Below are 109,774 nucleotides of genomic sequence, written 5' to 3' on the forward strand. Positions count from 1 at the left end.
GGAGAACACACAAAGCAGTCCTGAGCCCTGCGAGTTCACCATCATGACTCACTGGAGCTACCACATTTTGGTGACTAAGAAGCTGCCTGAAGTAGATAGCAATCGTGCAGTGCTTGTACAATGTCAAGAGGTGAATATGGTGCAATAGACTGTCTGGTTATGCACACTGGCTCTGTCAGTGCATATGTCAGTCACGCACTCTGGCATGGCTCTGTCCTGAGGCCTTTCCCCAAACCATGGGCATCTAGTTTGACAAAAAGCATCTTCCTGGTAGGACTGACACAGCTGGTGGCTTTGCGTAATGATACAAAGGCAGCTTGTGTAAGCCTGGGCCCAAGGAGGATGTCTGGGGAGACTTGGATCCATGCAGAGCGGGCAGTATTCCTGCTGTGAATTATGTTCTCTGTTAGCTGGGATGATCTGGAAACCTTTTGCAATATTCTGTCACCTGTTTGAAAATTTGACAGTCTGAAAATTGTTGTGAAGTTATTCAGCATGGGTGGTCTTTACAGTGCATTTGGCCTTTAAGGTGCATCTGAAGATGCTCTTACAAGATAGTACAGAGGTAGATGTTAAAGACGCCAAAAGGAAGTAGCCTATTTTGTTCATGCCTCTCTCTAGGTCCAGTTTTGAACTTTGTGTGTTTGGCTCTGCTAACAGTCACTAAGAGCAGAAGTAAAATAATAAATTTGAATTAGAAGTGAAATCTCACAGGAGTTGGGAGGCAATGAAATTGTAAAGATTAATGACTTTTACAGTCAAACTTCCACGGCATGTCAATATTTCTGCTAATATTAAAAATAGTGATTGCACAAGAAGGTAATTTAAGCAATGTCACATATTTGTAGCATTCATAGTGCCTGGCACGATTAAGTGAGAAAGCTGTCACTCTGCACATCACAAAAAAAAAGAACCAAGAATTACATATAATTCCTACTCTCATAACTTGGCAGTATTTTTGCCCACTTATAGTTACTTTCTCCAAAACCAATGCTTAAATCTTCAGTTAATAAGTTATATTTTAACCTTTATAAATACTATTTTGACATAAATGTGCTGCAGCTTCTTTAATCTGTTGCAGCTCACTTGGCCACAAGACTTTCTTCGCTAATAGCAGAACACCAGCTGTATTAGCTGTGTCTGTCTTAGATAAACATATGTGAAAATGTCTCTCCTAGTCACTGAACAGTTTAAGTTTTACTGAGAAGCAAAGATTTCTTGGCTGCTCCTGATGCCTTTGAAAACAGGTTTTTTTCATTTTTTACTTAATTCTTCTCTGTGATTCAGTTTCAAAGCAGATAGTCTAGGAGAAACACAAAAGTCAGGGGGAGGGAAGGAGTGGAAGGGTAGCAAAGAAAGAAAGGAAAGATGCAGTTAAGAAAAAAAACAGCATGTAACAGAAGCACTAATGGAGTGGGATGCCATGAAGGGTTAGAAGAATCAGAGATCTAGAATAAGGAGACTGAGAAAATGATAAAACAATTGCGACTGACACCGAAAGGTGAAACTTACCAGTAGCTAACACAAAAAAAGACATTTGGAATAAGAATGGTGTGCTTATACCTCATGGTCTATCCAGCCCATTTGAGAAATAGTGGAGGAGGGCAGTCTACAAGGCACAATGGAAGATGCAGAAAGCTCTCATTATATATGTATGTGTTATGTGATTGCTGATCTCAATTGATGACATGTTTTTGAATTCACTGGGTTCTTCAGGTGGGAGAAATCAGAAAATATATCAGCGGCATTGCTGGACCCCTGAATGCTGAAAATATCAGGCTTTCTGCTTTGACAGATAGTGACCCTCAGGAGGGTACTGCCTTGGACCTGAGGCTGTGGGAACAGCTTCCAAAACTGAGTGATAGCACTGGGAGTGTGTGTGTGTAGTTGTAAAGAAGTATGTAATGTCACAGGGTGAAATATTTAAGGTTTGGGGTTTTAGGATATAGTAATATATATATAAGGGACAATATGGAGGGATTTGGGTGTTGCCTGAGTCCTTCTTCTTCACTTTCTTCTTCCTCCTTCTTCTCGGGTTTGGGTGATCTTTTCTAATTGCTTAGTGAAAGTCTGCATTGCGGACATTGAGTGATCTTTAATTGAGTTACAAATAAAAATAACTTAGGTGTCGGGATTTAATTGGTTTTGCTTATTGTTTAGAAGTCCTTGAAACAAGCTGGAAGTAGCCATTTTCTTGACTTATTAGACAGAGCTCACACCTGTAACTTGGATAAGATATAGTGAACAACCGAGTCTGAATGAGATGCATCGTGTCCAGTGCCTTCTGTCCAGACCTGGCTAGAGCTAACACTGCCACATGGCATTATTTTCATTCTGTTCAGAGTGAAAAGAAATGTCAGTGCTTTCATGTGTCATGTATGTGTAGTATTTGTTTTATAATGAATTACAGTCTATAAAATGCAAACTAATTTAAAAACTCTAAGTAATTAATGTTATGGATATTACTCATACATAAATAAAAGATTTTGCAGAAGACTGATCCAATATTAAAAGAGAAGTTTTAATGTGTAGAGTGATTGTAGAAAACATTTAGAATGTTTTCAAATGCTTCAAATCATGAGAAAATGTTTTTTTCAGATGGTACGATGAAGTGAGTAGTAATTTTAGCAATTTAAGAGGTCTACTTTGTACTGTATACTGAGGGTATTCTTTGAGTTTGTGTTATGTCATCCTCAGTGGCTGATTTGTTTGAATAAAGCATTTACTGCCTCTCTGGGCAAAAATACAAATATTAAGAACTACTAGTTCTAATTAACAATTTTACTTGACACAGAACTTCTGGTTCATCCTCAAGGACCAGTTCTGGACAGATTTAAGTGGAAGAATGATAGATTGGTGTGAGTGGTGATGTTTTCATTATCACTGAACAGAGAGAGGTAAATGTGGTACTGTGCAGAAATTAGTATGACATTGTTGCATAAGGAGGGCTCAGGAAAGACAGAGGGGACTTACCAGTCTCTGTTGCAAAAAAAAAAAAAAAAAAACAAAAAACACAAAAAACACTAAAAGAAAAAAAATCCCAAATGAAAAAACAATCCTCAAAAATCCCAATTAACAAAATCCCAGATTTAGAGGAGTGATCAGTTTATATCAGGAGAAGTGTGCCAAAGCACCTGTAGGTTTCCGAGGAATTCAGAGAATTCCATAAAGTAAACTCAAAGGCATTTATTTTCTGAACTTGAATTCCAGATTTTTCTGACACATGGAATTTGAAGGGTATAAAGTATAAATTTGATCTGCAATTCACTCTCACAGTGCATGACTGGAGGGCTTGGAAATGTGCAGATGCTGCCGTAAAGAAGACTGAAGACTATCACTTCTTTAATTAGAAAAAAAGGATACTAGACTGCTAGACAAAAAAAAATCTTTAGTTGAAGGGTGTTAGTTTCCAACTAGGACCTTGAGAAACTATAAGAGGTCTCAAAGCAGAGGCACTTTGCCTGAAAGCATGTGAAAGTGATCAGATTACTCTATTTACACCAGTTTAACGGATAATGAGGTTAATTTGTAACTGGATAATTTACCCCATATTCCTGTCTGTCTTGCTAGGTGTATGTGTTTATGTACAGCTAGAGAAAGAAAGGATATTTATGTGGGAATAATTAGACCAGATATTTGTATACATGACCTGCACAAGACACTCTTGTCAAAATCATTTGCTCTGAAGATTATATTCCTGCTGTTCGAATAAAGATCTGATTTCATTTAGATAAACCTTTCACTGCTTTTTAATAACAAATGAGAGACAATGCTACACATTAACTATATGGCTAAAATGTCACACATGCTGAACCAAAATCATTGTCAAAGCAAATGAGCATTTGGATGATACAATGATAAGAATAATGTAATTAAATTCATTTTCATACCACTGATTTTATCACCCCATTTTCACATTGTTCCTTCTAGCCATATGCTTTGTTTCCATCCAAATCTGCTCATTAGGGAAGACTGACTAACATTTGTTCCAGACAATGCCAAAAACGGGTCCTGGGCTTGCTGGAATAAGGTTTAATTCATTTGAAGAAGTAGGAATGTAGTAAGAAAGAAGAGAGGGAGAGGCTGATATAAAACGGAAAAACCCATGAACACAGCTGGGTAAAGAACTGGGGAGCTGAGGAGGCAGATGATCAAAAGGATTTGGAAAAAAAATTAAAGTAGGGGAAAATGAAAAAGACATAAACAAGGATGAAAGGGAAAGAAGGAAAAAGGATAAGAAGGGGAGAATGAAAAGGAGCCTGTTAATGGTAGCTGGAGATAAAAGGGGAGAGGGAGGATAAGGCATAAAATGAGACAGAATTTAATTATGCATACTTTTCTTTAAATGGCCATCTAGCCTCTAGCTCTTTGGGCCAAACGTCTGTTTCAGTTCGATTGGTGGAACAAGCTCGTTGTGTATCACAGCTTAAATATTTCTCAACAGTGGTACACTGCAGGGAGCTCACTGTTTTTACACCAGGCAGGATGCGATGTTGGGGAACAGATTGCTAAGGGAGCCAGAACTCAAGCAGCAATACTCACCCCTAGGGCCAGGCTGGCAGCATCTCACATGCTTTCCTCTGCCAGTGGGAAAGAAGCGCTTGTGAAACTGATGGCTCCTTTGCTCTTTCCTGAGGGTGGATATGTATTTTGCCTGTTTTGTTTGTCAGGGCCCACAGGGCCAAAATACTTGGACTATTTCTTAGAGTTTTGTGTACCTGTTTGACCGTAGCATTCCACCAAGGTTTCTTATCTGCTGCAGCCCTTGCATCCACGTCTGCCTCCAAGTGCCACCTTGGTTTTCTGGTGTGGTTTCAGCAATGTGGTTCCTTCCCCTTCCTCAAAATTACGTATTAAGAGAGGAACCAAGGAATCATTCTCTGATCAGAACTGGCTGGGTTTTGTTAGGAGCAGGGCAAGAGTTAGGATTCAGCCTTTTTGAGTTTAGCATATTTACGATTGGAATCTTGGTGTTTTATTTAAACTATCATTATACAAATGGTTTTCTATTGGCTAAGTTTATTAAAAGTTATGTTTTGGGAAGTCCTGAAGATCACAGATGAAACTTTCAGCTCCATCCTTAGATGAAGAGATCTGTCTTTATCCTCTTGAAGTGGAATGCTAGCGCTTGAAAGGAGCTTCATACATTCCTGTAGGAATGTCGTCAGGCAGGGGAACCACTGCCATGCTAAGAGGAGACTGACCCCTCCAACTGAGGCCTTTCTGGGAACAAACCACAGAAGAGCCTCTATGAGATACACCTTTTCTTTGTCTCAAATGTTCTCAGGTCAGAAACTAAAAATAGTTTATTTTCTCCTCTTCTACTCTTTCAGAGAGAAAACACCATTGTCAGAAATGTTAAAAGAATTGCTCTAGAGTCATGATGACTCACAGCATTGAACCAGTCTTCATGATAAGGATAATAAGATTTTACATTTTGAGGCCTGTTTTCCAGTTCAATCAAGATCAACATTCTTTGGATCTATTTTTTCTTTTATTATCTTGGGTACTGTTGCAGTACATCACTTTTTGATAGTGGGGGTGGGGGAATATCTTGCTGTCTACTGCCACCATGCAAATAATACCTTGTACATGTAAATGTACAATACATTTCATCTCTCCAAGTGTGTATAATTTATAATAGGACTAAACTTGCTAAACAGTGAGGTCATGATGTGCTCTGGCCTCGTAGTCCCTCAGCAGCAAACCGTGGTGCAATATAATGCCCTTTCTGTCTATACAAACTTTCTTTATTTTGATTAGAAAAGTGAACAGAACCCAGCGAATATTTATGACTGGGACTCACATGACAGTACATGTCCTCATGAGACTAGCAGTTTAGACATAACCAGAAACACCAGTTTCCTTCTTTTTGTCCAAAAGGCTGCTTCCTGTAAGGTTATATTAACTTCCTTTAAGGCTGTTAGATTTAAGGTTATTTCAGCTTTGCATTTTCATTAGCTTTCTTTTCCTCCTTACCATGTCTTCTCTTTTTTCTCCCTCTTCACTTCTTGTAGCTCTGATTCTTTAAGAAAAAGGTTTCTAATAGCATCCCACCATTTCCTAAATGAGTTCAAGTCCATCTGGCTTAGAACCCAAGTGCCAGAAGGCCACACTGACATGCTGACATTTTTAACACTCCTTGAGATTCATCTCCTCTGTACCTCTTCTGAACACACATGCAAGGCGGGAGTTTAAAAGGTCACCTAAGGCTAGTGAGATAGTCACATTCTGTTAGTATACAGTGTGTATGTTACTACCCATTTCACAGCAAGTTGGTCGTGCTTTGGATCTAAGGGAAAACCACAGAGAAGCCAACTATTGTCCTGAACACTGAGACGTCTGAAATTCTGGTGGTTTTCTACATTTCTGTTGAGATTAGTCTGTATGCTTGCTATATTCTTACATACAGTGTAGTCATAACATCTGACTCGATGCACACCCCTTTTTATTTATATTTGGGAAAAATAAGTATATCACTGCAGGTGGGGGAGAATCCAGTTTAACCAAGAAAGACACAGGTTGAGTTATTTCAGCTGTTGGAAAACTAATTAGCAGGTGTCCTTCTTTTTCTGCTGCTGAGAGGAAAATCTATAAGACAATGCTCAAATGGCATACAATATGGCATTTAGATAGCTGCATTCAATAAGCTTGCACCCAAAGAACTTTCATGGACCTTATGGCTATTGGTTTGCTCTTTTACTTTTTAAAAAATATAACATGAAGAGAAGACAAGCAAAAGGGACACAGAATGTTAACTTGCCCTCAGAGCCAAGTCTAATTTTTGGATTTAAACACAACCTCTCAAGGGACTTCAAAGAAAGCTGTATACAGTCATCTAGAGAAACAACTAAAGTGAGCCAGAAAAAAAGGGAATTCTCACATTTGCAGTTCCTGTTTTTATCAGTATTTCATCTCTAGACATTTTGTGGAGAAAGAACTGGAACTCAAATTATCTGCAGGTTAAGAAGGTACCCTAACCACTTGCTATCAAATGATCCTTTTATTTTTTTCTTTCTCTTTTTTACAAACAATTTTACCATGGAGATTTAGAGATTTTTCTTTTATTTTATAAAACCTGGAAGTAGACATTTTAACAATTCATTCGTTTTCCTCAAAAAACAATATTTCTTCCATTTTAATAAAAGCTGTTTTGGTGTTTGATTCTTCCCACTAGCTTCTTTATTTGTAAAACCAGGCTACACTGTTTGGCTACACTGTTGTATTTTAAAGATCATAAACACTTACTGTTCTTCAAGAAGGGGAATAGAAAATTATTCTTTTTACTTCAGTCAATAAGATAATGTTCAAAATGACTCACACATTTCAAATTCAGATTTATAGGAGTTTATATTTGTTTTGTAACAAGTAGAAAACAAGCCTTAATAGACCCAGAAAATGTGAGTTCAGCTGTGTTACTAAATCTTATTTTGAGGTGAGGGAATATGGTAAAAATGTTATTCAGTAAAGAAATAAATGCCTTTTGTAGAAACAAGATGTAGGCTGTCTTGTCCTCCAAAATATACAGCCAGTACTTAATCAAATTTCGAAGACATACAGAAGCAAGCATATTCAGTGACCTGTGTTACCACCATTCTGTGGTAAGCAAACATGAAGAAGGAAATCATAGGCTGCTAAGAGCCTGCGAGAGCCTGCTTGGAAGTTGGTGTCACTAATGTGTTTCAGAGGAGAACTAAGGCAGCATCTGCATTCCCAGATATGGTAAAATAATTTTAAAGCTGTTTGGGTTTTACTTGGCTATTAAAACCATGCCATGTCTTGAATGGAGTGCAACACTGGAGAAATATTTTTTTTTTAGCTAACTATTTTTAGTACAGAGGATGGAGTTACATCCTTCTTTGTTCTCCTTATAAAATCTTGGGATTACTGTAGCTGCTTCAGCCAGCTACTGGCTTAGCTGGCTTCTGCTCCAGCCATCATAGGAGTGCAAGTAAGGCTGCTGTCAGTCAAGAAGGCAGTGAAATGGTTAGTTTGAGCCTCGGTGTTATTAAGCAGTAACAAGTAAATAATTTCCCTTTGAATGATTAAGACTTAGCACTCACTGTGACACATTTTCTCAAAAATTACAGGATTGTTACAAGGAAGGAGATAAATGTAGGGCTATGTCTGCTAAGAAGTTACTCAGAAGTTTAGATGTTTTGCATTCCCAAGTTCTGCAAATGTTCTTTACAATATCAATAAAAAAAGGCAAGCTTTGATATGCTTTTTATGTCAATGTAACTACAAATTGTAGAATAATATTTTTAGTTACATATACATGCTTCTGGTGAGTTATGGGTGCCAGCTATCTGCACAATAGGTGGACCATTTTGGCAGCTGAATGTGAGTTAACTGGACTGCTACATGTGTCTTTGCTGAGTCAGTTCTGAAGCATGCCAAATTCCAGTACCAGGTACCCAAAAAAATATTCTAATTTTTTAATCTTTTAATAATTATGAAAAAATCATCCTCTCGATGTATTGGCAGTCTGCTTTAAAAAATGGAAATGGTGAAGTTAAAAGTTATTTAGTCATGACTGAAAAGTAAAAGTTAAAAAAAAATTGCACAGAGAAATCGCTCTGCAAAATTGATGTAACTGTGCATATTTAAAATTGTACACAAATTTTACATAGTAAATCATTTACATGTTGTTTCATTTGCTGCATCCAGCTTCTTACTCAAGTCTCCCCTTGTTCCCAGATAAGCTTTCAGGAATAATAAATACCCCCTTAAGGGAATATGTTTTAAAGCAAATAACAACTGCCAAATAATTTATCACATGTAACCACTGGTCTCCTTCCTTAATTACGAGCATTTCATTCTAGTGCTTATTTAAGAGAAGTTAAGCTTAATGTCAGTTCTCTGTATATTCTTTTTATTTTTTTTCTGGAGAGCTTCTTTTCATCATGTATTCAGAGTTTGAACCAGACTATCCGTTTTTTTGTGAACAAAAGCATTTCAATGGGACTTTGCCAATGGGACCCTGTGGCAGAGAGAATCCTATTTTATTCTTGGCATGAGACATACAAGAGAAGTCCTTATTTGATTCAGGTTCAATAAACAATAGTTGGTACTTATTTGCATGGGGTAAGCTCTATGCTTAACTTTTGGCTAGTTGAAATTTTGCCTTCTGTTCAATATTTATTTCTTTAATTTATTTAGTGCAGCGATATTTGGATGGTGTTTTTCTGGGAACTGAAAGAGAATGAATAGTCTGACTCCTTGTGGTTTCACTGAACTTTTTTCAAGGTCATAACAGTTTATTAGACACAACTGTTTCTAAGGTCCAAGTTACCAAGAATTTATTCCAATTTTAAAATGGCTTGGCTTTAAAGAAAAAAGAGAGAGGGAAAAACCCATGCATTTTCATCTAGTTTATTTCACTAAGATACTGAATGAGAAAAGATAATATTCGGTACCCATCAAACAAATACAATTTCTCTGATGTAACAGATTTGTGTAAGCAAATGTATTCTAGCTTTTGGTGTGTATGAGGAAGGAAGTTTTAAATAGATTATTTCAAACATTGTAATCAGTCTTGATTGCACAAATTTATTCTCTTAAAGTCACATTGTCCTCTGGAGTCGTGGAGCAAAAAATGAACAGGAGTGATCCTGACTATTAGTACTGCTGATGTGTTTAGCTCACTTTGTCAGCTCTTAAACCAGTAGATGATACTGAAAGCTGGACTCTGCAGTGGTCTGAGCAGAGATCATGGCTTTAGTTAGATACGGTTCCCAGGGCAGATTCAGACAGGATCTGTAGCATCTAGGGAACATGCTGACTGTCACCTCATCTAGGTGAGAAGTGGAAAGGACAACATTTCTGTTTCTGCCTAGGCTACTTGAGTCTTGCCATGATGCAAGTGTGACAGTACCAATATTCAGAAAGACAGTGATTGACCTCAGCCACTACACACTCGCACATGGCCACGCAACAAGGACTGCATCACCAAGAGATACCCGTAAATGCTTGAGGCCTCTTCCCCTTGCCCTGGTGCCACTAATGCCTTGTTCACTGATCTAAATGTCTGGTCTAACTTGTGGAATTAAACTTGAGTTCCCTTTGGGGTTGCAAAAAGGCTCCTGGCTCCCTGTGGGCTGTTACATGGAGACCTGGGCTCACCAGCTGCCTGTAGATGTAGGTGTACACCCCATCAGGTGATTTGTACCTAATGAGCAGTATAAATGCCAGCACAAATTTTCACAAGGGCAGCGACTAAACTGACAAGATCACATTATTTTCATAATTTAGGAGGACTAGACAGAAAACTTTTTTTAAAACACAGAAATGGCAATGTAGCGCTCAGTCGAGTGGCTTGCCCATGGAATAGTAATACACAAAATGCTGCCTAGTCTCTACAGTGGAGCTGTAGTGGAGAAGTGCACCTCTTAATTTGTCCCCTGAAGCAGCAGGATCTATAATCAGATAGTGAAATGTTTTTCTGAATAAAAACTACTTCATTTCATTCAAAATATTTTATAAGATAAAGCTATTTGAAAACTGGTTACACCATAATGAGCGTGCTTTATGTTCAAAGGAGAGGGAGCAGGGCTGCATTTCAATCAGCACTGAAGTTAGATTAGTGGATTTTTTTATCTGAATGTAGATATTTCTAAAAATAAAGGAGTAGTTCTGTTATTCTTTTAAGGAAACCATCTTAGCAACATTTTTTATATATAAATATGGGAAAAGGCACTGGATGTGCCAAGGAATATATTAGAATTGAAGCAGTAATATGTTTTTGTTTCTACAGATATATGAATTAATTTTCTTTTCATTTGTTTGTATCTCATACTATACCTTTCCTTAAATAGCTTGAGGATTTGTCTGAAGTGGTTGCTACAAATTTTCTCATCTCTTTTCACCAACAAATTCTATAGCAAATACAGGATTATGCAGCAATAATGAGTAAAAAAATATCACTGGCTGGGCTCAAAGATAATTGAAATAAGTCCAGTATCTGTCTTTTCTTTATCACAATTTACATACTGCTGATACTAATTTCAGAAAAGAGATCATTAAAATACAAGTAAAAGATTGAAAAATATGTAAGAAATTAGATTAAAGTCACTAAAATATTTCACAGAATTGCAAGAAAAAGATGAATTGTGTTTTGCTTTATTTTCCTAGACTGTAGGGGAGATATTATCCACAAAATCATAAGAAATAGAGCCAATATAACCTAGATTTATTCCTAAGAGAAGGCTATGTTAGGAAATTACAAGATAATCAAATCTTCACTATAAACAAACAGAAACATTCTAGGCACAGTTTTGTAAAGAACCAAGGGGCAATATTGACAGCAAAAGGTTTTACTGGGGAAATGACTGCAAATCTCCAGAGGACTAGAAGAATTCAGTGCTAACTGCTGCAAACAGTGGAGGTTTTCCTTAGAGAAAAAAACACCAGTGAGAAATTATGATTAGCTGTTTCCTAATGTAAGTTTGAAAAAATTAATGCAGAAAGCAAAAGGAGGTAGTGTGGTAGTAGAAGGTTTCTTGAATGACTTATTTTCCAATTTTAAAACACTGACAAAAATTAGTAGAAAATTCATATTCAGTATTGCTTATCTCTGGTGTTTATTGCTTAGTTTTATAGCTACTTCCTCTACTTACACAAATAGAGCAATTTATACCTTTCTGGCGTCTATAGATTTAAGTTCTCTCATTCCCAAATATTCACTCTTCAGAGATGGAAAATCAGCAGGCATCGTGGGCAGTCTCAGAACAGTATCAGGTACAATTGCATGGACTGTGATTTGAAGTAGGACCCAGGCCTTGGGGTGTGAACAGAGCTTGTTTGCGTCCTGTCTAAAAAAAAAATAAAATCAAACCAAACAGCTAAGCTAACAAGCCCTACAGATAGCTAATAAACCCTGCAGATAACTAATAAATCCTGCAGATAGCTAACAGGCATCACAACTGTTGCCCATTGATGGCAGAAGGAGTCTGCATCTGGCAATCCTGACTGTTTGCTCTGCGACTTGATGTGCACGCTGCTCTCTGGAACTTCAGTGCCCCAGCAAAGCTGTAGGAAAAATGCTGCCTCTCCCAGTGACCAGGACTGCAGCTCAGATTCCTGCTTCTGATGGTGGAGTCTGTTCCCAGAATCTGCAGCAGAGGAGAGAGTGTTTGTAGTCAATGACCCTGCTATTAATTGATCCAAGTGCTAGTTTGCTGACCTTCAGGCATACAGTCATCTTGTCCATGAAGCCTCACTTTCACCCTGCACTAACTGTGGGATTCCTGGAGGCAAGATTTTGAGGGAAATTCCTGTGAGTTGATGTTTATCGACATTTGCTGTGAAATATCACACAGACTGTGTTTGATAGACACATTTTTATAGATCTTGAACTAAAATGAAATAGCACACTTAAAAATGCAGGGCTCTGCCTGTTGTTCTATCCTGGTAAGCAGAGTTATATGTATTAAATATGTTTTGGGGGTTGTAGGCCCAATTTGCCACCCGCAATCCTGCCATCTTAACTGGTATCCAATTTTGTGTGCAGACAGTTCATGGGAGCTGTGTGGAAGAAGTCTGTGTGGAGCTGTGCGGAACAGTATTTAATCTTAAAAAAAGTGCAAAATATTTGCTAATGTAATGCCAGTGGTACCTAAACTAATGTAAATGTTTGCAATGAAGGGTGACACTATAGGCCTTATGTGTATGATACACTATCACCACGTTTTAAAAGATGAGTGACTTTTCAAGCTGAGGCAAATTTCTACCCACTAAAAGAAAAAAAAAATCGTAGAATTGTTGACTAGTATGAGTTGGAAGGAACCTTTAAAGGTTATCTAGTCCAGCTCCCCTGCCGTGGAGAGGGGCATCTTCATCTAAATCAAGTTGCTCAGAACCCCATCTAACCTGATCTTGAATGTTTCCAGGGATGGGACATTACCATCTCTCTGGGCAACTGTTCCAGTGTTTTACACTCTCATTGTTAAAAACAGGTTGAGTGGAAAAAAAGGAAAAGAAAAAAAAAAAGGAAAAAAAAAAGGAAAGGAAAAAAAAAATCCAAGTACTTGATTTTTAAATGCAAATAATTTTATTACTTCCCTAATCAAATTAATCAAAGCAAAGTAAGTCAATGATTAAATTTGCAAGATGGTCAATTGATCAGTACACTTTTAATACACTACATTTAATAACCACGTCTTTCAAAGCATGGTGAAATTTCCTGATTTCAGTACATCAGCACTCCTAAAACACTATAATGTCATAGAAGTCTTTTCTACATTCCTTTCTTCTGAATTTATAGAAACTATCTCAAGTCTTTATCTGTCCAAAAATCTCTACAATCAAGTTGAATTTTATTTGTTGAATATATGCTACACTTTTCATATCAGTTTAAGAACCTTAATTTTCCTACTAATCAGCACAGAATGGTGTAAAGAGGTGTTCTTACCATCTACTCCATGCAGTACAGGGCATGTTGAGTAGAGCAGTCAAGCCTTTCTATATTAGAGATATCACCAGACAGTGATTCAGGTCACCTGCAGCTAAAAATATACAGTGTGGATCTCTTGCTGGAGGTCTTAGAAATATTCAGACTTAAGTTGTAAATTAGTTTTCTTCCAAAGGGCCTTTTCCATCACCAGCAATTGGTTCACAGTTCAGAAAGGAATTGTCTTTATGCCCTCAAGCACAGGTAACAGCACTGAAAAGTGACAGAACACATATGGATGACTAAAGCAAATCCTCTTGGCTGTTGCAGCTGCTCTTGTGTACATGTATGCCTGGAAATACTTGCTGTTCTGTCAAACTTGAATCCTTTGTCTCAATCATGTTAACAAATCAAATGTCATTTGAATGGCATGAATATTACTTCAAATGCCTCATTTCTTTTTAAAGGCATAATTTTTAATATTAAATTTCTTTTCATCTCATTCTGTTGTGTTTCTGGTTTGGCCATGCCTGCAAGATCCTCCTGAAACAGATAAGATGTAATTTCATATGCTTTATAAATTGATTATGAGATCAGAACACAACCTAAAGCCACTGGCAAAAATCTAATGAACCTCCATGAGCAGCCATCAGTTTTTAAATATTATGTAAGCTGGTATTAAAAGTCATTGATCTCAGTTGAGATGCCTCTGGGTCGCTGCTTTTGTGAAAATGCTAAAGCCTTTGTAATCTCAGCCATTTGCTTTCCACCTCCCTGATGTTTCTTAGCTATTTTATTTTGTTTTACTTCATTACTTGTCCTGAATTTGAAAAGATCATGACACAATAATCCATCATGTCTAAAGTTAACTACAGGTTTGTGAAAATCCAAATATGTTAAGTCTGCTGGCTCTGTCTATACCAACAGTTATTTCATTAAATACTATGATTTGTCTGAGATGATTTACCTCTCACAAATCCACAATGACTCATGCTTATTAAATTGTTCTCTTCCAAACTGAGTGAATATTTAAGATAGCCAAAAATAGCATCTCAAAACTTCTGCTACCATTGGATCAGGCTTTGACACACTTAAACTGTCTGCTAAGTATCTTCCTTCACTAAATTCCAGTGGGGATTTCTTTTTCAAAGTAAGTTATTATTAAGCCTGCAAAAAGGTGGCAGAATCTTTTTCATGGATGTTTTTCCTAAGATTTACTATGGTGTTAATCACTGCAATTTCTGAAATGGATCCATTTATGATCTAAGTTACTTTTCTTTATTCTAAGCTGGTGAGACACTTTTAAGTGCTTATTCATGATATTTGAAAGGTCTAGCTATCTAAGATGTATTATTTTCTGTTCACAAAGACAAGGCATTAGAGATACATTTCTACTTATCTATGGAGGAGAGAGAAAAACTTGAAAGCACTGGGAAGATTTACTGAAAGAAACTGATGAACACTTTGAAGAGTATTTATTTTACCATGTCCCTCGATGAGTACAAAATGTACCTGTTTTTAAAACTACATTTATTTTAGCGTGACTACCCTAAGCTGTCTTTTTTTTTTTTTTTTTTTTAACGGCTGATTCTTAGTTGATTTTTATTTTTAAATTATTTTACTTGCCATAAACTTTTTACATGTGTTTCATATGCTGTCCAAGTTAGGGAAAGGTTAGCAATGCATGTGAAATCAGTGCAGGACTTTTATAAGTGTTGTTCTCAGCCTTGGTTCCCAGGAAGAACCAAGATAGGATATGGGCCTTGTACTTCCCAGGGCTTGGAGCTCTGGAAATTGTTTTGTTTTTCTGCTTAGGGAAAGGCCCTGGAAAACTACTGGGAAAACTAGCTACTAATACAACAGGTGACAGAGGTACAAATATACATGTGAAGAATACAGAAAACAGGAAAAAAGGCAAACCTCAAATGGCATCAGTTTTATGTAAGCTGTACAAGAACAAGGAGGCAGAACTGGAGTGGAAAGTGAGACAGCATCTGCTAGTCTCCAAGACAATGAAAATTAGTATCTTATGAATGAAAGAAGTAATGTTCGAAGAATGAATCCAAGAAGGAAGAGAACAAAAATAAAGAGCAGAAAGGTGAGGTACCACAGTACTAATGAAATCTTAGTGATTTGAATTAATTTTTGTTTGCTCCAACGTGCTGCGCTGTTCTAATGATGAAGTTGCCAAAAATCTGGAATTGTTTCCAAAAGCCTGGGAAGTGTCTCTCATTTGTGCACTGAAATGTAAAAGAGCCAATCTCTGGCACATGTAGAGACCAGAGACTTCCACGTGCAGTGAGTTTCTCATATTTATGAACGTATCTTCTAAAGAACAATATTTGCTCCATTAATTTCCATGTCAACACCACTCAGTAGTTCATTGAATTTGACTAGGAAAGCCAACAGCAAGCAGCTCCTGCCTTTTGCTTCCTCTTCCCCCAACATTCTCAGGTCATTTTTTCTCTTGCAACTCATTACTATAGAAACAATCTTTCCTAAAGTATTTCAGTTTCAAGGAGCAATGCTATATTAAAGCCATTCTGCTTATAGAACATTTTGTTTCTTATTGAAAATGTCTTAGGTGAAATACACCATGACAATAAATGTTACCAAGAAACAAATTCCCCCAACACAAATGAAGTGAGCATTTACTGCTATAGTGGTGCTATCACAGTTTCCACTGAAGGTCATGTAAACTTTCATATTGCTCATTTCATGTTTCATCTAGTTCAACACCTACCTATGTGTGTTCATATTTGATATACTGTAGAAATAGAGGCCTGGGAAGATTCATGTCTTATGATTGCTTTCGTGGAGTTATTGAGTACCACCTTCAACAAAGCTCGCTGCTTTAGCTAAGAGATCCCACAGAGCCTAATTTTTAGGAAAGCTTCTTAGAAACAGAAATCCAGTTTGCACCCTGATTTTATCCATGGTTAAGTTTCTTCCTCTTAGGCAAGTTCAGTCCTTTAGTTTAAGAACCTTTCTTTTTTCTTTGGTATCTATCCTTACAATAAAAGCACAGGCAACAACAAGGTCCATAACTTGGCTAAAATGTGCATGCCACACCTTCTATGCTTTCTTCGTAAGAGATCTCCTTTCACTGTGTGGCTTCAATTTTTTTCTGTGTTCCTTGTTTGGTTTCTTATAGTTCACCCTGGTGCCTCAAAATTCCTCCCTCCCTTCAGCTCATCTCCACATCCCCTACCTCTTCATCCTTCTGTCTCACCACCACTTTCAAAAGCTACCTGTGCATCCACTTTCTTCACCACCTGCCATTACGATATTAGGCTTTGAGCAGCAGCTGGCAGCCTTTTCCTCAGCTTAATTAAAGATCACCCTAATCTTCACAGGAAATATCTGTATTTGGGACCTCAGTACTCTAGCTGCACTTGGAACAGTGAAAGAAATTCTTGATAAGATTCAGTGCATTAATACTGCTGATGCTAAGACTCCATAAGTGGATGCCAAAATCCATACAAAACAACACTCCACAGAAATTATATTTTTCGTGTATTAAAACTAGTTAAAAGTAAAACGCACAGAACAAGAAAAATAAAACAACCTATTGCATATGCTTTGCTATGTGAAACTAGGTCTTAAAGTAATTATTGTGATTTTGTTTTCATGAGCTAAACTTAGTTTTGCACCAGTGGCTTACAAAAGCATATGCCAAGTAAGATGTTCTTAGAATTAAGGAGGGAGGAAAGAAGTCTTTGGTTTGGGAGGAGAACATCTATTCTCTCTCAAAAATATCTTAGAAATAAAAGATTCACCATCTTCTGTTTAAAATCACTTTCCAGCTGGATCAGTTTGAAGTGTCACACATTCCAAATGAGTTTCATATATTTGGACAGTGGTGGTTTAGTGTCATGAATCCTTCTGAATCATCTCTTCCAGCAGTACATCCAGAACCATCTTCCCCAGCAGGCTGAGAGCAGCCCAGTCTGGGTTTGGGTTGTCCCAGCATAGATATGTGCACATGCTGCACTGGTGAGAACTGTACAGCAAAAGGAAATTCTGCAGGGAATGTGAATGGCATAGTAAAATCCTGTCCAGCACTGAGTATCACAAACAGCAAATTAAGAGATGCTTACAGATAAAATATCTGTGAAGCAAAGAGGGGAAATTGTAGTAATCACACATTGTGTTTGAATAGTACTTTGTATTGTGAAAAAGCTTAGCATAATATGGTATATAACTACATTGCAGCAGGCCTTTCATTTGGAAAGTGGGAGGGAAAGAGTTTATCCTCTCCCCCAATCCATCCCTCATTTGAGTTTCTCTTTGTAAAGTCATTTCAACAGCAAGCAAAAGCTCACAGTGCAGTAAGCATGAGTATAATCAGCTTTCAATGCCCCCACTTCCACTGGATTTTAAATAGCAGATTCCACTGAGCACAGCAGAGTTTGATCAGAGTGCTTTGCTGAAATGGGGGCTCTGCTGTTAGTGTTCAAAGAAAGGCACAGTTCTTCAGGTATACACATCACCTACAAGACTGAGACATTCCACTGGGCTTGTCAGTCCTTGCAAGGAGGGGTCTTCCACAGGGATGGGAAAACTCAGGACAGTGCTGCGTACCCTTGAGAGACTGATTACCTGTGTGCAAGAGGGAGCTGCACAGAGTAACTTTCACTGAAGTAGCAGCAGCTGTTGCCACCCAGCACTCCTGACACAGAACTGGAGAAGACAACCCAGGAAGTCTGCCTCCACAGATGCAAAGTTTCACATACTTTGATCTTTTCACATAGATTTTATAAAATAAGAGGTATTAAAAGAAAAAGGCAACAATTGGAAGCTCCAGAAATAGTTTATATAAAAAAATTCTTATTTTGTGTTACGTGAGCAAAGCTTGTGCTAGATTTCAGTTGCCAAAGAGCATATGAGCTGCCTGTTAAATGTCCAACATTCTCATCTGGAAAAACTTTTAGATTTTATTCCTTTATTTGGCTTGAAAAAGAGCTTTTTTCTTTTGTTAAATCTTCAACTGAGGTCTGGACCACAGGAAAAGTAAAAGGCAACATGCTGGCTAGAGACCATCATTTTACATTTTAGAAGAAGAATTTGGAGTGAAAACAGATTAAAGCTATGGGGGCCATGGTCAGGTGGCAGTCAAAAAATCTCCAGGAGACAGAAGGGACAGAGTCCAATATATTTGAATCCTGGCTCAGAAGAAATCAATGATCAGCTGAAACTGGGGATGATGCAAGGAAAAATAAAGAAGCTAACATTCCTTGAGTTATTGCTTCAGCACTTTGTATAGCAAATAACGGAAAAATACCGTCAAGAGGAGATTTTCATAATTCTGGCATCAAGAATTTCTGGGTGTTGCCCTTAACCACTGTCACTCTGGTGATATTTCTAGATAGAACAGAAGCTGCAGAGGCACAGGAAGCAAAAGGTGACCCAGAACAAACACGTCTCCCAGGAAGACATGGAGAACCTGGAGAGAGCAGACTAAAGAGTTGTATAGAAATCTAGTCCATGCTCAGCACAAAGTGGGAATTGGAGAAATAATTGGGGAGTAAAGAGACTGACATACACTGGACAAAGTAACCAGTCAGGACAGGGGAAGAATTCAATATGAAGAAGGCCATGTAAAATAGATGTTAGTAGTGGTCATTGTTTTTGTGAAAGCTAATGAGTCAATTAGCATACAGCAACTCCAAACTTGCTGCCTCTGAAGCATCCTATGCCCTTGTTTAGAAAAGTCGCAGAGGTCACAAATTGCAAAGGAACCTTTTTAGCTTCACTACACAATCTAAAAGAGGTACAGTCATTGCAGGAAACCAGTCCCTTGACTCATAATGGTACCAAAACATGGCTTTACCATGTTAATTATACTGCTATTATAGGTGTTTGTATTGCTGTTGTTAGTAGCTGTGCCATTTCAGTCAAATCCTGTTTTCTTTGTCATCCAGGAATGGTCAGTGGAAGTAGGATATCCTCCTCATGCCCTCAGGCACAGTCTTGCTTTCCTCACTAAACATAGTTTTCAGCAGCAGTTTATATAACCATGAAAAACAAAACTGAGCCCTTACATGGCTTCTGTAGTCCTAAAAACACCATGCAATGGATATGACCCAAGGAAATTATCTGTAACTTTGGCTTTTTACTGCAGTATTGCAGACTCACGTTAAGCTACTGGAAAAAAACAACCCAGCCAATAACAAGAGTATAGGTGGACTTTCTGTCACTAAACTATAACCACATACAAAATTAACTTTGGAGTGTTATAAACAAGCCAGCTGAGCTTATATAGTGACTGAGGTGGTGGTGAGAGAGAGAAGACGCTGTTCTTCTACTGTTTCTATTCTGTTTGTTCTGCAAAACTTGATTGCCAGGAAAGGGCACACACAAGAGTTTTAATTTCGTCAGCTAGTTTGTACCATTAAACAGAATTATTTAAAATTAAACAAAATGTCTAACCTCACCTCCAATTCTTCAGGTTCCCATTGACACATCGTATTGCTGATTTATTTTAAAAATGCTGAATCTTCAGGTATAATATGAAGATCTTATATAAGTGTACCAGGATGATGAGGAGCAGGGAGTAAGAAGGCTGAAGGAAGTTAGGTTTGAACATTAATTTTTCCAAAAAATCATCACTATTTTGAAAAAATTAAACTGTTTTCCACATGTGCTATTGTTAAAGCCTCTGTGTGTCACACCGGATGATGTCTTGCACTGCTGCACTGGGCCCTTGAAAGGAAATGGAGTTGTTCAGCCAGTCCCTTCTTTTTCGAATTCTATTGTTCTGTCAAGGTTAAAGTTTTTTTTCCTTAAGGATCCCAGCTGTAAACAAGCAGCCTTTAACACAAATAGTCTCAAAAAACCTTGTGCTTTATCATTCAACAGAAATTAAACACCTGTTAGTCTTTTAGATTGGTGCCATAATGCACACTTCAGTTTAACATCACTTAGCATTGAATTTAAAGGACATTTCCTTCATTAAAAAGCTTTCTCACTATAGGAGAAAAAAAAAACAAATTAAGTCTCTCTAGAGACATTTTGCTTTTAAATGGTACTCAGAACTGCCTTTGCAATCCGACTTCTCCTCCCATACAAACTGCCCCAACAAGTGCTCCCAAACCTTCTTTACATGGCTCTGCTTATCTGGATTTTCTCCCAAAAGAGGAGCTAAATAATATTTGTAGAAACACTGTTTGCTAGCAGAAGTAAATTTCAAAATGCATATTCACAAATATGTAATCATTGGCTAAAAATTTTGGAAGTACAAAAATCAATATTGACTACAGCCTGTTTAGCAATACATTTTTTTAGTCTGTGCTGACCCATAGCAACAAAGGAGCTTAACATATTTATAACACTCATACATTTTTAATTAGAAATAAAGGAATTTGTATTATGGTGCATCTGTATTTAATAGTTACAAAATGGTAAATAAAAGTTACTTTTTTTCCCTCCAATGGCATTTTCCTTGGGAAATGGAAACTGCTTTGCAAACATAAAACTAATGCAGAGAATTTCTCTCTCCCTTCTTTTCTGCCATCACAGATAGAATCCTCTCAGAAAAACCTCATTCAGTAGCACTACATTCTAAAGATCATTGATTGTTAAACTGTGTAACATTATTTTTCTGTGATCTTTTTGCACTGAACCCTGCAAAGACACAGATTGTTACTGCTAGCATTATTGCAACATCTCACATTGTTTCCAGTTGCTCATAAATTCTCTATAGCATCATATCCTTTTCCTATGGGTTTACATTAGCACTGTAAAAGCCCGGAATACGGATTACTATTTTGAACTTAAATTTATTCTTTTTCCATGAATATTTCCCAAATAGTGTTTTTCCTGAATGGCTTCTTCCATTACCTGAAGTGCATGTGAGATGAACAGTGGCTCAACCTATCCTGAGTTGCCCTGGTACAAAGTGGTGCATTCCCCTTTTGTCACACTTCTGCCACGCTCTTGTCATGAACAAGAATTTGATGTTGACCTGGGTCCTCAGAGAACACTGAAGTAAAGGAGCCAAAGTCAAAGTTTTAGGGAATTCTCATTGTTGACCATTCCAGTGCTGATGGAACAGAATGCAGCAGCCATGAATATAATGTGAACATCTGCCTGATGGCTGAGAGCTTTATCTCGCAGCTTGGGAACTCAGATGGATGGTGCTTGGAGCTCCACCTCCTTTTCCCTCACAGCCCAGGTTAAATATTGACTGGCCTGAGCTCTCGGCTGTTTGTTATGTGAGAGCCAAGGTCATTATACATGCAACAGCTCACAGGACCCAAAATGTGCTAAGAACTTTACAGAGATGTAGGGCAATCCAGGCCTCAATCCCAAGAAGCTGATATATCAGTGTCAATTTTAGATACAGCAGCCATTCCCTGTCCCTCCTGCCCTCCCATTCCGGTTTCCCTGGGCTGTGCCACCTATCTAGTCACTTGGAAATCAGAACAAGTATTTAGTTTTAAGGAAACAAAAATTTGCCTCAGCACCTGAGTTCTGAAAACAACCAAATCCCTTGCAAAAGAAATGGGGATTACTAGCAGACCGTGGGTTCAGTTCCCTCTGATGGTGAGTAGAAAACCCATTCAGCCATTTCAAGTACTAAACAGGTATCAGGAATCATCCCTGCCTGGATATAGCAATGGCTAAAAGTTCCTACACATTTTGGCAAAGGAGTTGGGGGAATGGCTGCCTCCTCCATCACATATATATATATATATATATAATTAAAATTACCTATTTTCAAAGAAGAAATATTGCAATAATACAAATATTATTTTTCAAAGCAGCTTGCTATAGACTAGTTCCGGCTTGTCTGTGAGACACTGGCAGAACCATAGCATTTTCAGAAAACAGGTTTTTGCTTCTCGGATGTTCTGCCTCTTTTAGTCCATTCAATGGAAATGACAGTTCAGGGTGAACCAGTGAAAAGTTATTTAGTCTAGATCAAAGGTTAAATTTTCAGCTCCCCTCTCTAATAATAAATAAAGTTTTGAAAACATGTTTTGGAAATGATATTTTGGGAAATGAATTTCAAGGTGGCCTTTTAGGGTAGTCAGAATTACAAGAGCCAATGTGACACACATTGTGTAGGAGAGGAAAAGAAAGAGCTCGTGTATAAGGGATTTAAGTAAGCTTATAAAAACTGCTCATGTACCATTGCATTTTTTTCTCCAGCTGAATTCCTGCTCAGTTGCAGTTTACCAGTTAGGTTCTCCTCAAATTAAATCTACAGTTTTCTGTGCAGGGGAAGGGAAAAAATAATAAATCAAAACTAATGAGATATCCTTTATACCTATTGACGTCTTTATTTTTTCTTCCTGCGTCACTGCTAGATTTGAAAGGCAAAAACAAGGAGTGAAACTGAATGTGAAAAATGAAGACTGTCCACCTGGTGAAAAGAAAGGAAGGAGGAAATCAGAAGGGTGAGTTAGCAATTCCTTAAGCACATGCAATGTCTATAATTTTCACACTTGACAATTGCACTGAGACACAGAGAGGAAGGGAACTGATTGGGAGACTGTTTGCTGTTTCACAGACAGACTTGTAAGAGAAGTACATCAGCATTTTGCCCAGGCTGTGTGTAGCACATGCACAGCTCTACAAAGGCACAGAATGGCAGCCACAGGAGGGAAGGGGATTCTCACCTGCTTTCCTCCCCTGCTCTCTCTGCCTTCCCTGCAGGGAGAATATTGACCCAGCCCTTTCTTTCTCCAAGCTCAAAACCCAGTCAGTTGAAACACTTTGCCTATCCTTCTCTAGATGCATCCACAAAAGCCTGTGTTAATACCTTTTTCCAGATTTTAAAATCATATTATCCTATTCCTTTTTTTTTTTTTTTTTTTTTTTTTTCTATGTGATTCTTTTGTCTCTCTCTTTCCCTAGCCCCTCCCTTAGCCCCAAGAATAACAGTGGCTAGACTGAGCAAACATTGAAACAGGCAATGTACAGTTTGCTTTCAAATGCACAAAAAACCAAACCAGGAGAGAAGAAGAGATAAAAATTTAAGGGTTTCTTTTTCTCCCTCTCTAATCGTAGGTGTTATTATGACAATGTAGGTAAAATATTTTCTGATGGAGGTGGTTTTTTTAAATTGATAATATCTGTAAGTTCAGACAGTGGTTGAGAAGTTGGCACTCATCAGCTTCTGTGTGCTGGAGCACTGTCACATTAGGCAGAATGAAAAGTGCAAGGGTGCTGCTCTGAGCTGTGCTCATCCATATCATTACACATGATTAAGCTCACACGTAGCCTTCTTGCCGTCCTGCAGGAAGCTGTTTCTACAATTTGACTGTCATCAGACTGTACTGAATTTAGTGGGCCTTTTTGTTCCACTCACCTTACTGCTCGATTTTTCTTGTCTGGCAACTTCTGATTGTTATCCAGAGAGCCATTCCAATGTCTAAAAAATTAATTGATGGTATAGTCTTCCTAGCGTTTGTTTTCAGCTGCTGTGCTTAAATGATTATTTGTCTGAAGACTGTTCTTCACATACAGAAATTTGAATAAAATGAACAGTGAAACCAGAACATTTTTTCACAAGTAAACCTTTGTAGTGAACAGAGAGACATTGGATATGATGTATAGCATTCCGCATGGTTACCAAATTTGTCTTTAATTCAAGCATATATATCTAAAATCTTGGCATTACTTCAGAGATGCTGCATATTCAGTTCTGCATTTAGTGGCAGCTGCAGAACACCAATTCTCTACAAACCACCATCTTGCAGGAAGATAACTTACACTCAATCCATCTTTTCTGTAAGACCAGGTAAGTAAATATATTTGCTCATGACCAGAAAGCTTCTGTTATCCTGTTTTAGGATATTTGATTGCTGTTTCTCTCAACTTATCTCAACAATTAGCTCTCACTCTATTAGGATCATCATTTGTTTTGCCTGAGATGCATGTCTGTGGGTGCAGTAGAGGATTGGTATACACAAGACGTAAGAAGTGAAACATCAACCTGTATTTTTGATGAGGCAGTGCAGAAGATGTGGATTTGGGTCTAAGTCCAAGAACAAAGAGATTTTGTAAGTAGCTTGGGTGAAAGAAAACTTTTCTTTGCACTTTCAGTTATTTTCTTTCAGGACTCAAAGGATCACTGTCTGGAGCCATCAAAAATTCTTCTCTTATATGACAGATGAGAACTAGAAGCAGAACTTCTATTGCCAGACTGACTCATCTGGCTTCCCCGAACAAGAACATATCTTTGTAGCCACTCTTAATTTATATTTGGTGCCTATAAGCTGTAACTGTGTTGTTAAGACCATGTGTCTTGCCTTGGTGTGTTGCAGACTTTCCAGGAGACTCAGACAATCAGTGCAGAAATACACTCTGACCTAGGGCTCTCCCTGGCTTTCACTCGCTGGAGAATACCTGGCCAAGGTTTAAAAAGTGATCATTCCTCATAATAACTTACTATAAGTTGTGGGCAGCAGCATATATTCTTCTGGTAGGCATTGAAAGTGTAAAATACTGTACTTTGCAGCATAGAGAGAAAGGACAGTGTAGCAACTAGTGACAAGAGCTGACCCTTCCATCAAAGAAAAACTGATTATCAGTGAATTTTTCATTTGTAACACTCAAGACACCAATTAATTACCTGTCTTTCTCCTATTAGCAATATCTACACTGTGCTATGAAGGAAGAGTCTTAGTCAAAATTAACAAGGCACAAAGCACTAGTTGGATAGCAATTAGCAGACAGTGTCATTGCCATATCTTCTTAATAAGATGAAACAATAGAGAAGGAAATGTATTCTGTGCATCTAATGGATGCTGTAGATCAAATAACATCTCAAACACTTCTGAAGCAGCGTAAATAGAATGACTCCCTGTTGTGAAAAGTCATCTTGGATCAATGGTAGAACTGGAATAATCACTGGCATGTAACTGATGTGAGGAAGGGAAAAATACGGCATACTGAATTTTGTGTTATCAGATGGATGGCTTCATTTGAGCCTGCATGAGTGTTTGACCAACTCTGTACTGGACAGGAGACAGACACTAATGGGGCTGGTTTGTTTTTGCAGACAGATGTCTACAGTTCCACCCTTTCTCCCTCTTGTTGCCCAACCTCAGCCCAAGATCAACATGATTCAAAAGCAGGTTTCATTTATCTGACATCCACATGTGCTCCTTTAGGGGAGAGAGGCTTAAATAAATGGTCTGGGTTTTGAGGTCATCTCTGTAACAGGATTAAAAATATTAACTGGCTCATAAATTTGTTTTACCAGGGTAGCGTTGCCTGACTGAGCCTGAATCATTTTTATTGCTAGCTACAGTTATGTTTATTGACAGACAAGGATTATAAAATGATGACACAAAGCAGTAGTTATTCTGGGATCCAGCAGGAACAATAAATTCTCTGCCTCCAGTTCTGGAAGTGTTTCAAGGCTTTTTCTTCATGAATAGTTACTCTATAAAGCCACAGCATTTTCTTGACTAACGTTACTAATTTTCTTCACCTGTGTTGCTCCAATCAGTACAACAGAAATGCAGAGGAAAGTGGTATAATGCTACAAAATTTACAAAGCCCTAAGTACACAGGGCTGGAATTATATTTTTTCTGTAAATCTAAGTTGCCAACATCAACAGCAGAGTTTCTTCTGTCTAGGGATGTTTCAGTGCACAAAAAACTAAAGAAGCAAAAAGGCAAACAAGAAAACTTGGTAAACATAATGAACTTCAGTTGGAGGGAAAGAAATAAAGAACATCTAAGCTTTTAAATACACAGCAAAATGACACAAAATCAAACATACATTAGAAGTCTGTCAAAGCCCAAGGTTTTGAATGTTAGTTATGTGCTTTAATGACACTAAGAAATTGAAGGACATTTGCTACCCAACAAATGTATAAAATGATATGCAACAAATGATACAGAGGTGGCCTCCTTCGCTTTCAGCCTATTTCAGATGTAAATTTTTCAAGCCTCTATCATTTATCTTACCTTCCTTCTGCCCTTTGAGTGCTTGTTTACATCTTTCCCATAGTCTGAAGCCTGAAACTGCACTCTAAATAAGGTATCATTGGTCTCAATAGCGAGACTGATACTGAAAGACAGAAGGCTTGAGGATGCAAACTCTGGAGGTCATCTTGACAAGCTCTCTGCTCCAGCAAGGTCACCTAGAGCCACCTAGAGCCTCTTACCCTTCACAAATGAAAGTTAATTTGTCCAAGAAAAAGAAGAATCTTTTTTTTGACCTGGTAGTGTCACACTCTTGCCATTGTCTTTGCCCCTGTAACTTCTAACTCCTTCTCTGCCTCATACTGCTTTCTAAGTATTTTCTCCTCAGTTTCATATATGCAAAGCACTTCTATCGCAATTGCATGTGCCTCTATCAAATTTCCATCAGCTGGTTTTGGAACAATTTCCTATTTTCTGGAACTCCTTCCAAATTTGAAAGCATCCTCATGATTTCATCATCCACATCATTGATCAGCAAAGGATTGAATATAAATAGACTCAGAAATACACGATTTTAAATGTCCTCCCAGTTTGACAGAAAAACAGTGATAGTTTCTCTTTGATTTTGTTTTCTCAACCAGCTGTGAGCCTTCTCTGCAGTGATTTAATCATATACCATAATTTGCTTATGAGAATGCTCTGTAGGAGACTCAAGAGCCTTACTGAAGCCAAGATAGATCGCATCTACCGCTTCCCCCTTATTCACTTATCCTGTCAAAGAAAGAAATTAGATTGGTTTGATACAATTTGTCCTTGACAAATTCACATTCACTAGACTATTATTACCCTCGAGGTGTTCATAAATTGATTGATTGATTCTCTACCGCACGGCTTCAGGAAAGGAAAATCACCAGCATCTACTCTGATGTGTAGCTAATTGGGCTCAGTTCTGTGATTTCAAATCTACTTCTGCAGGATTGGTGCTGTGTTTCCAAAAAGGCATCCTAACTATCTTGACCATGTGTTCTCTTCAGTACCAAAGCTAACCGGGTTAAATGAGCTTTACCTGCCGTACTCAAAGGGCACCAGAACTACGAACAATACCTGTGCTCGTAAGAATATCATGCACCCTCTAAATGAGCTCTCTTTACTGCACTATCAAACATCAGATCACTGCCTCTTAATGAGAGTGACCTACCAGTAGTGGGGTTCATGCTACCGTGGTGCAAGAGTAAGAATATTTTGTCATTTATGAAGAGCAGAACACAGTAAATGGCATTATTTGTAAACAATATTTGCAATTTATGTAAATGAAACTGCATAGAATGGCTTCATCCCCCTTTTTTTTCCCTAGGAAAGGTGCAGAGTTTCAGTTTTCTAATCCATTTGACCCTGAGGCTACATTTGGAATTCCATGCTGATAGACACTACATAATTATTATTTTAATTAGAAAAGCCACAAAATATTCTACAGTGCCTCTTAAATCAAATGTTATAGCTGCCACAGAGAGCTTAGCACAGACGTAGACTGAGCACAGTTGGCTTTTTGCTCAGAACAAGATCAATATTTTGGGATGGCATCCTCACAATGCAGAATTAGCTAACTGAAAGGCTGTTTGAACCCAAGCTGACCACAAGTACGCTCCACTATTAAACACTGGAAATTTGACTCTTATGCTCTACGACTAAAAAAGATTTTATTAAAATTGTTAATGTTCACAGAGACCTAATTTTCTAGTTCTTGCCCCGGCATAACTGCAACTAAAGAAGGGTAGTTTGAGTTCAGTGTGAGATGATCTCAGCGAGCTCAGTGTGAGGTGAGCTTCGGTCACAGTCTTGTCCTTGCTCTTGTTTGATCTCAGTCCCCTGTTAGATTCTGCCATAGCAAAACTTATTCCCATAAATTCAGCAGGACCACAGGGAATAAAGACTTAGAATTCCAGTACCTGTTTCCTAGTTGTGAATCAGAAGAAAATATTACTTTCCTACCTCACTTTTTGAAGAGCTGAGACACAATTTTAAGGGCCAGAGAAGTACCAAAATAATAGACTATTTGTTTCAAAGATAATGCAAAGCACTGAATAGGTCATTATGGAATAATTTAATTTGAAGAAACATTACCACGGAGCAAAATGAATAGATTAATTTTGCTATTTGTTTTCTTTCTCTCTTTGGAAACATATAAAGGATACCATTTGTAGGATGATAACTTTTTTTTATTCCACATTTACCAGTGCAAATATATCCATTTTCTTCATTTTATAAGCAGTTAAATTGCTCGTACTGTTTATACACATCTGTGAGAAAAAGACATCTACCTTGAGATTTACCTGCCCCCTCTTCCATCCATCACTAAGGGCATGTTTGTGTTTGGCACAGGGATACAGCAGCATGCCTGAGGTAGATTTCGTCCCAGCTTATTTGTCCACACATTTTTATACAGAGCCCTGCTGCTAACATGAGGTGGAAGCAAAACAAGTTCTAAAACACAGCACTGTGCCTGCACCAGTAAAGCTTCCCCTCTCATCAGCTGGTCTGGGGCCCAGGCTACAGTGGGGCTGGGCATCTTCCTGTTCTTCTTTGCCATGCAAACCTCCCCCAAGAGCAGTTGCATCACTGTTTTCACGTTTCTGCAATTTAAAAATGCATTTCAGCTTAATTACCTATTAATTTGAATATGAGACTTGGATTGTATCTTAGCTCTCTGCCGTAATTTTATCTTGGAAACAGCAACAAAATGACTTTTCTTTGTGGCTCTGTAAGTACAGCTAGCTAAGAAAATTGTTCCCACGGCTGAGTATCCCCCTTTTGACACTGCCAAGGTTACTTGTGAATAAGAGTCATGCTTGTTTGTGCTACATCAGAAAACAATTAATCTTCATTGTTTGCCAACCAGGAGTAATCAAAAGCAGTAGGGAAATCATTTGTATTTTCTGGTACATATGAAGATATACTGAAACAAAAGCAAAAATGCAAACTGTAACAGAGGAAAACTCCTAGACTGCCTCTTGCAGGAAAATAAAGGTCTAGGCATTTTACAAACAAGATTTTTTTTTTCCTCATCTTTTCAGTGAAGACGTATTTGATAGGAAAAACTCCAGAGGTATGATACAGTCAGACAGAATAATTTATCTGCTGTGGAAACAGTTAAGGTCAGAGTGCATATAGAGGAGCTGCTTTATTTGCTTAGGTTCGATTTGAAAAGGTGGTTTTAGCGATACCAATGGGGAAATTTGTCTCATTTTTACTAGAATGGAGGAGAAGAGTATGGCTATGACTGACCAGGAATACACATTCAAGGTACTGACACACTGCTCACCACTGTAATTACAGGGATAGACAATTATCTAGGTTTGAACAGAGTGTGGATATTGAAAGAGTTGAACTGCTGGCTATATTAAACTGAGATCTAGAAGCAGTAAAGGATTTATAAGTCAAAAACTTAGGCACAGATTTGCCCAAACCAGAAAACACCTAATTCACTGAGCAGAAACTACAATCCAGCTGGTCAGAGAATCCTGAGCAGGTACCTGGTTTTCAGCTAGCTGGCAAGAAAGAATAATCTTCAGGCTGTATGCCAAACCATCCAAGGGATCAGAGGCCCCTCCATGTAGCTGAGCCCCAGAGTCTGATAGCTCAGCTGAGGAACTGCATTTTCTTCCTGAGAAATCACAAGGAGATGTTTCTACCATGCACCTTTTCTGCAATAGCATCTGCCCAAGAATTGGGCTCAGAGGCTTGCCAAGCTTGGGGGAAGAGGAAAGGGAGAGAAGAGGAGGAGCAGGGAAGGTGGAGAGCAGCTTTTAAGAGAAAGCAAGAACACTATATATTTCTGTGGGGCACAGTCCAGTCCCAGAGATGTGCTCATCTTTTAGAGGAATTAGATTATCCTCTGATTAGCATTTGGTTCTTGTTGTAAAATGAGTAAGAACTGACCCGAACTGACCCAAACTACCCGGCCAAAAAAGCCCAGCAAGTTTAGATACTGCTGGGCAGCTGCCTAGCAGGTTTAAAAAATAAAAAGTTATAGTTCTAGATTTGTTTATTTTGCAGTTCTGGTGAAATTTTTTGGGTTCAGCATCCCATGCTTTATGCTGTACTGCCAGATTACAAGGCCCTGCACTATACCAGCCCACTCCAGTCTCCTGTGCTGCAACCCAGCTGAGGTTTCTTCTCCTACATGTGGCACGTGTTTGCCACAGGGACCCTGTATCCCTTTAACTCTGTCAGAACTTCCTTTAACAGAGAACATTCAGCTATAGAATGGCTTTCAAAAAACCAAACTAAAATTAATTTTTTTTAAAAAAATTCACAGATTTGGAAAGGTAAATCTATCAATTTAAATATGTAAACTTACCATAGCAGAATATAATTTGGATAAAAACCCAAACATGCTGACAGTCAAATCAAAATAATTCAGTTTGCAGTAAATAGCAGCAGGACAACAGACTGCCTTTCCTAGACTCAAATTCTAGGCTAGCATTATGCACATTGTTAAAACTTCTTTCTATGTGTAAGCTTTTCTACAGAATTTATCCTGGAGTATCTAAACCTTATGCAGCTGCTCGCTCTCTGCTCGGTGATTATCTGAGAAGGCAGCTGAAAGCTCATTTTTAGGCTCCTCCTTTTTCATGGGCTATTGCTTTACTGTAGTTATTTAACGAAATGCTGTGTGTGGCAAAAAGAGTTGTTTCAGAACCTAAACAGAAACACTCTTGTAAAAGTATTTAAAGCCACAGGCCTGCCATTCAGCTGCTCACCAGTGGTTGTGGTCTCCATCCATGTTTCTTCCCTGGATACCAGGGTGGTGCAGAGTTCCATGGGCACAACAGGGGATTTGGAATGGAGGACAAAGGCGTAGAAGGCAGGAGAGAACACACTGGTAGTTAGAGTGGGTATTTCAGGTGAGTGCAGAGAGGGGCCAGGTGAAGAGAAGGGCAGCACACAGCTGTGCAGAAGCAGCCCCTGTGCAATATGATAGGGGTGCAGTGGTCCTCAGCCGAGGCAGCCCGGGCTCAGACACGGTGACAGTGTGTCATCCTATGCCAACAAATACCCAACACACCAACCAGAGCTCTGGGCAATCTGTCCAGCAGGCTCGGGCAGGAGCCAGAGTCTCCCTGCATCCAAGGGAGCTAACACAGTCAAAAGCTAAGAAAAAGGGGGAAATACAAGAAGCTTTATAAATAAGTAGATCTGCAGATTAAACCGGTGCAAGGTCCTTGTTCTGCTGCCAAAGCACACCTCTACCAGGAAGCCTTGTGCTGTTTGCCTTACATACTGCGTGGCAAAATTTCCTCTAGGTGACCACTTAAGGGAGTGAAAAACATATTTTTTAAGGAAAAATTGCCTTCAAAGAAAGCAAAGCATAACAACTCAACAAGCTGGGCATGCTTAGGGACAGTCTGTTAGGACAGATGGCTGCTTAACAAGAACGGTCTCTTGACCAGGTTTCTCTGTCTGCATTCCAGGTGCCTGCATGTAAGGAAAAGATTACATGCGCTGTTTCAAATGTGTATAGATTTGCCAGTGGGGAGAGAGAGAACTCCATCTTTGATAAAGAATTTGATTTGATGATCATTTACAGACCACACCACATGAAGTCTTGACACTGTTTCTTCACCCTAATTACTTTGTGAGCCATCTGGTGCACCTGCTGTTGCAGGGAGGCAGGAATAACAGTTTTACACCCTCCCTCCCTTTTCTTTTCCTTTTTATCACACTGAGATAGATCTTTTAGGTGAACATCCACCTGACGTGGCCAGACAGTGCAGATGTAGACGCAGGTGCAAACTCGGTCAACCATGCCTCCAGATGGCTCTTACTTATTAAGGCAGCCAAAGTAATAACCACAGACAAAGGGCCTCCAAAAAAAAAAAAAAAAAAAACCCACAAAAAACAAGACCATCCTGCAGGAAAACACTAGGTTCAGAGATGGAGTTTGTGAGGATCCCAAAGATGTAATCAGCTTTGGATCTATGGTGGAAACAGAACTGGTCAGGTCTCCTTGAAATTTGGATGAAATGACAGACTGATAATTGAGCAATCGTGAAAATGGTGAAAATGCAATAGGGTCTCCTGAAGGCTGATTACATAAGCATAAGTGCCAGCAGCTAGATGCCAAGATAAAAGCCATGGCTTCCTTTTCTCCTGCTGAGTTATCTGGTCTGCAACTGAGAAAGCCAAGAGACAAAAGCAACGGGATATTTTATATTCTGAATTCTTTAAAACACTAGAGGTATCACACTTCCATTGGCTGAACTCCAAGCAGACAAACAAGAGAACAAAATGAAGAAACTGTGCCTTCCTTCAACCTCTCCTTTTAATATCTTTAATTACTGGCCCACAAAGGAAGAAAGTTCAAAGGAGTGAGTTTCAGGCTTGGGAAGCTGCCTCCCTAAACAAGTTCATTTGTGAAGAAGCAGCTCACAGGAGTCCAGAGGCTGCCTCTGCCCAATTGAATGAGCTCCCACTTGTTAATCTGAGTGCTCAGTAGGGAAAGGGCAACAGGAAAAAGAATATTATTCAATCGGGTATTCCAACATACTTCCTTCAGGGCTATCACATGTGAGTTGAGGCTTTTCCTGCCTTGAGGGACAGCACAAAAAGGTTCCCTCCTCTCCAGTGATCATTCCAATAGCCATGCTGCCTAAATGAGTGTTCCACTGAGCAGAATTAATTGCTGCTTTCCACCTGTATTTTCTTGAGAGAGGATTTATGGCAGAGTGCCCAGCAGACACTGTACTTCTGAGGACACTGGGGCCAGAAAAACAGCATGCAAAAGTGATGGGAGGTGCAAATCCACAGGCAAGACTCCCTTGGCCCTGCCATGCTGCTAGCAACACACAAAACCCTTCAGACTTGGCTGAGGAGCAGATTCAACCCTGCTTGAGCCCCTCTGCAAAGTGAGAAGGAAATTTGAGGGATGGGGAACTTCACAGTAGTAAATCTTAGTGAGAGGCAGGATTGCAATGCACACAAGTCATGCTAAGCTCCCCAGTCTCAGCCCACAATAACTATGAAAATGGCTTAGGTGTATGTCTCCTCTGACAGGTGTTCTCTGAATTCTCCTGCCTGAAGGGGTCTTTAAAGCCTCAGGCCTCCCTGCCATCAGCCAAAAGACTTTCATCACCATGAAGGCAATGAGATCCCAAACCTGTTTTATAATTCCTGACATACACTAGAGAATCAAATCAGTTGCATCTCTCTCATGTATCTGGCCAAAATCCTTTGTCCAGCTTGCTTTCTTTCTCATTGGCTTACTCACATGCTTCTGAGCCAGAAAAAGGTATAGTTTGGCTTTCCAAAGAGAATTCCTCTCCTCTCCTCTCCTCTCCTCTCCTCTCCTCTCCTCTCCTCTCCTCTCCTCTCCTCTCCTCTCCTCTCCTCTCCTCTCCTCTCCTCTCCTCTCCTCTCCTCTCCTCTCCTCTCCTCTCCTCTCCTCTCCTCTCCTCTCCTCTCCTCTCCTCTCCTCTCCTCTCCTCTCCTCTCCTCTCCTCTCCTCTCCATTGGGTCAGGTCCATGCACAAAACAATCACAGGCAAAGAGAAAGGCAGGAATGGACTGGGGAACTTGTGCCTTGACCCTGTTTATGAAGGTGTCTGTCACTTCCATAAATACCCCTTTGCCAACACAATTCAGAAACGTTGAAAATTAATTTATTTCTGGAATTTAGAACTAAGAGTTTTGTCCTTGGACCAGTACCACCTTCACAAACCCACAACTGCGAGACAGCTCCCTACCACAGGAGCTATAAATGCTGCATATTAAGCAGCAGATGGAGAAGGGGAGTGTAAGGAAGCAGTAAGAACTTCCCCACCAGCATGATAGACGCTGTTCTTAGCAGAGCAAAACCTGACTGTTGCCAAGTTTTTTGCCAAGGTATGTTGGCAAAGACATAAGAAAAGGGAAAGTTTTACTGAGATTTTGAAAGAGGATAATACGAATAAGAGATTAACTATATTTAACTGTATTCTGGATAACTATATTCACACTTTTTCAAAAACTCTTCTCAAAACAAAACACAGATACAACAAAGCTGCTTCTTAAGTCCTGTACTCTGTTGCATGGTGACAACGAAATCTTCCCTAAACCCCCTATTTTATTTATTGCTCATTCAGTTTGCTAGCCACATATAAAGATAAACCTCTGCCTGTCTTCCTGGAAACTAAGCCAGCTAAACCACTGAAGAGATATATTTAGGACAGAGGAGTTGTAGGGGACAGCTGGAGCATACCTTATACTCCTTTACTGTGGCACTGTTTAGCCTTGTCACTGGGCCCAGAGTGAAATATCTGGTACTCATATTTTAATGAATGACAGGCAGGCAAATTCAAGGCATGAAGTTGTGATCAGGTCTTCCTCAGCAAAACAAGAATTTGAATAAACCTGTATTTGATTTGGTCTATAAATATATTGTCCTTTAATGATCTCACCCAAAGGCAGCCTTAAAACTGGAACAATTTGTTTTTCTGAAATCAGGGCTTGCAGTGAGTGCTGGGGTTTGGATGTAAAATACAAGGACAATGTCTATGTCTTTTCGATGCTAAAGATTCACAGGGTAAGTTCTGAATTCACTGGGGGGTAGTTATCACTAATGCTGGGATTTGCATGGCAAGACTATGCTCTGTAGGATGTTTTACAATGTTGTCTCTTTTCTGGGCTCACTGTGATCTACAGTACATGTTTATCAGTTCACATTCTGCATTCTGAACAGCCTGCATTGGCAGCAAAACAAATTTTATATCACTTATTAGTGATATAAATCAAGCATTCCAGCATTTCATTAATGGCAAATTTGAAGCTCATAGTCAGAAAAGGGAACATCAGGATCCCCCTTTCAGGACAAAAAGATGATTTTTGCAGCATTTTGTCCTCACTTCCAATTTTTTCTTCCCTGTTTTAAAGCTGAGTTTCAATTTGGAAATGCAGAACGACAGGGCTAAGTGAGAGCCTTTGCAATACGCTGCCATATGCAAGAAGCAGAAGGAAGACCTTGCCTGGCTAAAGCAACCTAACTCCGTGGGAGGGCAGTGTAAGAAATGAGCACTGAAAATGACTCAGAAATTGTTCTTTGTAGCATTGGTGTAAGACTTTGCACAGAGGCAAGGTTCCCAGTGCTTTCAGGTAGCTGAGGGGACAGTCTCTCTATGGAGCAAGGTTTCAGGGATTGCCCTGAAGCCTGAAGGATTACTGAATACAGGAATTTGCCCTTTGGCACTCCACTCACACTGGATTTTCTGTCTAAACCCATGATTTCATCTGGGTGGATCCTCATTTATACCTCTATGATTAAAAGGAAGCTGAAGCCATCAGTGAAATGAACAAAGTCTTAGGTCAGTGGTCAGTGACCTGTGTGAGAACTGCAGGATGAGTCTGTACAGCACTGGCCAGTCTCTGGCATTTGATGAGCAGGTTACCTTTATTTATAACATGGTAAGCAGGATGTGTTGCTGTGACTGACTTACAACAGCTGCAAGGTCAGAAGTTTGATATGCTGAGGGAAAAGTGTCCTGCAATGTATATCTGAAGATTGTGTTGAATCAGGGATATGTAAAAGGTTAAATGGGGTAAGTCTAGATTTTTGGGCTTTTTTGTATCTCCGAGTAGCTTTTTAGAAACACCCTTGGAGGATCCTAAAGGGCACTTTCTATAGCAGAATGCTGAATTCACCCTTTTTGCCACCTTCTGTGACCTTTTTACCATCCCCTTGCTTCTGCTTTGTAAAATAAGAACCACTAAAACAACCCTATCATCAAATCCACAGCATCTATTCCTTCATTGATTCTTGAGAGGTGATAACAAGCTCAGCTAGGAACACATTTTAATAATCATACAGCTATAATTATAATTTTGGCTTTGCTAGGATTTTTGAAAGAAAAATTGTGCAATCTATTAATAAGCTTGATAAGCAAGAGGACCTCATATACTTTCCCTTTAGTAAATCCATGGCAAGTCTCATACGCAGAGTGAAATCATCTAAAGAGCATCAAACAAAACAACGAGGCTTCTAATTAAACATAATCTTGCAATAGGTGGGTGCAAGAAATACCTCAGCGGTGAAGGAAAAGAAAACTGTGTTTTACACATAAATTCAGACCTTTCAGTAAGTACTTGGAAAGTGATAATCTCCCATGAGTAGTCCCATCCCACTAACCTTGTCCCAGGACAAATGGTGAGGACAAAAAGCAGCTCCAGAAATACTTTTGGAGGATACAATTTGAAGGAGATCTCTGTTTTACTCAGCTGGTTAGTTACATGATATTTATCTGCTCATTTGCAAAACTGGGATATTTTTTAAGCAAAAATAAATGGCAAAAAGTAGCAGGATAGACAATGAAAAATGAAAACACAATTTCAAGGATGTCAGTTAGGGCTTTAAGTATGAAAGCAGTCCCAAAGACAAGGCTTATGGATGGGGTCCAGATAACCGTTTCCTAGCAACAGGAATACTATTAAGGGGGATGATGAGGTCCAGTTTAATGCATTTATCCAGTGCTTTGAAGGACAAGTAACATAAAATTCCTCTTTTTATACAGGGCTACTCAACCAGGTTCTGTAACTGTCCTTACAAGAAGAATTTCTACAGAAACCAGTCCTGCATATATGCCTCTATATATCTCTATACATTTATTCGTCCTTTCCTAGCAGAACATGGAAATAATCTTATGTATTGGGATACCCAGTTTGTATTATTAAATTAGATGCAAGACTCCAAATTAGTTAAACACAATTACATGGGAGAAAACTACCATACATTTTTGGTTTTATTTCTGCGATATTTAGACAGGGTCACAAAAAAAGATCTGTCACAGCACTTGCAAGTGTCTATTGTAAAAGTTACTTTATGGCACAGCTTTAATAAAAAAATAACCATCAAAAGGAGAGGTTAACACCACAAAAACTTTGGTGAAAAAAATTGATAGCTTGGTTAAAAACATTGCATAATTCAGTAAAATTCATTGGAGTCATTGCTCAGCAGCAGTATTTATGTATACATTGAAGTGGTTAACACCAAAGCCAGAACCGAATCAAAATGTTGAGAAAAATGGAGAAAATTATATATTCAAGAGCCGAACACTGAATCTCATGTTCTGTTCTTTACCTGAGATCCAGGTGGTTAGAGTCTTTTGCTCTCTGAGGGCCCTGAGCCAGACACAAGAATGAAACAGAGTCTTCAAGGTCTTGTTTTTCAAGGTTTCTTGCGTTGTTTAGTGTTTCTTATCCTATAATGTTCTCTGTGCCCGGCTGAGGTGTTCTGCTGCTCAGACACTGGACAACTCCCCCCTTGATGGAGGTCACTGTCCTCTTATACAGGGAATTACGTATTTATTGCTTACAACTCTACTCTGACCCAATCTCCTTGAACTACTTTGTGCCACTGTCACATCAGAAGATGGAGGTCAAAGGAGAATAAGAAGAACCCAGGGCACCGCCCTAAATCCTCCATCTTGTCCCCATTTATCTCCATCCTAAGAACCCCAACACTACAAAATTTTCCACCCTGTGATAAAGTATACTACTGTCTGTCACACCTTTGTGACTTGTAATTCTTCTCTCAGTGTTGGAAGTTTTTTTCCCATGGGCTGAAGTCAAAGACTGTCTTCCTGGGCTCTCTGCCAGGGTCTACTACAACCTCCCTGTACAGATTCCAAATCCCCCTGTACAGATTTCAAACCTCCCTGTACAGATCTCAAACCCTCTTGCTCGGGTCCCAGACCTCTCTGCTGAGGTCTGTGGCCTTCCAGGGTGTCTAAAGGAATGCCCTGGACTCCAAGAACTGAAAAAAGTTAGTTGCTCCATGTCATTGTGCTTATGTCAATGCAGTCTTACTCCAATAAGCTTCAGATACAGAAAATTAATGATCACCATATTCCAGGTAGCCTCCCAAGCCAACTGTATTGGGTTTTGTCCTGGTTTGGGACATGGCCAGGATTTGGTATGGGGGAGCTACAGGCGTGGCTTCTGTGAGAAACTGCTAGAAGCTTCCTCCATGTCTGGCAGGGCCAATCCCTGGCAGTTCCAAAGATGGAAGTGCTGCCAGCTGAGACCAGGACAATCAGAAATGGTGGTAATGCTTCTGCAACAACATATTTAAGAAGAAGAAAAAAAGTTATTGCACAGTTTTAATTGCGGCCAGAGAAGAGCAGGGTGAGAGTCTATGAGAGGAACAACTCTGCAGACACCAAGGGCACTGCAAAAAGAGGAGGGAAGAGGTGTTCCGTGTGCTGGAGCTCAGATTCCCCTGCGTCCTGTGGTGCAGACCATGGCGAGGCAGCTGTGACCATGCAGCCTGTGGACATCCATGGGGAAGCAGAGATCCACCTACAGGCCATGGAGAAGCCCCATGCTGGGGCAGATGGATGGCCAGTGGGGGCTGTGATCCTGTGGGAGACCTGTGGAGAGAGGTGCCCTGCTCCCAGGGTGGAGCAGCCTGGAGGACTGCACCCCCTGGAAGAGTGACCCACGCTGCAGCAAGTTTGGGAGGACTGTTGTTCATGGGATGGAGTCAAATTGCAGCAGTTCACAGAGAGCTATTGGGAGCCCATGGGATGGACTCATGGAGGAGTTCATGGAGAACTGTCTCCCATAGGAAGGACTTCAGAGTGGAGCAGGGGAATGATTCCTCTCCCTGAGCAGTGGGGTAAACAACAGGTGATGAACTCACCATAACACAGATTCCCTGTCTCCCTGCACCTCCGGGGTAGGAGGTAGGGTTGGGAAGGAGGGAGGAGTAGGGGGAAGGTGTTTTTAAGGTTCTATTTTTCTTCTCATTATCCTGCTCTGATTTTGTTAGCAAGAAATTCAGTTGGTATCTAATTCAAGCCTGTTTTGCCTGGGATCATATTTAGTGAGTGATCTCTCTCGCAAGTTATCTCAGCTCATGAACTCTTCATTCTATTTTCTCTCCCCTTTCCAGCTGCAGAGGGGAGTGAATGAGCAGCTTTGGTGAGTGCTTGGCATCCAGCCAGCATCAACCCTCAGAGGATTGCCTTCTGATTTCCATGTCATATGACCTTTGAACACGATTCTTCAAATCTTCTGTGGAATGAGGACAAAAAAAAAATAGGATTTGGAAACTTTTATTACTCCATTCTTTTGCCGCTCAGGTTCTAGTTAGTACCTGATGTTTGTGGGTTTTGCAGCACTGTATCAGAGGTCTGATTCTTCTTTTTGAGCATTTGGCAGATCCCGAGAGCCAAACGACACATTCTAAGTGCATTTCTTTCCACAGCCCAAAATAAACATAATGCAATGCTCTAAGATGATAACATGATGCAATGTGTTTTAAGACCCACAGCCGTCCTCGGAAAATTTCAAAGTAACCCTTGGTAGAGAACTGGTTTGGCGTCTCTTGTTTCATTAGCCAACAGATGCAGTGGACTCACTAGCAGCACTTTTAGGCTAGAAGTAGCAAAATTTCAATGTTCCCTTATTATAGGGAGACAAGAAGTATTTTTTGCTTCCCCTCTATTTCCCCCAATGTGAATTTTTGTCCAAGTCCAGACCCTGTCCCCTCCCCCCTTAAAAGGCAATGGTCTCCACAGGGTCTGGAAAACTAATGCATCAGTATCCCATCTCATCCCATTTGACAGGAGACCTCTGGAGCAGCCTGAAGAAATGCCTGTGGGCAGGCTCTCCAGGTGGGCCTGCTGGGGTGATAAGCTGCCTAATGGCATACTAAGCAGCTGAGCAGCTGGGAGTGCCTGAGCCATCAATTCAGGTGACTCATAACAAAAGTATCTGCATTTTCACAAGCTCTGGGGATTAGTGTGCCACTTTTTGGGTTTCCTGTCAGGAATGGAATGAGACAAAACTGGCAGCCATAGTGAAAATATAATTTCCCACCTAATTTGGTAGGCTTGAAAATCACAGAACCATTGATTATTCTGAGTTGGAAGGGCCTTGGCACTGTATAGGACAGGCCAAGAATCATACCATATACTGAGAATATTTTTCCCAACCCTTATTGAACTCTATCAGGCTTGGTGCTATGACCACTTCCCTGGAGAGCCTGTTCCAGTGGTAAACCACCCTCTAGGTAAAGAACCTTTTTCTAACATCCAATCTAAACCTCCCCTAACACAACTTCATGCCATTCCCTTAGGTCCTGTCACCACAGAGAAGAGATCACTGTCTGCCCCTCCTCTGCCCCTCACGAGGAAGTTGTAACTGCAATGAGTCTCAATCTCCCCATCTCCAGGCTGCAGTGACCTCAGCAGCTCTTCATACAGCTTCCACTCGAGGCCCTTCACCATCTTCATAGCTCTCCTTTGGACTCTTTGTAATAGTTTTATATCTTTTTTTATATTGTGCCTCCCAAAACTGCCCCCAGCACTGGAGGTGAGGCCACCCCAGTGCAGAGCAGAGCAGGACAATCCCCTCCCTTGCCCTCCTGGCTGCCAGGGCACTGCTGACACATGTTCAACTTGCCATCAACTAGGAAACCCAGCTCCCTTTCCATGGCACTCTTCTCCAGCCTCTCATTCCCAGTCTGTGTTTCCCCATGCCAGATGCAGAATCCAGCACCTGTCTTTGTTAAACTTCATAGGGTTGGTAAATGCCCAGCCCTCTGTTTTGTTGAGGTGTCTTTGCAGGCCCTCTCTGCCTTCAAAAGTATCAATAGCTCCTCTAATTTTGCATGATCTGAAAACTTATTTACCCTGGAGTCCCGTGTCCAAGTTGAAGATGTTGAGAAGAACTGGGCCAACCATGCAGCCCTGTGGAACCCCACTGGTGACCAGTCACCAGCCTGATGTCAACCCATTCACTACAACCCCTTGTCCTGTGGCCACCTTTGCTTCTGAAAGTGTCTCTGTGCTCTCTGTACACCTCTCTGTGGAAGTCTGATGAGAAGCCAGTTTACATCAGTAAAGGATAGGATAGCACCTTTACATAAAGCAAAGCAACAGACAGCTGCTTTCAGACTATATCATTTATGGAAGTGAAACCATATTTATAATGAATTTATCTTCTTAGCTTTTATCCTGCTTGAAGAAGTTCTGGCTTTTTGTCTGAAATGAGCAAATTATTTCTCTTAAAGGAAAGCTGAGGTACAATTAAGGAACATACACAGAAAGAAACATTCCAGCAGTTAAATCACTTTGCTACTTTGACCCCATTTGCAAAACACCTTTGTGTACTACTTCTGTAACCTTCCCCCAATAAAGAAAATCCCTACCCAACACACCTCTATGGAGAGCTTTAGGCAGTTTAAGTTTTCAGGGAAATTTTTGGGACACCAACATGTAGGGTCTGTCATCATCAACAACTAAAGGAAAGCCAATATCTTTTTGTAGAGAAATAGATTTGATACTTGTTAGGGAATCTGTTGGTCTTATTACTGTTTTTCAGCATCAAAAATAAGGACTTTATTTTACACCTGAGCATTTCTTCACAAAATTGTGGTGTTAATTTAAAATAAACCAAAGGAAGGAAACAGCTGCTGGAGCCCTGAAGAAATAAACTGTACAAAACAGACAAAGGTGTTAGCTCTTTTTCTGTTCTCGTTAGGAGCTGGGAGAGGTTGTTATGTTATGATCTGCTGTTCCTTAAGGCCTGATGTTTGAAAAAATGACAGTGCTTTCTACCACCATTAGTTGGTTGTGCTATTTTTATTTTTTTTTTTTTTTTCTTTTGGTTGTAGCGAGACCCAAAACTTGGGAGATCTGAGAGTGCTAAGCTTAAGTCCCTGATGAGTTGGATTCCTCACAAGAACACAGCGAGGAAATGCCACATGAAGGATTTTCTGTGTTTGATATTTTTACGAGTTGTTATAGAATACTTTATAAAACACCAAATGATAAGTAATCTTTAATTTCCTCTGTGAGCTGCCTAAAACCCCATGTCTACCTCCTTAAAACATGAGCTACAACAACTCAGCAGACAGAGCTTGCCTTTTACACATCCTTGTGGAAAATCGTAGATAGGGATCCTTATACATTTGATATGAATGTACAGTTTAGGTGTCTACATTTGATCATGTTCAGCCTTGTCTGTCTGAAGCTGAGGCTGAATGCCACAATTTGATTGCCATTAGTTTAAAGATTTCAAGAGACTAAACAGATGCATATACATTTTGGTATTCTGTCTAACTGCTCCTGCTAGGCTGAAGCAAATAGTGAAGACGGCACTGAATGGATTAGAGACTGTTAGAGCCCATTCTTTAGTATGGAATTCTTATTACAAGGTTATTTAGGGGCTCTCTTTTGGGGGGTATCTCTGGATTAAGGATTTATGGTGCTAGACCAGGGATTTCTTGGTAAGTGCTTAGTAGTTACATATGTGCCATATGTTGCTGTTTTTGAAGTTTCCCTGCATTTAATAGCATTACATTTTGGCTTTTCCTTAACATTATTTGCAGTTAGGTCAGAGGTCCACAATCCTAAGGCCTGATCTGAAGGCACTGCAAATACAATAGTGTCTGAATCCAGTCATTCTCGGTAAGCCTGTGTGAAATAATAACCAATTACCAGGTGAATTTATTCCATACACAGATGTGGACTGCAGGAGACAGATCTGATAATATTGAAAGAAGCAATCACAAATTATGTCTTGTCATAAGGCCCCTGGTAAGATATTACGGAGTTCATGAAACTCATGGTGAAATCCCATTTACTCAAATCAGCATGGGATCATGTGAAAGAGGTCAGAACAGAAAAACCTCACCACTCCTCAGGCTGAAATGAAAAGAGTATTCAACTAAACAATAAGCATTTCTACCCAACACTTACTGAAAATGAGTTGGCTAATGATGGTCAGATAAGAATACTTCATATTTGCCTGTCCACCTACAATGAAAGAGACAAAAGCGTGTGTGCATACCCAAAAACTCAGATTTGTATTTCATGTGCATTTGACCACATCCCTCTTTGATTATTCGCTTTCTTTTATCAAGCAAATCCTCAGCTGTGTACATAAGACATTATACTTATGACCCTTAGGGTGTTTGTCACCATTCTAATAGCAAAGGCCTGATTTCCCCGCATTGAGAAACACACATGTTAATCGAGGTGGTGGGGGATTTTTACCAGCAGGAGTATTTTGGAATAATAAAAAAATGCTCTTTCTGCCAAAAAATGCCTTGATTAGAATAGGCAGAAGCTTGATTTTCACCTGGTTGCCTCTTCTGTCTGGGTAGAGCAGGTGTGAAACACTCCATAATTGAGCAAGTGGTTACATCTGCTCTCAGAGTCCCAAATGAAATTATTATAAAGAATTAAAGAATTAATTAACCAGTAAGACTGAATATAGGGCAGAGTGTTTTGCTTCCATGGAGGTTTGATTTTTTTAATACTGCTGCTTAGATCAGTTAAAAGTGTTCTGTTACTGGTTATGATCCTTGTCCATAAGTCATTCTTAGACACTAGCATTTAATTATTTTATTTTGGAAGTTCTACTGGATTTTGATAGGAAAATATCATTACAGATGCTGTTAATGGCAAATCGTGGCAGATCTTCCCATGGAGTCCTTTCAAAAGGTATCACTCCATCACAGTATTAGGCTGTGTCAGCTTTGTTGCTGTTGTGACAAATTTTAAATTAAATTTTAAAAAGCAGAGGAAGATAATGATTTCCAATAAATACTGTGAAATTCACTTCCTGTGGTAGTAAAATGCACACAAGTTACTGCACACTAAAATTTATACATTTGCTGCAATTCACCTTTAAGGAACGCAAGAGGAAAGTTAGTGATTTTGAATTGTTGATGTGCTTTATTTTATGGTTTGGAAGCATGCCCGTTATTCAGGATCACAGAACTCATGAATTGATGATCCAGAGGGAGGCTCTTTTACTATTGCATCTCCTGCATTGCCTCTATAAATATCTTTTTTTATTATTATTCTGCAGTTTTTAGATATGTTTTATAGTTCTGGTTATTAATGTTCTACCTCTGACTGTTACCAGAATTCATAGCTCTGTTAGGAGTCTGACATGTCTGGGATATTTGCTTGTGCAGGTAGTTTTCTTGCAGTAAACCAATCTGCTGGACAGAGAGGGGAATATTCTGCCTTTGATAGTGTGTATATTTATGATTAGAGTTAGTGGGAATATGTGGCAGCCTCAAAACCAGCAGCTTCAAAAGTTTAAATTACTGCAAGTATAGAGCATGTGAGCTTTTTGTATGTGATTGCATAGCCTAGACAAAGAACAAGTAAATTGCTACTGCTGTTTATTCCTACCAGAGAGTGAAGACTGGGTATGAAAATCTCATGCTCTCTAGTAACTTCTCTGGGAATGTAGAGGATTCTCCACCCATAGAACAGCGTCTTCAGCTCACCCAAAACTGCAGCTAAAGCAGATCAATGTTACTAACACCATTGACCTTTTTTATTGTTTTTACAACCTCCATAGTTTCTATCCTGAAAACGCTGTTGTGATTATATTGAGGTTCCCCTTTCCCTGCCCTCAGGATATTTTAAAGCCAAGAAGATACTAAAATCTTAGAAGATGTTATTTTGTGTTTTACTTTCATCTTTGGGGTGTAGTGAAATGACACAATGCAATGTTGAAAAAGAGTCAGCAAAACTATGGCAACAAAGACTTTTAGTTCTCCAGCACAGTGTAGTAACTTGGAGTCTGCAACCTACTGCAAATTATCTCAAACAGACCAAACGATTCGCAGACATTTAGTGAGTAATTGGATAGCTGCTAGTGCAGCAGCTTAACAAGTGAGGAACTGGTTTAAGGCTGTGTGATTATATTGAGGTTCTTCTATGATTTAAAAAAAAAAAAAAAAAAAGAAGCATGACTTTTTTTTTTTTTTTCTTTCTTAAAGAATAATCCCCCAGGGGGTTAGATGGCTCCTCCCCTGCAGGTATGACGTTCAGAATAGATAGAGGTTTTGAGTTTGCTTAAGGTTGTTTTCTCTCCAGGAAATATTCACTGGAGAAAAGGCAGAGGGAGAAAATGCACAAATTGTTTCTTACAACTTCTTATGCGATGAGGATACCTGGGGGAGCTTTGCACCTCCGTGCAAAACGTCAGCTACGTTTATAACACACCTTTCAAAGAGAAAGAAAGACCATCTTTAAAAGCTCTTTAAAAACATCACATTTAAGATGCTATCCATGCTGGCCTTGTTTTACTCGCCTTCCAGCTCTTTCTCCTCCATGAGGAAGGAATGTCTCTTTTGACAGACATCCCCACCGACAAGGAGGCATGAGAAAGGTGGCTCTTGTGCAAAAAGTACAAGACCTGGACTCTCACTCATATGGGAGGGTTTCTGTTGGCTTTAGCTGGACCAGGGTTTCACCCTTGCTTGTGTCAAGTTTGGCAAGGATTACTGGCATGAAACTGGTCCTGAGGGAAGAAATCAGGCTGCTTTTCTACACAAATGCCCAACTGTCCAATGTGTATGAAGAAAACTGGAAGGATTATAAAAAAGATTAATGTTTTAGATGTGTTCAGCAGGCCTGATGATGCTCTCACTGAGGCAGTGGAAGCTGACTTGAGGAGCGAGCATGGTGTGCCAACACAAGCACTTCACCTCTGTCCCTTGTCAGATTTCTTTTACAGCCATCAGGAGGTAGCTCTTTCTTCACTCTACAAATCCAAATGGAAGAAGCTTGAGTGGCCCAGGAGACATTTAAGCTGGTCACTGCAAATTGATTCACACAAGTGTCTCTAGTGTGAGGATGTGCTACTTCTTAAGCAGCAAGAGAAGGGGAAATGAAATGAAGAGGTTGTATGGCTGCTCTCAGGAGAACGTCAAGCTAACAAGAGCAGATTGGTGTTAATTTAGCTGAGAAAAAAGAGCCTCTCCTCTTTTAATGCTTGAGGATTAGAGATTCTAGCAACAGGTTGGAGAGGCAGGCAGTGGGAAGGAGTGGGGGGAGATCACTCTTTCTTAAGCAATTACAGAAGTATGGAAATAGGTTATGGCAGGTTAGGTAACAAAAATACATAACTGAAAGAGAAACACAAATAAAGGGGAGAACACAATTCTGGGACAACAGCTGGTTTTTTGCTGATTCAAAAGCATTTCTTTTGGGAGACTAGGGCAGAAAATTGCTGCTTTGCTCCACAAAATTTAAAAAAAAAATTAAAAAACCCCAACCAAACCCACAATAAAAACCACAAAAAAAACACGTCCCACCAAAACCCAAACAAGAACAACAAAACCCAAACCCAGACCCCAAAGAAAACGAAAAAATAAAACCCAGAAGAACTGCTCCCACTCTGCTACAGGACAGATCCCATATTCTGTCTTTTGGCAGAGTAATATTAATGTAGAAGCACAGTATGGCTTTAGAGTTGTGGTTATTCATGTCAGATTAGAGCACAGCAAGAGCAAGCTGCAAGTTTGTTTTTATGTCAGCCCGAGAAACCATCCTGTGACCGTAATCCTATGTATAATTTGAATGGTTAGCACTGCCAGTGAAAAAAAGCAGTTTCCTGTCATGTGCTCCCTAGTTCCCCTATGTAGTTCAGTGCAAAACCCCTAAACAGACCTGCCAACATAGGATTGAAAGCACAGTGTGTGAATGAGTGGCTGTGGGAAGGGACACAAGGTTAAACCACTCTTTCAAAGTCTTAAATTGTGTGTGGAACTACGGGTCAAGAAAGATCTTTCAGAAAGATAAGAGAATATCCACCAAAGAGATACTTTTCTCTGGACAGCCAGAAATTTCTGATTAAAAGCTACAACTGAGAAATGCTAAACATAACCTTGAAGAAGAATACTGCTTCGTATCTGATAACATGACAGTTTGTGCAGATTTTTAATGCAATATATCATGTATATGAAATAATAATAATAAAAATATGGATGATTTTGAGTCCTTCTGCATCGAAGGTTATTGTTCTGGTTTGTACTGTCAAGATAAAGCAGAAACAAATGGTTACCCAAGTGCTGAGTATCCTTTAGAGAACTAAAGAACAATTTTCTGAAGATGGAGAGCAGGATAGATTGGCATGAGGTAAAAACACACCTGCTTCCATTCTTTTTGTTGATCCAAAGCTTCTGTTGATTCAGAGGATAAAAGAAGTCCCCCGATGAGATGTGCCAAGAGACACTTTTAATCTTTTTTTGCTGGGGAGCGAGAGATTCTACTGCCAATGCTTGCAGTATGAACTCCATTCAGTGTTTATTGTGTGAAGAGAGAAGGTGAAGGGGTAGCTTTACCTGCATCCCTCAGACTTAAATAGAGGGGTGAGAAATAGAAACCTTAGGAAAAGGACATAGAAGAGATATAAGTACAAATTTATAGGATCAAAATAATGCTGACATCTTTGGATCTCAGAAGATCCTTTTTTTTATTTTTAATATGTTTGATCTCCTGAAGAATGACTGGTTTATTGCAAATTTAACTCAGTGTCATGAAACAGCAGCTTTCAGAATGCCAGCTGATGAAACACTAGTGAAGCAGGGGCCTGGGGCAGCTTCATCCTAAATTCAGGGCAGAACGGGGTTCAAACACACCAGCTGGAAATTTTCATATCAGTTGCCTGGTTACATAAAGGAAATTAATGGCTTCTTGTGGCTCTCTTCTGTGGAGGACAGTAGCTGCATTTCCTTCAGTTTCCAGGGAGGTTAACTTGTGTGCTCATCCAAACACTCAGCTGAAGTGCTGTATGGTAGAAAGGGAAATTCATGCTGAATCTAGGTATCTGTTATGCATTCTAATCTCCTTTCCCTGACTACGGCAGGAATCAAACAACAACAACAACAAAAAGCAGTGAGCAAAGAATCTCCTTGAACTAGCACCCAACCCAAAAACTCTCCAGGCTTTTACTCTGAAGCTGTTCTGCCCATCATTCTATACCTATCATAGGTATTCTTTGTTAGTTTGGTTTTTGCTTCCTCTCTTTTTTCAGCGTCTCTTTTCTTGCAGCAGTTTCCCCTGCAGTTACATAATATTTCCAGCAGAACAAGAAGAGGTAAGGCAGTTCTCCTCCTGGGTGCCTGTGCTCCATCTTTGGGGCGTGGAGGTGAAGCTTCTAAGGTAGCAACTCCTCCATGTGTAGAAGAAATCAGAGCCATTCACTTGTTTTCTTGCAACTGTATTGAAGCAGGCAACTGTGATTAGACATTCCCCCAGCTGCTGGTTTCTAAGGGGTTTAATCAAGTGTTTAATTACACAATTATTTCACTTTTACCACTTAGGGCTGAAAATGCTGACAATTCCAGCGTGCAACCCTGGTAAAGCCTTACTGCATCTGACTTTGTCAAACCTCTTGATACAGACCTATATGTGATGCACGTAGCTCCTTCACATTTGAGAAACTGCCACAAACACTTTATCCTAGGCAGAAGAAAACAAAGAGGAGCAAAATAAAAATCAGAGGTCAGAAAAACACCAAATACTTCAAAACATTATAGTCAAGACATGCTTGATTGGCTTTGCCATTAAAGCTATGTTCCTGGTTGGTCAACTAAGTCACCTCTCATGAAAGCAGCCTCCTGAGAGATTTGGACATATAATTTCCTCCTTGAATTTTTTTCCCCATAAAGTGTTTTACACACCCATTGTTGTATCAGGCTTCTGTGTAGACTTCTGCATGTTGTCACATTAGAAGCAGGCCCTCACAGCTGATAAAAAATTAAACTTACTGAAATTTCTGTTATCTCAGTATGCTCCATATACTCCTATTTGCAAGGTGCAGTTGGGCCAGGGCTCTCAAGGTAATTTGCATCTGAACGTCCTGTTTTCTGAGCTAGTTTTGTACATTACACCCAGTGGTATTTTCTCTCATCTTTCAAAAAGGTTTTGCAGCCCCAAAATGTCCAGGAGTTTTACAATCAACTTATAACTTAATCTCCCCAGTTCCTCATTTAACTGCTCTCTTGAAGTATCATGTCTCAGCTTATATCCTTCCAACTTTGGATGAATGAACAACACTAAACATCAGAGGGAGGCAAATACTGTAATGCTTTTATGAATATTCATCTGTATTTTGAAAGGAACTCTGCGTTTTCTTGATTTTAATTTTCACGCCGTAAATTTTCTCACAAGTAATATCTGTACAGAAATATTTGCCGAAACAGCATATACCATTATAATAGCATCAAATACTACTAGAATGTTAAAATTCAAATGAATAATTGATATTCACATCAAAAAATGAAATCAAAGAATTATCCAATTGAGGCAAGAAGGCACGCCTTGTGATCTCTGTGTTAAATTGGATCAGACTGAATTTCTTCTTTGAAAAGCTGCAATAAGCTTCCTGTGAATGGGCCTAAACTTGAGTTTCACTCAATGTAAATCATTCTGAATGACAAACAGCCTTGCAAAAACATGTTTATATACAATTTACAAATGGAAAAGAGGCAAATGCATTGAAAAAGTATTCACCCTGAAATATTTTCCCAGCTGAGCTCTTAGATAAGTTACTGTCAGGCAATCGAGCATGGTGCTTTCCCTTTGCATTCCTTTGCTCTTAAATTATGCCAGCTTGAGGAGCAAAAGACTGTGCTTTGACCCTGGCATGTCAATCTTCGGCTTATCTGTGCAGAAAACTACCTCAGAGTCAATGGACTGTCCTTATTTAAAATACTCTTTCACTCCCTGGCCAAAGTGTGCCCATGTAGGGAGCTAAATTATCCACGAGCATTCTTGTTTCACCCACTGACCTACATTGCTATGACCATTAGCTAAGGTGATGCCTTATTGGTATTTCTGCTCCAGTAAATGAGCATTCCCAGGGCTAAAATACCCTTTATCAAGACATTACAAGAAAGCAGCAGTATGCATTAGAGTGGTCACCAGCAAGAAAAAGCCCATCCTTTCCTGTAGAAGATTTTACAAAATGCTGCCAGTGAGTGGGGAAAAAAGAAAATGCGCAGATGAGCCAGCACTGCTTTATTTCTCTCCAGGGAGAGATGGGGAAAGTCCAGTATAAAGGGGGGCACAAGAAAGGTCCAACACAACATGCCACTCCTGGGGTTTATCTGGATGGTTTCTTCAGTCAAAAGACAAAGCCTTGCAGGTTGTTCAACAGCTTGCTCATGTAGCTTGAACTATTAGTATACACTTACAGATACTGTTTAATGAAGTAGGCTCATGAGAAGATGCGAAAACTGAAAGGGGTTGTACTGCTGTAGGTCCTGGGGAGTGCCCCTCAATCAGTCAGCTGCAATGGGAGGGTTGGATTGCAGCCAGCTCATACTTGGTCCCCTCAAGGCAGACACAATCTAGAAAAGTCCTCCTGGAGAAGAGAAGCTGAGGAGCAGCACTGCAGACCTGTTAGCGAGACAAGGGAAGCGATGCCAGGCTGCTCTGGGCAATCAGGCAAGGCAATGGCTTCCCCTGCTTGGCAGTGCTGAGAGAGCAGGTGTAAAGGATGGGAAGCCTAGTGATGAGATCAAGAGAGCGGCAACTGGAAGAGGTCAAAATGCCAGCAGGCATGGCAATAGGAGAAATTACTCCCAGGAGGTGATATTATATGTACAGCGAAATGCTCAGGGTGGGGGGAAAGCATCTGTCAAGCAGCAAGGGGTTTAAAGACCTATTCAGATCATGTTGGGTTTGTTTTTCTTAAAGAAGACAACCAAGTAAAAGTCACCTATTGTACAACAGGAATAACAGTGCCAAAGATTATGGAACACCTCACTCTAACCCTAGTGTCAGGTCAGGTCTGACATCAAAGTCCCCAACACTACATGTGGTCCAGATGAGAAAGGTGTGGAGAAAACAATGCTGGTGCAATGGTGTTGTGCTGCCCTGGTTGTGACTTCTGCAATCCCAGTGTTCCTGGAGCTGCAGCTCTGTGCCTCCTTGAGTCCTCACCTTAATCCTGAAGGCAGCTTGTGGGAGGAGGTTGAGCTCCCCAGCACTATGGGTGGCTCAGATGACGAGCCGTCCTGCAGTGTGAGATGGGCTCACTTTGTATGCCTTGAGCTCTGAGAGCAGTTATTGAAATAATGGACTGTTTGATCAGACTTCTCACGTTTTTTTACGCCGTGAGCTGTAAATTGATTAAGGAATCTTTTTATTCTTTGGGTTACCACATATCCTCTTTGGTGCATAGGAATCCTATCATATTCCTTGAGTTTTTTTACTTTTTTACATGAACCATACTTTACACATAATAGTAATCCTATGTTGAAAATCAGATTCAGGGCTCATGTCTCTCTTGCCTTTATGTCTCCCCATGGGCTGTGTGATATCAGGCTTGTTCATGGATCAGTGTCATAACACTCACAAAAATCTGTCTTTGCTGTCACTTCCCTTGCTTTTTTAATCTTGTGATATTTGAGCCAATAGGAGAGCAGACAAATAGTGATACAAAAAATCCAGCAACAAAATCCTGCAGTAAAAACTCATTGCATCCTATTACTTGGAGAGAGACCTTTCAAACAGTCTGCTTGCTGCATCTTTACATGTGTAGAATTGTGAAGACCCTCAGGATTCCCAAATGAGGTAATCCAAGAGACTGGTGGCACTTTGCAGCACCTTTATAACACAGTCCCCTTAGAAGTATTTAGTGCATAGAGGTGTTATTGGGCAGCATATTCTGGGAATTATTTATTCGTCCTGCACAAAGGCAAAGCATTTTATTAGCTCAGATTCATCCATTATCCATTTCTATAAGACAATACCTTTCTACCTAGGTATTGCTTTCCAAAAGCCTGGCCATATTGTACAAAACAATAAACACTGGAGCTATCACTGAAAAGAATCTTTCCTGCTTTGCCAACAAAGCTTCTCCTCTGGGGAAATACGTGCAGACAGGACGCTCCTCCTTTTCCTTCCCACCGACCTCCAAGCCAGCAGCTGTCTGGGGACAAGGGGCCCCCCTGAGTATTGTGGTTGCTGTTCAGATGGCCTTTAAAACCATGATTGGTCCATCTAAGGGCAAATAGGGCATTTTATAGGTTTTTTGTGGCCATACAAGTTCTGGATAATTTCCTCCTCTGCACAAATATTATTGCAGTTTTAAACAGCAACAACAACAACAACAACAACAACAACAACAAACCACACACAAAAATCCCAAACTAGTTCCTAATTTGTTTACCCATCAGCTGTCGTGTCATACAGGACAGGCAATGTGGTCCCTGAGCTAGTTCTTCCAGTATCAGCACATCAGTATTCAGGAGTCCAACTGCTGCTGTTTGCAAATCTGTGTAGATGAATGCAGTCCAAAATGTACTATTTAGACTTAAACATTAAATTCTATTTACTGTGTAATTAAAAGTAAGTCTTCAACAAACGAAAAATGAAAAATAGGGATCTGCAAATATGAGCAAATATAAACTTTTGGGTTTAATATGCTGGAAAAGGGGATTTTCATGCAGTTTGTATCTCTGACATTCCCCCAATCTGCATATATTTCTTCTGCACACATGTTTCTGAACTTTAAAAAGTAGATTTTTGAGGCTGGATCTTAAGTTGCAGCATAAACTGCTGCTCACCTGAGTCATTATCTATAAAGGTTTTGTTCAAAATTCAACAAAGTTAATGCCAAAGATTAAGCAACTAAAGCCAAGACTCTTCCTCCCTGACAGGCAAAGCACCTTAGCTCAAATTCATACATATAGGTACACAAACCTGTGCCCAAAAGGGCACCTGTGGTCCTGCTGGGATGACTGGTCTGCTGTGGCTTGCAAGATGAAGGTCTTCAATAAAGTCTTAATGTTTTGAACTTGCTGAGTGTTCTTTGTCATATTTCTATTACTTTTTTTACACATGCTAAGCTCTCTTTAGTTTGCATGTATTTGGCTAATTAGGGTAATTTCAAATGCTCTGCTAAATGAACATGGTATAATATGCTGGTTGCACAAATGACAGAGGAAGATCAGCAGTGGTATTTGTTGTGCTGCTAAAGTACTCCCTTGGTCTGGAGAGAGGAACTGAGAAAAGACGTGTTGTGCACTAGCATTAAAAACCTTTCAGCACCTGGAAGATTTGGAGGCCAGCCCAGGGTAAAAGTGGGACCTCTAGGAAATTGAACTTCACGGTGATGGAACTTGAGGAGCATCTTGACAGTGATGGAAATGAACCCTAGACTGAAAGCTGAAGTGGAGAGGAGCAGTTAAATTAATGCAGCAGCTATGCAAAGTACAGAGCATTGCTGGAGCCAACTGCGTCACAACTCAGATTGCTTGTGCAGGCAAGCCACCAGCAGTGCCACTTTCGTTCTGGCACACAGATGCTTGGGCAAGAAACCTGCATCCATTGAAATATTCTCTGTGCTTGAAGGCTGACCTGTCTCCTCAGAGCGCCCTTCATAGGACATGGCACTATCTGAAGCATGAGTTCTATCTGAAGCAAGTTCGCGTGCAAGGAACAAACAAAAACCATAGATAAGCTGGAAAATGGAGTCCCAGGAGGAGCTGTATGCCCACATAGTTTCATATGAACCAGGGGAAAAGAAAAAGTATGTATTGATTTTCAATGTAGGATTTTGATGATGATAATAAGAGTCTTTCTGTGGGTAGCCACTGCATTACCTGAGTACAGGAAATTAAATCAGTTTGATCTGATAGGAAGCCTGACCAGCCTGCAATTTTCTCCAGGCATCAACCTACCAAGCTGGTTCTGCCCCAGATACTACACTGCAGCTGCTAGCCCACTCCTCTGGACACAGGGTGCACCTGGATCATTGCCTTCTGGCTCTTCCCTAATTAATTCCTTCTTGTCCTGGATAAAGGCAAACTGTTCATTTGCCCGAGAGCAATTCACAAGCATAATGATGCTTGTTAGTGTGTGTCAGTCATTAACTGGGGTTTGCACGCCTTGCCTGGTGCCCACAGCCAAAGCACACCCGTGCACACATTCCAATGGACAAGAACCTGTTTGAGTTGTCATCTTCCAGTGGCTAAAGAGAACAAAGGAAGTGGTTTCTCCTCACATCACCTCATATACACAGTGGGCACATGCAACCTTTTGAGGGTTCCAAATCAGTCAGCAGGCAGATGGGGCTCCCCTCTTTCTACAGCTTCTCAGAGGAGTGACTGATCTAATTGGTTCCCTGCAAAGATGATGAATCTCATCAGTCTTTGTTTCTTTGTGGTACAAACACAGAGAAAAAACAGAGGAACTTGGTCAGGCATATAGCTGATATATTTGCGAAGGTGAAAAAACTGAGAAGCAGTCAGAGTGTCCACCAAACTACTAATTAAGTATGACCACAAATAACCCTGTATGAACTACAGGCTCATCTTAGGTCATTATGAAATTTTAGCATCCAGTCAGAACGAGTGAATGGATGCTTGGCTTTCTATAAATAGCAACTGCTACTTTGGGTGCCTTTGGCTACTGTCTGGCCTGACGTTGTGAATTCTAACTTTACAGATTCAGAAGTATTTTGCATTTCCCTGGGTCAAGTCTGAATTTAATTTGCAGAGAATTAAAAAAAAAAAAAAAAAAAAAAAAAAAAAAAAAAAAGGAGAAGCAGGACAATTATTTAGGAAACTGAAAATGCCAAGGGAGCTCTTGGACTCTTTGTTTCTCTTCCCCATCTTACTTCATGCAAATAACAGCTTTCCTCACAATTTTCGACAGAAAGTATTTGGAGCACTCATTTTGACTTCCTGATTTGAGTGTGTGCTTGACTCTGTGCAAGTGGCTACAGTTACCAAAAGCGCTGAAACAGAATGCTGTGCCTCAACATGAATATTCAAGTTCTTTCAGGAGGACACTGCTAAGATCATTACAATTGCTAATTATAAAAGTGGTAGCCAAAACTCCCGCTTCCTTCTATTATTCTTACATCCTGCAGATGTCCTGATTTAGCCAGTTAATCATCAGATTCTCTTGGGAATCATCTGGTCGTTCAGTCTTGTGTTTCTTATTTTTAAAACAAGAAGCACTTCGAATTTTTAGTGTGATGTATCTTATTTTCTCAAATATTATGATTAATTACTTACATATTGTATGCAATGTTGCATTTCTTAGATGCTGTTCTTGGCATGTCTGCATGCACTTAAAGGGTCTCTGAGCCACATTTTATTTCCTGAGAAAACAGCACACGTCCCTTCAGTCAAAGCAGACATTTCATTTTGCCTTCAATCATTATACCACCTGCTCACCCTCAGCCACAGCAGCTTTTTCAACAGCTCTGTCATGTGGCTTCTGTAAGTTTTGTTTACATCTGAAAATACTGCTCCTGTGTGGCAGCATTTGTGAGACCTGTACCAAACACTGTGTTGTTCTTGTAGGCTGCTGTGATGCCCTTCTCTGCAAGAGCATCTTGTGAAATGATGCTTGGGGGGTAGTCAGGAGAGCCAATGGTTGGCCAGAGTCTTCTGGCTCTTCCAGCACTTTTGTGCTACCTGTCAGCTCTAGATATCTGAATGCCTCCTCCTCTTTCCACATGCTCTGATTTTCTCACAGCTAATGAGATGGCATGGGGCTGCCACACCACAATTGGCAAGGAAAAGAGCATGAAGAGAAGAAAGGTCACCCATTAGGAAACCAGAACCCCGAGGCCTAGGAACACATAACTGCTGTGTTCCACCTACTGTCGCAGGAAGCTATATTTGTAAATCATTTATGCTGTATTATGTTTGCAACGCACTGATGGTATGGTATTCACTGCATGGCATAGTCTGACACTGTGAAAACTCATATCCTTTGAAAAGGCCACTAATAGAAAATGGGAATAGAGATAATTACAAGAGTTGGCAGAGCCAAACCATCAGATCACAATAGCAAATTTGGCCACCGAATTGATTAGCAGCATGAGAGACTCTTCTCTATCAGAACAAGTTCTATTTTTTTCCTCTTTCTCTTTCCAATAAGCCAACTGAGCTCAGCTCCATGGTTGCAACAGAGACCACAGATTGTTCTCTGTGCCTAACTCATCTCTTTTGTGTTGATTTTCTTCTCAGTCAATTTTCTTTTCAGCAAACAGTGCAAAAGTTGTGTTTATTTCTTCTGTGTGGGTTAATGTATCTGAAGATAAATTCTCTCTTTGCTTCTGCACATGCACAACCTCTGTGCTGCATTACCACTGAGGATTCAAGTCCCAAAGGGTGTGTGTAAGGGTGCAAAGCAAAAATCTCATCATGTTCATGTTATTTGCTGATTTTTCAGTCAAGCCTGAAACTATTGACAGGTCACCTTCCTGAAGCACTGGAGCTCACTGCTCAGAAATCAGCCCCAGGGACACACTCCAAGCTCTTGAGAAGTGATAGCCTAAGCCATGGGAAGAGAGGATGCATGAAAATGGAAGAGGGATGTGAAAAGCAAGATAGGTGGGTAAAGAGGGTGATAAAAGGGGTAGTAGGGGGGAGGGAAAGAAGAGAAGCAGCTCTAATGAACCTTGTAAAAAAGATTTCATACAAAGAGTATTAGGGAATGAAGAGATGCCAGCCAGACTTATTTTTTCTTTATTTTTCCTGTGGATGAGCCCAGAAGAAAAAGACAAAAACATCTATTTTGAATGTCTGACATTACCTTGGAATTCACATTATCCAGCTGTTGGGATGTTGTTTCCTATGTCTGTGAGAATTTATGATGCCACTGTAGAGAACAGATACCGAAACTTTAAAGCAGTTAGGATTTCCCCTTGCTGCCATCTTGCACTGCATCGGCTCATCTGCATCAGTGTGAAACTCTGCAGAACTCTGGGTTTCAGCAGCAGGCAATGTCTGCCTTGTGATGCAGTAGATAACTGCCCAAAGAACCCTCTATATCCTGCCCAAGGCCATCCAGCACACCCACGGTGCAGCCCTCAGTCAATCTCTCAAGCACCATTTCTGTGTCTGAACCTCAGGAAGAGCCTTCCTCTCTGAGACACATGTAGGAATCCCAAGTTGCCACGTCTTCATGGGTGCAGAGATTGCCTGAAGCACCAGAGTGAACTGCTGGGCAATGCTCCACATGGAAAGTCAGTCTTTCCACCCCTTGTTGCTTTTATTCAGGAGTACTGAGGGCTGGAAATATACAAATGGGCAAGCAATGGGCGTTTATCATGTCATGTGAGCTCCTGTCTGCTGGTCAGTAAAACAACAGGTGTTAGAGCTGCTTGTAGTTTTTCTGCCAGGCAGAAGAGGCTTGGCAGCCACCCAGCACACATCCTCTTCTGCTGGACTGCTTTCTCCCACATTGACCATTCTATGCATTTCTTTTAACCGTGCCTTTGTGCAGCAGCTCTCATCTGTGCTCTGCAAAATCAAAATCTTAGACAACTTTCTTAATCTTGATTCAATTCATTAGCCCAGATTCTTCTCCCAGTTACTTGAAGCAAATCCAGATGTTCTCCCAGGTATACCTGAGGAGAAAACTTTGTTGATAATGTTTTTGAATCTCTTTCTTTTGCTATAACTAATGCCCATGGAACATTACTAAGCTGCTTTGTGAACTTATTTCCCCCATTCTAAAGGACTGAGTAAACTGAACAACTTGGCGGTGCATTAAAGCTTGTTTGAAACCACACACAAAAGAATTTGTGCAGCTCAAATGCCAGAGAAATGTGTTCACATGTGATTGAACATAATAGTCCAAGATTAGAAAATCTAGCAAGAAGCTAGGGGAGGATTAAGAGCATGCTCTTGTGAAAACCTTGATAACTTCGTATGAAAGTCAAGGCAATGAGGGCAGCAGATGAGACTAGTTTACTGAATTCTATCACTCTATCACAAAATAAGCAATGTGAAAAGAAGATTTTACTCGTTTAACTTCCACTCTTATCCTGCATCTAGGCATGAATATAAATTTTTAAAGCCTCACAGTATTAAAGCTATATATTTGTGTCAGCAAATTGAATACAATCTGTTTTGTAAATATTAGGAGCTCTAAACCCTTGGGCCAAATTCTGCAATGAGATGCACAAATACAACTCTGATAGTCTTCAGCTGAACATATGCATGAAACAACAGAAAGCATAATTCGACTGAGCCAAATCCATTCTTTTTAGCAATATAAAACGTCGGGAAAATACATTGGGCTAAAATCTGATCTTGGATGCATTTTATAATTGAGATAATAGCACAGCCAGCTATGTTACTGTACTTCAAAAATATGCTAGCAAAAAAGGAGCAGAATTAGAGATGATTGTTGTAGAGTCTAATAGAAACATTCTCCTTCATGATGAGATGCTGAGTCTTTAAAGAAAATTTTAACACCTATATTCAAAAAATGAAGTTTCTACCTATGCCAAGTGTTCTGTGCATTTTGACAGAGCAGGACTGCAAAGCCATAAGATCAAATAGATCTCAAAACCTATTTTTTTATGTGCACTCTACCAGAAGGTTGAATCTGTGAGATCAGCTACATTTGTGTGTGACTCTGTAGTTACTCCTCAGTAGTGGGATTAGTGAATGAGTTTAAAATTTTCACCCACCATATCCTGAATAAACAAAAATGACATATTCCTCCTCTGAAAGTTTCTTACAATTCAGTGCCTCCAACCTTCTGTAATGGAGCTGGAGCTTGTTGTTCTAGAGACACATCTCTATACTCATGATATTTAAAAAAACTTGTATCTCTATGACCATTCCATACTTTTCTAGTTTTCTAAGTGTCTAGAAATATCAGTTCCAGAAAAAGAATTTAATAGTTCAAGATGAAATTTAGAAAGAAAGCCATCTTCCATACTTTTCCTCTGCTCTACACTCTAACAGAAAATTCTGGTTCACATTTCTTAGGCAACAAAATTAAGCATAAAGTTGTGGTTTACAAGGATCCTGAACTGCATGACTTTCTGTTTAGCACAGGTTGGAAGGCAGCATTACTTAGAATTTTTAAAATTTTCTTATTCAAAGAGAAAGATTCCCTTCTTTATACAGACTCTTTTTGTTCTTTGCAAAATTAACATGTGGATCTAGAACCTCATTTTAAAAACTGTGGTCAGTAGTTGTCTGATCTAGGGCTGGGGAATGGGTTCATCTCCTTTTATCTCTGTGATTTATACTGCTTTGTTGCAAGGAAAATAAAGTGTTATTGCAATTCAATGTGTGTTACTACTCTCTGAGGAAAGGGCAACCTATTAGGAAAAAGGCACAAAACTCAATGTAATTTGAAAATAACACAGCATAACTGATATTTCTTCAGAACAGGCTTATATGGAAGGGAACCAGAGGTTAATTGTGCAAAATAGTGTTACTGTACATCCAAATGCCATTTCTAAATGTTATAGTACATTAAAGTATACTGCAGTGAATTAATAGTCCTAGCTGTGATGATAAGCATGAGGGGACTTGAGGAGGTATCCTGCAGCTGCTTTCTGTCAAATGTAAGTAACATGAAGGAAATAAGGAGCTCTACTTTTGACCAGTTAATGAGACATTACCAGTGAATAAAACAACTTTAAACCAAAACTTCTCTATTATATTTTAGCAAAATACTGCCAAACAATTTTTTCAGTAGTGACCAAGACAGAATAACCTTGCAGAGAAATTTGGCAAGCCTGTATATCATTTGGGTTGCTTTCTCATTTAAGGTGTCACTGATAGGGTTACTTCATGCCATGAAAATGTCCATCCAGCCTAGCTTGGTGTAGCTTAATAATATTTCCACACTTTGACATCACTGTCAAGGGGGAAGATTGGTGTAGTATTCCCAAGGTGTCTGGACTGGTATACAGCCGAAATCTAGCCAGTGCCACGGAGGCTGAACAAATAATTCTCGCCAATGGTTACATCAAACCAGAAGCTTTCAACTGCTGAGGTGCTATGGGAAACAGCAAATGGTGACTGAGTGTCACTTGGCTTGTAATGGTAGAGGTCACCTTTAAGGGAAGTAACTCAGTGCTGCAAAAGGGTAAGTGGAATTTTCTGAAAATTTTTCTAAGGTAGACAAAGGACTCAGATGTCACTTACCCATTACTTTTCAGAAAGAACATTCTCTGCTTTTAAAAAGTCTCCCCTGGAAAGACTCCAGGAATGTATTGGAAATTCTATCATTCCATAGCCCTCCATAGCTCCAATGCTCTTTGCTGCTGGAGATCTGAGGGAAGGACAGAGGAAAAGGGCTCTTAATGGAATGTGTAATGCTTCAGAATATGTGAGATTGTATTTATAAACCAGATCTACAGAAAAATGGATTAGGGGAGTGCCGACAAAAGAAGCAGAGTTCCAGGTGGCTACACTGCCTGGTCTCTGTAAGAGAGATGCAATTTGCTCTGATGCTCAGTGCAGTTCAGAGCTATGTGCATCTAAACCTGGTTAAAGTTTCCAGAGATACTGAACAGAAGCATAACAACGCTATCTAGTGCAGGAATTACACATTTTGCCAAAACAAAAACTTCTCTGAAGACTGATGTGCAAGTTACCACTGAATGATTGCAGGGAGAAACTTAAATTTCCCTGAGTTTCTCTTCCATCTCCTAAGGAAAATTCTCTCAAATGAGACACAACAGTTTCCTTGGACTTTCATTTATGCACTGATGTATTATTGCCTTAAGCAAAAAGGCACGGCATAAATAACTGCATTACAATGCAATGCACACTCTAAAGTGTTGTAATCACAGATACAATTGTAACAGCAGGTCTATGTTGTCCCGTTAAACAGACATCTGTAATTCAGACCATGCAGGATTGAGTGTGGTTTGTATCTCTCAGGATCATAAATCTAAGGTGGGAGTTTGACGCTGCAACTTCCTCCACCATAGTGATTGCCTGCAACTGCAAGGATAAGCTCCTACATCAATTCAGTGCTAATAGGACTCCCTGGGTATCATCACCCAAGTGTCTCTGGCCAATTAAAGTTTTTCACTTAGTCAATCCAGCATAATTATTCTTTAATACCAATTAACACAATCCATTCATCATGATTCATCATGAAAACTACCATCATCGTGATGATGGTTTTACAATTGTGCCAGAATTTGCACAATTGGAATACATATGATACAGAGAAAACCCCACAGCCTGAATGAAACACCATCTTGTTCTTGAACTGGCGTCCTGATATTTTTTACATGTAATGTTCTATCAGAGAATGAAAGAAAGCTCCAGGATAGATGTTCAATTAAATTTCTTGTTTTCATTTCAGAAATACTGCAGCCATATATTTTAGATAGTTCAGCTGTGCCATATTATTAGGAGCAAAATATATTATTAAGGTTATTTAAAGAAAGTGTCTCTTCCCTTTAAGCTGGTGGTACTGGGAGGGTTTGGGGATATTTCTTCAGCCCCTAGAATATGACTTCCCCCAAACAAGATTGTAATTACAGTGTAAAGGAGAAAAAAACAGATTTACGGTTTGATGACAGTGAAGGCAATAATCCTAACAAATAGAGGACAGAGCCTAATAAAAAACAGTTATGATTTTTGCCTTGTCCCTGACTATGTAATTTCCTTGTTCTATCTGTGGGAGGACACACATTGCCTGCGCTGCTCCTGAGGCTCTCCAAAGTCATCTTTCACTCTTACATTTCAGCAGCAAGCACTTACAGCAAACTTTCATTCCATATAACAGCTATGTATTACCTAAGAAACATCAGCTGCAAGATTGTTCAGTGTGATTCTTGGAACATAAAAATGATTGTTTTTCATTGAAATGTTCTGGTCCAATTTAACCCACTGAGACCAGCAAATAGCGAGTGTCTGAAATAAATCATTTTCAGATGACAGGAGAAAGTACGGGAATTAGGAATCAGAGGATATTAGTTCTTGCTCTGCCACTGGCTGCCTACAGGACTTTGGTCAAACTGCTTTCTTTCTCATGTTTTCCTTCCCTGTTCTCACTACTTCAATTACAACCTTTCTGTTGGAGTTTGCACAGACGGTAGCACAGTGCAATTCCATCCAAGAAAGGGCACATTTACAAAACCAGGCAGGCTTCCTCTCTCATTAATTTCACCAGTCCTGTGTTGTCGTGGGGTTTGCTGGGGTTTTTTAAGGATGAACATCAGCTGCTGAAACAACACATTTTTGTTTCGTATAAAAGTAATTTTCTGGGTTTTGAGCTTGCTGTGGGTGCAGCAAGATGCATGTGGACAGGGATGCTTACAGCCCCTGGGCAAGCAGCTGGCAGCAGCTGGCATTTATTCCTCCTCAAGATACTTCCTTGCCATACCACAACCAAGAGGGGGGTTCCTTCACCTGACTTCAGGAAAACACTGCTTACTTGGCTTAGATATAACTCAGACACGAATTTAGTAGAAGAATTACAAGGAGGGTAGAAAACAGAAATGATGTGAAATCTCCCTCGCACTCAGATTGCACTGGGATTTGTAGCCAGATAGGATTTTAGCCTGCTGTAGTCATTACTACATTTTGAGACCTCAGGTAATTTTCATCCATCACTGGATTGATTGAGACAGGGTGGATTTTTCTGCCTTTTCAAGGAACAGAGCTGGGTCATGAGAAATGGTAAGTTCAGACTGGCCCATTTCAGCAGGCGACAGAAAGCCACTTTAGACACTTACCTGATGACAGTCTCGTACTTTGCTTGATAAAGTCAAATCAGATCAGAGCACAGCAGAAAGCAAAGTTCCTACTATATCAGTAGAGGGGAAAAAAAATCTACTTTTTCTAGGCCTTTAGTCTCTGCATAATCAGGGAGCCCCAGCATTAGGCTGGGGAGTAGTGATGGATTGAGGGTTGAGGGAGGAGAAGTCTGCAGGGCAGGGAGCTGGCACAGAGTGGGGTGGCAGAGAAGGAAGAGTGAGCCTTCCAGCAGGTGAAAACAATTAGGGAAGAGACTGTGACCTATCCTGCACAAGTTATTAAAAGTTGTTCCCAGATGGCCTTTATTAATAAAATTGTGGCCTAATTATGCCACCACATTTGAATTTTGTTTTACTTTTTGTGCTTCTGGGACAGGAAGCAAAATATATTCAGGAGAAATGAGAAGATGGTCCTGGAGACAAAAATCCCTGACACTTTTAAAGATATATTAACCAATACAGTAGCAACTTTGCTCATGGGAAAGCAGACAAAATTGCAAAAACATGGAAACAGAGACTAGAAAAAAAAAAGAATTAAAGAAAGAACAGAAATGAAGGACACAATGCAGCTTCTTAAATTTTACGGGAAAAACATTATTGTCAAATACCATGCATGACGTGCACAAACGATGAATACTTTCTAAATCCTGTACAGAGGCATGAAGGGTAAAGAAATGACTGCCAATATAGCCTTTCCTAAAAGATCCATCCATCCAGGGCAAAATTATGCAAGCAGCCAAACAAAAGCCCACTCTACAGAGGCCAGTTTTCTCCCTTCCTGTCCTCTGGTGTTACTAGAGCAAGAAGAAAACCTGGGGGAAAAGCAGGTTTTTTGTTCTCAGCAGTGCAGTACACAGGCATTAATTTATGAAGACTCATTCTGAATAGTCCTACTGTAATTTCAATATACCTGCCAAAGTTGAGAAAATTTGAAAACACTGCAGGCTGAAGACATCCTCTTGTTATTTTAAAATTTTATTTATTTTTAGTTTTCAGGTTACTCTTAAAAAGCCTTATGTTACTGGGGTTATACCTGTGATGGTCAGAGGACATGGATGAGCTAAAATTTGCAGGTCTTTACTGGTAAAACTGACACAGTGGGAAAAAGGAGAAAGTTTCTGGTGTAAAACTCTTGCCTATCTACTTTTTCTGACCATAGGGGTTGGTCTAATAAAAGATTCTATTTCCACTCACAAACCTTATCTCCCTGGCAAAAGGATTGTAATTCATTTACAGCTCTAAGGGCCTTATACTACTATTTATTTAAATGCTGGAACAATCCTGAACAATGTGCCTCTGTATTTGATAGTCAGAATTTGAAGCACTAAAGGCAATTTGTGACATAACTCACTCAGGCTTTTTTCCCCCTTTCTTGGTCCCAAATGCATAGCTTAACTCACATAATCAGAAAGTGGATTTATAAAACCCATTGCAGCTTTAATACTTGAAGGAGCATTAGCAATTTAGGAAAAGGTAGTAGATAAAAACACTGGAAATTTTAGAAAATGTTAATCTCTTCCTTGCTGAAATATACTTGCCTTGCCTGAGGCATCTTTCCTAGAGAAAAAAAAAAAAAGGGGAAAAAACCAAGCTGCTTTAAGATTTAACTGCAGGATAGAATTTAATTTTGCTTATCACATTTATACGCAGGAAATGGATAAGAATAACTAGTTCTTCCTGCAAAAGGTATCATCGGAGAGTTTTCTGACATGTTTGTAATTGCTTATGCAAAGAATATGATGGAGAATGCTGTGTCCCAGCAGTTGTAAGCAGTGCTAAAATCCAGTATAAAATAAACTATTGCTAGTTAAAGTATTTGAGAAGACAACCTTAAAGCACATTCACTGCTGCTTGTGCAAGAGCAGCTCCTCTGTGAACATGAAAGAAGAATTTTGTTCATCCGTAGTACTTAGTTATAAATTATTTACCTTTGGGCTGGAATCATGTCCCGATTTGGTTTTATGAGAGTATTAATCATGTTTTCGATACTGGATAAGTAATGAAAAACCAACAAGTAAAGAAAACCAACAATATTAAGGACATAGCAACACATCCTAAGTACCTACTGCTACACTAGATGGGTGCCTTGGCAGACATGGATAATGGAGAGAGAGACTTTATAAATTCAGCTGTCATTTTCTTGTATCAGCTTACCTTCTAAACCTGTCTGGAAAAGAAAGGGAATAAACTGCTGTTTAACATGCATGCAAGAAAATTTGCTCTGCTGCTTATGGCCATGTAAGATTGAAGGATTTCTTTTGGGTTTATAATTAGCATAATCAGAAACATTGCGCTCCATCATTTTGTGATAATAATCCTTGTTGTTACAGGGGGGAAATTGACACAGGATAAATCCTTTGTTCACTTCTATTGGGAAAAAAACCCAAAATAATCATATTCATAACAGATTTATTCTGCAGTTTACATCAGGGTAAATGAAATCAGAAAACATTACAAAAACATGTATTATGGACAGTAATGGGTGCCAAGTGTAGAAAATGCAGCAGTACCACTTGAACTCAGTTTTACCTTCCACAGTATTATTGAACTGCTTTTTTGCTCATGTCAGCTGATCATAAGGCTAACATCCTGTAGAAAAAAAAAAAAAAGCCAAAGTGAATTTTATATAACGAATTTATTTCAATCCTTGGATTTCCAGATTTCATGCTCCATCCAGTGTGATTTCTTATGAGATCCAAAATCCAGTACCTTTTAAACTGACAATATTATAGCTGAAGCAAAAGTTAAATAGAGCTCCTAGGACTGGATTAGCATTTTTTCTGGCAAAGAGGTAAAATTATATTAACAAATTTTTTTCAAGGACTCTGATACGTGTGCTTAGGGAGCAGGCAGTCTGAGAAGCAGTCAGAACCTCCAGAGAAGTGGTTCGTCATCGCCTGGGTGGTGCTAAATGTACCAGCTTGTTTAAATAGCAAATGATTTTAAATATGAAAGGAGGCTTCCTCCAAGAATTGTTATATTGAGCATCACAAAATTGCTGTGTTTTTTTTTTTTTTTTTCTCCCAGAGAGCTAACCTCCATCTGTTTCTGAAAGAGCTTAGCATTCATGAAGTAAGAAATTATATTTCAGAGCATAGCTCTTTATCACTCACCAGTTAATGGGGCTAAGAAAAGATTTGAGTAGATTCTTCTGACTGCAGTACAAGCTCTGAGGAAACAAAAAGAACTGCCGGGAGATGTTGTGAAGGCATAGTTATTTGATTACAACTTAACCTCTTGCAATCAGAAAGCAGCAAAAGGAAACACAACATTTAGGTCATTACAGAAGATGCTGGCATTTGACAGGTCAAATTTCAACTGAGTTCTGAAATCTGAAATGTTGTTAGGCAAGCAACACACTGGAAGAAACATAAAGAGAGAAAGCACTGAAAAATGCAAGAGACCAATAGCAAAGGAGAACATATTTTAGAGAACATACAGTTTTCTGTTCCCTCCTCTGGAAGCTGCAGAGTAAAAGGAAGCAGCAACTGTTTGGTATGTCTTCGACCAAGGTATTTCAAGGACTTGGGATTCTTTTCCGGGTGTGTGAAAGCCCTGGAGAATTTAACTTTGTGTTAGACACTCAACTCCTTTTTATGCCTCTTATTGATTGTTGTTGCAGTGTTGATGGTTGGCTACTGAATATTCGTGTTTTATGGGGGGCAATGCTCTACCTTCTCTGTTACCTGACAGTCTCTGAGCAAACTACTGCCTAACAAAACTCCCCTCTGTCCTGCTAGAGGCTGTTATAGTAAACACATTCCCTCACTTCCCTTCGGTTCAGTGTCTCAGTGAATGCAATTGAAGGAAGGCCACACGGTAGATAAATCTGCAGTGCATCTTGCTTATCCAACCCTCCATTTGATAGAATTATGTGTTGGTTGGTGTGAACCTTGAATACACTATAGAATTATTATTTTCTGAATAGGCAAACTTGTTCAAAAATACAGTTTGATTAGGGCAAAGAAATGTCTCTTTTCAATAGCTGAGTTCAGTAACAGAAATATTTGCTCCCTCCCACTCCCAAAATCAAGCTTCAGGCATAAAAAACCCCCATGAAAATATCAAAAAAGTTAAAAGCAAATGAAAGCCTGTATCTGATAATAGATAACTTTCAGTGTAGCTGTGACTGCTGGTAATACGTGAATCCTTCTGTAAACACTCCCACACCTCTCCAGAATGTACATAAATGAATACCACAGATCGCAAATAATCACATATGTTGCAAACATGACAGTTTTACTTGTGCTAATAATGCTATTTTATACACTCACAAAACGTATGGCAAGTTCATACTTTTAAATTGGCTAAATCTCTCATTTGACAATGCTGTACTTGCCCTGAATTTCCAGAGGAATTTATTGAAGTTTGGGTCTCCCAGCTTCAGGGCAATCGCTGAGAAGTGCCCTGGAGGGGCTGGGTACTGAGCACCAGATCAGCATTTCTAGGGGCAGCTCTTCCAAGGTAGCTCACTTCTCAGAAGTCAGAACCTAACACAGACACAGCACTGCCCTTAGCATAAGCACAGCTGTGGCACTATTCAGCTGAAACGGGGAGAAAGGATGCATTTAAGGAGACACAATACATTTCTCTGGTTGACTTGGCATAACCTGATGCGATTTTCCTTTCAATTTGCTGCAGTCCCACGTGTAAGTCAAATGGAGCAGTAACACATGTATCTACAGCATCTGTAACAGTAAACTTGCTTGGACACCGCTGCTTTGTTGGAGGGGTAACAGAGGTTCTTTGGTCGTTTGGGGTGTTTTTTAATGTGCAGCCTTTGCTGTGACTTCAGGATAAGTGGCATCATTTATTTGACTTTTAATTGGGAGTATTTTGACCTGATGATGTCCTTATGGTTGGGCTGAAATGTGTTTAATGGAACAGCAGGAACGTTTTCCCATTCTTAGTAAACTGAGAACAAATAGAAGAGAAAGTAGAATTTTAGAGGTTATAAAAACTTGATGCTGCATGCTGACTTTTTGTTGCTAGAATCCCTGATGCCCCCAAACCCTCTGTCTGCACTGCTCCCACCCAGTTAGAAGTACACCAGAAAGTCTAATCTTTCAGTCTAAAATGGCATCAGTCTTTTCCATAGCAAAAGTGATCAGGAAGATAAAACCATTACAAAAATCAGTTCACTGGGGTTAAGCGAGTGTCACTCAGCTTTCAAATACCACATTGTGAGGGTCCTATAAATGAAGGGAGAGACAGAGGGGAAGTTTGTTCTCTCAGTGTTGCAAACCCCACATACCTGCACTAGGAATGAGCAGGAATCTATGTCCACTGGGGAGAGGCAGCTGCTGAGGAGCTTCAAGATAGTTATAGTCAGCAACCAGCAATCCAGAGTATGCTTGCCTAGAAATCTTGGTGACTTAGCCAGTTTAGCAAAGATCTTGAACCTGGTTCTGGACACAAGTAAACAAAAAATCTCTCAACTCACTTATGTGCACAGAGTGTAAAAAAGGGGGAAATACAGCCTTGCATACTGATCTGGAACACTTAGTATGATTCGTGCAGAAATCACGCAGCCTACACTGAGCAATTCTGTTCTTCTTACGGATATCTGCAGAAATGGCTGAGAGTAGAATCATCCTCCTCCTCAGCCATCCAGAGTGTTTGGCAAAGGAGCATTGTTGCTAATGGTATTTGATTTCTAATACCTTTTAAGTTAGTAAGAACGGGAACAACCTCTAGGGACAGCAGTAAAAGTCTCTGAAATGTGGGTGATAAAGATGCTGAAGTCTGTAGATATAAATGGCTTTGAATGAGGGAGACTGAAAACAGGAACAGTATCTGAGCTCACTTTTGGAGTTCTTCAATTATACTTGTGAGGGAGAAGAAAGGAAAAACCTTATTTTATGCAAAATCAGAAGACAGCTTTAGGCATTTGATTTTTAAAAAGTAAACCTTATTATTATTATTATATAGTTAAAAGCTGAAAACAATCACTTCTAAAAAACTTTTTTCCCTCCTAACCAACAAGAACAACAACAAAAAATTGACTAAATTTAAATCCCCTCTGTATCCAAACCTGAAACTTTTGAATAGACTAGTAAGAGTCAATAAAAAGTAGTTTTGCACTAAAGAATAAAAGAATAATTTTTGCAATTCAGCATATTTAAAGACTATTACAAGAAACATGAAATACAGGGGGAGAAAATGAGAGAAGTGTGAGTGCACATGCACATGCATGTGTGGGTACATGCATGTGTGTGTGCTTGCAGATGAGTTATACATAAAAATACACTATACATAAAAAATACACTATACATAAAAATACACTATACATAAAAATACATAAAAAATGCACTATACAAGTGACCTTACTGCTGCAATCTCAACAGATGAGGCGGTTGGACAGGAGTTGTCAGATTTTAGCTGCCTCTACTGAATTCCTTTTTTTCCCATAAATACCTCATCTTCCATTTTAGTCAGGAGGGAACATTCACGCTTATTTTCTTGGAAAGTGCCAGAATGCACATAGGCATATGTTGGTTTAAGGCATATCCATAATTTAGTAGTATGAGCACTAATATTGTTACCACTATGTATTTGATAAAAAGGTATTATAGCTGAATGCAATGCAGAAGTAAGTTTGCTTATAAATCATAAAGATTTTATAAATCATAAAGATGGTGGAAACACTTCCATGGATTTCCTTCTAGAAGTGTAGCAATAAAACAACAACTGCCATCATCAAATCAAAGAAAAAAAGACCCCAAAGATATTCATATTTTGCTGCACTTTGCTGACATGTAAGGAAGTCTAACTGAAATGAACTGGTGCTACTGGCTTTGACAACATTTAACATTCTCTGGATGATATTCATCACCATCCTGACCAATCAACACCAGGAAGCTCATACCTGGAGCTAGATTAGAGCAAGGCCTAGGGTCATTGCTGACACTCTCATGCAAGGCTCCACAAGCAGGAGAAATGGTTTACCAGGAGAATTCTAAAGTTCAACAGCAGATACAAAGTCCTTCCCTGAGATGGAGTAATCCTGTGCTGTAACACAGGCTTGGGACAGGCAAAAAGGCAGTTCTACAGAAGATGCTGTGAGGCCTCTGGTGATGGTGAATTGCACTGGAGCCAGCAATGCCCCTTGCAGCAGAGCAGGTGAACCTCTTGTCGGGCTGCTGTAGCCCAGGTGTAGCCAGCGAGCTGGGAAACTTAATTATTCCCACAGTACAGCAGGGGCTTCACAGGAAATACTGCACTTGTTTCAGGGACATCAGTTCAGGAGAGACATGGACAAGGTGGACCAGGCTCAGTGGAGGACCACCAAGTTGCTTGGCAGCTGGGGAACATGATAAGGGAGAAAGGGAGCTGGGGTTGAAGGAGAGGAAGTCAAGTGGAGCGCTAACTACCTTCCACTGCCTAAGGTGAAGTTACAGGGAAGGGGAACCAAACCCCTCTCAGAGGTGCAAGGAGAAATAGAATAACAAGTTTGAAGCCAGGGAAATTTGGACTGGATATTAAAAACGTTTTTCTGTGCAGAAAAAGTGCTGAAGTCTTGGTGCCGAGAAAGTTTGTAGAAACTCCATCGCTGGGGATTTGGATGTTTGACAGGTAAAGGCCCTGAGCAACCCTAATCAGACTTTGAAATCACTTCTGCTTTGTAGCAAGAAGTTGGACTGGTTGACCTCCAAAAATCCCTCCTTTCTATGATACTATTCTTCTTTGAAATTATTTATTCACATGGGGAATTTAGCTGACCAGGAAGAAAGAAAAGCAAAAGTTTACCAAATCCTATAAAACTGAGCAGAACTAATTAGAATTAGAAAACAGTTTCCACAAGCCTGTTCCAAACTCCTGATCCATATCCATATAGATAGTTTAGCCATTGCAAGAACTCCAAAGATTAGTAGATTATGATTCACACACAGGAAGGAAGTTTAATGTGTGGGTTAGTCCAAGCACCAAGAGGCAGGAGATATTAATGTTTTCTGCCCTGTCACTTTCTGGAGGTTGATTAAATGTGATGTCTGAGCTCAGGTTTTCTTCCTGACAGTTTGGCTTGCGGCACAAAAAATTTGAGCCCTAGCTCCACCTTTGAAATACAGTGAGCCTGTAGGGTCTCAGTGGAATAAGAATGTGGATCTGGGATATGAGACTTGCCTACGCCAAGAGACAGAACAGAGTTTTCCAAGCAGAGCTCTGCCTTAGGTCTACTATTCTTGAGACAGGAGAAGTGGATGAAGAGCACTTATGTTCCTATCCTCACAGGATCTATAGTCTAACACCAGCTAAAAGTGGGTATGGACACACTTTATTTCAGAAAGAGCTGGGCAAGGCAGAGGGCACTTATTTGTCTCTATACATTAGTAGCAGTTAGCAAGCTCTTCATGGAAGCAAATGTTTTCTCAAAAGCTATTCACCCTATCCTACCCATAAGCCTGAAGAGTGTCTAATGTCTTAGGACATTTGCTGATTGTCAGTCTGCAGCTTTGTGAGGGCAGGAGAAAGTGAAAGGGAGGCATTCCCAGCTCTGCTGTGAGAGTTCTTCAACTGATGAGAATACAATTCTTTATTTTTATTTCAAAGAAAAGAGGGTTGGTCACTTCTCAGAGACTTATGTTTTGTAATTACACATACAGAGTTCTAATAAAGGCTAGCTCTGTGGATCTACCTTACAGTTTTTGACTGGGTAACTACTTACCCAAAGACATATGCAAGCCAGAGAGCATTAGGGATGTGTTTCACTCATAAGAGGGATGTTCAGAGAAACCAGCACCCCCAAGCTCAAGTATACAGGGAGCATTATGCAGACCCAGCAACCTCATCCTTGCATGATCCCATGGCCACTGTGGGCCACGAGGGGCAGAAGGAGGAGGTCATTCATTTCACAAGGACAGCCAAACCTCTTATTCATGGTTGCTTCTCCAGTGCAGGGCACAAGGGAACGTGCAGCACTGACTGAACATGTAAGGAGTGACTATGCTACAGCAGAGGGGTGGGAGTAATAGTTCCTGAACAGTTCCCTAGTAAAGACATGCTAGAGTGTTTTTGCAGATAAACTTTTGCCTGTGGTAATAGTATTAATGAGTAGTTTAGTGTTCTGTGGCTGTCTTTTGTTTTGAGAGTGGCAACATAAACCACAACTAGTTCCTTCTCATGAACTGTTAGTTTTATCTGTTGCAGTCTCTACATACCTATCTCCAGTGTGTTTTAGGTTTTTTATGTTGACTAAAGTACAGTCTCTTTCTACTTTATCTACTAGACAGCATATTTACATATATAGCACACTAAACAGAGAAATATTGTCGCGGTTACCAGATACTTGATCTATTAATGCCCTATGATCTCAACAATAAATTACTTCAGGATTGTAATAACAAATATCTGCTTGGGCTGACTACATAAATAATACTGATTTGCCCCTTTGCAAAGGCCTTGTGCAACATTATAAAATATATTGCATACTTGTTACAAATACAGAAGTTTTATTGATTGAAGAGAAGTGAGAATCCAAGTGTTAACCATGAACTTACCTGAAATAAGTGTCTTTTTTTTCCAAGAAACATGGTCCAAGGTGATTGCTTGAGAGACAGGAGCGAAACCTGCATGCAGTCTTAAATTTCTATTTTCATGAAAGTAGGTCCTTACTTCCAGACTTCTATCAAATCTGCTTATGTTCTTCAAAATATGATGTACCACATCTTTTCTTTCACAGAGGTGAAGCCCTGAGTCTATCAAATGAGGCAGAATATGAGCTAAGATAAGCAAGGATATATTTTTAAAACTCACTTCACCAATGGGCTTCAAGCTGTAACTTGCCCCAGTTACTCTGACAACTTCAATCAACCTGGAAGTTCATTATTTCTTTTCAATTTATAAAGCCTGCATTCATATTATAAAGCAGAAGATAATCCTTATGAGTTAAGATAAATCCATAGGCAGTGCTCACTTTAGTTCTAATTAGAATCTGCACGTTTATTATGGAAAATGCAAGTTGTATTATTTGATCTTTCATATTGACAACACTGACCATATTATTTCTGTATTATAAGTTTGCCTTTCATATATATAGCAATATAAAAAGGATTATTAACTTAAATCCTGCATTACAAACACTGATCTATACAGTGAAGCAATTACATTACAGCAGTTTAATATATAGAGGCATAGAACTCTTTCTACCACAGTCAATAGCAATTTAGCCATTAACTTAAATGAAAGCAAGATTCGGTCTAAAAGAGGTAAAATGCATTTTTTATAGCTACAGTTAATGACAATGTCAAAGTAAAAATAATGAGTGAAATAATTCATTGTGTACCACTGCCGCTGCTATCTAAAAAATACTCAACCCAAACCTCTTACTGTTAATCCTATTCATATCATCAGTCAGAACATTTTTAACATCTGGAGAAGGTAATAATTGCTTCAGCTTGGTTCTCAACTTTATCTTGGATTTAAGTCCAAGTAGTAATTATCAGGGGCTCACGTTCATCAGATCTTCAGAGACATCAAAAACTCTGCAAGCTGCTGGGACTTGTGCCTACCAACTCTCCACTCCTGAGGAGCTTGATGCAGTAGATGGTCTCTGAAAGCACCAGTCACCATCAGCTGGAGCTGGCTGTCTACACAACCTGGAGTAATCACTAGTTCTCCCTGAGGAGGTTATTCTTCTCAATTTACTCACACACACGCACACACACACACACATATATACACACATATATACATATATATACACAGTATATGGAGATCCTGGTAAATGGCAAGTTGAACACATGTCAGCAGTGCCCTGGCAGCCAGTTGGGCAAGGGAGGGGATTGTCCTGCTCTGCTCTGCACTGGGGTGGCCTCACCTCCAGTGCTGGGGGCAGCTTTGAGAGCCATAATATAAGAAAGATATAAAACTATTTAGAAAGCACCCAAAGGAGGGCAATGAAGACAGTGAAGGCCTTGAGGGGAACCTGTGTGAGGCTGAGGTTGCTTGGTCTGTTCAGCCCTGAGAAGAGGAGGATGAAGGAGAACCTCATTGTAGTCTGCAACTTCCTTGTGAGGGGAAGAGGAAGGGCAGGCACTTTGCTCTGTGCTGACCAGTGACAGAACCAGGAAGAATAGCACAAAGCTCAGTCAGGGGAGGTTTACACTGGATATTAGGAAGAGGTTCTTCACCCAGAGGGTGGTTGTGTGTTGGAACAGGCTCCCCAGGGAAGTGGTCACAGCACCAAGCCCAGCAGTGCTTGAGAAGGGTTTAGATAATGCACTTGGGCACATGATGTGATTCTTGGGCCTGTCCTGTGCAGAGCAGAGAGGTGGACTTCAGTGATCCCTGTGGGAGTCTTCCACGTCAGGATATTTAGCATTCTATCATAAATTCAGGCTGAAAGTTCTCACCTTGAAGACTGGAAACTGAGGTTTAGTTCTCTTCTCTGTTGTGACCCTGATAAAGGAATGGCCTAGCTAATAAACTAGTCGGGTGGCAGGTCCCTATCCACTTGCTGTTGAAGCAATTCTATCACACACACAAAAAAATGAAGAGGTGTAAAGTGAGCACAAAAGATCCTACCTGTACATGCAGAAGACCTACATGGTCATAAAAAAGTCAGGTGAAGGAATTTTTTTCTAATGACTCACAGATGTATGAAACTCTTGTTCAAGAAGAAATATCTCTACCAAGAAGTTCTAAGGCTTTCCAGCTTTGCTTCTCCTTAGCTATTCCAGGCAATCAGCTTAAATTGAGCATGTAGCAGGATTCTCTGTAATATGAAAAATTAGAATTTGATTTTCATTGGCAATGGCAGAGAAATTAAATTGTGTTTCTCATAGCTGGTACTCTGACTTCTGCATGGTGTTAGACTTTCTAATCACATCAGGGCTCTTGACAATTTGAATATGGATTTCTGGCTCCACCTCTATGTGTGGTAATACTTCTCACTTAAATTATTTGTGAAATCTGTTAGTTTCCTAGAATGGCAGCTGTAAGTCTAAAACAAAGGCTGGGAACTACTCAGAAACATACACAAAACTTGGCAGAACTAGGAGTTAAATGCTGGCTTCCAGCTCTGAGCAGAATCCCAGAGGCTATTAGGCATTTTGTATTTTTGCAGAACATTGCTTGTCTTTGTGGGAGATGAGGCAGCCAACATGAAGAAAATATGGCAAAATCCATTATACCTAAGAGGAATGAAAATGTCAGTGTTTTCTGCCCCAAGGAAAAGTTTGAGATTAAATAAGGACCAAACTTGCTTCTTCATGTATTTGAAACCAAATATTAGCAAGAGTTTTTTTGATGCTTGAAAATACCTCTTTTATTCCCTTCTTACGGACACTGCTGAAGAAATGAGTGGGTGGTGATGTATTCAAAGCATGTCTTGTCGTGTCTAATTAACTATACAAAGAAATCAAATAGCCCTCTTCTTCAAGTATATAGGACATTAATAAGAAATTATTATTTTATTGATAGAGCTAACTATTGGCTATATATTCTTGAAGCTTGTCAGGACTCAGATTTTCCAAGATGTTACAGAGGACGATTATCACTCTCAGCTGTCTAAAGCAATCCTCAGTCAAGTGATTTAATAGAAACAATATCAATATAATAAAATATTGTAAAAGAATATGCCTCATAGTTTGAAAAACTGTTCATAGGATTTTATTTTTGTAACTGTTCGTGATTTGTCTTGGGCTTTTTTAATCTTACAAATGGAGACCATTCACTTATGATAAAGTTCTAGCCAATTGACATTATCTGTTAATTATTTTTGTAACATATTCATGGCAGAATTTGTTCAAGTAAGAAGTTATTGTTTAATTTCCATGATGGATGTGCTCATTTCATGAGTATTAGATTAGTGGAGAGTATACAATTTGTATTAACATGCATATGTCATTAAAGAATACATTGTTTTCCAGCTGTCTTCAAACAAAGGCAAGCCTATGAGACACTGATTTGCTTTTTCAACATCTACTCATGTGGATAGTTCCAGTTAATATTCATGTGAATAAGGATTACATAATTCAATCTAAAGATTTTGCATTTCTTTTCCTTTGTTTTGCCTGATTTTTCTTCCATGTTCATTCTCTCAGAAAACACGCACAGTTTTTTCTTGAGATTGCTTTCATAGTAAGATTAATTTTTATGCTAAATGCAGCCAGACACAAACTGAAAGGACAACACTTCTTGCCTAAGAGGATGAATATTTCTGTGCTGTAAGGGAAATTCCTGGATTTCAAAGGGAGGAACTAACTGTAGGTCTTCATTCTCTAAATCCCTTAATGTCAATTAACTCCTATAAAAAACAAAAGGACCAAATATTTACAGGGTGTTAAAAGGGCAGCAGAGACTCTTAGAATTTCATGCCAAATTAATAGTTCCTGTATTTTGCATGGTCCCTAGCAGCCAGGAGGCTCCTGCACCTGCAGTCATGGGTGTTCCCATTTCAGCCAGTCAACTGCTCCCATGCACATCCCCAAGTTTTATCATGCCTTGTGTTGAGATTTAGAATTCTGGAAGATGTGTGGGCTTCAGACAGACAGACAAAATCTGTCTTGAATTGCAGGAGCTTACTTATGCTTACTTTTGCTACAAGCAAAGGTGAGGAGGAAAGTAGTACTTTCAGTAATCCTTGTGCCCACCAGACCTAGGCCGGGATATGCTGAATTTCACTGTGTCACCCTGCAAGAAACTCAGGGCACGAAGGAACCCCTCAACAAGATGATGGACAGCATAGCTTGTCTCACAATGACAGCAGAGCATGATTATGGTTTACCTCAACAACAGAAGGTGGGAAGAACTCCCGCCTTCCACAGCATAGATAAAACTTTGGTTATCAAACCAGGATTCAGTGTCTAATTTCAAAACTGTGATGTAACCTTGGCACTCAGCAGTCACTTAACCCTGGTGGCATTTTGCCACCTTCTTTTTGATGTTGTGTGCTGGGAAGCTGAAGTGCAAAGAAGAGCAATGTCTCAACCACCTGAGGGGATGCTTACATCCAGGATCTCAAGCCAGGCTTCCTTTGACATTGTATCTTTCATGAAGGTCACTTTTATTTCTTTACTGTTCCCACACTTCCACAGGAAGAGATAAAAATATAGTATGGGAAATCTCAGCTTGGTGGGAAGGTTTCCTGCTACTCAGACAAATATAAACTGTGTGCCAGTACCCACACCTCCCACATTCCTCCCATGGTCCAGAGTAAAACAGCGCTCTATGCCCAGCTCAAGCACAGAAGCTATGTGGGTCACTACCCTCAGACAAGAGTTCCACCTGTTGGATTCAGGGGCGCAGCAGTTCTCGCTGGCAACTTTGCTCCAGGACACAGGATCTGAGTTGTGGGGAATGCTATGATTCAGACACTCCTCTGTGCCCAGGGCTTCCTAACACCTGCACTAGGCAGCTCCCATTCTCCTTATGGGACTTTCACCTTCCTGATCTGAAACACCAAACTATTTATTTTTTAAGTGGTACCAAATAGTGGGTTTCAGTTTCCATGCAGGTGACCAGGCACCTCAGGCTTACACGTTTTGGCACCAAGCCTATGTTTTTTTTAATAGGGCAGAGTTAAGCATTTGCCAGGACAGACATAAAGCAGTCTCAATTCCTTTTTTTTTTTTTTCTTTTAAGACTTTATCTTCAATAAGATTCCAATAGCCTTGATGCTGGTTGATTTCAGTGGACGCTTTCAGCTTTCAGGATAGGACTACATTAAAAAGCCAGCTCATGCATATGCAGTTAGTGGTAAATAAACAAGTATGTCTCTAATTAAAACACATCTAGGAAAGTCTAAACTAATTTAACATCTAAATGACAGGTTATAAAGAGGTAAGGAAAACACAGAAATATTAGCCTTTAAAAAAATTGCTTGGCATAAAAATTCTAAAATGAATGGAGATAAACATCAAGGCATCTTGCCTGAAAAACCAACCAACCAAAAAAAAAAAAATCACTGAGACAAAGTTATGGAAAGAGATAAAAGTCCATGTGTGCTCCAAGTGAAGACATGGCAGAAATGTGCTCAGCTTCCCTAAGATGCAATTAATGTCTGAGAAAAAACACTACCGAAATGTAACAAACTAATTAAATTGGGCATACATAGGAACCAATGGGAATAAATTATTATGCAAAAGCAAGGTTTTTCCTACATAAAGCAAATGCTAGGAGTTGGTGTGGTGGCAAGTAAGGAATGGGGTGAAAGCAGGGCTGCCCAGGTGAAGCTCACACTGAGGGGCCCTGGCACTGAAGCATCACACCTGAGTGTGGATGGATGGAACCGATCACAAAAAATAGGGTAAAATCCCACAGAAAAAGAGAAGGTTGGAAGGAAAATTGTACCTGTGACTTCCTACAAAGGTAAAAAGATACGGATGTAGGACTGCTAAAGCAACAGTGCCATCTGCTGCATACTTCCCTCTGAAAGCCAAATGCCAGTTTAGCTGTCTCTTGCTCTGCTGCAGAGATGGCAGCAAATCTGAGAGCCCCCAAGTAGCACTGAGCTGAGGAGGACAAGATGAAATCCAGCCTTCCCTCCGGCCCAGCCTACGTACCTAACTGTGTCTACAGACTTCCTGGAAAAAAAAACCATTTCTGGACTGTTGTGGGTAGAGACATTCCCCATTTAAAAAATTAATTAAATAAAGGGTTTTCTCTCTCTCAGTGTAGCAGGACACTGTGCTCAGACACTTTTGAAAGATCAGTCCACTATAAAGCTGTCTGTCAGTGAGACAGGCACTGTGCATGTGTAAGCAACCAAACAGCTGCTGTCCAATCCCTTTCCTATGATGTATTTCTGTCACCTTGTAAAAGGGCTTTCTGTTACTCATGCAAATCTGGTGTCAGTTTCAATCCATGTTTTTATACACAGTCCTTTTCACAGTGTTCATTACATCTCTGAATGTCTTTATACATTATATTATCTGAAGCAATTATAACAGAAAAGTCAAATCAATATTATGAATTTTTATAATGTCTTCCATCATAGCTCTCAAAATACATTTCCAAATATTGAACCTGACAGAACTCATAAAATACAGGTGTAGCCACTCCATGCACAATTCTGGTAGATTTCATTCTGTAATCCACATATTCATGTTTATGCATCTAATAGTTTAAGTCTTTATCCAACATTCTTACTTCTTTGAAGACTTTCCCAAAAAACATATCCAGGACGGATCAGGAATGGAGTTTTGGCGAAAAGACTCCCTTACACATGACCTCCTTCTGGATGTTTAACCTATTTCTTAAGGATGTTTTGCAAGAGGGATAGTCTAAGAGCATTAGCCTGGGAGGTGCTGATTTAATAGGCCACATTAAAAAAATCCCCCATACTAGGATATTTGGCTTCAAAAGTTTTTGTAGGCAAAAGGCTGTTCTTGGCATGCTGCAGCACCTACTCATTTTCCTCATTAGACCACTCCTCAGGTGCCTACTCTTTTTGTATGCGTCCTACCAGATCCAGGCAATTTATCTGCTGGGGGTGTTCACCTTTGGTTTTCTGTTGATTTGCAGACTTTCAAGCAGTCCTCTGTGTCCTCTGTTCCTAGACTCATTAATGATGCACAGAGGAAAGACTCCTGGAATTAGCCAGTGTGGGATTCTGGGGCAACACATGCTCTGTGGTAACTCAGAGAAGCTTCATATTGCAGACCTGATCTTCACAATTAAGGGTCCGAATTTGAATTTCAGAAAGAGAAAAGCTTGTGATGGAGTGTTTGCTGTGATTAGAGACAAATTCCAAGGACTGAAGTCAGCTCCTGCATGGGATCAAAATATGAATCCCAGTCTCTACTGGTAATGAATGAACACATGCTCCAACACTTAAGCACCTGAATCTCTGCCTTAGCACACGCAGGCTGCATCAAGGATGCATTTCTTCTGACTTGGACTCTTTTTTGGCTTCTTAGAAGTTTATATGATTACTTTAGATTGGAATAGCTGTGAGATCTGGAGGCTTCACATTAATTATTAACCTCAGTATCCAACTCCTATATTTTAAGATCTACGGCTCTGAAAAAGGAGACACTGCTGGCAGTAGCTACCTTGGGAGGGTTGAAATTTATTAGAAATCAAACTAATCTATACTGTCTCCTGCTCAGGAAATTGAATTCTAGAAGTTTGTGAGAGTCAACTCAGAGTTTACTGAGACTCCTAATTCACATGGATGGGGAACATTTGCATTGAGATAAGAAAAATCTGTTGATCTGTTTCTTGTTGCAAATCAAATTTAGTCATACTGGAATCCAATCTACCGTACTTAAACTAGTTAGTGGGAACTTCAAAAATGGAGAGCAGAGACTTTGTTCTTTAAAAATAGATGCAAGATTATCTATTAAAAAGAAGAGACACTCACTTTGTGCATAATTAGCCAACAGACAGTTATAATCAAAGAGTAATAACAAGTTCCCATTATTTGGTTATAGGCCTCTGCTGGCTGAGGTCCAACAGTGGCAATTTTTGAGAGAGTTTTTTGTACTCATGAGCTTAATCAGAAACAAGACTCAGCTCTGTATCTGCCTCCACAAAGTCAATGGACTAAACTCATCAAAGTCGTAGGGTTAAAATTAGCTCAATGTGTCTTTGTTAAATTGTTTATAATGCAAATGGTGGCTATTTGCAAAAAAGTAACAGAGAATCTGTAGATGGATTTATTTCTTTGTTACCTCACTGAGCAGCTAGAAGGTATCTCTATGAATAAATTTGATATGACTTCTTGTGAGCCTGAAAGAAACTCTACCCTCATATTGTGCAAGCTCTTTTGCTGCACTTTCCCAAGTAGGTGATGGACATCTTTGTGCCAATGCTTATTAACTTCAGTTAAAAACATTATTAAAAGATCACAGATGCAATTTATTCCAGCTACCACAATAAACCCTAAATAAATAAGACTGTGGTTATTCTATCTGAAGTCAGAAATTTCAGCATTTGTTCTGCCTGCTGGAGGAAAGCAGAATTGAACTTCAGTGAGGAATGGCTGTGGCAGCTGTCCCTGGGAAGTGAGGAATGGCTGTAACCCCTGGAAGCCATGGATGTCCAGGCCCAGCTTCAGGTGCCTTTGTCACAACAAATGCCTGTAGGGATCCAGTTTGCTTAGGAAAAGCTTTCCACTGCCAGCAGCCCTCTGTGTGGGACAAAAACATCTGATGCTTATGTTAAGTGAACAAAGCCTTTTGAAGCAACTGAATCCCAGTGCCGGCAGGCATGTTCTGGGGTAAAAGCAGACAGAGGGGGAACTCAGACAACGTTTGGGGGTGGTGTATTAAGCTGTTAGCAATATCTCCATGCTCTGTCCAAACCTGTGTGAGTGCTGCTCCAGCTGCTGCTGCGTTCTGCCAGCAATGAGTTAAAATCTTAGCGCAGACAAGGCTGAAGAGGTGAACATTTCTTGATTTCCAGCTTTGCAAACACCTTTGACCAACATCTCAGAGTGTGACAGCCTGAGAGCATATCAGTGAGCGGCTACTTCCCAACAGGAACTGTAATATCAGCATTTCTTCTCCCTGTGTTGTTTCCTGCCACTATCATGAGCAGTAACACAGAGGTTCATGTGACTTCAGCGATGTAGGTACCTAAAACAGCCAGGAGGGCTTTGGGCTATGGAAGCAGATATCCTAACCTTGGAATGACAGCTCACTTTCTCTGAAGATGAGGCTATGAATATAGCATTTATTTTTGTACCATCAGATAGAAACGATAACATAATGGACAAGAACTTCTGATGCTATTCTGCAAGTACAGAAATACAAAAACTGAAAGGCCAGAGAATTATTCTTTTGCAGTTATCCTTAATTCCTCTGTAGATGCAGAAGTGTAATGGGAAGCCAGAAATGGACCTCTACAATGCCCTATTTAACCTATGGGAATCTTTCACTAGAAGAAGGGGTGGGCACAGTGTGTCAGAAATTATATACAGTGATAATAATATATTAGACAGGAGATAATGAGCCTTTCAGGGATTCCTAAATGTATTACTTGTTAATTTAGGAGGTACCCTGAGTGCAACTTATGAGGTGGTACTAATTTAGAAGGTATCATGAGTAACTCTGCTTGCTGGAGGGCTGAAATGTAAATCCCACTGTGCAACAGGGAAAATGAAAATGCTCCTTCCATTAAGTCTGTGATCTGTCCTGCACTTGCCACAGGGAATAGCATAATTTAGAAAGCTGCCTTGTAGGATGTTGAACAATCATGCCTCATCACTGCGATCTCTAGATTAAAAATGTGAACATTTTTACATTACTAGAGGGATTATTATATTTTGCTTAATATTTAATACATTTGACATCAAACTACCATGTAACAAGTATAATATATTAAAATGTCCTTCTAGTCATATTATTTCCCTGCTTTTATGTAATAGAATTCTAACTGCATTTGTTCACTGATTCTCTACAGTGGTTTGATTTATATTTTGTAGTGTAAGGCTGAGAAGAGACTTTAAAACTGATTGTCATAGTCAGTTCAGATCTATCCCCGAGTTTCTCTGGATCCTGAAACAGGAGGTTCTCCTTGAAGCCAGAAGCGTTTCTGTGTCCTTCCTTTCAATGTAAAACTGAGGCACCATCACCTTCCATGGAGCCAGATGCACCTTCAGACACCAGCAGTAAGAAGCAACACTTGCTTTCCACTCTGATTGATTCCTTCTAGAACTAGTGAATAGATTTTACTATTATGCTGTTACTGCATCTTGTGCCATAACACACTGTGCACCCTGGGTCCATCCCTCTTCACTGCTGCAAACCTACAGCCCCCACTGTTCTCGGCAGTGCCTGAAGCTGAGATAGCTCTTCCCTTGGTCCTGCTTTGCTGGGGTGAGTACCTCATGCAAGGAGACTCCCTCTCCCCCCACCAAAAAAATCACCTGACAGTCATGGCAGGGCAGTTCTGACCTTCACACCACAAATGCACAGCAGCTAGGTCAGTCCAAACCATGCAAACAAATTTGTGCCTCCTTACTGTATGCTGTTGTCTTTCCTTTCTTTATTCTACCTTTTTTCCTCCTGTCCTGAATTTTAGGTGAGTACCTCTCTGTGAACAAGATAATTGTTACTGCTCTCTGTAATTGTGGCTAGGCGTTGTTGCTCCAGCTTCAGACTGCAGCTTCCCTTTTATAGGACTGACACCAAAGAGTAGGAGTACATTCCACACAGGTGGAAGGGAGGGAGGCAGACATATTTTTACAGCAGAGAGGGAGAACTCGACATAAATCTCACTGTCTACAGCACATGGTAAAATCTGGGGCTAGACGACAGAATCTGTTCTTGTTTTATGTGTTTCTAAATCATTCTGTAGCAATATGACAACAGGGCTTCAAAATTCTTCACTTCCAAAGTAACAGGGACAGTGAATTTATGGGGGGCATCACATGAAACAGGAGGGGATCTCTGGAGAATGTCAAGAAAGGACAGACCTTCTTGTTTCTTCATGGTTGTACATGGACTCTTTCCTGTGCCTTTAACATTGCAATATCCCTTCAGGAGGTGGTTAAGATAAATGTCCATCTAGAATCATATTGGAAACTGAGGATTTAGGAGGTACAGGGACACAAAAAAGATGCCACTAGGTGCAGAGTATATTCTGCTTTTCAGACTTGTTGCTGCTCCCTCCATTTTGGTCTCCATTTTTCACTTATTATTTTTGTCTTTTTCTTCTTCTTCTTTGTTGTTGTTGTTATCCCTCTGTGTAGTTAATGAAGAGAGGTCTCTATTAATGATTAACTTGATTTGGATGCCAAATCCAGAAAAGGAGGGTTGAACTGGCATCAGTCAAGCAGTCAGCTTTAATTAAAATTGTTGAGACTTGTTAATAAGAAACAAAGACACAAAAACCAACAACAACAACAAAAAAAAACAAACACCACAAAAAAAAAAAAAAAGACAGTGGAGGGAATAGTAATAGGAAAGAGAAAGTATAATCAAAAAAGAATGGACAAATGAAAGGAAAAGGCAATAGAGTTAACGGGGAAATGCAGATAGCTGTACATCAGTTCTCCTGGCTTCTTACTACAGTGATGAAATGTCAGGCAACATCCTCTAAAGCTGTAATTCTTTCCCCTTTGTCCTCCTTGTATTTATTAATTATCTGATATATTAAAATATTCAGTTGCTTATATCAGCTGCAGCAAGGCAACTGTGGGGTTTTTCTGCTGTTCATTTGTTGTTGAATATGCACACAAGCCTAAGTCCTCAGAATAGCCAGCAGCTGGTTTGGGGAGTACAAGAGAGGAAGGACTGTTGGGACAGTTTGGTGATCATCACCCTGGCAACACTGGAAAGAGAAAAGCAATGCATGTCTTTATCCAAATCTAGACTGTGCTAAATTGATGTAAATGTGAAAATGACTTACTGAGAAAAGCTATTAGCTTCATGGAGAAGTCTTGAAATGTCACTGCTTTGCAACGTATTAGCCTTGCTAAAGGACATTAAATAGCCTCCCTAATGGACACCTGAGACATTAGGAAGAATTCTGAGTGAATTTCCACATTCTCCTCTAAGGTTGGTCCCTATGAGGATTTGGACATGCTGGATGAATTTTCTCACCCATACACTCTAATATCTGCATGCCAGTCCAACAAAGATGGACTTCAAGATTTACAATCTTAACTGCTGTAAATTCATATCTTCGAGCCAAATGATAAATGAATTAAATCAATGTCTGACATGAGCTTTGTCAAGAAAATTCACCAATTCTAACTAAGAGCATCCATTTTCTTTCTGTTTACCAGTCTCTGGGGCATCATTTAGACCAGGGCAGTCTCTGTTCCTCCAAGTGGGACTAGAAAATGTAGTAACTGAAATCTGTGACATATTGACTTTTTGTTTTTACACAGTATAAGAGGCTACGTAGACTCATAGCAATAACTGTTATATTTGCTTATCCAAATAAAATATGAATATTGAAAAGCAGGGTTAAAAGACACACATGAGCTTTTTACAAGCAATCACCTACTAAAGTCCTTCTGAAGTTAAATAAGAATTTGAATCAACTGTCTCTAGGAGCAGCCCAGACAACTGAGTATGAAAATTCCACTTGAGCCTCCTACAAACATCCAAGCCAAAATGGACTTCAGAAGCATTCAGATATATACATTTTTCTTAGACAAGCAGGCTGTGTAGAATTTATCTTCTTCTTTTATGGGATAAAGAATGCATTTCAAATTGTTTACTGTGAGAGCTACCAAACCTTTAGTGACAGAAAATGAATGTGTTGTCTTGTATGATTATTGATCAACTAAAAAAAGACCAAATGTGAATTCTTCCGTATTTCAAGTCCCCACATAGACTGACAAAAATGCCACAGAACTTTGTGATATTTAATGGTAAAAAAAAACAGAAGAAAACTGAGGTGTAAGTAATTCAGAAGCAACATGATTAACCATCATATGTTTTAAATCCGGTTTTTTTAGATGCTAAATTACCAGCATTTTATTTGTTGCAGAACATCTCTGGAGAATATGTTACTTCTCAGTTGGCTCATACATATTCTTCATATACTACATTGCAAAGCATGGTAATGACCTCCCAAATACCTCCAAACATACGGACACACAAAGGCACACACACAAATGCTCAGAGAGATTTCATTTAACATATTGAACTCAAAGTTAGTATTTTTATGGCCTCATTTTTAGGTAGACAGAACACACAAATGCCATTCTTCACAGCGTTATTTTCAAACTAGAAAGAGAACATAAGTGTGCTGAAAGATATAGAGGACTCTTGTGCATAGCAATAGCTGTGGAAAGGCATTATCTTAACCAAGTCACACTTGGTTGAATGAATTTCCCAAAGTGAAGGGTTTATTCCTCCGTATTCTTCAGCTCTCCTATCAGTGCCATTCACAGGGCACTAGATTACTCTGCACCAGAGAGACTTCTCTGTTTACACAAACAATTTAGGAATCACTAATAGCCTGTGTTGTTCCCTGTAGTGAAAGTTACATGCATGGGCCAGTACCTACATATATATACAGAGCCTTGCATTATGATAAAAACAAACAAACAAACAACAACAACAACAAAAAACAAACCCACAAAAAAAAACCAAGCAAAGAAAGTATAATGATAATAACCATGTTCTCTAGGTGGAAGCAATTTTCTACTGTAACAGTTTTGCTGTTACTCACTTGGTAGTTTCTTTTAGCTAATTTTGGAATGATGTTTCTGACAAATATGAGAATTCTTTTAAATGTGTCCTGCTTACACCTGTTTTGAGGTGGAGCATTTTAACAGCTACGGAGAAAGGATTTTCTCACATCAAAAGCATCTGTCACAGGGCATTGTAGGTGTTGTTTCTCTGATACACTTCAGCAAATCTGAATGTTGTACCATGCTAAGAGATGGTGCTTTGTGCCCTCTGCCTGGCCTTCCTTGCCCCTGCAGCATGTGTGCAAAGGAATGCATTTGGTACCCTACAGCTTCACTGACCTTACTTCACATGCTTAAATGAGTCTGCAGATGACCTGCAGCTCTCTGTATCCATCTTTCTCTATCAACCATGGAAACAGTGTCTGGAGGATAACCACTGCCTGATACCTTAAAGGCAAGTGCATAAAGTGGGTGTTGTGAGCATGACACCAGTTTTGGGTATGTTACTCATCCTGTCACCAGTGGCTCTGGAGCCTGTCAGGCTCCTCTGTCCTGCACACCTTGCATGGAGGGTGAGAGATAAGACCCTCTGTACATTTTGACACCTGGTAACACTGCCTTTGCAGGAGGAGAAAAGCAATTCATTGCTTCTGTGAACACACCAATGATGCAAGGGGTGGAGAGCAGAAAGAGAATGAAGCAATACATATTTCCCTCAGAGAGTTGCATCAAAAGAGTAATTTTTTATTTTTAATGTCTGGGAAGTGGAAATTAAAAGCAGACTATCCATCAATGAATTTACGGTATCTGAAACTCCTCTGAGCCCTAGGAAAATATAAAGCTCTACCCCTTGGTCTTCTTTTCACTCTGTCTGGGTAAGCTCACTTTATGAGGCAGCATAATTTGCAGTGACCTTTTCTGAAGCTGTTGATACACTTCCTGCTTTGCTGGAAATCAACTTGTTAGCCATGCATGATGTGACTCCACATACATTGGAGTATAAATTTCAGGTTTTGTCATTAAACCCTGCAAAATAATCCTGGGCTGTAGGTGGCTGTACTGGTTCTGCTGGGCAGTGCTGATGCATGGTTTTTGAAGACTGGTTGGCTCTTGTTGCAGATAAATGCATGGAAACAGTGAGGGAGGGTCATCTTTAAAAATTATTATTCTGCCTCTTATTTGTACAGAGGAATGATCATGCAATTTTATGAAAGGATTTTCAGACTTACTCCAGATGTGCATATTAAAGTCTACCTCTGTACTAATATATCTAAAGCCTTATTCCCATTTAAACGTTTACTGAGTTCTTAAATCTGGGTTTTGCCACATATAAAATAGGAAAAGTATTTATTGTCATATAAATACAAGCCCTTCTAGAATCAGAATTTTCCTTCATCTGTAACTATTTCAAGATTTCAGTTCCCACATGTGAGAACGACAGGAGAACCTGGCATGTAATAATACATATTTTCCTAATATTTTATGAATTATTATATATTTTTAGATAATTATTTCCATGTATGCTAATTAGAACTGTACCAGGCAGTTTGAAATACTCATAATACTCATTGAATTACTCAAGAACTGCTGTCTGAAGGCTGTGCAGCAAATTTACCTTTGAAATTTGGTGAAATCATAACGACCAGATGATTAGTTCCTTTTCCCCTCCTTCCTTCCCTCCTTCCTTCCTTCCCTCCTTCCTACATTCCCCCCTTCCCTCCTTCCTTCCTTCCTTCCTTCCTTCCTTCCTTCCTTCCTTCCTTCCTTCCTTCCTTCCTTCCTTCCTTCCTTCCTTCCTTCCTTCCTTCCTTCCTTCCTTCCTTCCTTCCCTCCTTCCTTCCTTCCCTCCTTCCTTCCTTCCCTCCTTCCTTCCTTCCTTCCTTCCTTCCTTCCTTCCTTCCTTCCTTCCTTCCTTCCTTCCTTCCTTCCTTCCTTCCTTCCTTCCTTCCTTCCTTCCTTCCCCCCTTCCCTCCTTCCTTCCTCTCTTCCCTCCCTCTCTCCTCCTTTCGATCTCTCATGTGATGAAAACCTTGGAGGCTTTTTTTTCATTGTTTAAAGAAATAAGCTGAAGTATCAATGATTTTTCCACTTGCAGAACGTATATGGTGTGTTTTGTTTTTTCAAGTAATGTGCTGTCCCTGTGAAGTAAATAACAAGTACAAATACCTCCAGAGTCAATGTAATATTTTTTAGATTACCCTTCCTTCACTGATTTAAAATTATTAACTGAAAGATCTGGTTTCCTGAAGCTACCTGAAGCATAGTAAGAAAATATTTAATTTATATTCCAAAAAGTTTAAACTGCAGAATGCATATTTTTATAGCAAAATGACTAGAAACTGTTCTTTGTGTTGACAAAAAAAGAGAATTTTGATTGGGGGGGTGGGGGGTGGGGGGGAAGTATGGAGAAAATATTCCCAAGTTGGCCAAAATAAAAAGTTGACACATTTTTCATCCAGATTAATAATCATGAACTTTAAAATATGAATTTAAAGACATTTCAATTGGACTCTGAAAAACCCTGTTTTGAATGCCACTTCAGTGGCATTTCACTCCCACATCCTGGAAACTTTCCATGTCTTGGCAATTGTAGGTTCTTGCTGCTTTGCTCATGTAACAGAGTGGTGGTGTTCCTGGCCAGGTGACGTGCCCATGGGTGCCCCAAGTGGCTGCTGGGACAAGGCAATGTATTTGGGAATTTACCAGTCACAAGTGGCATTAAGAATTTGGCCCATGTGGCAGAACAGTAGGTATAAGATATTTCAGCAGTAACTTCCAGTCAGCAGCAATACTTCAGAAGAATTTTTTTTTTCTTTCAGTCCAAGGCTGAATCACTAATTTTGGTTAGGCCAAAAGCCTGAAACCTTCCAGTTTTCAAAGGCTTTGCTGGTTGACTAGACCTTAAAGTTTACACAGAATGCAGCTTTCTTTTCAATTTAAAATAAGAATAGGTGGAGCCTTTTCACCATATCTAACCAAATGAATGACCAGTGTGATTGATGACAGCTGAGAAGCAAATTCTATAGCCCTATTGTGTATTACATTTACAAACAACTTGACCCCTGACTATATCCTTTCTACTTTGTTCTTGTTTTTTGTCCTTTCTTTTGTCCACCTCAAGAGTTTTTCTAAGCACCTTGAGAGCTTCTCAGAGTGACAGCTATAGAAAAGCCACTGTGCCAGAAAAGGATCCTTTCCACGAGTGGATCCCACATCTTCCATCCCTTTGAAGAGCACTATGACCACAAAAAATAATAGATGCATCAGAAGTTATGCTGCTGTGAGGCTTAGGATGAGAAAACTCAAGTGCTTACCAGAAACAAGAGTAATATTCCACATACAGTTCTCTGAAAGGTTATAAAATTAAACTTGTATCATTTGATATACCCAGAAGTGGTACTATTGTCATATATGATGAGATATGACTACCGGCCCTGCAGCCTTTCAGTTCCTTTTTTCCCTGTCATCTGCACAGCTAATATCAGATGACAACACTGAGATCCACCAATTCTTTTCTAATGCCCTGCTCAAAACTGGAGCCAGCACATGACATTATGCATTCTATCTCCCTCCCGTGCCCTTGCTTGCTTCTTCTATCATTGCTCCCACTCAGATACAAACATATATGTCATTATTTGCCTTTCATGCATATTTCTATACAATAGCAGTTGTATACAGACTTTTCTTTATACAGAAAGAATTCATAACACTATCCTCAGTCATGACAGATAATATTCTCTATCTCTGAGAAAGGTATTTATAAGGGCCTTGACTGAGGATTGAAAAAAATACTAAAGCAGATCAGTAGAAATTATTTTCTTAATGGTAAAATCTGAATTATACATTAAAGCACCATTTATTCAATCAATTTTATTATTCTGTTTAAAAAGGCAGTCACTTTTATGTGTTTCATATGCTTGCAAAGGTTTATTAGCTTGAGTAAAAGGTCATTATTATTCAATTGAATAATTTAATTTTAAATTATTGGTATTGCACTTCATATTATAACTGCTTTTGCAGATGCATTTGATTATGTCAGATTTGCCTTTTAATCCTCTGTCTGGAGATCATTTTCTTGAATCATTCACTGCTTCTCACCCTCATAGTGGTATCCTAATGAACACACACAGTCCAGCCTCATATCTTCCATGTAAATTACTGTGCATACCTCTTCTAGTCAGATCATATCAGAGGCTATCCGGTGTCATATAATCCTGGATACTGACATGTGGAAAATCTTTGCAGGTGATTAATGCCATAGGCATCTAATTTTCCTGCAAAGCAATATTGCAGTGTTTACATGAATGCCAGACTCAGGGATACGAAATGGGCATTTAGAAAAGTTAATAATCTGGCCCTAATCCCCTCCAAGAATTATCTGTTGGTGTTTCTAAAAATAATTGCAGCTTTATTCCTTGTCACTAATGGAATCACATATTAATTTATTAGATGCGTTGTTCATTAAAAACTTGGGACTTTGCACGGGTGAAATAAATACATGTAAAGCTACACATGAAATGCCTTTGCATTTGAAACATATACTAAGTAACAAAAATTCACAAAATACTTGTTTTATTGCTTTGTTTTCTTAATGCTTGAGCAAAAATGCCCTTCAAAATTGTTTCATGTCTGCTAGAAACATAAGATTTGTCCTTGACTGCACACTTGCAGACCATGATTTCTGGGCCTAACACTTAAACTCTCGATTAAGATAACTAATCATATACAAAACAATCCAACACAATAAAATATCAGGGCAGGCAGTTCCAGGATGGAATATTCTATGAACATTGATTCCTCATTTCTAGCATTCAATATTACACCAATAATGTCAGTGTGCTGCATTTACTCACATGTGCCTATGAATTACACAATTGTCTGCTGTTATCAGGCTGCTCCTACCTCTGCTGAGGAGTTTTTCCCTTAGCCAGGCATTGTCCATTAACTTCACTAGAGGCAGGATCTGTCTTTCATAGCCTTTCATAATTTTGAACAAATTGTTTTAGAAAGTAATAGATTCCTGAGATTTGACACAAGAAGCACTTTGAAAATGGCTTTGAATACTCATAATTAGCTCAAGAATTACAGTATCATTCCTCTCTTACACTGCCATTACAAGCATTTATCTCAGCTGATTTCAACAGAGCTGCTCCTGTTTTACACTGGTGTGAGGGAACAAAAAACCCCAAGTTGCATAAATTGTTAACAGCTCTTTCATACTGCCTCTTCATTACCAGATAAAACTTTGATGAAGGACATTCACAGAAGATCAATATGAGAAACCACATAAGACCTGACTTTTAAGCTACTGGCTGATACTGAAAATCCCAGAAAAAACTATTTGTTTTTGAAGCTCTTACTTCAGGTGATGACTGGGTTGATGCTGCTTTTCCTGAAAGAAATATTTCACCTTTAGGAGACATACTGTCCCCTGAGTAAAGTCACTCCATATTTCAGATTGCAGGGATACAGGAAAGGGAATGGAGAGCAGTTGTACATCTAGCAATGAGCAACTCCATCCTTTATGTGAAGGAAGAAGCCACAGTCCTTTCTCTGCTTTGTGCAGATGCTGCTCCCAGCTGATGTGAAGCACTGCTGTCAGCATCTTAGGAGGCTCCATGTGAAGGGCTGCTTGTCTCACCAGGGGAATTAGGAGCTCTGGGGAAGTTTGGGATCTCCTTCTAAAGAACTGGCAAGTTGCCCTGTCACTGACAATCTCTACCTGTAATTTGTACGGTCCAGAGCACAGCTGTGGGGTAAACAACAAGTGGTATTGAACTGACCATTAATATATTGTCTGTGAGCTAATATAGCTCAGGATATATTCACTGCCAAAAGCAAACATTTTCCTTGAATTCACTAAGATAGCAGTGTTTGCTCATGTCGTGGTTTACCTCTGTATGAAGAAGTGAGCAGGAGTAGAAATGCAATTGCAATCACAGAAAGTCTAACTTATATTAATATTACTCCAGCCTAATAGCTGTCAAATACACGTTTCTGCATGTCTGGCAGTCTGCTTTAATTTGTTTCTGTCAAATGAAGAGCAAATATTTTATCGTAAGTTTGTTGTTGTATTTTTTTTTTCTAAAAAAAACCCCCAAGTACCACAACAGTGAAGGCTACAGAGGTGGCTATTTTTAAAAAGTTTGCTCTTCACACACTTAATCAACACCATCACACTTTACTTGCTTTCCTCCAACTGCTACTAAAGCCATCCACAGCCTTCAAAATCCAAGCATTATGAAGTGGAAATGCCTGTGCAGGAAAGCTCTCCGCTGCGATTCAGCCCTGATGACAGGCTTAATCCCAAGCTCGGCGGAAGCTCAGTTGTGCTCCTTTTTGTCCCTGAGATAGTTGAAGAGGACATCCAGCCCCCCGTCGACGACCTCGGGCAGGGGCCGGGACAGGGGGTTGTGGGCGATGTGGAGGCCCTTGTCCATGGGGTTCCAGGCGATGCGGCGCAGCCGGCGCAGCAGGTACAGGTCGTCCGGCAGCGTCTGGATGGCATTGTAGTCAGCGTTCAGGAGCTCCAGGCTGCTGAGGTAGCACAGAGACCGCGGCAGACTGCGGATGTTGTTGTTTTCCACGATAAAGATTTGCAGATTGACCAGGTACTGGATGCTCTCTGCGATGTTTTCCAGCTTGTTGGACCCTAGGTGCAAGAAGTCTAAGCTTCTAAGGGCGAAAATGCAGAGGGGAATTTGCACAAAGCGGTTGTTGCTGAGGTTCAGTTTCCTCAAATTTGTCAGGTCGGTGAAGCTCAAAGGCAGTTGTGAGATGCAGTTGTGTGAGAGGCTCAGAACCTCCAGCTTCCTGCACAAGCTGAGCTCCGCTGGCACCTCCTTCAGGCAATTCATATTGACGAACAAGACCTTCAGGTTTCTCAGCAGCCCGATCTCCTTAGGCAGGCACTTGAGGCAGTTGCCACCCAAGTTCAGCACAACCAGCCTGTCCAGCTTCCCCAGCGAAGGAGGAATCACCACCAGCTGGTTGCGTGAAAGGTTCAGCTTCTGCACCTCATGCAGTCCCCACAAGAAGTCAGGCGTGCTGGTCATCCCTTTCATTATGAGGCTCAAGCTGACATAACGCAACCCCCGTTTCAGCAGTGACTTGGGCTCTCTCCCTGCCAGAAGGGCGTCTTCCCATGCGGGCAGCTTCGGGCCCTTCCTAAGGAAAACCATGCTCCTTCGCTCCTCGTTCTTCGAGTGCTCACTTCCCATAACACTCTGGTTCACTACTGAGACAACTGAGGTTTTATTCCCCTGCAATATGCCAACGCCAACAGGGGATGATTGCCTGCTGGAGGTGGGAAAGTCAAAGCAAGGAGACAAGGAGGAGCCTGTGAAGTGCATCTCAGTCCACCGGAACAGTTTCCATAGCTGCTGAGGGAAAGTTTCACTTTTGGGGGCTTATGTTGATCTTGGTGCACAGTCTGTAATGAAACACTTGCTCCTGACTTGTGAGCAAACCTGTTCAATTCAAACTGAATGCCACAAGACAGCTGTCACTGTCATTTGGCCTGGGCTTTATTGGACAGATATGTATCTTCACTGCAAAAAGGTCACAAGGATGCTGTATATAACTTCAGCATGTCAGCTTTCTTGGCTATCTGGTACATACCATGGCTGCAGGACAATTAGCAAGAGTGATTTCAAAAAAGACAAACAAGCAAGCTAAAGAAGGAAACAAGCAAAGAAGCCATCATTTCAGTTCAGATTTAAAGGATGTTTTCAAAATCACTTTTATTTTGGTTCCTGATTTCTCTGAAGTAGTTACCAGTCTACCAGAAATTTTTGCATGCTGCAAAAACACTGATAAGGACTTTTTATGTCAGTCCTTGTTTTCTGCTAGGTTAAAAAAAGTAATGTTTATAAAAGGTTCTAGCTTTTATATGTCCTTTGTGGTGAGGATTGGCCTCCTTCTTTTCAGAACAGGTGCCAAATTCACTGCAGCAGTGACATTTTGCAGTAGTATCTGTGCCCACTTACGTAATTTTCTTGCCACCCATGGTACCAAGTATGAGCAGTCATACCACACAGTTCTAACCAAACTACTCTGTCCTAAATTCCTGTGCTACTTTCACATCTATCAACCAGATTTTTGGGGTCTGATTCTTCTGTAGATATAGAAGACTCTAGAAAATGAAGCCTCTTGATGTCCCTTCCTTTGTGAACTTCCATGACTTCCTGGGCTATTCTGGGGTACAGGGGGACTAGCAGTCAAATAGCTTGAACTATAAATGACATTTAGATCCAATACAGAGGGGTTGGTGGAAGAGGAAAGAAGCAGTGATCAGTATAATAATACCCAACAACAGCTGAAGCGAGCTCTGCTTGTGAAAGAAAATTGTATTGCTACAGGAATACGTATGCAATGAGTTTAAACTCAAAGGGACCAAAAAAATGATTGCAAAAACTTCAGGTTTTATCTAAACTAGGTGAAAATTGCAACAAATAGTACAAGATTTTCAAGGCCTTCTCTCTCCATTGAATCCATGGTGATGAAGATGTATTGCTGCCTTCTGAGAGATTTCATGATGAGTGTACCCTCCCTTACCATCTCATTTCAGAGACCCTCACCTTAAAACCTTGTGTTAGCTCAGATGCTAAAGGATTATGCAGAAACTGCAGCTGGAAGTCAAAGCACTCCAGCAACCACTTCAGATCCTATCCCCACAACCCCTTCCTACTGCCAAGCACCACTCAGTCTCCTTTGAGCTTTGGGACCCTCACAGACCTAAAACTGCGTGGGAAGAGAAGGCAGACAGGGGGCATTCCTGCAACCGTGTCTGACAAGTGGGATCCTGCACCAGTGAGGACCACAGTGAGCAGTGTGAGACAGTGGTGAGCTGAGTGAGCCACGCAATTAAAACGTGTGTTTCAACAGGGCTGTGTGGCATAAAACCAGCTGGTGCTGAGGCTGAATATTGCATTCTCTGGAGTGCCTGGGTGTGCCTGAAAAAGGCTGAGGCCAGTTGTATCTGGTTAGAGTGAGTTGGCATCCTGTGAGTCACAGATCCCTCCCTCACAGGCACTTTTTGGCAGTATTTGTCAGTTTAAAAGCAAACGTTATACTAATTACCATCACAGCCCTACTGACTCAGTGTTCTTGTTAACCATCATCCCCACATGCTGCCCAGAGAATCAGAGATAACTCTGATGCTGCAGGCAGAGGAGATGCTCAGGGGGAAGAGGAAACCCAGTGGCTTGGGCAAGACTGGGCCTTGCATGATGGGGCCCTAAAATGTGCCCCTTCATCCCAAACAGGTGGGGAAGTAAAAGTGTGAGCCCCTCATAAGCTCTGCCTTTGGGTTGTCTGCCCAGGTGCTATTAAAATGCAGCTATTATCAGACAGCATCTGTGGATTTGAACACGGCATTTTGCTTCTGCAGTGGCAAACACAAAGGGAAGAAAAATGCTTTTTAGAGAGCATTTGTAAAATTAGGCATTTCACTTCTTTTAGTCCCACTTCTGAAATGAGGAATCTGCTGCAGAGAACTGCCAGAATCTGCTAGAGACTGGCTTTGCTCCCTGTGGCTGGGCTCCCACCTGTGACCATGGCCCCATGGTCACTTCAGAGCTCTTTCTTCTGCAGGTCACTTTTAGCAACAGATGAAAACAAAACAAAAGGAAGCACAGTCTCCCTGTAGCCACTGCCTCCCTCCATGGCAGATATTTTTGCGTGAGAACATTGTCCTCATCTCCAAAACACACTGGAGTTCACTGCCTGGGGACTTGGCAGTGCCTGCTGTGGCCTCTCACCACAGAAATCCTCGTTTCCTAACAGCGTGACTCAGCTAAAGTGCTCTGTATCCCTCCCTGGCTTTGCATCACACTGTCCATTTGAAACCAGGCCTGTGATACAGCCCAGCAGAGTCTGGGCTGGGCTGTTGCTGGAAAGCTTCACCAGGGGATCTCTATCAAAGAAAAATGCTTGCTCTGTTTCAGCCTCACAGCATCTCCTGCTGTATCTCCACTGCCTGCCAGACATCAAGCAGCAGCAAAGGGGATTTAAAAAAATAAATTCCACATCTCCAGCTTTCATTGTCCAGTTCCTTTCCTGCTTCTGTGAGTATCTTAACCACCGTCTGACACAACCAACCAACCAAACAAACAAACAAAAAAAGACAAACCGCTTCCTATTCTTTGTTCTCCAACAGAAAAACAGGCTATTGAGTATGCTTGCAGTTGTGGATATGGGAAACTCTGAGGTAACCAAATTAAATGTTTCTTGAAATCGAGATAATAAAACCACAGTGGCCTCATCTGGACATCTCAGGAACTAAATTTCTGTACAAAAACAGTCCCTTGTTTGTTGGTGTCCTGGACTGGCTTTGTTCAAACAGTTTTCAGTTCACTTTTTTCTGTGTTCCCTGCTGCCCTGCCCTGGCCCTTGCTGTGCTGGGCTGTGAGTATGGATCCATTTTTTTGGAATGCTCCTATGCAGCACTGACCTGCCTGGCAGAAAAGAGAAATTAATTTCATGCATGCAGGTTTGGAAGCCCAAATTGGTGGGCTTTACACGACACAGTGTACTTGAAAATCATTTTGTACATTAAACAAAAATGTTCATGTGCAAGGGAAAAAAATAACCCAAAGCTTGTTGAATAACTAATATAATAAAAGAAACTGCTTTATTAGCAATGATAAAAAACTGGTAAGCTGACAAAAATGACAAGCTATATTTTCTGACATTCTTTGACAATGCAAATTATTAGATTTTTTTTTTCTTAAGGAATCAGGATTGTCAGTCCTAAAAAAATCTGAGGATGAGTTCACAAAAGACCTGGAATTTTAAAGTCTATTATCTATGGGATCTTGTATTTGTCTTCAGGTTTTGAGTCTGTAGAATGCTCTTGGGATACATTTTCTAGCTTTTTTTTTTTTTTTTTTGCATCCAGGCAGGACTTGCCATAAAACCAATTATATTGCTTTTAAATAAAAGTTGAGATCATCACATAATTATTTTTCCATAGAATTTGGGCTTTTAATGAAATATCTGATAGCATCAGGCTTTTTAATGAAACCACAGCTATTTTGACACACTGAGTTTAAATTTTGTTTTACTGCAAAACCAATTCTGTCATTCTTTTAAATTGCTGAGATTACAACAGATACCGATAGATTCATTATCATATATGTATAGGTTCATAATTTATTTTGAAACAAGTTTTATGTTCTCTATGGAGTCAAAACCATATATACTTCCTCTGTCTCAGTATTTTTACAAATGTATTAATATAAGAAGAAATCCTTTAACTCTTTAAGTATAACCATTTCTAAAATGCTGGGAAATTCACTCCACACTTTTAGAAGAATTTTTCCTTTCATTCATTATCTAGGTCTTATAATAAACACCTGTACAAATGAGGATGCAGAAACTACCTAATACTTCCTGTGACAGAAAGGATGATTTAGCCAAAAAAGGGTTAACTCATTTCAAGTTCAGCAGAAAACAAGCCATGCTGGAGAAACATTCATTACAAATACAGCTGCAGCTACTGAACCATCTTCTCTTCTGCTATTTCTTTCCTCTGAAGTAAATAAAGGATTTTACAAGCATCAGTGACATTCAGGCTGTCAGGGAAATCCTCTGGTCTTAGTGCTAAGGAAGCAATTTTTGTAGGTTTTTAACTACTTTGTAGCAGCTTGTTGATCTTGCAACTATTCTGAAATACTAAGTCAAATTTTAATGGTAATTTGAGATTTATGAGATGTGACACAAGACAGAAACAATTCTTAAGGCAATTTCAGATTCCCTGTTAATTTGTTTTTAATTATGGTGCTGTTAACAGCTTTTAATGACTGTCTATCCCTGGAGCTTTCTTGGAATGTTTCATTAAGGTCCCATGTGGAGCTGCTGGATTGCCTGACCCATGAAGAATTGGACCTGGATTTGAACGACTGCCTATGCAGGGGCTCATTTTCTGTAGACTTCTTGACAGAAGACAAGCTTGCACTAAACCTAGTATGAAATAAAAAGAGAGAGATTTGGGGCTGTGTGTGTGTGCATAGCCTAGAAATGAGAGGCTCTTCCTCCTAGTAGTCAGGGACAGCAGCAACTCTTATGTGACATGGAATTAGAGGAAGTTTTATTCCTTTTTTGCAAATCTCCCATAGTATTTTGAAATTTCATCAAATATACTAATGACTGTTTTAACACCTCCTACTTCTGCCACGATTTCCCTGTGTGTACACAAGCCAAAGAGCTGGTCTGCTATATTAAACAGAGGCAACCCATGATCCTGCACTGTGCCATCATCCATGTTCTCTGGGGCACTGTTTCATCTGCTGCCTATAGCAGTTCTTCCTGGCAGCACCAAGACTTGCATCCTTTAGGTCCTTGCCCTCTCCTCTGCAGGAAAAGAGGTGTGTAGCACATAGATAAGGCCTAGGGAACACCATCACCCTGCAGGAGTACAGAGAGGGCTCTGTCCTGCTTTATTTAGCCATCTGCACATAGCCTCCATGACTCAGCCTTCTCCTCCTCTTAGGGCTAGAGCGGTGACAGATTTGACACCAGTTACAAATGTATCTGAAGTCATTACACGGACGATGCCATTGCAATATAGAAAGCATATGCTGCTCTATTTCTCATTGCTACGTTTATGAGCAGTCACATCTACATTCATAAATTTCTGTAAAATAGCCAGTACCTGTCTGGGAGCAATATGGATGTTTGCTAAACGCTACTCAAAGCCTGTGGCTTTCTGAATAAATTTGGGGGAAAAAAAAATTGGAACAGATTATCCAAGCTGGATGAAGTACTCTTACTGTAATTGCAGCCACATGATCTCTGCCATAGGTACTCTTTTTCACAGAGCTCTTGAAGGTCATTTTCCTACATTTTGGAGGCATGATAAGAAAACAAAAATTCTTGGAAGTGGAAGAGGGAGCCTCATGGGCTCTTTGCCTAAATCTAATCTGATACAGGAAGAGATCTTTCTTGGCCTGTGTCACAGAAAGAGATCATCTAGCTGTCCATCTCATGCCTAGATGGTTGGCCTTCAGGCAGAACACCTTCTTCCCTTCCCTTCCCTTCCCTTCCCTTCCCTTCCCTTCCCTTCCCTTCCCTTCCCTTCCCTTCCCTTCCCTTCCCTTCCCTTCCCTTCCCTTCCCTTCCCTTCCCTTCCCTTCCCTTCCCTTCCCTTCCCTTCCCTTCCCTTCCCTTCCCTTCCCTTCCCTTCCCTTCCCTTCCCTTCCCTTCCCTTCCCTTCCCTTCCCTTCCCTTCCCTTCCCTTCCCTTCCCTTCCCTTCCCTTCCCTTCCCTTCCCTTCCCTTCCCCTCCCTCTCCCCACAAGTCCTCCCAGATTTATCTCAGTGCCTGGAGCAGATTCAGTCCAGCTGCCTGTGGTTACGATGGCCAGATTTCTGGAGCACCTTGTGCCCAGGGGTTATGTGTCACTCTGGAATGAGGGGAATATCCCCACCTCTCGTGAAGCTGTTGCTCAAGATTAGCAGGGCTTTCTTAAACATCCATGTGTTGAGAGTCCAAAAATAAGCATGACTCTATGGGCTGCTGGCAGAACTCCCAGTCCCTCCTCCAAAGACTGTTTTAGTATTCTACATTTAATGGGTCATTGCAGTTGCATAGTTTTCAGGAATATGAAAATCCATCTTCTGCTCTGGAAACAGAAGGCAGAGATAATTCTGAGGGTCTCATGAGAAAAGAGGCATTTCCATGGGGTCCTTCTTGTGGTACCTGTAGTTCAGAGACAGATGGGAATTAAGCAAGACCATTAGTTCAGCATTATTTAGTAAGAGTCTTTAAGATTCTCCCTGCTCAATCTGCCAACATGCTGATTTTAACAGAATTCTTAAAATCAGTAATTCTGTCCAGGCATTGTTAATGTCAATGTGCCTCCGTCCTGGCTCCATGAGATTTTGCATGCCACAGTAAAGACCAGGTGACTCAACGTTAGCTACTGCAAAGTTTATTGCTGTTGTACCAATACCCTCATTTTTATCATAATTGTTTAGGTGTATTTGAAAATGCTGGAAAAACCCAGAGGGAAGCTGAAAACTTATTTTAGAAATACAATAAAACACTAAGTGATCCAGGTCTTTCTGCCTGATTTAGTGTGTAAGATAAGTGCATGCTTCTCCAGTGGAAAGCACAAGCCCTTTTTATCTTGGTACTCATGAAATTTGGTAAACTAGTCCTGTAAATCAATGGGACCCAGTGTGAAGGGGTTTAGGTATTCCCATCCAGAGTCCATTACAATAATGATTGCAAAAAAGGAAATAATTCAGTCAAAGCTGTTGTGGAGTCTTAATCCCAGAGCTATGACTCTTACTGATATAAGAAGAAAATCTGCATTTACCTTCATATGCCTGATGAATTATAAACCAGAATCTAATTAGAACTCCCTAAAACACATAACAGTGTCTCAGTTTGGGATTTTTCAGAGACATTATCAAATGAAAGGGCAGACATCCCTCTAGACATTTGAAGACTCAGTGCCAACAATTAATAGCTTGACTTTTAAATTTCCAAGCTCTAACTTAAGGAAACATATTGAATGCTTAGCTCAAAGGACTTCAGTGAACAAATAAAATTTCTCAAGCAATCAGTAAAGCAATGCATCTAGGTATTATTAGTATGACAGCAATACTTGAAATTCTATGAAATAATACGGGTCACTGTATGGTCAAACAAAAGCTGGTGAGATCTGAGCCAAGTTTCAGGTAAGGGGAGCTGAGGACACCACACAGAGCACAGCCTGGAGGCAGAAGACATAGCTTGGTAGGTGAAAAAAGCACATGAAAAGCAACTTGCATAAAAAAAGAGAAGACTACCTTAAAAGTACTAAAACAGAGCAAATCAAAGCGAAAAATATGATCTTCAAGCCCAAGTACAGGCAAAAGGAAAAAGGGAGAGAAAAGCCCACCCATAATTGTCATCTCTCTTATTTTACAACCTCTAATGAGCAACTTCCCAATAGAGAGAATCAAACATGAATCTCTTCTGTACCTGAACATCAGAAGAGATTAATTGTGGTGTACGACCACAGGGTTTCAGCACTTATTGGACTGTGAGAAGACAGGGTATTGTAGTTAATGATTCCACCTGAGGTGGAACGACAGCACATTTGGCAGCCGTGGAGGTAAGTGGAAGGGGAGCTGATGTCTGATGTGTGGCCAGGTCAGCTAACAACGAGGCAAGCTTCTTCAAAAAAGTGGAAAATGATGTGTGGCTTGAAAGGAATGCAAATGTCATTTAAAAAATGAAATTAAAATAGGAGGTTGGATTGGGGTGAGCAGGGCAAGAAGTTGGAGTATTTTATTTTCAATCATATCTTCCTGGACCAGGGAAGATGACAAGAAATATTTGTAGAGGATTTAAAACAACAGTGTGAGCCTGTGCATTGGTCATTAAAATTTTCTACACGCAGAACTCAATAAACTGATGAAAGTAATTCTACTATATGGTTGCCTGTGAAATTGAAGACTAGACATGGTGACCCATATTGTCTCTTCCCATATTGTGGTCTTAAATCTGACCTCTTCTTCTGCTGTCTTCAACTCCCCTACACGTGCAAAATTCAGGAGCCTTGGTTCACAGGCCACTGCATTCATATTATCTTTGGTGCTGATCTCCACATTTTCTGCCTCACTGCATTTCACTTCTAGTTTATCGGATTTGAACAAATGTAGGCAATTAGAGGAAAATGCAATTATAAGAGAGTTGCTGACAGCTGTTTTCCAAGTGACAAGAAATCTTATCTGTAGCCAGGGCTGAGTGCAGATATGACCTGGGCTGGTGGGCTCAGAGCAATGTGCTGGCAGATGCTAGCAGAAGGTTACAGTCTATTTCCTTCCCTCTTCCATGGAAATACATTCTAGTTTTCCAAGGCTAATGATCTTTGCTAAGCCATTTCATGAGTCCAGGCTGAATATACCATGTGTTACAAATGTCTTAATTGAGTCAGTTTGGCAATGCAAAAATTATTGTTGTGAGATGTATTTAACTAGCAGTCTGGAAACCACCGGTGTTCTACAGGTTTAGACAAGAACCATTTCAGGAATATGGATTTTGGCAGCTACGCTTTAAAAGCCGCTAGTGGAATTCAGCAACAAGGACAGTGATTCTAATATCATGTTTTTACCTCCCCCTCAAATGATGGTATCATGATACAGAGGTAATAAATGGCAATATATGGTGACAAAGGGATGGTGCTAGTCCCCCACTGATAAGGCAGAGTGAACATTTGTCTGCAGCCACCTGTTCTTGAACTTCTCTAACTGCACTTTTTCACTCACTTTGGAGCAAACTGTGTGCAATACAAATGGGACAGAGCATTTCCTTGGATGGAAAGCGATATGGAAATACCAAACAGTCTGCTACCTGACATAAATACTGATCTAAAAATACACCATCTTCCCCCTAAACCCTCACTTTACATCATAAATGAAGCATAAGCAGACCCCAGAAAGATTGAAGCAGAATGTCTGCTGAATTTATGATTAATAAGCATGTCAAGCTTTATAACAGCATCCTTATGTGGACACAGCTAATGGCCTTAACATTGCTTCCAGAATCAAAATTGAATGGTTGAGCAGATTTAGCCTCAGGAAGGCCCACAGTGATAAGGGAACCATCAGAGAAAATAGGTGTACGCATTTTTCAACCTGTCAAGTGAAAAGAATCGCAGATGATGATAAGTCAAGGATATGCCCTCTCCTATATGAGTTGTATGAATGTTTGTGCTGAACAAGGCTGCTTCCTAAACAAGAAGGAAAAGGTGAATGGAAGCAGCAGCAAGCTGCACGATTATCCCTTAAATTACACTCACACAAGAGCAATAATTGCTCTGAATCAGCATTTAAACAGGGAGAGTAGTGGTTTGCTGCTCAAAGCTGTTGTAAATTGCTAAACCTGTGAGAAGTGCAGGAAGGAAGAAGCACACAGGATGGTGCAGCAAAATAAAGGGGCACAGATTTGGATAGAGCAATAGCTAGACTTGAGAATTATGTAGATCTTTTTGGGGGAGGATTTCACCTGTTGCCTCTTATCAAACCCTCTAGAATACATCTCAGGCCTCAGGAGTTGAGCCAGGCTGTGGGGGATGAGGATTAGGAAAGTGTAGGCTGGAGGACAACCTAAGCAGCTGCCAATTTGATGCACATCTGCCTTCCTCTGAGGCACTTGGTGCTGAAGACAGGGCTGAAAGGAGTGTGCACCAGCCGGGCATCATACAAAAAGACCCAAATGCCAAAAGAACTTCCTTCTGTTTCTAATTAGCAAAACAATGTGTACAAATATGAACATGGGTAAAATGGAAAGCACTGGACACGGTGTGTTTTGCTGATATTGATAATTGGTACTGGATCAATCTCCTGGGAATACAATAATTAACTAGTTAGAGATGCTGTTTCTGTCAACTCAAACTGTACCCTGTAAATCTCATGAACAAATCTTAGCTATTACTATAATGCTTACATGCTTTATTAGTTTTCAAATAAGTGCTTTGAAAGAAAAAAAAAATGCTGTAAAGGTAGAAGTCATAAATTATGGTGAATTCTCCATTAGCAGCAGTATACAGCCATAACATATCCTCGCAGAAGTGGTATCCAGATAACTTATTGAACTATCCAGGCAATTGCTGGAAAGCATTTAAGGAGACTGTCATCTTGAGTTGACATGTGCAGCATATTATAACATCTACTGCAAAAATGTTAGCTGATTTTGTAGGAGATTCTGTTTCTAGGTAGTAAGCACAGCTCTGCACCACTGATTTGTGAGAACATCAGCTGTGATAGACTAATAGTCTCTCTCTTATTTCACAGCCTGGCAAACTTCTTTGCCACTTTGCTCTTACTAGGACAGTCTAGCCAACACCGTGCACGTTTTTGCCAGAGAATGGACCAGTAGTGTCGAACAGTGCTACAGAAGCAGTTTTTTCCTAACCAGCTTCTGGAGCTGCAGTTGTACTCCCTGGTGCAAACTGGTCTACACTTCTTACTAGACTATATGTACAGTTTGTAGGAAGTATTAAGTTTTTCTCTGGCAGCCTAAAAAAAAAAAAAAAAAAAAAAAAGAAGGAGATAGAATTAGGCAAGACACAAGACACTACAGCACTAACCCCCAGCCTCCTTAGGTGCTGTATAGTGAATCCTTCCCTAGACACCAGTGAGTGCAGTTTGCACTACAAGCTCAGCTGAGGTGTAAGCTTTGGCGTTGGCACATCTGAAACAGCAAAGCTCCAGCTCCTGCTTTGTGCTGCCCTGAAAGCAAGGGTGCCCCTGATGAAAACTTACTTCCTGAAACAGTTGGGCAATCTGGGGTCTTCGAACACAAGTGCTGACAGGCGAGCTTTGTTTCAGACATTAAAAACACACGTGATATAAATCCCTCTATTCTTGGGATAAGAGGTAGACAAGAGGTCAGCCCATCTCCAAGACAGGCTGGAAGAAGGATCTGGAAAAGTACAAGCCTGTCAGTCTGACCTCAGTGCCAGGGAAAAACACGGAGCAGTACATTTGAGTGCCATCATGTGGCATACACAGGCCAACCAGGGATCAGGCCCAGCCAGCATGAGTTTATGGAAGACAGGACCTACTTAACTAAACCTTTATTTCTTTTTAGGTGGCCACTATTTTAATATTTTCACTATTTCAAGATAATTATTAAAATTATATTAACATTACACTGTGTTCTATGCACATAAAACTGTGTTTTACATATGTAAACCACATACTGTGTTTTATATATGTGAAAATAACATTTTTATACAATCCATTGCATTTAGATAATTGTGACTGTGTGAAGCTATTTTGTATTCTGGGGCATTAACAAGACAAAAATATTTTCCAAACAACAGGTCAAATTCAGAATCAATGTCAGTCAATGCTGTTTATTTTGGAAGTCACACCTGTTAGTTTTTATCTGGAATATGACCCTCTGGCTTTGCATCTTAAACATTCACACTTATCTCAAAGTCAAAAATGGGGAGGCTTTCTTACAGACTCTTGCAATCACATCTCTGCATGCCTTCCTTATTTCTGAAGCTAGAAACAGTTCTGTCCACTGATTAATGAAAAACTGAACAGCTAATTTAATATAAGCTCTCTATTGGCATTTTAGCAGCAAATAACTGTACAAAATCAATTGAATTTGTTCAGTTGTTGTGGCAGGTAAGACACATGACACAAGACACATCTGTGCAAGTCTCTACGGCTTCATTAAACAGAGATTTGCAAGAACTACTGAAGTTATTAAATGTACATCATATAATTTATTAATGAAAAGCCCATTAGTTCCTGACAGAAGTTGGAAAACAAATAGCTGTATAAATATTTAAGGTACTAATTCAAAGACTTTTAAGGAACATGCAGGAGACACTGGAGTATAGGAGCCAGGCTTTGTGTAAGGCTTATGATTGCAAGATTCCTTTGTGAGATTTCTTCTCTCAAAACCACCGAGCATCCTAGTAGAGTGTAAAGGAGCATAGAAATACTTCATCAATTATATAAAAATAGCTGCTTAAATATACCAAAATATATGTACAATTCAGGATTGATTGTCTCAACTGATGATGTGATTAAAATATGCCATTATTTTTTTTCAGGGAATACTCAAATTGTGCTTGTATTCAGAATACAAAAAATAAGACTTGAAGCCTCTTATAATTTTGTTTTACTCAGAGAGATTTTAAAACTGGGACCTTTAATATTGCTAGGTGGATTACAGCATTGCCCACCACTCTCTCTGACCGTGTTACTTGATCTTCTAGGTGGACTGGAACTGCCTAGGAAGCATGGCCTCACAGCTTTTCTGCAAAAGCTAAAAAGCCATGGCATGTACTTACTTTGGTGTTTCCAAAACAGGAGATGCCACAGAAATAAGATGTTCAGCTCTCTGTGGATGTAGAGTGTTCCGCTCTGGCCAGAGAGGGGCACACTGCTCCACAAGCAGCATCTGACCTGCCTTTAAATCACAGCCTGACTACAGATGCCTCTTTCTCCTCTGCCTCTGGAGGTGAAGATGGCAAAGCCTGGCCAGAGAGAGAAAAGGCAGCACAGACATGCTCTGCCTGGTGGCACAGACATGGTCAGGAAGCTGGAAGCTGGGGCAGAACCATCAGGTACTTTTGACCTGGAGCTTTTATTTCAGAGGCATTAGTCTTGCTTTAGTTAGCCACATAACTCCCAGTTTCTGTGCCCTGTATGCAGGTCACACTGCCTTTGGTGTCAAACCAGGGGCATTCCTGCATCTCCAGCATTTCTGCAAAAGGAGTCCTGGTGGTGTATGGCTACCACTACGCTGTACCTCAATCTCTTCATTGAGTCACTGGCCATTTTATAACTCTGTACTGTAAAATCTCATCTATAAAGTAGAAATTTGGTATATTGGCTCTCCAGAGAACAGGGGGAATCATGATAGCAGAAATATTAGTGATCCAAACCCATTTCCTCACAGTGCCTCAGTCTTGATTCAGAAAGATTGCTTTTAGAGATAGAAGGATAATTCAATCATCATTTAGTTTCTCTTCCTCTGAGACTTCCAGCCAGGCATGATTTATTGAAAATTGTCATGATGGCTGTTATGTTTCAGATATTCTTGGAAAGGCTCTGTCACAATGTGTACCCAATTCTCATAGGCACAAAAATTAACTTTATTTTAAAGGAAAGTGTTTTAAAATATGTATTAGAGGGGGAAAAAAGAATTTAAACTGAATAGCTATTAGCTTCCCTAGATAATTTTTTTTGTAACAATTGCCTATTAATTATTTACTGCTAGGAAAAGATTTGATCTCCAGCAAATTATTTGGATTTTGTTAGCTTTGCTACAGTCCCTGCTGCAAAGTCTGGAATGTGGTAATTCTGAATTCCAGACTCAGTAATTTTTTTTTTTTTTTTTTTTTTTGGTAAAGTTCAAACTGACTAATGAGAGATTTGCTTCAGTACGGGATGTGGAATTTATTATTTTGTCAGTATTACTCCATATTACACAAAATATATAAAAGTTAAACCAATTACCTTGGCAAAGCAATTAAACCGATGAACTTTGAAGGTGTCCTACTTTTCAAATGCAAATAAGCTAGTTCAGTAGAGTACCAAGAGGAACCCAATATCACAAAATTTTAAGGAATAAAAGACTCCATGAAAGTTGTTTTTCAAAGGGATGAGGGTAATTTGACATTTAAATGAAGTAAAAGATAGCTATTATGTGCTGAAGTGTAGTAAAACGCTACAGCCAAGAAGCAGCCATTGTACTCACAATAATTGTCAATATTGCACATCAGCTCCAGCCCCCACACCCCTCTCCCACCCACACTTCTGCAACCTTCTCTGGACTCTGCTGCTTGCAGAAATACTACCAGGGGAACAGTGTGTGAAATAAGCTTGATAATGTCAATCTTTGGGCACTATATGCACGATGAGGACAATCACACAGCTAATAAGTTCCATCAGACCATTGAAAAACAAATGCATAAAACTCATGCTTTATTAAATAAGCTCATTTAAAACCGGTTAGGAATAGAAAAACGTCCCTACGGCCAGCCTGTCTCATAGGGTTTTTTTCCATCAGAGTGGTTGTTTTGCCTGCCTGAAGCATCCAGAGCTGTCCAGCCTCTTGCCAGGTACCACCAGCAGCAGGACTCTGCCTGTCGTGACAGCAGCAGGGTCTGTGAGACCCTGAACCTGGGGGTGCTGATTTGCTCCGGGAAAGGTGTTGAAAATTTAAAAAAAAAAATTAAAAAAAATTGCCATTAAAGAGTAAGCTGGTGGGATCTGCTTTGTGACGACCAGTTGCATTGATTTCAATTAGCACATCGAAGTGGGTGTTAGCAGGAAAGGAGTTGGAGGTTTTGACTTGCAGTTTTACAGTGCCATCCTGTGGCTGCCTTAAACGCTGCCGAATAAAATCAGAAACTTGGCGCTTACCGAAGCTTTCTTTATGTAGCAAGATTTTCGCAGGTTTTCACCGTGAAACTACATTAAATTGGTTAACAGCAGTTTATAATTTTTCGTTTAATTATGTTTTCTTTCAAGAATTTACTCTTTAACATGTTTTACTTTCCCACTTTAAAAATTATATGCATTTTTGCATTAGTACTAAAAATTTGATTAAGAACCCAATTTAGTACCCTGTAACAACATAATGCACTAAGCACAGCCTCAGTACAAATAACTTACCAGTGTCTGAAAATTGAACGAGTGCAAAATCTTCAATACTTTAAACAAGATTGCCCCATAAACTTTGTCCTTTTGCCAATAATTATTTATTTATGAATTAATAGGGCATCTGATTTCTCCATGAAGCAAAAGATAGATGTGTTTACTTCTGGACCCCCCAAGTAGAAGAAAGACATCGAGGCTCTGGAGCAAGTCCAGAGAAGGAAGGGCAATAGAGCTTGTAAAGGGCATGGAGCACAAGTCCTGCGAGGAGCAGCTGAGGGAGCTGGGGTTCTTTAGCCTGGAAGAAAAGGGGGCTTGAGGGGAACCTCATCACTCTTCTACACCTGCCTGAAATGAGGGTGTAGTGAGGTGGAGGTCAGTCTCATTTCCCAGGTAACAAGTGACAGGACAAGAGAAAATGGGCTCACGTTGTGCCATAGGAGGTTTAGTTATCAGGATTTATTTTTTTTTTTCATGAAAAGGGTTGTAAAGCATTGGAATAAGCTGCACAGGGAAGTGGTGGAGTCAGCATTCCTGAAAGTTTTCAAAAAACAGGTGGATATGGCACCTGAGACATAGTTCAATGGTGAACATGGTGCTAGGTTGATGTTTCGACTTGATGATCTTCAAGGTCTTTTCCAACCTTAACAATTCTACTGGAAAAAAAAACAACCAACAAACCACAACCCAACCTCCTTGGGAAGTTCTTAGCCTACATGTTAGTCAGCTGGTTTGGGATTTAAAGCTGGTTTGTTTTTTTCCTGTAGGGTTTTTGTGGCTTCATTGCCATGCCAATTAATTCGACATTATATGTTTGTGTCACCAGCTCACAGAGATGATTGAATAGACTTTGGGAATGTTATAATATAAAGTATTCCCCCAAAATCACAATATAAGCTCTGTATGCCGACCTATATAACCTATATTTATTTTCTAGATGTCTTGTATTCTAGATGTCTTGTATTGACACTTTGTCAGAACAACTTCCAATCTGCTGTAGTTCGTGATATTTTATCAAAAATCCTACACCAATAGTAATATTTTTTCATGTTCCTTTATAGCATTTACAAAAGATCCTTAAGGGGAAAAAAAAAAGAAAAAGTTTTCTTGGTTTCAGTGTGCATGAGATACCAATTAGGGTTTTTTCCCTTGCTTTTACACATGAGGAAAGCTGAAAAAAAAAATAGAGAAAACGATGGCTTTGTGGGCAGCTCAAGATGAGATATACAAACATTGTCTTCAGGCTGATGGAGCCTCATACCAGAGATTTGCGCATTCCTGGGAGTACCTGTGGTGGGGTCACCTTGGGCTGCAGAGCAGTGGAAGGGAAAGGGGAAAAAGAAGAAAATTTTTGCACATGGAGAAGAATTTTAATTACCTCTCGCAGGACAGTACCTTTGCCTGCTCCCTGCAGGCCACCAGAAATGTGCAGGGAGGAATCCGGGAATAGTAAATCCAGCACTGCAGTGTCACTGAAAATCATCACTGACTAAAGTTTGGTAATGTTTTAATCTGTTTAAACACAAGCATTTCTTGATTGAAGTCAAAGACAGCTAGTGAGCTCAGCTTCTAATCTCTCAGCTCATCAAACTGATTGGCTTTGTGTCTTGTTCTCCAAAACAAACTTCTAATTAGCACTGGAATTTACACAGAAACAGTCACCTTAGTAAATACAGCCTGACGTTCCATCCATCATGCGTATAACATTCATGTAGACACTGAAACACCCTCTTTTCACTATGCAATTCAGATTCTAAACATTTCCAGTACCTCATAAATTTTTAATTATCAACCATTTTAAAGTGGAACTGATACCTCGCTAGATATTAAAAACTGTTAGACTGCTTTTTCACTGATGAGCCTTTGTTTACACAGTACAAAAGAGACAGCAAACACTACTGCCAGCCTCAGCAGCATTAACACAGACTTTGCAACGTGGATAGATAGCTCTGTAGGCAGAAAGGGAATCTGAAAATGAGTTTTATTCAGTGCAATTTCACTTGACAGGAATTAACCTAAGATTGCCCCCTAAACTTTGTTCTTTTG

General features: G+C 39.9%; 1 protein-coding gene across 2 annotated transcripts; it reads right to left on the minus strand.

The window, feature by feature from the left end:
* Positions 1–6,140: 6,140 nt before the first annotated feature.
* Positions 6,141–93,042, minus strand: LRRC30 (leucine rich repeat containing 30). 2 transcript variants are annotated; one of them, XR_010744701.1, is made up of 2 exons: positions 91,465–93,042; positions 6,141–6,153 (listed from the first exon to the last, which is right to left on the minus strand). XR_010744701.1 is itself a non-coding variant. In XM_066329270.1 (1 exon), exon 1 carries the CDS (start codon positions 92,954–92,956, stop codon positions 91,928–91,930), a length of 1,029 nt encoding a protein of 342 aa, XP_066185367.1. In that variant the 5' UTR covers positions 92,957–93,042; the 3' UTR covers positions 90,802–91,927. The 2 variants fall into 2 exon arrangements, 1 of the variants encoding a protein (XP_066185367.1); XM_066329270.1 differs by lacking the exon at positions 6,141–6,153 and having other exon boundaries at positions 90,802–93,042.
* Between the last annotated feature and the right edge of the window lie 16,732 nt (positions 93,043–109,774).

Source organism: Sylvia atricapilla, chromosome 1, assembly GCF_009819655.1.
Source record: "Sylvia atricapilla isolate bSylAtr1 chromosome 1, bSylAtr1.pri, whole genome shotgun sequence".
NCBI lineage: Eukaryota > Metazoa > Chordata > Aves > Passeriformes > Sylviidae > Sylvia > Sylvia atricapilla.

Coding starts and splice junctions, on each gene's coding strand:
- LRRC30 (XM_066329270.1), bottom strand. CDS start 92,956: ATGCACTTCACAGGCTCCTCCTTGTCTCCTTGCTTTGACTTTCCCACC.